This window comes from Spermophilus citellus (genome assembly GCF_964194105.1).
Source record: "Spermophilus citellus genome assembly, chromosome: 14".
In the NCBI taxonomy this organism is placed as follows: Eukaryota; Metazoa; Chordata; class Mammalia; order Rodentia; family Sciuridae; genus Spermophilus; species Spermophilus citellus.
This window is the reverse complement of record NC_138194.1, coordinates 66,430,225-66,574,403: the sequence shown is the minus strand read 5'-3', so window position 1 is coordinate 66,574,403 and position 144,179 is coordinate 66,430,225. Positions and strand designations below refer to the sequence as shown.

The window sequence follows — 144,179 nt, the reverse complement described above, 5'->3', positions numbered from 1 at the left end:
AGAGCCACCACGAGGCACTTGTAGGTTCAAACAGGAACTCCTTTATTGCCCGAACTCCACCAGCACTCCACACGCACTCCCTGGGAATTCTCTCTGCCCTCCGGGGCCCCACGAGAACTCAATGGGAATTCTGGGAGAACTCAAAAGTAGCGGGTGCCCGAGGCAGCCCTATTACCAGACAGCAATATGTCTATATATAATTGTATATATAGACAACTATATACAACTTATATAGTTGTCTACATACAACTGAATACACAGCCTGTTTCAATCCAGCATCATCCAGTCACAGCAATTATACACAGCTTAACTTAATTATCATCATCTTAATGGCTCCCTGGTGTCACCTCTCAACCACCCCTTCTGGCAATGCCAGTCAACTCGGCTGTGGCTCTCAACACTGGGGAGCAAGCTCAGGGATGCTTTTACTGACTAAACACTCCCAGACCTTTATGTTTTTTATTTTGAGACAGTATTGAAGCCAGATTTAAAATTAGGCAGTGTAGTTAGGTAAATTGGGTCTAATATCAGTGAAATCTAAAATAGAGGCCATTGGGGGCTGGGGATGTGGATCAAGCGGTAGCGCGCTCACCTGGCATGTGTGAGGCCCGGGTTCGATCCTCAGCACCACATACCAACAAAGATGTTGTGTCCGCCGAGAACTAAAAAATAAATATTTAAAAAAAAAAAAATTCTCTCTCTCACTCTCTCTCCTCTCTCACTCTCTCTTTAAAATAAATAAATAAATAAATAAATAAATAAAATAGAGGCCATGTTGAGAATGAATTTCCGGAAAAGTTGAGCAACTCTTGAAATTTTAATGAAGTCCCAAGAAAAGCCCTAGGCCCAAAGTCCATCCCAAAGAAATGTTAATGAACAGCCCCAGCAGATTTGAAGATAGCCCATCCCAAAGAAGTGTTAATGAAGTCCTTCCTGCCCAGATTACTTCTTTGGCCCACCTGTGTCCCACCCCCTGGGCCTTCCAACCTACATTCCATCACTGAAAGAACTATAAAAAGGGGAAACAACCTCACTTCCATGGATTCCACCTCTGGGGTCCCCTTCTTCCTCTGGGAGAAGTCTTTTCTGCTGTCCTTTAATAAAATGCTAATTTTTACTCTGACCTTGCCCCACCGTGCTTCCCTGGTGTTATTCTTCAACATTGGGGAAGCAAAAACTCGTCACCGGTCAACAGCATTACAGTATCTCACTAAGTTGCCCAGCCTGGCCTCAAACTTGTGATCCTCCTACCTCAGCCTCCTGCATCACTGGGAGTTCAGGCAGCTGCCACAGTGACTAGCTTAAACTTTATTTAAAACAATGAAGGATCACTGTGAACACCATGCCTCTCGCCCTCTGGTTTTGCACGTTGCCCTGAAAGGATAAAGGAATTGAAATTGAAATATAAAGGACCAGGTTTTGTAAAGTTTCTAAGCTGCACTCAGAACCTGAAATTCCTGTGGCAGTTAAGACAATTCCCAGAACTGCCCATTAGATGTGTGTCGAAATCTCCCCTGACCACCTAGTTGCTTAACAACCCAGACACCGTGCAGTCCAGCACGTGTACACCTCAGGGCTTAAACCAATCAGTTTGAATGTATACCCCTTCTTAGTACTGACCAATCACCCTCACTCGACCTGTTCCCACCAGTGAATGTGCTAATCATGTTTTAGAGTTGTTATTTGATTTTCCCGCGGTATGTGATGATTTGCTAAGGGATGCTATGATGTATGTAAAGTCCCTGCCCTCTCCAAAGAATGTATATAAACTCTGCTTAAGTTGTTCTTGCGGCTCTTTGTTCTCTGCTTTTCTGAAGTGAGCTCTGAGCCCCAGCATGCTGGACCCCCCAATAAACCCTTTGCTGTTGCATGAGACAGTCTCTTGGTGGTCTTTTCCTCCGACGTTTGCCCAACCTTTTCAGCCCTTTGTCTGTTTTCCACCTTTTCTCCTTACACAACTCTTCCTAGGGCTCAGATTACTCCCCACCTAACTTCTGCCTTCCTTATATAAAGGATTAGCATCGATTCAGCTATAGAACAGGTAATTTCAGGCTGCCATTCGCCTGCATCTCGCAGACAAATTACTCAGGCTCAGTGCTAAAGAACCGGCGGAAACTGCTTCTTGGAGCCTGCTCCTATCAGAACATACACCGAGCCCGGAGCAGCCGAATTCCGGCTCCTGGAACTGCTCTGGCCCAGGGCTAAAGAACCCGCGGAGACTGCTTCTCGGTCCGGGTCCTGCTGAATACTGTGGAGGCCAGAGGGGCAGAGCAGAGCCGCCGCCTGTGCCCGGAACAGGCCCAGCGGTCCATGGGCGTGGTAGTCACGTCACCCCAATTGGAGTAGGGGCAGAGCAAAGCCGCTACCTGCGCCTGCAAGGTAGGCAGGCCTGCGACCGACCGGCGGATCAGGCCCAGCGGCCTGCCGGCATGGTAGACACGTCACCCCAATTGGAGTAGGGGCAGAGCAGAGCCTTTGCACACGCCCAGAACAGGCCCAGCGGCCCGATGGCATGGTAGTCATGTCACCCCAATTGGAGTAGGGGCAGAGCAGAGCCGCCGCCCGCGCCCGGAACAGGCCCAGCGACCTGCCGGCATGGTAGTCACAACACCCCAATTGGAGTAGGGGCAGAGCAGAGCGGCCACCCGCGCCCACAAGGTAGGCAGGCCTGTGACTGACCGGCGGAACAGGCCCAGCGGCCTGCCGGCACGGCAGACACATCACCCCAATTGGAGTAGGGGCAGAGCAGAGCCGTCGCCCGGACCCTGAACAGGCCCAGCAGCCCGCCGGCGTGGTAGTCACGTCACCCCCATTGGAGTAGGGGCAGAGCAGAGCCGCCTCCCGCGCCCGTAACAGGCCCAGCCACCCGCTGGCGTGGAAGTCACGTCACCCCAACTGGAGTAGGGGCAGAGCAGAGCCACTTCCCGCGCCCGTAACAGGCCCAGCGACCCGCCGGAGTGGTAGACATGTCACCCCAATTGGAGTAGGGGCAGAGCAGAGTCGCTGCCCATGCCTGCAAGGTAGGCAGACCTGCGACCAACCGGCAGAACAGACCCAGCGGCCCGCCAGCGTGGTAGACAGATCACCCCAATTGGAGGAGGAGCACAGCCGCTGCCCGCCCTGCAAGGGAGACTTGTCAACTATACAAGAGCAATATAAATATATAGGGGGAAAATTTCAAAAACACAACAGTTTCACCAAGCAGAAAGAAACGCTAGTAGTATGAAACGACAAGGAAAGAAAGGACCACAAGCAATGCAGGTCAACTCAAATTTAGAAGAGGTAATAGCTGCAGCAGATGGAATGTCAGATAAAGAATTCAGGATATACATGCTTCAGATGATCTGGAGTCTCAAGGAAGACATTAGACAGTAAAATCAGACAATGAAAGATCACTTCGACAATGAATTACATAATCAAATCCAAGAAGCAAAAGATCAACTATACAGGGAGATAGAGGTTATAAAAAACAAACAAACAGAAATCCTAGAAATGCAGGAAGCAATAAACCAACTTAAAAACTCAATTGAGAATACTACCAGCAGAGTAGAACACTTAAAAGATAGAACATCAGACAATGAAGACAAAGTATTTCAACTTGAAAAGAACATAGACAGCTCAGCAAGACTGTTAAGAAACCATGAGCAGAACATCTAAGAAATATGGGATAATATAAAGAGACCAAACTTAAGAGTCATTGGGAAACAGAAAGGTATAGAGGTCCAAACCAAAGGAATGAGCAACTATTCAATGAAATAATACGAGAAAACTTCCCAGACTTGAAGAATGAGACAGAATCCCAAATCCTAGAAGCCTACAGGAGCGGAATGTGCAAAATCATAAGAGATCCACACCTAGACACATTATAATGAAGATGCCCAACATACAGAATAAGGAGAGAATTTTAAAAGCTACAAGAGAAAGGAAGCAGATTACATTTAGGGGTAAACCAATCAGGATAACGGCTGATCTTTCAACACAGACTCTGAAAGCTAGAAGATCCTGGAATAACATATTTCAAACACTGAAAGAAAATGGGTTCCAACCAAGAATAGTGTATCCAGCGAAATTAAGCTTCAGGATGGAAGATGAAATTAAAACCTTCCACGATAAACAAAAGTTAAAAGAATTTGCAGCTAGAAAACCATCTCTTCAAATCATCCTCAGCAAAACATTACAGGAAGAGGAAATGGAAAATAACAATGAAAACCAACAGTGGGAGGTAGGACAGTAAAGGGGGGAAAAATAATCAAAGAGGAAAACAAACCATGTTTAGTAACATAAATAAACAAATATGGCTGGAAGAACAACCTATATCTCAATAATAACCCTAAATGTTAATGGCTTAAACTCACCAATTAAGAGACACAGGCTAGTAGAATGGATCACAAAACAAGACCCAACAATATGCTGCCTACAGGAGACGCATTTGATAGGAAAAGACATACATAGACTGAAGGTGAAAGGTTGGGAAAAAACTTATCACTCATATGGACTTCGGAAACAAGCAGGAGTGTCCATACTCATATCAAATAAAATAGATTTCAAGCCAAAGTTAATCAAAAGGGATAAAGAGGGACACTGCATACTGCTCAAGGGAACCATACACCAACAAGACATAACTCTACCACGCGGCCTGCGCAGTGGTTTCATTAATGAGGTTCTAGGCATAAAGTTAGTTAGAAGAGATCGAAATAAAACACACAAACCAGTTACATTATTTATATTGCTAGGTCCGAGACGGCTCACCTCCCTGGTTCCCACCTCTAGCCGCCCAGCAGGGCAGCGAGGATTACTCTGGGCTAGCAGGAGAGAGAGAGAGCGAACACGCCTGGGAGTAGCCTTTTATTTGGGGAACAAGAGATTCAGGGGAGAATTCCATCCAATGAAGGTTGAGGGGGGGCTGCACTCCAAGGTCAGGGTCAGTGATTGGGTCCCTGGGGTCAGTGGTCAGGCACACCCCACACGGATGGGCTCTCTCATCAGGAAAGGGTCGGGAAAGCTTCCACACAGCCAAAGCGCCTCAGGCCCTTAACGGGAGTCACCCAATCACGCGTCAGAATGGCCCCCGACACATAACAATCATAAATATATATGCCCCAGGGGCTGGGGATGTGGCTCAAGCGGTAGCGTGCTCGCCTGGAATGCGTGCGGCCCGGGTTCGATCCTCAGCACCACATACCAACAAAGATGTTGTGTCCGCCGAGAACTAAAAAATAAATATTAAAAATTCTCTCTCTCTCTCTCTCTCTCTCTCTCTCTCTCTCTCCTCTCTCACTCTCTCTTTAAAAAAATATATATATATATATGCCCCAAACAATGGTGCAGCTATGTTCATCAAGCAAACTCTTCTCAAGTTCAAGAGTCTAATAGGCCACCATACAATAATCATGGGAGACTTCAACACACCTCTCTCACCACTGGAAAGACCCTCCAAACAAAAGTTGAATAAGGAAACTATAGAACTCAATAACGGGGCTAGGGATGTGGCTCAAGCGGTAGCGCGCCCGCCTAGAATGCGTGCATCCCGGGTTCGATCCTCCAGCAACACATACAAACAAAGATGTTGTGTCCGCCAATAACTAATAAATAAATAAATATTTTTTAAAAAAGAGGACATTAAAAAAAAAGGAACTCAATAACACAATTAATAACCTAGACTTAATGGACATATATAGAATATACCACCCAACATCAAGCAGTTACACTTTTTTCTCAGCAGCACATGGATCCTTCTCAAAAATAGATCATATATTATGTCACAGGGCAACTCTTAGACAATATAAAGGAGTAGAGATAATACCATGCATCTTATCTGATCATAATGGAATGAAACTGAAAATCAACGATAAAAGAAGGAAGGAAAAATCATGCATCACTTGGAGAATGAACAATAGGTTACTGAATGATCAATGGGTTACAGAAGACATCAAGGAGGAAATTAAAAAATTCTTAGAGATAAATGAAAACACAGACACAACATATCGGAATCTATGGGACACATTGAAAGCAGTTCTAAGAGGAAAATTCATTGCTTGGAGTTCATTCCTTAAAAAAAGAAAAAAAAAACAACAAATAAATGATCTCATACTTCATCTCAAAATCCTAGAAAAAGAAGAGCAAAACAACAGCAAAAGAAGTAGAAGGCAAGAAATAATTAAAATCAGAGCTGAAATTAATGAAATCGAAACAAAAGAAACAATTGAAAAAATTGACAAAACTAAAAGTTGGTTCTTTGAAAAAATAAATAAAATTGACAGACCCTTAGCCATGCTAATGAAGAGAAGAAGAGAGAGAACTCAAATTACTAGCATACGGGATGAAAAAGGCAATATCACAACAGACACTTCAGAAATACAGAAGATAATCAGAAATTATTTTGAATCCTTATACTCCAATAAAATAGAAGATAGTGAAGGCATCGATAAATTTCTTAAGTCATATGATCTGCCCAGATTGAGTCAGGAGGATATAGACAACCTAAACAGACCAATATCAATTGAGGAAATGGAAGAAACCATCAAAAGACTACCAACTAAGAAAAGCCCAGGACCGAATGGGTATACAGCAGAGTTTTACAAAACCTTTAAAGAGGAACTAATACCAATACTTTTCAAGCTATTTCAGGAAATAGAAAAAGAAGGAGAATTTCCAAATTCATTCTACGAGGCCAACATCACCCTGATTCCTAAACCAGACAAGGACACTTCAAAGAAAGAAAACTACAGACCAATATCTCTAATGAACCTAGATGCAAAAATCCTCAATAAAATTCTGGCGAATCGGATTCAAAAACAGATCAAAAAAATTGTGCACCATGATCAAGTAGGATTCATCCCTAGGATGCAAGTCTGGTTCAATATATGGAAATCAATAAACGTTATTCACAACATCAATAGACTTAAAGATAAGAACCATATGATCATCTCGATAGATGCAGAAAAAGCATTCGACAAAGTACAGCATCCCTTTATGTTCAAAACTCTAGAAAAACTAGGGATAACAGGAACATACCTCAACATTGCAAAAGCAGTCTATGCTAAGCCTCAGGCTAGCATCATTCTGAATGGAGAAAAATTGAAGGCATTCCCTCTAAAATCTGGAACAAGACAGGGATGCCCTCTCTCACCACTTCTGTTCAACATAGTTCTCGAAACACTGGCCAGAGCAATTAGACAGACGAAAGAAATTAAAGGCATAAAAATAGGAAAAGAAGAACTTAAATTATCACTATTTGCAGATGACATGATTCTATACCTAGCAGACCCAAAAGGGTCTACAAAGAAACTATTAGAGCTAATAAATGAATTCAGCAAAGTGGCAGGATATAAAATCAACACGCATAAATCAAAGGCATTCCTGTATATCAGCGACAAATCCTCTGAAATGGAAATGAGGACAACCAGTCCATTCACAATATCCTCTAAAAAAATAAAATACTTGGGAATCAACCTAACAAAAGAGGTGAAAGACTTATACAATGAAAACTACAAAAAAAAAAAAAAAAAGAAAGAAAGAAAATTACAGATCCCTAAAGAGAGAAATAGAAGAAGATCTTAGAAGATGGAAAAATATACCCTGTTCATGGATAGGCAGAACTAACATCATCAAAATGGCGATATTACCAAAAGTTCTCTATAGGTTTAATGCAATGCCAATCAAAATCCCAATGGCATTTCTTGTAGAAATAGAGAAAGCAATCATGAAATTCATATGGAAAAATAAAAGACCCAGAATAGCAAAAACAATGCTAAGCAGGAAGTGTGAATCAGGCGGTATAGCGATACCAGACTTCAAACTATACTACAGAGCAATAGTAACAAAAACAGCATGGTACTGGTACCAAAACAGGCAGGTGGACCAATGGTACAGAATAGAGGACACAGAAACCAATCCACAAAACTACAACTATCTTATATTTGATAAAGGGGCTAAAAGCATGCAATGGAGGAAGGATAGCATCTTCAACAAATGGTGCTGGGAAAACTGGAAATCCATATGCAACAAAATGAAACTGAATCCCTTTCTCTCGCCATGCACAAAAGTTAACTCAAAATGGATCAAGGAGCTTGATATCAAATCAGAGACACGGCGTTTGATAGAAGAAAAAGTTGGCTACGATCTACATACTGTGGGGTCGGGCTCCAAATTCCTCAGTAGGACACCCATAGCACAAGAGTTAATAACTAGAATCAACAAATGGGACTTACTCAAACTAAAAAGTTTTTTTCTCAGCAAAAGAAACAATAAGAGAGGTAAATAGGGAGCCTACATCATGGGAACAAATCTTTACTCCTCACACTTCAGATAGAGCCCTAATATCCAGAGTATACAAAGAACTCAACAAATTAGACAATAAGATAACAAATAACCCAATCAACAAATGGGCCAAGGACCTGAACAGACACTTCTCAGAGGAGGACATACAATCAATCAACAAGTACATGAAAAAATGCTCTCCATCTCTAGCAGTCAGAGAAATGCAAATCAAAACCACACTAAGATACCATCTCACTCCAGTAAGATTGGCAGCCATTAGGAAGTCAAACAACAACAAGTGCTGGCGAGGATGTGGGGAAAAGGGTACACTTGTTCATTGTTGGTGGGACTGCAAATTGGTGCAGCCAATTTGGAAAGCAGTATGGAGATTTCTTGGAAAGCTAGGAATGGAACCACCATTTGACCCAGCTATTCCCCTTCTTGGTCTATTCCCTAAAGACCTAAAAAGAGCATGCTACAGGGACACTGCTACATCGATGTTCATAGCAGCACAATTCACAATAGCAAGACTGTGGAACCAACCTAGATGACCTTCAATAGACGAATGGATAAAAAAATTGTGGCATTTATACACAATGGAGTATTACTCTGCATTAAAAAATGACAAAATCATAGAATTTGGAGGGAAATGGATGGCATTAGAGCACATTATGCTAAGTGAAGCTAGCCAATCCCTAAAAAACAAATGCCAAATGTCTTATTTGATATAAGGAGAGTAACTAAGAACAGAGTAGGGACGAAGAGCATGAGAAGAAGATTAACAGTAAACAGGGATGAGAGGTGGGAGGGAGAGGGAGAGAGAAGGGAAATTGCATGGAAATGGAAGGAGACCCTCAGGGTTATACAAAATTACATACAAGAGGAAGTGAGGGGTAAGGGAAAAATAATACAAGGGGGAGAAATGAATTACAGTAGAGGGGGTAGAGAGAGAAGAGGGGAGGGGAGGGGAGCGGAGGGGGGATAGTAGAGGATAGGAAAGGCAGCAGAATACAACAGACACTAGTATGGCAATATGTAAATCAATGGAAGTGTAACTGATGTGATTCTGCAATCTGTATACGGGGTAAAAATGGGAGTTCATAACCCACTTGAATCAAAGTGTGAAATATGATATATCAAGAACTATGTAATGTTTTGAACAACCAACAATAAAAATAAAAAAAAGAAAATTTTCAAGTAGAAAAAAAAAGGACCAAGCATAACATGTTGTATTCTCTAATTGATTTTGCAAGGTTTACAAGTGTGTTACTAAGTTCCTTCTTCCTCTCATTGTTTAAATAGGTGAGTGTTATCTAGACATGCTGATTGGTGGATGAGCAGCTGGCATGGAAAATGTAAAGACATTGGATTTCCAGCTCCAGCACCTGGCTCTGGGATCTCGGTAGACATTCATGGACTATTTAGCATGGGCCAGGTGCTCTGCTGGATGTGGATTGAAAAGGAACTCATCAAAGCACATCTCCTTCCCTCTGCACACTCACCATGTTTCCCAGATTTTCTAGCCAAGAAAAACCTGCAAGGCCATGAGGCTGAGTTTGGGCAGTAGAATATGGTAAAAAGTGATGAAGGCCTCTTCCAGGCCCAGCCTATAAACACTCCCTAACAAGCATCCATTTCCCTCTTTCTTGACCAAAAACCATCTTAACATTTAGAAATTCTGGTTATGGAACATAGGAAGTATTAGACAAATACTTGGTAACTGGTTCATTTGCCTCTGTGATTTCAAAATACTAATACCTGGAAGGGATATATTGGCTAACAGTGGCTGAAACGATTAAAACGGAGTTGCACATTGTAGACTGAGTTCCTTCCCAAACACACTATTTTGAGTTTGTTTGACCAACTAGGTGATGACTGAATTAAAATTTGTAAATATCATCCATCCCTTATTAAATCAACTACATGTTTCGTTATGTGTTCCATTTCTAGCAACATAATTCCACAGCGGTTTATCTTGAAGTCATAGTCCAATTTTTTTTTTTTTTTTTTTAGAGAGAGAGAGAGAGAGGAGAGAATTTTAATATTTATTTTTTAGTTTTCTGCGGACACAACATCTTTGTATGTGGTGCTAAGGATCGAACCCGGGCCACACGCGTACTACCACTTGAGCCACACCCCCAGCCCACCAATAGTCTAATTTAAAAAAATATATATTTTTAGTTGTAGATGGACACAATACCTTTATTTTATTAATTTTTTGTGTGTGGTGCTGAGGATCGAATCCAATGCCTCATATGTGCTAGGCAAGCACTCAACCACTGAGCCACAACCTCAGCCTCATAGTCCAATCTTACTTTAAACATTTCTTCTGAGTTGTGGTGAATGTATTTATTTGGTCACTTGAGAGTCAACCATTGTTGTTCTCGTAAAATATTTGGCTGAATAGCAAAACTGCCTAGATTCTGAGGCCTTAGTTTTTTCCTAAGCTATAATTTCCAGGTCATTATTGCAGTAAGTTTTCCTGGATTCCAGGGAATGTATAAAACTTGTAATAAAAAAGGATAATTGAATACTTGGCATCTTGACACAGCTTTCCTCAAGATGTCCAGGCAACTCCAGGGGAGGGTTATCAAGTTTGAGATGAGAACCAGATAAGAGCAGCTGTCAGCAGACAGAATTCCTCAGTGCTTGGAAGCCTGTGGATCCACATCTATTTTAATTAAAAGGTGGCCCATCGCTTTGAGGTTAGAATAGGGGGTTCAAATCCAACTGTGCTTTGTTTAGTTCTCAGTGTTTTGCCCAGAGCAGTTCAAATAATATCAACCATCAAACAAGGATAATTGGCTTTTTAAAAAATTTTGTACAAAGAGATTGAACCCAGGGGCACTTAACCACTAAGCCATGACCCAGCTCTTTTTAATATTTTATCTAGAGACAGGGTCTTGCTAAGGTGCATAGGGCCTTGCTGAGTTGCTGAAGCTGGCTTTGAAAATTAGATCCTCTTGCCCCACTCTCCTGAATCACTGAGATTAAAGGCATGTGCCACTGCACCTGGCAAGAGACCAATGATATTTGTATGTACTGTGTAATAATCAAATCAGGGTATTTATCATATCTATCACCTCATATATTTATCATTTCTTGGTTGTAAAAACATTCCAAATCTTCTCTTTGGTTATTTTGAAATACTCAATACCATATTAACCATAGTTGACCTACTGTGCAATACAAGGCCAGACACTATGCTTTCCTGGAACTGTGTCCCCATTGACCAATCTCTCTAAACCCCCCACCCCACTACCCTCTCCAGCCTCTGGTAACAACTCTCTACCTCCATAGTATCACTTTCTTTTATTCCATATATGAGTCAGATCATGAAGTTTTTGTCTTGCTCTGTGCCTGATTTATCTCACTTAACATAATGTTGCCCAATATTATGGTCTGGATATGAAGTGCCCCCCAAAAGGTTCTGTGTTGATGCAGGAATGTCTGGAGGAGAAACGATTGTGAGAGCTGAAATCTAATCAGTCCATCTTAGTTTGAATGATCTGACTGGGTGGTAACCGTGGGCAGGTGGGGTATTAGAGGAAGTGAGTCACAGGAGACATTCTCTAGAAGGGTTCTTCTCCCTGCAGCCATTTCACCTCTTTCTCTGCTTCTTAGCCACCCTGAGATGAGCAGCTTTCCTCTGCCTTACCCTAATACCATGATTTACAGCTTCATCTTGGGCCCAGAGCAATGGACTTGGCCGACCATAGACCAAAACTCTGAAACCATGAGTCCAAATAAACTCTTCCTCTTCTAAGTTGTTCTTGTTGGATATTTTGGTCCCAGTAATGAAAAACCTAATATACCCAGATTCATCCACATTGCCTCAAGTAACAGGACTTTATTATTGTTGAGGCTGAATAGTTTTCCAGTATGTGTGCATGTATCCTTTTCTTTACTCATTCATTCATTGATGGACACATAGGTGGATTCCATATCTTGGCTATTGTGAATTGCACTGCAATAAACATGGGAGCAACCCCAGAGTCTTGAACATTGCAGGTACTCAGTACAAAAAACAGAAAGTGTATCTTTCTGGGGCTGGGGATATAGCTCAGTTGGTAGAGTGCTTGCCTTGCATGCACAAGGCCCTGGGTTCTATCTCCAACACACACACACACAAAAGAAAGTGTATCTTTCTCGTTCTGTTAGGTCAAATGCATCATCTTTGTAAGATGGGCAACACATAGACATGGATCCATCTGCTCATGTGTTAGTGCCTACATCTGGCTAGTCACAGGTTTTGGGAGATCAAGAGGCAAGATCAACAGACACAATCTTTTACATAGAGCTTTGTACAGAATAAATTCCTGGCATGCCAGGTATAGTGGTTCATGCCTGTGATCCCAGTGACTGAGGCTGAGGCAGGAGGATCAAAGCCAGCCTCCGCAATTTAGTGAGACCCTAAGCAACTTAGTGAGAGCCTGCCTCAAAGTATAAAAATAAAAAGGGCTGGGGATGTAGCTCAGTGGTCAAAGCCCCCCTGGTTCAATCTCTGGGAAAAAAAGAAAAGAATAAATTCCTGGCAGCACATCTGATCCTTGCTGGGTTCACCTTCCTTTTTCCTTCAGAGGACTTTTAATTTTGTGCATTTTCATAGTAAGTATTCAATAAATCTCGACTGAGCTGTGGGTTGAAACAAGAAGGACAGAGTGGGAGATTTTAAATGTCCTCATTATCCTCCCAATTTCCTCTTTAAAAATGTCACTTGGTCATTCTTCCCTTTTAAGTTTTATAGCCCCAGAGAAATGAACAATTGGATAATACATGTTGGATATAAATTCTAATTCCCTTTCTGGGAATGTATCTTGGTGACACTCTGTACTATTTTCCTTTGAACTTTGGATAGTGTAGAAATGTATGCAGAAGGTTTTTAGAGGCAGCTGAGCCACATAGCATCACCTAATGCCCCTGGCTCTATTCCTTAATATAAAGTTATGGTGGACGTGAAGGCCCCTAGCTACCATCATATCTTCTACGCAGACTATGTGGAGATATTTCCTAAAGTCTAATTCCTGAGAAGATAAGTTCACTTCCAATTAGTTGTTAGAGTAAAAATGACATTTTATCTATTGGTACTAGGGATTGAACTCAGGGGCACTTGACCACTGAGTCACATCTCCAGCCCTACTTTGTATTTTACTTAGAGACAGGGTCTCACTGAGTTGCTTAGCACCTCGCCATTGCTGAGGCTGGTTTTCACTTTTTTTTTTTTTTTTTTTTTTTTTTTTGTGCTGGGAATCAAACTCAGGGCCTTATGCATGCAAGGCAAGCACTCTATCAACTGAGCTATATCCCCAGCCCTGCCTTTGAACTCTTTTTTTTTTTTTTAAATTAATTTTTAGTTGTTAATGGACCTTCATTTTATTTATTTATTTGTGGTGCTGAGAATTGAACCCAGTGCCTCACACATGCTAGGCAAGTGCTGTACCACCGAGCCAGGACCCGAACCCCTCCCTTTGAACTCTTGATCCTCCTGTTTCAGCCTTCCAAGCCACTGGGCTTACAGGCATGTGCCAGCATGCCTGGCTGACATTTTTATATTTTATTTATTTTTATGTGGTGCTGAGGATTGAACCCAGGGCCTCATATGTGCTAGATGAGCGCTTTGCCGCTGAGCTACAGCCCCAGTTCCTATATTTTAAATCATATGTATAATTTTTTTTAAAAATTTCTTTTTTCCCTCCAAAGGCATAGACAGAGGTTTATTTAGGAAGGTAGATATTTATTTAATGGAGAATGAGGCCGTCTCCAGAAAGAGAGACAGTCTTAAAAATCATTTCTCAGCTCATCCATCTTTCTTATGGTCAGGTTGATAGAAGTAAGCAGGTAGTCCAGATCAGGTGTCTCTCCAACAGTATATTACCAGTTTGTTAGTGTTAATGAAACCAATATAAAATTGGGGTCTCCCAAACACATTGCCATTTATATTAATTGACATAAGGTCGGTAGGGTCCAAACACAGATGGCTTTTACTCTTCTCATCAGCACCTTCATTTCTTTTCTTTTCTTTTTTTTAAAGAGAGAGTGAGAGAGGAGAGAGAGAATTTTTTTAAATATTTATTTTTTAGTTTTCGGCGGACACAACATCTTTGTTTGTATGTGGTGCTGAGGATTGAACCCAGGCCGCACGCATGCCAGGCGAGCGCGCTACCGCTTGAGCCACAACCCCAGCCCTATTTTTCTGATGATTCCAGACATCCTGGAAGATACCATCATTCCCCATTTTATTTATTTATTTACTTATTTAATATTTATTTTTTAGTTGTAGATGGACACAATATCTTTATTTTATTTACATGGTGCTGAGGATCGAACCCAGGGCCTTGCACATGCTAGATGAGTTGTTTACCGATGAGCCACAACCCAGCCACCCTCCCCCCATTTTAGTAATTAAGAATCCAGTCTGGTTTCTAACTCCAGTTTAATCCTCATTCCTTGTCCTATGCCAGCCCTGGCTAGGATATGACTTAGGGGCTTACAGATGGGTGGGGGTTTGCTCTGTACATCCATTTCTCTCCCTCTCCCACCTTGGAGTGGTATTTGGGACTTTGGGATTAACTCTGAGGTTTTATGAGCATCAGAGTTAATGTGCACACAGTACCTGCTATGGAATCAAGGTCCCATAGAGGATGGCTATTAATTAAAACTATCCAAGGTTCATGGACCTAGACTACACCTATTACTCATTCCACCCTTAATAAGTATGTTTCACCAATGCATATTCAACAAATGTGTTTGTGATGTGTTATTAAGGAAAAAAATCCAAATTCCAAGATGTGTTTTCTTTTTGGTACCGGGTATTGAATCTAGGGATGCTTAACCACTGAGCCACATCCTCAGCCCTTTTTATTTTAAGACAGGGCCTTGCTAAGTTGCTGAGGCTGCCCTTGAACTTGCCATCCTCCTGCCTCAGCCTCTTGAGCAACTGGGATTACAGGAGTGTGCCACCGTGCCGGTTCAAATTTTGTTTTAAACACATTTCTACTCTAATCATCTTAATCATTCCATGTTCAAATTTGACATATAGAGGAAAACTGGTGCATTTTTCCTAACTTCAAGAAGATCTGAACATTTGTTTAGACTGGTAAACTTAACTTTAAAAAGATGGGTGGGGTCTCAGAACATGGAATGAATATTAGAAACTCAATTTCCTATTACAAACATAAATGAATAAATACAATTTCACATAAATGAATAAATACAATTTCTTCCAACAAACAAGTAAATTCAAGGCATGACATTTCTGAGAAATCAGGGGATAATAAGATTGCTTTCTGAGCTCTTCCTGCCCTTGCTCAAGGGCAGAGAGAGAAAGTGTGGAGGGGAGTCTTTCTTTCCTGTGGGGCAGGTTAAATAACTTCCTTGTGATGATCATTCTGAACCTTCTTGGATCAGGGTTTGGGTAGATTTGATAAGTTCTGTTATCTTTAGTTTTGTACTTAATTTTTTTTTTTTTTTTTTTTTTTGGTGGTGTTGGGGATTGAACCCAGGGCCTTGTGCATGCAAGGTAAGCACTCTATCAACTGAGAATGTCCCCAGCCCCTAGTTTTGTGCTTTATGACACAGTATAGACTGGCTGAGAAATAGTGGCTTTTGTTATTGTGCAAAAAACACCACCTCATATTTTATGTGACTTACATGAATAAAAATTTTGGATTGTATACACACATTATAGAAGGATGTATGCTGTATATCACATCCTTGAAGTTAAAGACATAACACTTAGTCATTAAAAGGTCTCAGATTGAGAGCTTCTTGTGAACAAATTATTTAAATTTATGGTGATAATATTCAGAGCACACATTTTCCAGGAAGGAGTTTCACTTGGAACTGACTACAGTCTATGTTTTTGTGTCTTCAAGGTAACTGACTTGTAGTTTCTCCAGCCCTTTCCTCTTATCTGTACTCTAAAAGCAATGGCTGGGTCAGAGCATTCTTTTCCCAAAGTCCAGTATCAGCTCAAAGATGCTCTGCTATCTCCAGGATGTTACAGCCTTGTATTCTCCTGTTTGTACATCGATTTTATTTAATTTTTCAAAAACCTTTTTATTAGTGCATTACAATTACACATAATTTCAGGGTTCATTTTGACATAATCATATATACATGGAGTCAGACTGTTTTATTGATTCTGACCAGTTCAGAATTCATGGGCCTCGCATTTTTATTGGTTACCCACAGGGTGTCAGAGGCAATGACTGTTCAGACCTTTATGTTCACTTCAGTTATTTCTGATGTGAACATAAAGTTATTTCAAGCTCCAGGTGATAACAAACCAAACCTACCATCCCCAATTGGTGCCTATGGTCTGTCACACACCAGCAGAATCTAACATGGAGAGATTCCAGAGTTTGCCTGGGCCAGAGGTAGACAGTTTTTTTTTTTTTTTTTGTACCAGGAATTGAATTTAGGGGCACTGAGCCACATCCCCAACCCTATTTTGGATTTTATTTAGAGACAAGAGTCTCATTGAGTTGCTTAGTGCCTTGACATTGCTGAGGCTGGCTTTGAACTTGTGATTCTCCTGTCTCACTGGGATTCCAGGCATGCGCCACCAAACCCGGCTTAGCCATTAATTTTGAAGAGTGTGAAATGGCAAAATAGTTTACATTTTTATAAAACTATATAAGCAATAGCCATACAATAATTGCATGCCTGGGCATTCACTACGGATTATTGGAAACTTCTGTTCACACAAAAACATGTATAGAAGTTTTATTCATAAAAACTCAAAGCTGGAAAAAAAATCTAATGTCCTTTCATAGATGAATATTTAAACCAACTGTGGTACATCTATATTATATCAGCAAAAAAGAGTGAGCTATTGATACATAATTTGAATCTTTCTCAAGGGAATTATGCTGAGTGAAAAAAGCCAATCTTCACAGGAATCTACTGTATGATTCCGTTTGTACTAACATTCTTAAAAAAAATCTTGAATATATTAGTCACAAGTTTTTAATCTCTAGATTGTGCTTCAGGACAAGATAACTTACATCCCAGAGGCCATCCACTCCCTGGATGCTATCCAAAATGATCTATAATTTTTAACCTATTTGATTAATCATAACAATGGGGTAAAGGATGGCAGACAGGCAAAAACACTGACCTCAAGGTTCTTCTCTGTGTAGTTCCGAGTGTCTAATAATTCTTTCTTCTTTTCTTTCAGTTTTGAAATAGTTTTCTAGATCTTCCTCCTCTTCCCCTTTTCTTCTTTTTCCTCCCCCCTTTTTTTCTTTTCCCTTCTCCTCATCCTATTTTTCCTCTTCCTCCTTCTCTTCCCCTTCTTCTATCTCTCCTCTTCTTCTTCCTCTCCCCTTATACAACATTCTTTTTTTAAAGAATTTTTTTAGTTGTAGATGGACACAACCTTTATTTTATTTATTCATTTTTTTATGTGGTGTTGAGGATCAAACCCAGTGCCTCACATGTACAAGGCAAACGCTCTACCACTGAGCCAAACCCCAGCGCTATACAACATTCTTGAGATGGCAAAATTGTAGAGGATAGATTACAGGCTGCCACTGGTTAGGGACAGGGGTGGGTGGAGGGAGGTGGGTGTGGTTATAAAAGGGCAGCACCAGGGCTCAGTCCTGATAGGAGCCTGTGTCCTAACCGTGGTGCTCATTGCATGAATCTACAAGATAAGTCTTGCCATATTAAACACACACACAGAAGTGCATCTAACACTGAAGAGCTTGGTGGATCACATCAATGTCATTTTCCTGGTTGTGATATTGTAGTGGCACCTCCTTTCTCCACGGGAAAAAAAAAAAAAAAAAAAACTGGGCTTCTCCAGAAATCTTCACCATGGCTGATTTTAGGACTGTCAGCAAAAGAGTCTCTACCAAAGAGTTCAATGTAGATAAACTTCCAATTTTCGTGTTGCCCTGTCTTACTTGGCTACTGGCGGGGAAGAAATCAGCACTCCAGGTGCTGGACACCCCCTTACTAGTTTTTCACAAACATGTATAATAATTTGTAGAAATGTGTAAACAAGCCCTCTGGCCTTGAGCTGGGCTTCACAGAGATGTCTACATTTCTAAGATAAGTTACCAATTAGGCTCCCTGGTAACAGCTGGCAGGGGGAGGAAAGAAAGGGGAGAAGCTCTCCCCTTCCCAGATGTTGTCCTTGAAGAGTGAACTTGCCCAAAACAGTGAGAGGAAAAAACTGCTTTTATGTGAACTTCTGAGCCCCTCCCCTTACATGCTGGGTATAAAATTCTGAAACTACCTGAACTCGGGGTTCAGGGGATTGATGGATTACAGCAAAAGCTGTGCCCTCTGAACCTGGTTGCAGCCAAATGAAACTGTTCCCTGCTATCTTCAGTGCCTTGCCTCATCTGTCCTTACAACAATATTGTACTATAGTTTTATATGACTTTGGATGTGGTGGAGCATGTCTATAATCCCAGCTGCTTGTAAGGCTGATGCAAGAGGATTGCAAGTTTGAGACCAGCCTAGGCAACTTAGCAAGACCCTATCTCAAAATAAAAAATAAAACGGGCTGGAGAATTTGGCTCAGTGGTAGAGTACCCCTGAGTTCAATCCTCAGTACTGGGGGGAAAAATAAAAAATTAAAAAAAAATATCTAGTTCCTAAATTAACTAGGCACAATCAGCCACAAGTGGCTACAGTATTTGGCAGGAGGTCTTCCTGGGCTGGGCTGTCTCAGAACTGGACTATGCGGGGATGGGAATAGTATTCTATGTGGCATGGATTATAAGAACAGGCAGGAAGGAGTGTGCAAAGGAGATCAGTGGAAAATGGAGGTAAAAGGTCAATTGGAATCAGATTTATGGGACTTGAATGGAAGATACAGAAGTGTCATAAGCAGCCCCTTTCTTTTTTCATCCATTCCTGGGGACTAAGACATATCAGTAGGTATTTTCTTTATTCCTTTCTCCAGCTACAAAGACATCATCAGTGAATATAATGTAACATATTCAAGCAGCACCTCTTGATGGATATTTGGGTTGTTTCCAGTCTTAGTAAACACAATGCCTTATGTAGAAGACAATTTATATTTTATACAATGTTATCTTGGACCTGGTGTATCCAGGGGTGGTCTTCCGGTGCGCCTGCCTAGAATTCACTTCTAGCCCTTCAAGCAACTTTGCAAGTAATGGACAGGAAATCCCTGCTTCCTTCCGTAGATTCAAGGGTCAGCCTTATCCAGAGGAATGCAAGCAGATGCATCAGGGGGCATACAACTGCCTGCTCTAGTGCCACCACAGAGACCACACTTATCACTGCAGCATATCATTCACTCAAATGAAAGGGATAAGCTTCCCGATGGAGTTCTCCTATTCCCTGAAACCGAACAAGTGCCTTGTTGACAGTCTGCAGCTCAAAATCATTTTATTTTTTTTGGGGGAAGGGTGGTGATTGAACTCTGGGATATTCTACCATGCCTCAAGTCTGTTGGGTCACTGGGGATATGGGTGTGTATCACCACACCTGGCTCAAAATAACTTTATTTTTCTTTTACCTTTGTTTTTATTTATTTATTTTTATATGGGTGCTGAGGATCAAACCCAGGGCCTTGCATGTGCTAAGTGAGCGCTCTACTGGTGAGCCACAACCCCAGCCCCTCAAAATAATTTTAATCAAATAGGGAGCATATGGGGAAAAAATGAAGTTGGGTCTTTACTTCATAGAAGGATAATTCCCAAAACTATAAAATTTTTTTTTCATGCCTAATAATGAAACCAGAAAAACACTAGAAAAAATGTAGGAAAACTATTTAATAACCTGAACGAGGAAAGTTTCTCTAACTATGAAAACAGAGCAGAAAGTCTTTGAGATTTATGGCTGGGTAAAGAGTTCTTAGACAATAATTTGAACTTTTTCAAAATTCAAAACTCTTGTTCTGCAAAAGTTCCTGTTTAAGAAATGAAAACACAAGCTATAGAATGGGGAAAAAATTGTAAAGTATATATGCGACAAATGGGCTTTATCTAGATAGAATATGTAAAGAAATCTCAAAATCTAATTGTGGAAAACCAACAACCATTAAGAAAATGACCAAAAAACATCAGCAGACATTTCATCCAAGATGATACAGGGATGGCAAAGATGTTCAATAATATCACTAGCTGTTAGGGAAATGCAAATGAAAGCCACATTAAATATCACTGTATATCAGAGTCTAAAGGGGAAAAAAAAAGCAATACCAAATTCTGGATCTCTCTTCTATTGCTAGTGGAAACAAAGTGGTAGAGACACTCTGGAAAATAATTTGGCACTTTCCTATAAGATCTCAAATCACACTCTTGGGCATTTATCTCAAGAGAATGAAAAATTTACAAATTTTCAAACCCCTGTACATGTTCATGGCACTTTTTTTTTGGCGTGTGTGTTGCTGGGGATTGAAGCCAGGGCTTTGGGCATGTGAGACAAGCACTCTAACAACTGAGCCATATCCCCAACCAGGGATTGAACTGGGGGGCACTTGACCACAGAGTCACATCCCCAACCTTATTTTGTATTTTATTTAGAGACAGGGTCTCACTGAATTGCTTAGTGCATCACCATTGCTGAAGGCTGGCTGCTACTGCACACGCCTGTAATCTCAGTGACTTGGGAGTCTGAGACTGGAGGATTGCAAGTTCAAAGCCAGCCTCAGCAAAAAAAAGCTTGGCGATAAACAACTCAGTGAGACCCTGTCTCTAAATAAAATACAAAAATTAGGACTGGGAATGTGGCTCGGTGGTTGAGTGCCCCTTAGTTCAATTCCTTGTACCCCCCCCAAACAAAACAAACAACAACCCCCCCCCCCGAAAAAAAACACTTTTCAGTCTTTTTTTCTGTGAGTAGGATGGGTACTGGGAGTTGACCTCAGAGTTGCAGGCCCTTGGTTCCAATGCCCGGCACCCCCAAAAAAAAAAAAAAAAAAAAAAAATCAAGAAAAAAGTATCTCACTTGCTCAGTATATACTTTTCCCACTCCCTTACTGCATCTGTTATACTAATAATGATGATTAGTAGTTTAGTAGTAAACCTGTCTTGCTCTGACTTTGATCATTTTACTTAAGTTAAAAAACAAAAACAAAAACAAAACCAATTAAGTTGGATGTGATGGCATATACCTGTAATCCAAGTGAGGCTGAGGCAGAACCACAAATTTGAGGCCAGCTGCAGCAACTGTCTCTCAAAGAAAAAAAAAAAAAAAAAAAAAAGTGGGGGGGATAGGAATAGCTATAGCTAGTGGTGGGTTCAATCCCCAGGACTGCAAAACCAACAAAACCCTGAATTGGGATGCCTATTGAATTTTGTTAGACATCTTCAACATAAATGTCATGACTGTGTACCTTTCCTGCTTTAATTTTGTAATGAAACCATGCGTGTCAGATTTCCTACTATTAACCCACACTTGCATCCCTGGTCAGTTGCTATTAACAGAAATGCCAACTTCCTGGCATTTGGATGCCTCCTTTCCTAGTTTCAGGTAAATTTTCTTCCATGTTTCATCATTTTGGCTATTTCAATTTTGACTATGCAAGAAAACAACTGCAACTTTTCCAGTAATCTAATACTTGTTAATTACTAAAGATAACTCAGAAGATAAATAAATCATACACAATTCTGTTACCTTAAGTTCCCAAACAGTGCTTGCTTAACTTGCTACAAACTTCCTTTGGTGTTTATTAGTAAGTTTCCAGTCTCACAAAAACCTCAGGTATCCTAACTCCAAGTGGAGCACTTGATGCTTTTCTGGATTCTGGGGGATTACTGTTTCGAGAGCTCTGCTGCCTCTTCTCTTAAGGAAAAGCTGCCACTTAAGAGTTGTGCATTAAACTGGGTGTCAATGCCACTCACATTCAGCCATTGTGTCATTCATTCCCCAGAAGGTATCAGCAGAAGGGGTGGCAATAAGGCCAGATAGATAGATGTTACCAGGGACCCTTAGTCACTTCTGAAACTAAAAAAGGACCTGGGCCTAGTTAGGTTTTTGAGAATAGCCATTTTCATCCACGCTTTCCTCTCGTTATCAAAAGTCATGTTCACTCCCAGTGTTCTCCTATAGGCAATATTCTATTTCTTAAGCAGAACGGTGGTTTCAGAGGTGTTCATTTTATTATGCTTTATGTACATGTTACATATATTCATTTTGAATGCCTTGATACAAATAAAGAAAAGCACATTTATACAAATAAGAATGCTGTTACCATGGAATGACCTCGAATCTACTTAAAAATTTTCTTCAATTAACTTATTAACAAACTTCAGTACTTTAACAGTGAGGTGCTAAGCAACTCAATGAAACCCTGCCTCTTAACAAGGCTAGGGATGTGGCTCAGTGGTAGAGTACTCCTCATTTCAATCCCTGGTACCTCCTAAAACAACAACAAAAACTTGTTATAGACTTGGGTGCATGCCTGTAATCCCAGTAATTTAGGAGGCTGATACAGATGTAGCTCTGTAGCAAAGCACCCCTAGGTATCCAAAAATCAAAACCAGAAATAAACAAAAACTTGCTATAATCTGTAGTTGCTGTGTGTGAAAAGAGGCAAACATTCCTCTCATCCTGTCTCCAGAGTTAAAGCAGTCACTGAGTGGCAGATATTTCTTCCAGAATCTAACATATAGAAATTGGGACATTATTAGCTGCATTTGAACAGAAAAAAAAAAAAAAAAAAAAAAAAAAAGAGCCTTCAAAATTCTGTTCAGCTGCAAAAGCTAAAACTTGACCTCAAAAAGGCTTGGGTGCAGCAGATCATTTTACTGTGTGATAGAGGTTACTAGCACTATTCAACATCCAATTCTCTTTCTCCTCAGCAATAAAATCCGTAAAAGTTAATTTGGTGCAGGGCAACGCAGAATAAAGACTAATTTCTCATCTTCCTTTGTAGCCAGTGGAACAAAGCAACTATGATTGTTAGCCTCAGGAGTGAGGATGGTAGCTGCCATCTTGTGGGGGTGGTGTTCAGATGCCTAAAGGAAGTTTCTAAAGGGAGCAGCTGTCCTGACCATGACATGAAAGCCACATGTTGAAATGGGGAGGAGCAATATGTAAGGGACTGGATAGCACTACAGAGCACCATCTTACCCTCAACTGTTTCCCAGATTTCTATAAGCAAGAGAAACAAACTTCTACTTTGTATAAATCACTACTGCTTGGAAACAGAGTGAAACTATCACATAAAAAACCCAATGAATGTCAGTTTTGGCTTAATTTCCTTAACTTAAAGGGTTTATACAGGTGACACACTATATCTTGCTGTCCTTAAATCTATTGCTAAGATGCCCTAACATAACAGATATTTCCCACGGATAACACTGTGTCAACAAATGGCCATTTTCAGAAGAACTCAATTCCAAATATATAGCTCCCCAGGGCAAAGTCTGAACTTACGGTTTTTTGGGGTAGGGGTAGAGGTGGGAATCAAGAACAAAAAGTACCTGCATTTGACTAGTTTAGGATGTTAAAAATGAAGTCCCTTCCCAAAAGAGAACTGTAACAAACAATTTAAACAAAACAAAACGGTTTGTTTTATTTACAATACTCAATGCATCTTACAAATGATATTTTCATTCCCTAAGCCTTTTGGAAAGTAATTCCATTTTGTGCAATGAGTTTACAGGAAAATCGTAAGATATCTGTTTGACATCTTAAACCTAAATCCTAAATTTTGAAAGATAATTCACACTATATTAATAAAGGACTATTTTTTAATTAAGAAAAACTAAACTCTGTAGTTAAATATTGCCCTCTGGCATCTTTAGCCCAAATACAAACTGGATTAGCCTATGAAATAATAATACCATTAGATTTGGATAAATTACTCTGACCTCCCCATCCCAACAAAATGCATGCACAAAGTAAACATAGTAAATTACATTAATCACATTTTATTTCAATACTTTCTTTTTGGACTCTCTCAACTATTATTTGCTCAATTCAGGGTATGGATAGATAGGATTCCAGTCTGGAGAAATCTGAAACCAGCCAGTAGTACCTGTTCCAGAATAATGAAGAAAGACTTCAGTTAGGACCTGGAGACCGGCCAGGATTAGGGAGTCTTGGGAGGGTTTATTGGAGGGGTAGGAGGGTTTGCTTGTGAATAGCAATTCCCTCCAGAACTGGCAAAACCTGAAGGGGTCAGTTATTTTCCTACTAGCAGTCTGGGGAGCATCTAATTCATGCTTCCATATAACAATAGGCTCCTCTTTCTCCCCTCCTCCCTGAATCATTACTTATAGTTTGGTGTCTTCTGAGTTGATAGAAGCCAGCTCCTCTGTTCAGATGCCAGAAACTGCTTTGACGTCACATACACATTTTACGGAACAGGCAAGGAGCAATGAACAACACTTGCGCAAGGGTTTACACCTCATGCATGTAAGAGAACAGGATTAATTTTGTCATTCATATAGCTGCCACCTCTTAATACATAAAATGATGGCTTAACTACTGAGAGAAGGGACAGAGATTATCTCCATACTGGATCCATTCCAATTGAGTAATGTGTTTGTTTCTCCATCTCAACAATCATCACTCCTCAATTCTTTTTTTTTTTTTTTGTAGTGCTGAGTCTCGAACTCAGGGACTTGTGCATACTAGGCAAGCAACTCTACCACTGAGTTACTTTCCCAGCACTCTCCTCAATCTTTAACACCTGGCAAAGGTGGCTGAATGGGGAGATACTGAACTATTGTTTGACAGTCAAGAGAATTCTAAGATAAAGAAATAGTGAGGTAGAGTTGAGAGAGTTCAATTAAAATTTTAAGCATAGACATTTTGGCACATTCTAAAATTACAGACTCCCTATCAAATTCTCCTTTTGATACCTTTACAAAGTGCTGACAACTTAGGAATTTTCAGGTCTATTTAGGAAATATGTAAGTAAAGCTAACAAAATAAAGTTATTTGAAGAAATCCATTCCTGGCATTTTACCTAATATTTACCCCCATATTGAAGCAAACAAAAACAATGCTATCCATTTGCTGAATTTATTTAAACAAATCAATTTAGAAATATCATAGAATTAAACAAAACTCTGACATGTAAACATACTGCCATGTTCCTGAAACAGATGTTAACACCTGATGAAAGTTAATAATTGCCTGTTAGGAAAGCTGTCCATTAATAAGGCCAGTCTTCAGCAAAACTAAAACCATTCTGTTTCTTTAGCTTTCCTAGACTGACAATGCAATACTATCAAGCCACAATCAAATATAATAAAGACGACATTGGATGGATAGATCAGTACCATTGGTTACAGCTGTGAAACAGTTTCATTCTTGGTGCCACATAAAAACAAGCCAATCACATCAAATAAATCATGGCTTTTTTTCTTTATCACAATTTACTAAGTGATGTTAATTATGGTCCTTGTCAAACACATCTGGTAAAGGCTATTTACAGTGTACATGGCCGAGCATGCACTATTTATAGTTACAAAGATACCTGCCAGTTTATTACAATAGAATTACACAGTGCCTGAAAATGGTGAAACATCTCACACATCATTTAAATCAATACAGTTTCAAGCAGAAAATGTTCCTTATTTGACCACAATTGCAATACTTACATGAAAATTCTTATAAAAACATGAATCCCCTTCAAGAAATTGATGCATATTCTACGCACTACAGGTTAAGGCAGTAAAAAAATGTATTCCTGATAACTGGAGGTCTTGACAATGTCAATTAAAGCTGTCTGACTCTAGTTTTTCATTCTCCATCACATACTCAAAGTTTGTGAATGATTTCATTTTTAAAGTCAAAAAATTATTAGCAAGTAAGAGTTGACACTGGAAAAAAAGTAATTGCTAGGGAAAGGAAAAATTCTAGGTTGGATTTGCTTGAAAGTTTTCAAATCATAAACAAGAGCATTATTTGTTAGTTTGATCCTTAAGTGTATAAAATGAATACATATAGTTTACTTTTTTAATTTAAAATATACTGTACTTTGAACAATTCAAGTAATGTAAGACTATCAAAAATAACTTCATAAGCCATACAAGTGTCAATTGCATTTGCAATGTTTTAATTAAGAACTTTTTAAAAATTGCAACTAAACCATGACAGTTTAGTTAAACAAATGGTAAATGACTTTTTATTTGCACTTGTGATTCCTTTAATACAAATTGCTACCAACAAATATGTAAAGATATGGCAGATTATGCATTTGATCAAAGCACTTTCATATAAGCATAAAACAGATTCAAATGGTACAAGTTCGTGCATAAGATCCAAGGAGTTGCCTACTAACTTAGAGGCAGCCCTCTCTCTAATCAGAATCCATTATTCCTCAGCTGCAGATGAGACAGGGCACAATCTGTTGTAAACAGGGAACTGTTGTAAAACCAGGATAATATTCTTAAATTAAGATCATTCTTGTTCAATTGAAAAGACTTTCCCAAGTGTCTTCCAGCACTGTAGTATATTCTGCTGACCTCTTAATTTCATAAATTAACTCTCCTTTGATTCCATTTTTACGGTGGTTGTGTTCACAGTTTTGTTTTAAAAATTGGTTTAAATTTATATAAAACTCTGTACATGTTCACAAATTATTGCATAAACAGCATAATCTTCAAGACAGTGTTTGCAAACACATGTCCAATTCAGGAAAAAAAAAAATTCACGTTTCCCGTCTGGCTTTTTTCTTCTTTTTTATTTGTTTGGGAGATTCCCAGTTAGTTTCAGACTTGGCTAAAAGGGGGTGGGGGATGGAGAGAGAAAAAAAGTTGAGTATAATAAACATTGTTATGTTTCAATAATACAAAAATAGTAGCTGAAAAAAATGCTTTAAAATTCTCAAGTTTTAAAAAAATTCAAGTTTTATGTTTAGATTTTCAAGTCCTAATTGAATATTTTAAAGTTAGTCTATATCTGCCTCCCTTTTTTCTTTTTAATCCCAATGTATTATGAAATGTGATCATATGGAAGCTAAAATATTCAACCAGTTTTGACCTAGAGAAAGCATTTTTTTTTTTTTTTTTTTTTTGAGATGGGGGTCTGGTTGTATTGCCTAAATTAAACATCTGGGCTTGAGTGATCTTCCTGCCTCAACTTCTCCAGTAGGTGGAACTACAGGTGTATGCCATGGCACCCAGTCACCATTTAATATGGCTCAGCTTAACTAATACAAGAAAAAAATGGGTAATATGGACACTAGAGGTAGCTGTAGAGAGACAAGGAGGAGAAAAAGTACAGAAGAATTTGACGTCACAACACATACACAAAGAAAAAGGGAGAAAGACCAGACAGATAGGTAGGCAGGAACCCAGTCTTCCTCTGTTCTTGGCCATTGCTTTCTCCTTCAGTTATTTTAGCAACTTGGCCCTCACAACTGGAGTTCACAATATTCTAAGAAATCTAGCACTTGCAAGAGGAAGTAAGGGCTACTCAATTACTCCATTAAACTTCTAAGATCAGAATCTTCACACTTGTATACAAAAAAAAGTGAACAGTACAGAAGTAAACAAAATAACCAAAAAAGAGAATTTCTTACTCTGTGAAGGAGGCACACTATTTTGCTTGGTATTTGACTTGGATTTTTCTGTATCTTGTAGCATCGGTGGCACTTGGGAAGAGCTTTTCTCAGAATCACTTTTTGATAAGATAACAGATGGCTCGGTAGGAACAGCAGGTGGAAGAGTCTTGATAGGCTATTTTGGAATAAAATTACCTCAGATGTTTATAATATTTTCAAATAAAATTAAGTACACTAATATCAAGAGGTTATTTGGCAGGAAGTAAATACTAAGATGTTCTAAGTTATCAGCAGAAGCACTGCAACTCATGTCTGCCCCCTAGTGACACGGCCAAATAAACCATGACTTCACATTACTTACGAATACAGGTTGAGATAAAAATGGAAGGTATAAAATAATAAAATACCTAATGAATCTCAAATAGGAGTGAATAATCCCATTTTCATTAATTTTTTTTTTTTTGGTACCGGGGATTGAACTCAGGGGCACTCCACCACTGAGCCATATCCCCAGCCCTATTTTATGTTTTATTTAGAGACAGGGTCTCACTGAGTTTCCCAGCAACTCACTTTTGCTGAGGCTGGCTCATGATCCTCCTGCCTTAGCCTGGGATCATAGGTGAGTGTCACTGCACCCAGGTCATTAATTTTTATGATTTCTATTTCATTATAAATAGCACTTTTTAATATTTTTTAGACATTCAATGGTTCTGCTGACATTCTACCAACTTTGAACTTTTCAAAATATCGAGTCTGGAAGTGAAATTAGAATACTAAAGGAGGGCCTTGATTTTGTGTGGTGTGTGTTTCTTCTGGGGATTAAATTCAAGCACTTGATTACACTAGGCAAGCATTCTACCACTCAAGTACATCCCAGTGCTTTCAAACTCTCAATCCTTCTGCCTCAGTCTCTCAAGTTGCTGGCACTAGAGGTATGTGTCAGCACCCGCAGCAGGGCCTAAATTCTCCTTACTGAGGCATAACCATTAATGAATGGTCAGGACCAGTTAAAACTAAAAAGGCTAGTATTTGAAGTGTCTTGAGGCTGTGAGAGATCAGATTCTTTCACTAGCTAGCTCTACCTGCAATCATTATTTTGAATTTCCTATAGAAACAGGGTAAGTAATGTTTCCATTGCCCATCTTCCTCCAGTCTCCATGAGTTCAAGAAGGTCCAACAGGAAAAGAACTTCTTTAGAGAAGTGGTATGAGTAAAGGCAACTACTGGTATTCCTTCGTTCTATTTCAGGTGTCTGAAGTTACACTGGATTGCTTGGTTTATCTTTTATAATGTTACCTGTATTTATTCCATATGCAAAAGTTTTATTGCATATTTTCAATAATTTCCCCCTCTATCTTACCACTTATTTACAATAAATCATAGAAGGGTTCAAATATTCTTTACAAGATGGCTTTTGAAAAGGATTTAAATACAACACCAAAATGTCAGCTGACTCTTTTCCATTTACCATTAAATTTCTAGATATACTCAGATTGCATCTGTTTACCTGAAAACACTTATAGGGAATCAAGAACTTCATACCCAAATAGCAAATATTATTAAAGCTCTGTTTTAGTACAAGACTTTTAAAAATTCTTTCTCTTAGCAGTAACTCAATTTGTCAAAAGCTGTTTTACTAAATATGAAAGTTCTCACAAAGACAAGGATGTTTTGACTGCTTTGTTCTCTGAGGTATCTCAACACTTCAAACATATAGTTGGTCCTCAGTAAAATTTCTGAATGGGCAAATAAAAGAACCAGGAAGGGGCTGGGGTTGTGGCTCAGCGGTAGAGCACTCGTCTAGCACATGCGAGGCCCTGGGTTTGATCCTCAGTACCACATAAGCATTCAAAAACTTTTGGGACTGGGGTTGTAGGTCAATGGTAGAGCACTTGCCTAGCATATGTGAGGCACTGGGTTCAATTCTCAGCACCACATAAAAATAAAGGTATTGTGTTCATCTACAACTAAAAAAATTAAAAAATTTGTTACCAAATTTTGGAAGATTGAACCAATGATTTTATGTGTATACTCTGGGGATAATACAACCAGGCACATTTTTCTCTAAACCATCTATCCCTTATGTGCCTAGATATCCAGTAAAAGAAAAGTATATAGTACCCACCCCCATCTTTATCTGTGGGAGATATGTTCTAAGACCCTCAGTGGATGCTTGAAAACTGAGGTAGTACCAAACCTAATATACTATGCTTTTCCTATTCACTCTTCCTGTAGATCTTAGCAATCTTGGCATCCAATTTTTTCTTCCCTTATTAAGTCAAGAACTTTTCTCTTTTCTTGTAAAGAAGCACTTTATATGGGCTGGAGTTGCGGTAGAGTGCTCGTCTCGCACGTGTGGGACCTTGGGTTCGATCCTCGGCACCACATAGAAAAAATAAATGAGTGAAAAAAAAGGTATTGGGTCCAACTACAACTATAAAAAAATAAAATCACATGCAGTCTTATCTTTGGCACATTCAATTCACCAGCATCACTTCTCTTGTGCTTTGGGGCCATTATTATTTTTAAAAAAAATTTTTTTAGTTGCAGATAGACACAATACCTTTATTTTATTTTTTTATATTTTTAAAGAGAGAGTGAGAGAGGAGAGAGAGAGAGAGAGAGAGAGAGAGAGAGAGAAGAGAGAGAGAGAGAGAGAGAGAGAGAGAGAGAGAGAATTTTTAATATTTATTTTTTAGTTCTCGGCGGACACAACATCTTTGTTGGTATGTGGTGCTGAGGATTGAACCCGGGCCGCACGCATGCCAGGCGAGCGCGCTACCGCTTGAGCCACATCCCCAGCCCCAATACCTTTATTTTAATCATTTATTTTTTATGTGGTGCTGAGGATTGAACCCAGGCAAGAGCTAGGCAAGTGCTCTACCAATGAGTTACAACCGCAGCCCCATGGAGCCATTATTAAGTAGAATAAAAGTAAAGGTTATTTAAACTGCACTGTGATATTAAGACAGTTAAACTGATAACTGAGAGGGCTATTATGTGATTAACGAGCAGGTAACATATATGGCATTAATTAGCTGAACAAAAGGATGACTCATGTCCGGGAAGGGCAAGAAATAATGCAATTTCAACATACCACTCAGAATGACAAGTACTTTAAAATATATGAGTTATTTATTTCTGAAAAATTCCACTTAATATTTTCAGACTACATGTGATCATAGAAACCAAAACTGGGTGAAAGGGAACTGCTGTGTAGTGGCTCCAATTTTATTACTGATAGATATGTAGCTATGGGCAAATTATTCAACTTCTCTAGCATCATTTATATGATAGGTCTCACCTTCTCTTTTTTTTCTGGACTAGTTTGTGTTTAAAGTACTTACCGCAGTGCTTCAGCAAAATTTTAATGATACATTTTTTTTTGAATTTTTAATATTTATTTTTTTAGTTATCGGCGGACGCAACATCTTTGTTTTGTATGTGGTGCTGGGGTTCGAACCCGGGCCGCACGCATGCCAGGTGAGCGCGCTACCGCTTGAGCCACATCCCCAGCCCTAATGATACAATTCTTGAGTCAGTAAAACTACTACTATTCCTTAAAAATTACCTGGCTATTTTTGATGAGTACTTCAACTGGATCACTAGTGCTTGTGGTCTTCAAGGAAAATGCTTTGTCTTGTTTCGGACGGGCTTTAGAGGTATTCACTGGAAGCTCTTCTCTAATCTCTTTTTCTAATTCTTCTGTGTCCTTCAGAGAAAAGTAGTTTGTGTATTAGATAATAAAAATCATTCATTTGTTACTAATTAAAATTTATTTTTCTTGTTGTCCTTAAGATGCCACAAGAAAATAATTTCATTTCAGAAGTTGTCCAAATGACTTTTAAAAAATATTATTGATCACTTTTGATTTTTCCAGGGAGTTATATCAATTGTGAATGGAAAAAAAAAGACATATAATGCTGTACATGGTCATGCATGTCTGAAATCCCAGCTCCCTGGGAGGCTGATGGAGAAGGATTACAAGTTTGAGGATGGCCTCAGCAACATAGCAACACCTTGTTTCAAAATTAAAAATAAAGGGTTGGGGATGTAGCTTAAACGTAAAATACTCCTATGGTTAATCCGTAGTACAAGAAAAAACAAACAAAAAACCCCACAAAGTTTTTCACTGAATGACTTTTTCAAGGAACAAAATATTTATACATACATAGTAGAAAGGACATAGATAGGGAATTCAAATTTTGGCCATACCACAATCTAGCTATTTAATTTCAGGGACAAATCAGTTGTTTTCCTGGGGTCTCAGTTTCCTCAACTGTATTAAATAAAGTCTGCCTATAAAATTTCTAAGCCCTATCTAAGTTTTAACATTTCCAGTCTTGTCCTTTAATTTTTCAAAAGATTTCAACAAAATAATTCTATGCTTAGGTATATGCAATAACTATAAATATATTAAATAGAACCATCACTGTGAATTGTACTATTTTTAATATTTTATTTGTTTGCATTAGTTATACATGACAGCAGAATGCATTTCGACTTATTGTACACAAATGGAGCACAAATTTTCATTTCTCTGGTCATATACAATGTAGAGTCACACCATTCATGCAATCATACATGTATACTGGTAATGTCCTCATCATTCCACCATCTTTCCCACCCCCAAATTAATATATTATTCTTTAGCTAACACATACATGTAAATGGTGGTGGTTCTTTTATCTTTTTTATTTTTATTTTATTTTTTAAAAATGTTTATTTATTTTTTAGGTGTAGATGGACACAACACAATGCCTTTATTTTTATGTGGTGCTGAGGATCGAACCCGGGTCCTGCCCGTGCTAGGCGAGTGCTCTACCACTGAGCCACAATCCCAGCCCCAGTTTTTATCTTTTTTTAAACATGCAAATTTGTTTAGGATAGTAGTAGGTTTAGATAGTAATCCAACACTGTGATGTGAATTTAAGCTTAGCAGGTAACTTTATAAGCATGTATCAGAAGACAATGATTTATTTCTATCCTAAATTGAACTTCAATAGTGAAAGACTCCACCAACCACATACCAACAATTGAAAATAATTAACCAAAAAAGAAAACTTCCAAAATGTAGTAATCTTTTATGAATAGGATACTATGTGGTATGTACTCTGTGTAGGACTTTATGGATATATCATTTTTTATTTTTTGGTATGGGGAATCAAACCCAGGACACTAAACCACTGAGCCACATACCAAGCACATTTTAATATTTTATTTTCAGATAGGTTCTTGCTAAGTTGCATAGATCCTCGCTAAATTGCTGAGACTGGCTTAGAACTTTTTTTTGCAATCATCTGATCATCTTGCCTCAGCCCCCTGAGGCTGATTACAGGAGTATGCCACTGTGCCCAGTTGATATTTCATTTTTTAAAACTATTTATTTATTTATTTTAGTTACAGGTGGACACAGTATCTTTATTCTACTTTCAGGGGTGCTGAGGATTGAACCCAGTGCCTCATGCATGCTAGGTGAGTGCTCTACCTCTGAGCCACAACCTATCCCTGATATTTCATTTAATTCTTAAAATATCCTAGGCAAGTAAGTAACTTTTGCAAAGCGAAAAACCAAACAAAAACAAAGTAAATGGCAGAATGGGTACCCGGACACAGATCTGATTCTAAACCCAGAATACTTTACTCACTATATTTTAAATTCTTATTTATTTATTTTTATTTCTTACTTAAATTCTTTTTTTGTGGTATTGGGGATTGAAGGCAGAGCCTGGTGCATATGAGGCTAGCACTCTATCCACTGAGCTATCACCCCAGCCCCTACTTGCTATATTTAAAAAAAACAGATCAAATAATTCTAAAAATATTCCTTACCCAAACTGCTTGGAACCAGAAGTGTTTCTGATTTCAGAATTTTTGGATTTTGGAATTTATATAGACAACAGTGGTCAAAAGTACCAAAGAAAACTTTAACACATTAATGATGTTTGCCATACATTGAGCTTTTGAAAGACATGTATCTATTCTACAAAATTTATTCCAAAAGGAACTCAACAAATCCACAATCCCCCCCCCCCCCCAAAAAAAATGTGTTAGTAAAAGCCATAAATAGAAACAGAATGGGCCTGGGGTTGTTGCTCAGAATACTCAGCGGTAGAGCACTCACCTAGCACGTGCAAGACCCCTGGGTTCAATCCTCAGCACCACATAAAAATAAATAAATAAAGGTATTGTGTCTGACTACAACTAAAAAAAAAGAAAGAAAGAAAGAAACAGAAAACTTATAAAAAAAACCTAGCTAAAATAGATTTCACATAGTATTACTAACAAAGAATATGTCAATAAATATTTATCACATAATTCTGGCTAAGAAGAAACCACACCTATTATGTAGTTTTAATTTTTCACAGCCATTGGTCTTATCCCTGTTAACCTTAATGCCTATTCATTTTTACAATTGGAAAATAAAAAAAAACAAAACACTCTTGGGCGGGGTTTGGCTCAGTGGTGAAGGGCACTTGCCTAGCACATGTGAAGCACTGGGTTTGATCCCCAGCACCACATAAAAAAACTAAATAAAGAAATAAAAATAAAACCACAAGTTGTGATATAATGAAATAATGCTTTCAAAAATAAATCCATGTATACTTCTAACAATCTGATATGTTTGAAATTAAAATAACTTTAAAACAATTTTTTGGGTACTGGGGATTAAACCTAGGAATGCCCTACCACTGAGCTACATCATTAGCCCTTTTTATTTTTTACTTTATTTTGAGAAAGGGTATCCATAAATTGCCTAGTCTGGCCTTGAACTTGAGATCCTCTTGCCTTAGCTTTCCAAGTAGGCTGGGATTTCAAGTGTGGGCTATCATGCTCAGCTGAAATAACATCTTTGATTTCATCTTTATTTTAATCTAATTTTTTTCCCAGATAGAAGAAATGTAGGACTGATGCAAAACAACAACAACAACAACAACAACAAAAAAAACCCAAAAAACAACTTTCTAATGATCAGAAACCAAAAAAACTGAAGGAACACTAAGTGAAATAACCAGGAAACTCAGTGAAGTATAAGATTCCATTTGTTATGCACATGGATTTTCTAATTGTGGTAAATATTAACCTTCCAGTTACTCAAAGGCAATTTTTTTTTTTTTTGGATACTGTGGATTTAACCAGCCAGGATGTTAATCACTGAGCTAGTCCCCAGTCCTTTTTATTATGAGACATGGTCTTCTTGTTAAGATGTTTATGGCCTCATTAAGTTGCTGAGGCTGGCTTTGAACTAAAATCTTCCTGTCTCAACCTCCCAAGCTGCTGGGATTATAGGGGTTCAAAAATCCAGCTCAAAGTGAATTTTTGTGTGTATAGAATAATGTACTTCCTTTTCCATTTTATCATTTTATTATAAAAAAATGCATTTGAGTAATCTGGAATTTTTATTTTTAGGGTTTAGTGACCCTCGTAATGAGTTTTTAGGGCAATAAAAATTTTATTACAATATAAGATTATCTATTCTTTAAAGTCTGTGATTTTTCAAATGCTTTTCAAGTAACTATCTGATATTTTGTCATTTATTTCTACCTATTTTTAGCATTTTTTTTTTTGAGAGAGAATTTTTTAATTTTTTTTTTTTTTAGTTTTTGGTGGACATAACATATTTATTTCATTTTTATGTGGTGCTGAGGATCGAACCCAGCACCACGTGCATGCCAGGCGACCACTCTACTGCTTGAGCCACATCCCCAACCCTATTTTTTAGTATCTAAACACCATCTTTTCACATTTTCAACAACAGGTGTGTAAAGAATACATATTATTTTGGTAATTTACCTGTGCAAGAGCGTTATCTTCACCTTGCTTCTTCTTTTTCTTTTTTTTCTTTTTAGATTTTCCAGTTGGAAGAGCTCCCTCTCCCTTTTCTTTATCATCATCTGAAACCTGATATTAAAAGCAAAAATATTAAGTGAATCAATAGGTTAAATTTCCATTATACGGTAAATTATTACGAAATAATTTCATTCATTAGGTTCAGCCTTTATCCCCCCAAATCTAAATAAGAATTAGTAATGAGTGATAAAACTGACCAAGAAATTACATATTTAAAAAAGTAATGAAGTACACAGAATTTCATGCTCCTGTTTTCTAGGATAGCCTCCTTTTTGCCATGTCTTTCATTCCTTGTTACAAAAAAATTAGAGAGCTGTATAAACCTTCATGCTTTCTTAATTTATTTGGTGTAGATGGACACAACACAATGCCTTTATTTTTATGTGGTGCTGAGGATTGAACTCGGGTCCCGCCCATGCTAGGTGAGCGCTCTACCGCTGAGCCACAATCCCAGCCCAATTTTCATGTTTCAACAACTTATTTGATGGGTAAATCAAATAGAATTTTGGAGTAAAAATGCAGAGTCACACACATTATTTGCAAAACCACACAACAGTTCCAACAAACTAGGATCTAGACTATATGAAGAACAAAGTAAATCGGTAGAAAGAGAAAAACAAGATCACACAAACACAGTCCATGGGAATGTAAAGTGATACAGCCATCACAGAAAACAGTTGGAAAATTTCTTAACATAATAGTAAACATGTATCTACAAAACACCAGTGATTACACTCCTGGTTATTCATCCCAGAGAAATGAAAACTTATATTCACACAAAAACCCTTGAACTGTGTGTTTAGCAGTTTTATTCATAACACCCTGAAAATGCTTTTCAATAGGAGGATGGCTAAATTAACCGAGGTATGTTCAGATCACGGCTTATCACTCAGCAGTAAAATGGTATAAATTGTTGATACATACAACAAACTGGACGAATCTCCAGAGAATTCTGCTGGGTGGAAAATATGAACAGACAAACAAGAAATCCAAAATTCAATACCAAAAGGCCACATACTATATAATTCCATTAATATAACATTTTTTGTTTGAGGGGGGCTATATATAAGGTTAATATGAGGAACCCTAACGTGGCAGTGGAAGAAAATGTTCTGTATCGTGACTGTATTAATGTCAATATCCTGGTTACAATGCTGTACCACAGTGTTTATAAAGATGTTACTGCTGATGAAAACTGGGTAAAGGGTACAAAAGATTGCTCAGCATCATTATTTGTTCTTGTTTTTTTTTTAATTTTTTAAACTTTTTTAAACTTGTTTATAGACCTTTATTTATTAATTTATACATGGTGCTGAGAATCAAACCCAGTGCCTCACATGTGCCAGGCAAGTGCACTACCGCTGAGCCCCAGCCCCAGAATTCTTTTGTGTTTTTCTTTAAAAATACTTTAAAAAAAAGTTATGACTCTATACGAATGCATGTGACTCTATGTCTCAAAAATAAAAGGCTTAATTAGAAAAATTAAATTTGGGAAAAAATGTCATTGAAAAGAACATTCTGCATGCCAAAATATCTATCGAATCAGAATTGCTAAATTAGTATTCACATGTACCACAGAGGTGAACTTTCCATGGAAAATGTTTCTTGCTTATTCTCACAGATGACAACCTAGGTTTCTATATTATCCTTATAGCAAGAGATCATCTGGGTAACTGCAATTTTTCTGCTCAGCATCATAGTCACTAGGATGATTTTGGTGATGTCATAAACCACCAAATAGCTTTTACTAACAGATGGAAAAACAAAGTAACAAAGATGACTAACCAATTTTTAGTTCAAGTTAATTGCCAGTTGTGAGGAAGCTTATAGAGGTTATAACACAGAAAGCATTTCATAAGCTTGAAAGGATTAAAACGTCAATGCACATGCCTATGATCTCAGCAACTCAGGAGCCTAAGGCAGGAGGATACCAAGTTTGAGGCCAGCCTGGATAACTCTTCCTAAGGGCTGGAGGTATATATAGTTCAGTGGCAATGCTTTCCTGGGTTCATCCCCAGTACTGCAAAAACAAAACCTAACAACAAAAAAACCCTCACATGAATCTATGCATACTATGAAGGATATTCAGGTCACAAGAACTGTCTTCAGTTTGTTTCTCAGACCATTATAATCAATTTCTTTCTTTCTTTTAAAAATATTTTTTAGTTGTAGATTTTGGACATAATATATTTATTTATTTTATGTGGTGCTGAGGATCAAACCCAGTGCCTCACAAGTGCAAGACAAGTGCTCTACAATAGAGCTACAGTCCCAGCCCTATCTACGATCATTTCTTACAAATATGAAATGTAAGTTCCCTAAGATAAAAGGCTTGTTTTGTTAATGAGAAGGCCAAAATCAACTCTATATCATCTTTTAACCCATATAACAGAGTTGACTTTACAAATAATAAAAAAAAAACAAACATTTTTTTTCTTTTTTTAATTATAGTTAGACACAATACCTTTATTTTATTTATTTTTATGTGGTGCTGAGGATCAAACCCTGTGCCTCGCATGTGCTAGGCAAGCACTCTACCACTAAGTCACAACCCCAGTCCCCACTTTACAAATTTTTGACTGTAAAAAGAAGAAAGGCTGGGGTTGTAAATCAGTGGTAGAGTGCTTGCCTAGCACATGTGAGGTTCTGGGTTCGATCCTTAGCACCACATAAAAATAAATTAAGTATTGTGTCCAACCACACACAACTAAAAAATAAATGTTAAAAAAAAAAGAAGAGAAAAGAAAAGAAAAGAAAAAAGATGCTGGGCCAGGTGCGGTAGCACATGCCTATAAGCCCAGAGGTTCGGGAGGCTGAGACGAGAAGATCATGAGTTCAAAGCCAGCCTGAGCAACAGTGAGGTGCTAAGCAACTTAGTGAGACCCTGTCTCTGAATAAAATACAAAATAGGGATGGGGATGTGGTTAAGTGATTTGAGTGTCCCTGAATTCTATCTGGTACCAAAAAAAAAAAAAAAAAAAAAAGAGGATGCTGGACATGGTGGTACATACCTGTAATCCCAGCTATTTGGGAGGCTGAGGCAGGAGGATCACAAGTTTGAGGCTGGCCTAGGCAACTTAGCAAGACCCTGTCTCAAAATTTAAAAATATCTTTAAAAATTTATATGAATTTTATTTAAATCTATATCTAAAAGGGGTAGGGATGTAGCTCAGTGGTTGAACTTTCTCAGTTTGCACAAGGCCTGGGTTCAATCCCCGATAGCATAACATTATGATAAATCTTAAAATCTTTTACAACTCTTGCTGATCCTATTCTCACTTTGGTAACAATGATTGCAACTTCTTGTGTGTCCATCCAATCAATTTGTTTTTTTAAGTTGTAGATGGACATAATAAAGTTATTTATTAATTTTTATGCGATGCTGAGGATTGAATCCAGTACTTTACACATGCTAGGCAAGCACTCTACCACTGAGCTACAACCCCAGCCCCATCCAAACAGTGTTGTACCGCTGAACCACAACCTCAGCCTCTAGTGTTGCTTTAATCTATTTATTTTTAATTTCTCTTTAATATGCCATTGGATGAACATACTAATTTTATTTACCCACTCTCCAATGAGGGGCTTTTAGATGGCATCCTGTTTGCTTAGAAATATAAAGACAATCTGTAAATAGATTCAGGAAAAGAACTGTTATGATGTGTGATAAAGTCACTACTCATTGATTTTGCCAAATTCTAGTGATTAAGTACAGGGAAGTCCAGTTGGAGAAATACAGACTTTTGGTTATATACTCACTAAACATTCAACAAATACTGGAATGATTTCTGTGTGGAAAGGTAGTGTACAAGGAAGCTTTTGCAGACCTAGTCTAAATCTCATTTTTTTCCACCTCAAATTTCATATTCCTTACTAATTTTACATGTATTATAACTTGCCAACTCCTACCTACCATTAGTACCTCTCCCTTTCTCTGGTCACTGAAGCTGAGTGGTAGTACACCTTATTAAAAGCCAATCCATTCACTTGTGCCCATGGCTTCCCCATTCCCTACTGCCTCTTCTAGATACTATTCTATTAGCCAAATATGATCTTTTATTTATGTTTAAGTTTTTACTTTATTCCAGATTCTTTTGTCTACAAAGCAAGAGGAGCTGGCAAACTACAAATTAATCCCAACACCATCTTGAAAAAGTTCACTTCCATACTGTATGGATGCTTACAGCATAGTTGAATGGCTGCAAAAGACCATATGGTTTCTTTTATAAAAAGTCTGCCCAACTTGCACTAAAGCTTTTTCTTATCATTAAAATGAAAACAACCCTCTCCCCCACTACAAAATCCTGATACCACTATTACTGTCATCCACTACCTCTCTCCTCCATTCCATTCCAAATTTATTTTTTAATTTTTGGGGTACTAGGAATGAAACCCAGGGATGCTCAACTACTGAACCACATCCCTAGCTCCCTTTTGTATTTTATTAGAGACAGGGTCTCACTGAGTTGCTCAGGACCTCAATAAATTGCTGAAGCTGATTCTGAACTCATGATCCTCCTGCCTCAGGCTCCGGAGCCACTGGGATTACAGGTGCGCACAACTGTGCTGGGCTCCACACCTATTTTAAAAAAATTGTTAGTACTACTTTCTATCCTTTAATCATTTCATATTCTAAAATATGGCTTCTATTTCAAGATTTATTTGCTCTCTCTCTTTTTTTTTTTTTTTTTTGGGGGGGGTGTCGTGGGACTGAATCCAGGGTCTCATGCATGCTAAATACCACACTGCATTACACTCTAATCTACTATTCCAAGATTTGTAATGATGTTGCTCTAAATTACCAGGAAGGAAATCCAGTCATTTTTAAGTCCTAATGTTACCTGCTACTTGCTATTTCTGATGTTATCATTGTCTCTCTCTCTCTCTTTTTTTTTTTGGTACTGGAGATTAGGGTGTTTAACCACTGAGCCACAACTCCCAATCCCTTTTTTATTTTTTTGGTACCAGGGATTAAACTCAGGGGCACTCAACCACTAAGCCACATCCCTAGCTCTATTTTGTATTTTATTTAAAGACAGGGTCTCATTGAGTTGCTTGGCATCTTATTTTTCACTGAGACTGGCTTTGAACTCGCGATCCTCCTGCCTCAGCCTCTGAGGCGCTGGATGGAATTATATATAGGTGTGCACCACTGTGCCTGGCCCAAATCATTTTATTTTGAGACAGGGCTTTACTAATTTGCTAAGGCTGGTTTTGAACCCGTGATCCTCCTGTCTCAGCCTCTTGATTCATGGGATTATAGGCATATACTACCATACCCAGCACTGCCTCCTTGATACTTTCAGCTGCCTGAGCCTCTGTAACCCAGAACCCTCTACCCTTAGTCTCTTTCATTAACAAACACCCACTTATCCCTTATACTCACCTTTTGATCATCAGGAATTGGTTCCTGGGACTTCAGAAGTGAAGCTCTTTCATCTACCCAGTTCCCCCACTCTTCTGCTGGTGCATTCCAATCAGAACTGGGATCAGCAGAAGACAGACCATCTAAAATTAACAGTGTAAATTAGCTATCATTTCTGCCATAAACTAAAATAAAAAAACTAAAAATTCCTTATGTTGAACTAAACTGTAATTTTAAATTATTGTTCTTCTTTTTCCTCAAGCACATTTTAAGAGCTAGAAAAAATAGTAGCATAATGGCAACACACTTTATCCAAATTTTGCTAGGTATGTGGTTAAGTGGTATTTCTAAGATAGTACAGAAAACTTATTAACCATTTAATTCTATCCTCCTTACTTCCTTTATCAGTCTCCTGAATTTGTACTTCCTCCTATCTTTATCTCAGTCTAGGATTTGGTTGGATTTTTTGCTCTGACAATCATATATTTTTTAACTGATTTATTTTCTATGGTACAGAATTAACTTTTAACACCAGTATCAAAATTATACCTCCCCATTCTTGTGTACCTTTCAAGACGACGTTCTCCAAATCACCAAGTTATGTACTTCTCTCTTTTTTTTTTTTTGGTACTGGGGATTGAACTCAGGGGCACTCGACCACCAAGCCACATCTCCAGTCCTATTTTGTATTTTATTTAGAGACAGAGTCTCACTGAGTTACTTAGCCTCACCATTGCTGAGGCTGGCTTTGAACTTGTGATTCTCTTGCCTCATCTCCCGAGCCGCTGGAATTATAGGCATGCGCCACCATGCCCCTGCCTTCTTCTTCTTTAATACTTGGTAATCTGTGTACTTTACAGATTATTCAATGCTTCCTAACCTGATGATTTACATAGATGTTTGAGCCACTTTCAGGGCTTTAATCATCCTAGTCTCGCAAGTTATTTTTATTCTAGATTTCTAAATTCTTTTCTTTCACTCTAGGCGGCACCAAACTTTTGCTGTGTGTGTGTGTATGTGTTGGGAACAACTGGGAACTGAACCCAGGGTCTACAACAGAGCTACACCCATAACTCCTTCATTTTGAGAGATGGTTTTGCTAAGTTGCCCAGACCTACATTGAACTCAAGATCCTTCTTGTCTCATACTCCTGAGTAGTTGGGACTACAGGTATGTGCTACTGCACACAGCTGGATTTTTACTATATTTATTTTGCAGTGCTGGTGATTGAACCCAGGACTTCCTGTATTCTAGACAAGGGCTCTACCACTGAATTACAGCCCAGGGCTGAGTTTTACTTTCTTTAGGAAGTTCACTGGCTTATTGTAAAAGGGGAAACCATTCTTTGATTTTTTCCCTGAAACTAATAAGTAGTTCTCAAAGATAAATTTTTCCTCCTTTCTCTGCACACCATTATATTCTCATATACATTCCTGTAAATATGTACTTACAGTCAGGTTTTAAGATAGAATAATAGACTTTAATTACAAATGGTCAGTAAGTTATCCTAACATTGCTTAAATTTAAAAAATTCAAGCCTTTCCCACTTCTTTTTATCAAATACTAATTTCTTTCATATGCACTTGGGTCTGTTCCTGAAATTTCTATTTCACTGACCCATTCCTAGGATACGGCCATACATAACTTTGTAATACATTTTAGCATCTGGAAGGACAAATGTAATTATGTTACTTTTATTCTGCTATTTTGCTATTCTTACTTTTCTAGATGAATTCTATTAAATATTTTTGTTGAAAAACAGATATGCTTTGAAAGACCATATAATAATCTGAGAAAGTGCTCACAGAAAAACAAAAAAAGATAGACAAAACTGTTTGCTCAATATGATCCCAAAATTTGTGTGAGGAAGAGGCAAAAGAAAAACACAATAATAAATATATATTAATAGTGGAATTACATCTAATTCAACTCTCATTAAGCACTTACTATGTACCATAATTGGAAGTTCAAGAGACACAAAAATGAGTGAGAGAGAAATCCCTGTCCACATGTAGGGCACAGTCTGTCTATTCAGGGATGGAGCATAACAGACAAATGTAAGCATACCAGACAATTAAGAACAGAGCAATAGATCCATTAGGGGGCTATGAAAACAGAGAAGGGAAGCAAATCCCGTATAGGATAGGAAGAGACAGAGATTCAAGCAAAATTTATAGTCTAGTGGAGGAAAAACATAAAAAAGTGTGAAATGTAAACAAAAAAGGAAGTTTCTTCCTATATTTCTAAATTCATTAACATAAGGGGGTATTCTAGAGTCAGTATTACATAGTATTAACATAGAGGTTAAGAACCTGAGTTTTCTTTTTTCTTTTCCCTTTTTTTTAGTTGTAGTTGGACACAATACCTTTACTTTATTTATTTATTTATTTTTATGTGGTGCTGAGGATCAAACCCAGGGCCTCGCACATGCCAGGCGAGCGCTCTGTCACTGAGCTACAACCCTAGCTCAAGACCGTGGGTCTTATAGTCAAGCAGATCTACATTTGAATACTTTTTAACCACTTAATAACAATATGATTTTGTTCAAGTTTTTTAATCATAATGGGCTAAAAATCAATTTCAAGGAGTACTGATAGGATTATATAAGATGCATGTAAGGCAGTTCACAACAATGCAGTAAGTACTCAATAAATGGTAGCTATTGTTTTTATTATCACCGATGACATTAAAGCCATTTCTAAGCTATCAGTATATATAATTAAGACTTGATGTCTCACAATCCTAATCTTAGTAAAATATACTTGATGTGTCTTTTTTTGGGGGAAAGGGGTACTGGGGATTAAACCCAGGGTTTTTACCACTGAGCTACACTCCCAGCCCTTTTTATTTTTTAAAATTTTGAGACAGGGTCTTGCTGAGTTGTTGAGGCTATCCTCAAACTTGACAATCCTCCTGCCTCAGCCTCCCAAGTTGCTGGAATTACAAGTATGCACCACCACACCTGGCAATATCTTAAACGTAGAACAATTTTTGTAAGCATAATGGGATCTAGTAGATGTCAATAACTAATTGCCCATATTACCCAAGCATTCATTAAACATAGTGTTCAGAGATTCAGAGCTGCCAATGGATTTACTTGAACCAAACAATTAAACTTCATAGATTAGAAACCCAGATTCAGAAAATTGTTGTCTATTAGCCTTACCTCTAAGACTGATTGCCAGAAAAGAAATAATCAAGTATAAAAAAGTTTAAAAAGTTGAATGAATCATACACTAATATATGACCTACTTTCTTGATAAATATTGTAGGGGGATAGGGGTGAGGGATAAACATCTATTATAGTACTTAGGGAAAAGTTTTTTGTTTTTTTTTGTACTGGGGATTGAACTCGGGGGCACTCAACTACTGAGCCACATCCACAGCCCTATTTTGTATTTTATTTAGAGACAGAGGCTCACTGAGTTGCTTAGTGCTTCACAATTGCTGAGTGTGACTTTGAACTCTCCATTCTCCTGTCTCAGCATCCCAAGCTGCTGGGAATACAGATGTGCGCCACTATGCCCGGCATGAAAAGTATTTTTAAAAAATGCTTAGGTAGACATGAAGTTTGGATAACAACTGTAGCAGGTAGACATGAAGTCTGGGTAACAACTGTAGCCCATGGAATGACTTCCATATAAGATTATTAACAGAAACATAACATAATCCTAGATTGTATTCTCTTTACTGGGATCAAATAAAACTACTTTAAAACAATAGCTCAATCACCTAAACCTAAAAATTATTACCAGGAAACTTGGTAATAATTTTTATTATTCCTGAGCCTAATAGTAGCTAATAAACTTTTTGGACATAGTTTCCTTGAAAATGATTGATAGAAATTATTCTATTTCTCATCTCAAAATTCTTCCAGGAGTCTTCCAATATCTTTTTTTTTAAAAAAGAGACACGTTTGTTTCTCCATTTAATTTGTAGACTAATACATTAGTTTCTCTTTGCCAGTTTCTATTTGGTTGCCAGCTATTTTTGCTAGAACTTAATTCAACATTAACTTTAACAACTTTAGTAAAACAATTTGAAAAACATTCTCCAGTGTTTTAACAGAAATATTGATTAATCCCCATAAGTGAACTACTAATTTTATCACCAGAATATCAACAGGAACAGCAGCACTAATTGAATATTGACTATGTATGAAGTAGTATTCTAAGTGCTTTATATGTACTAATCTATTTAACCCCCAACAACACTGCAGGGGAGGAATGACTGTCTTGACAGATGAGGAAACCAGGGCATTTTAGAATGATCATGCAACCTGTCTAAGAGCAAAGGCAAGAAACCTAGGATTTGAACCTAGGTAGTATGTTTCCAAACCTTAACCACCTCAATATGATATAGCTAATTCATTTACTCCTGTGCTTTGTGTCACCAAAAACAAAATCCTAGAAAACATTTGCTTTGTGGATTGTGGATTAATCTCAAATTACTAAATCACATTGTATAAATTCTGAAATAACAAATCCACTGGGTATCAAAAAAAAAAAAAAATCAAAACACCACACTAAAGATACTGACACAAAAAAATAAAATTCAGAGAAAATGAGGTTAAAGAAAAATTTTGGATTTAAAAGACTACTACAAACTTGAAGAACACCATCTTCCTCAAGTACAAAATTGCTGTGATACATGTTTTTAAAAATCTTTCATTTTAGCAGCCAATTACGTTTTTTTTTCATATTTGAAGACTCCTAATAGAGATAAGATAAAAGTGAAGCTAGTCTGCAGCAGGGAAGCCTGGAACCCTGTTTGCTCAATTTTCCTCAGTGTCAACCTCTGCACCTCAAGATGGCTTACTGTCATTTTCCTATAGTCACTCCTTAATTCTGTTCTGCAAATAGCTGAAAATTCTTCCTAAAGCACAGATAAGACTATTTTTCCCCAAACAAGTGCTTTCACATTTTTATAATATCTTAAAATAGATGAGACTTTATTTGCTCCATTTTATAGCTTAATTAACCTAGATTCCAAGATAAGTTACAAAGCCCAAGCAAGCCATATGAGAAACTAACTGTACTATTTTACATTTATCTTAGAAATTAAACAAAAGTGGCTAGGCAAACAACTTTTTTAAAAAAAATATAATTGCTTCAATACCAGAAAAAGTGATTACTATGAGATACTATATTTTAAAGTCAGGACTAAAATTCAGCTCTACCATTTAAACTAGTACTCCAACCCCCAGTTCCCTAATTTTCATAGGCAAATCAAGTCGTTTCAAAATATGGCCCTCCCTTGTCTACTTTTTCAACTTCTTCTGCCCTAATCTGTAATTATTGTGCTTCAACTACTGTGTTGCAAACTTACTTCTCTGATTACTGTCATCTCCAAGACTAGCAACTTTGCATACTACCCTCTGCCATTTAACTAGCTAGCTATCCTGGTAAAAGTTAGATAACTTTTCTTTGCCTCAGTTTCTTGAACCAGAAAGTAGAGGGGGAAAGAATCTTTCTTTATAGAATTGTTAAAAGTATTAAATAAGTTAATAAGACTTAGACTAGTGCTTGGTACATAGTTCAGTGTTTTCTTTTATCATCATTATCAACAGTACTAAAATACCTATGTATACCATACTATAATAGGTACTGAGTATATAAAAGTATATAAAATCCTCTTTCAGAAGGTTTCAACCCTACTTGGAAAACAAAACAAAACATAAAATATATTCTTTTAACATGCCAAAATATATTTTACTTATATTACTTCATGAGAGACTTAACTTTTTTTTTTAGTACTGAGAATTAAATTCAGGGGCACTCAGAAACTGAGACACATCCAGGGCCCTGCTAATTGTTGAGGCTGGCCTCGAACTTGCAGTGCTCTTGCCTAAGTCTCCTAAGTTGCTGGGATTATAGTCATGCACCACAGTGCCCAGCAACTTTGTCCAATTTTCAAATTAATTTTTTAACTGATGAACAAAAATGTAAACATTGTACTTAAAAAAAAAAAAAAAAAAGACAAAAATGGTAGAAAATCCCACAGGGTAGAATATAATTGCTTACCAAAAAAAAAAAAAAAAAAAGTAAAAAGGAAAGTGATATAAAAACTCAGAAAAAGGAGTCAAGTTCTGCAATTTGGGATTATGAAGCAAAAATAATATCAGATACTTTTATTTCTAAATGAAAATGGTATGGGCTTTCTGAGTATGAAGACTGTATCCTCTTTCCCTTCTAATTTTTATCCTCTTTGTTGTTTTTTTGAGAAAGGATTTCACTAAGTTACCCAGGCTGGCCCTAAACTTGTCTCATCCTGTTTTAGCCTCCTGGAACAGGTGGAATTAAAGGTATATGGCACTGCACCTGGTTTCTCCCCATCTTTTAAAAATGATTTTTACCTTTAGCCTTCCCCATGTTCCTACTGGAAATTATGCTAAGAAAGTGGTTTTCTACCAGCACAAAAATGTGTACACTTCACAAATTCAAAGCCATTCCTGTATATTCTATTCGCTCTTATAACTAGAAGAAACAGAAAATTTATTTAAAACAAAAATTCTAAACTAGAAATACTATTAAGCAACTACAAAAAAACTTTAAATACTGCCTCAATCATTATGAAAACTCAGTTTTTTAACTACATGCATTCAATAAGCAGCTTTCAAGTAATACATTTGATATTGAACTATATTAATATGACCTTTAAAGATGAGAAAATTTAAATTAAATAATAAAGCATGAATTCAGGGTGCTATAAAGAAAATTCTAACAAAACAAAACAAAACAAAAACTGATAATTTTTAAAAGGACATACTTAACCCAGACCATTCATCATCGATATAGGGTTGATTACGGCTAACATCCCACTGATAATCAGAAGTGGTAGACTGAGAAATTGGCTCAGCAGTAGACCCTTAAATGAAAAACGAATGCAATAAAATTAAAAATGGAATTTCCTAATGCTGTTTCATAACAATAGTTCTATTTTGCACATGGAGACTTTACTTTTTTGTTTCTCCTAAAAGGAAAAATTCAGACATTAGAAAAAGAGTTAAATTAAAAGAAAAAGTAGTATTGAGGGTATTTTAAATTAAATATGATAATCATTAAATCTAATTTAATCGATCAGACACACTTTCCCTATAATTCCAATCCATTAGATTTCATTTTTTTGTAATAGATCCTTCCAACCAGTTACCTACAAATTTAAAGAACTCAAAAGAAAGTTGTTTTATTTTTCTTCTTAATGAAAAGTAATAAAACTCAAAGAAAATCTCTGGTTATTGATGATTTTGGCCTTAGATGTTTCAGGGTTTACCTACATCCTTAGAACCCTGAAAAGCAGAACTTGAAAACGTCTTGAGTTAGCTACAACTTTCTGGCCAAAAGAAAGTTAAAAGAAATAGATGCTCTAGAAAGGTGAGACAGAGAAAAGCCAAAGAGACAAGAGGATTGTTGAAGGTTTGGAGAGTTAAATTTAGGTGCCTTTAAAAGAACAGAATATTTTAAATTTTGTCTCGTTCTTCTGTTTTTGTTTTATGGGGAATGGGGAAGGAATAGGTGGGATGACAGTACCATGTCACAGAGTACTTTTGGAACTCAATGAGAGTGCTGTGGTAGTCTAACATTTAGAACTTAACACAAAATTGTACATCTAATTTTGGGGGCATATAAGTTTACAGATGCCAGGTCAAATTCCTTATTCTACAGCTATAAATTCATTTTGTAATGTTAACAGTGGTTCTCTACCATGTATATAAGCATGTATGTAGATACAAATAGATTCACTTTAGATTCAGAGCCAGTATCACAAAGAAATGGTTAAAAAGGAGAGATTTCTAATATTATAAAAGACTATACAATCATTTCCTCCCCTCAGAGTCCTAATTTATAACTTTTCACTTGGTTACAGATAATCTTACTAGCATTCCACTAACATGACAACTGCTTGATATATACTCAAAATAGTTATATTTTTATAACTATTTATAAATTTAACTCTCAGTAACCATAGTATATATTTAGCACATTGGATACTAAGAAGCACTACTGTAATCCTGGTGCTTTTACTTTAAGAGCTCATGCTTCTTTCTCCAACCGTGTTGTATAAAGTCATCAAATGAGGGAAACAATTAACTTGCACCTGAAGATCTACAAGGTGGTCTATGAGATCAACGTTTGGCAGTTTGAGACCCATGGGCCAATTCATCCATCTTATTTTCACAAGGTCCATGAGTCAAAAATACTTTTTATATTTTTACATGGTTGAAAAAAAACATACATAAAGAATATTATTTTGGAACCAGACACAATTATTTGTTTATGTATTGTTTCTGGAGGCTTTACTGTTACCATGGCAGACTTAAGTAGCTGCAACAAAAAAACAACAACAACAAAAAACTATAGCTCATAAAGCCTAAAATATTTACTATTTATTCCATTATATAAAAAGTTTGCTGACCCTTATTCTAGGCTACTGATTCTAGACATTGTGGAACTATACAATTAGTAAACTGGGTCCATGAATTCTGATGTGTATCGAGCACTGCAAAGAGTGTCTCCCACATTTATGTAATATTTGTTTAAAAAAATTTTTTTAAATTATATCTTAGTTGTTGATGTATCTATCTATATATAAATATTAATATATAGTGCTGAGGATCGAACTCAGTGCTTCACACATGCCAGGCAAGTGCTCTGCCACTGAGCCACAACCCCAGGTCCTGTTTATTAAAAATTTTAATACTTTCACATAATTTAGCCAATATGTAATATCTGTTAAATGTGTGTAGCTTCTAGGTGATTACTAAAAGGCATATCCACTTAAGTTATGATCAATCAATAGTTTTTTAAATTGTATACATTCTAAAACAATAGATACTCAAAGTAAAATTATTACGATGGGGTCTGCCTAATCTGAAAGGTTTCCCTACCCATTCAAGATAAAGAAAAGGGAACAGAAACAAAACCAAAAAGAGCCAATATGCAACCACAAGTATAGTAGAAATAGACTAGAAACTGAAAATCCTAACCTAAAGGAAGGCCTTCTACGAGTATTTGTCTGTGCATAACACATTGTCAGTGCTGTCTGGCCACAGAATCTTCCTTATTCCCCTGCAGAAAGGAGCTAAGCCACAGGCACATAAAGGATTTAGGTTTTTTTTCTCCCCAACCCCACACCCTTTTAAAGATCTCTGACATTCTATTTATCTATTTTTTAATGTTGATAGCATTATGTTGATGCTGATTATTTTTTTAAATAACAAGTGCTAAAATTTATTTAAACAGAATTTGTTGTTGTTGTTGTTGTTAACTAAATGAAAGACTGTTTTCACATACCAGAAACAGCAGAGTTAAGTGTGAGAGATGCAAAAGAAGCAGAATTCTGTTCAGAGGTATTCATTCCCCTATCCACACTAGACCAAGCAGCTGTTAAAATAAAGAACGTCACTTGGAACCTTCAATTTGCAAAGAAACTTGAAAGATATGTACAGATTTAAAACTATGATAACAATATTTAAAGATAACTGTAGAAATCACAACCAATAATACAGCAATAGCTACTATTTACATCTGTCTATGGCTGAGCCCCATTCCACCAGCCATTTCTAATCCTTCTGGTAAACACTCTAGGCAGTTAAATAATTTGCTGACAGTTAGAAAACAACTGAGCTACGACTGGAACTTAATTTCCAAAGCTTATGCTCTTTCCATTATATCGAACTATTTTATTATCTATCATAATTAAGCAACTACCTGGGTCACATACAGAACTTGGTATATGATATTCATTATAATCAATCCTCACAAGTATAACATGAGGTCCCATATAGGTGAAATAACTAATCTAATGTACATATAAGCTAGAGTGGTTATTTCACACCTAATACATGTGACCAGACAGTCCTATGTTACTATACCATGCTATCTAATCAATATTTTAAAGACATTTCTTCCTCATACATGGGTATAGTCATGTACCACAAAAATGATACTTTAATCAACTGCAGACCATGTGTTCCCATAAGACAGTATCATGTAGTGACATCATAGCCATCTTAATTTAAGTACGTTATGATGTTCACATGATTATGAAATAATCTAAGAATGCATCTTTTGAATGTGTCCCCATTGTTATGTGATATTTGACCATATTTTAAGGAGCATATATATCTCCATGTGATCAGTCACATCTGTCTCCTTTTAGTGACCTACTGCAAACCTAATTTAATACAGTTCCTTTTCAATTTCAACAAGTCTGAATCCAACAAGGGAGGAACTCTAATTTACTGCTTTATTTTATCTGTAGCATCTCTAAGGAAGGACTAACATTTAATCTCTGTCCTAATTATAATTAAAACATAAATTGCATATCAGAAAAGGTCACAGTTCCCAATATTACATCATAAAACCTGACCATTTCTTTTTATTAAATATGAAAGGATGCTTTTAGCACAGAGATTTGTGCTAATGGGTAGGAATTTACAGAATGTCTTCTTCAAACTAATTTTGATATTTCTACAGTTTTATGACATGGCAGGGAAGGAGAGGAAAGCAAGCATAAGAACAATATTAGTAAATGATCTATGAGTGTTTTGAAAAAAGTGGTGGGAAAACTAATAGAAAAAGAAGAAATTTTTCTCCACTTACAAACTAAAAACTTTCTAGTGTCTATAGCTCCCCAGATTAAAAAAAACAAAGTATTAAAATGCCTGCCATAAGAACAATAGGGGGAAAAAAGTATATTTAATGCACAAGAAATAATTAAAAAAAAATAAAACACTAAGAGGCCATTAGACAAATGGCAGAGAACACAAACATAATTCACACACACACAAAAAAATAGAAATAGAAATGATCAAGAAAGTATGAGAAAAAAGTCAACTTCACTAGTGATTTTTAAAAACGTTACAAAAACCATTTATGTATTTTTGCTTATTAAATAAAATTTAAAAATTAAAAAAAAAAAAAACCCTCAACCTTGGTAAGTATATAATAAATGAGCACATATACTGATGCTGAAAGTATAAGGAGAAAAACTCTGAGAAAATACTTTGCTAACATATAATGTGGCATTATAAACATTCATATTCCCTTGAGCCCTAATCATTCCCAGAAATCTATACTAAAGAAATGACCCTAAATCAAACATATTCAATGTAAAATCATATAAAACAGTTAAAAAAAGAAAAGAAAAATTATTTCTCCAATAATATGGGAATAGTTAACTATGGTATGCTTACTACATAATACACCATAAGGTCATTAAATAAAAATACAAAGAGTAAGGGAAATGTTTGTTACAATGGTGAGATGAGGGCAAAAGGAACATAACAATCCTCGTTTGAGTCGAGTCATCAAAAAAAGAAAAATTATACACTGGCAGGAATAATCCTTAAAAAATTAAAACAAAAACAAACAAACAAAAAAGCAAAAAAGTAACAGTGGTTGTCACTGGGTGATAAGACAATAGTGAACTTTTCCCTTTATCTTTATACAGTTTTCCATATTTAACATGGATTTCTTTTCTATACTACAAATACACACCTAAAAATTAAGTTGTTTTTAATTTAATGGCTCTTACAGAAATAAATTTCTCAAACTACTAGTCTTTATCAAAGAAATCTAGGGAAAAATTTATAAACAGGCATTCTTCAGATTATAAAATACTCAAAAATGGATGCTGTATGCTGTACTTCCACTTACTATTTTCACCAAGACTCAATAGAACTACTGAAATTCATTAAGTTTGCTTACACATTATATTTACCAAATCACAAACATACCAGTTATCTACATTGATAACCAAATACGATAATATTTCTGAAAGCACTATGTAACGAGTAAATAATAAATGCTGTATTCACTTTAGTTCCCACTTTGCTTCATGCAGATGATCTGAGATGAATTAATTATTTCTATCATTTCTGTTTAGAAGGACTAATGTATCTATAGACAGACTTTTTCCTCTCTTCTGAAAAATTCAAAATATACCAGGTTAGCAATTTTAAATGAACATACATTTTTCTAATGGTTCTTACCAATGCCAGAAAATATTGAACGGTCACTCCAGCTCCTTCCCCAGTCTTTTCCATTTGCATTAGCATCACCAGTGTCTTGAGTCCAAGCAGATGGCTCTGTTTTCCTCTTGCCTGCAGAAGCAGGTGGAACAGAGTTCCACTTCTCCTCACCTGCACTGATCTGTGAGGAGTGTTTTACAGACTTTTCATTCCAGCCTCCTCCATTGACAGTAAGGTTTTCATTCAATCCTGAAGAAACTTAAAGAAAAGAAATAAAGATTAAAAATAAGTATGCAACTTCTTGTTTAAAAATAAGTATTTTCAAATTTCTACAATTGTTTGGCTTATAATGACCATTCCTTTGTTTCTTCCTTTAAAGCTTGAGCTTTAAAGATAAAAATCAATTATAAAGTGACATAGTCACCACACACCTCTTTCAATGGCAGAATTACTGCCTCAAAGGAAGTACAACAAAGTGAACAGGAAAATGACATATATTCTAGTATACTCAAAATACTCACCCAACTCATATGAAGACTTCTCCCTAGTTAGATATTATTTCCTTAAACTATTCTATACACTATATATAGGCAGCAATTCTAAAAACCCTGGCTTCACATTAAAATCAACTAATATTTTTCTTAAAAATAGGCTTTGGAGCTTCAGCCCAGACAAATTAAAAATCAGAATGTCTTGGGGTGAGGCCCAGGTATTTTAAGTATGCATGGAAACACACACAGGCGATTGTGAATATATAAGGACATGTTTCTTTTTATGTACATGTAAGTATGTGCACATTTTTTTTTTAGGCTTCCTAGATGACTGTAATATGTAGCCAAGATTGAGACTCATGGGCATGAAGGAAGGTGACAGTGATTAAGAACAAGCCTAAAATGAAAAAGGTGCTTTTTTCACTTACAAATTTATGTTTTATTACAACTTTTGTTTCGCATCATGTACCGCTCTACTTAATCGAATCATCACCATGAATGAGTAAATAAATGTATTTTATGTTTGTGATATTCTGAGTACCTTACAGTCCATTTATTGTGATATATTAGATACTATCAAAGAGGTAGTTAAAAATAATAACTAAGGCTTTTTTACTTAATATCTGAGGTAAAGTTTTTATTTCACATGACTATATTATATTCACATTCAACAAAAATCCTTCTCTACTGGTTTAAGCAATGCAAGCAAGAAACAAAATTGCATATAAATGATTACTAAAAGAATGTTTCTATGTATGGGGACGGCAGAAAGCTAAAACATACCAAATGCTGTTAGAAGTGGGAGTAATTTTTCTTTTTATCTATTTTCCAAAATCTCTGGATTATGTTACTTTATTAATTAAAAAAATCATTTTAAATCCTTTTATTTTCCTTCTGCATCACTTGTGTGAAGAAAAAAGACATGTATATAAGTTTCTATTTTGACGGGCCTTCAATTTAATTTACATGTAATTTCTCTCACCCTGAAGTGTAGAATCTCCTTTTCCAGACTTAAAGTTGCTAACTTGAACATTTAGATGAGAATCACCTGGTTGAAATAGAAATAAAATTTATTTAACACTAAAGGCCACTGTGCACGTTAAGTTAGGAGTAATATACAAATTAATTTTTACTTATTATCTATAATAAATTGTTTCTTCAAGTGCCAGATTCTTACACAGGAAAAAAGTAAATTTACAACATATTTCACATGTTCATAAGTAACTGATTTTCTAATTACCATATCCTTAGTCAACTAAAATACCAATAAAGAAAATTTTCCAAGCATAAATAGGGTTTGCTATTTTGCAATAGTAATCTAGATTATTTTAAGAAGGAACTGCAGAATTGGCCTCCAAAATTGGATTCAACTTTGCCACCTCTCAAATACCAGTTGCCTTTTCAACAATCCTAGAAACAAACACATCAAGTTCTTAAGAACTTTACCAGTATTAGGGACTAGAACTTAGGAAATAAGGCAAAAGGTGAGAATGCAAGTTTTAAAACAAAATTACCATTTCTCTGTCACTAAAAAGCATAATGATCATAACGTATCAAAACAAAAACAAAAATACAATCCAGCATGAAACGGAATTGTGTGAGAAAGGAAGGCACAAGTACAAGACGGTGAAAAGGGCTACCAACTGAATTACTAAAGCACAGCTAACATGTGATAGTGAAAATGAGTAAGTAGAATTAAGTCACTGCTATATTGTGGCAATAAATTCCAACAAGTTACCAAGCAGAAAAGTAAAAAAGAGTAATAAGGCTAAGAAAGTGATCTGGAAACAACTGAGTGATGGTAAGATGAGAGGTCATTAACAAAAAGACAAGAGTGAGTTAAGTCAATGTTTTGAAGCAAATTGAACAGTATCACTTTGCAGACTGGCGTGTCTGGTGTAAAATGATGGCAATGTAAAGTGCTACCAAGAAGCCATCAATATTGATAGTTTGAACACTTGAAATACTTGGAAGATCATAAGCTTAATAACCTTTCAAGTTCTGCTTTACCAAACATCTCTGGTACTCTCAAAAAGCTAGGGTGATAAGAAATCCAGATAGAACCTGCACTAACCAGAACATGCCTGTTTTATCTTGGAATGAAAGCACCCAACATGCATAACGGTGATAAATAATTCCATTTAATAAATGTTTTATCTACTGTTAAGAAATGAGGTGCAAGAGTTGGGGCAAAGCAATACATATGAAGAAAAGGAGCAACATCATTTTCTCATGTGACTCAAGGCAGAAAGGCAAATTTTAACAAGCCATTCACTGGGCAATATGTAAAAAATAATACTGATGGTATTAGGTAAACCAATACATGGTTCATAATATTCTCATGAAGAAGGGTATATCAGCACAATGACATTAGCAATTCAAAATAGATTTCGACATAATATTTTGTAAATCTGATTTAAAGGAGTTTGATTTGATGTACCACTCTTATGTTCCACTAATATACCTTTATTCTTCTTGGAACCAACAGGAAATGATGCAGTTGTAAGTTGATCGGTGGTAACTGTGATGGTATTTTCTATCCCAGGGATAGTTGAATCCAATGAACCAGAATCAGGCAGCACCTTATCACGTTTACGCTGTTGTCGTTTCTCTCTGTGACTAATTTTAGTTTCCCAGGCTCCTGACATAGCCCCAGAAAAAAAATGTTATTCAGTAAGGGGAAAACAAAAAAAGGTGTAGTTTTGAGGAAAAAATGGGGTGGGGCACACAAGGTATCATGATAAATATATATATTAAACTAAAAACCCAGAGTGTTGATTTTATTAATTTATCCTAAGAATTTATTCTAAGCTTATTGTTATAGGCAACAAACTATTATTATGTATTCTAGCATTTTTCTTAATCAAATATGTCATCTATAGAAAAAGTGATACAAATAAGTCATCATGTTATCTTTTTATTTTGCTGGGTAGAAGTGATAGGAATGATATATATATATATATATAAAATCACTAATAAACAGGTTTATTAGGTAATGATGATAAATGGCTTATTCAAGAATTTTACCAATAAAGGAAATTATCCAAGCATAAATAGGGTTTGCTATTTTGCAATAATAATCCAGATTATTTTAAGTAGGAACTGCAGAATTGGCCTCCAAAATTGGATTCAACTTTGCCACCTCTCAAATACCAATTGCCATTTCAACAATCCTAGAAACAAACACATCAAGTTCTTAAGAAGAACTTAACCAGTATTTGGGACTAGAACTTAGGAAATAAGGCAAAAGGTGAGAATGCATGTTTTAAAACAAAATTACATCCCTGCCAGGGATGGTATATTTAAAAACAATGGGGGAAATCCCCAAAACCATACTTTTAGGAAACAAAGACAAGATGAATGGCTTTTCAGTTTGTTCAAAATACTGAGGTAGACCTAAATTTCAAGGTAGTTTCATTTAGGAAAAGCACTATTGAATTCTCAAATAATTTAGAAAACAAATTGTTTCCTACCAGTGTCATAGATCTGAATTTGAAAAACTATAGTAATTAAAAAGAAGAGCTAGATACAAGACTAACTAAAACAAATGAAGCTTTTACATGATACACTTGGGTTAAAAAAAAAAAAAGGATTTAAAAAAATTTCTACAGTGCTTTCCCTTGCTCAAATACCTTCATCAACTTCCTTTCCATCATGGCGTGAACTGTTTTGCACTGCTTTAGCATCTGACTTTGATTTCTTCTTATTTTTCTTTGACTGAAAGTAAAATAGAACGTAACTTATTATTTTGTTATGTTTTTGAAAAGGTAGTAGTCAGTAAAATACATAATGAAATGTATGATGCTGACACTAAAAATTTTAATGAGTTTGATTTAAAAAACATAACATATTAACTGGCAATAATATGAAGTTACCATTTATTGAGTGGTTTCTAAGTGCTAAGTACTTTGCACTTATTTTCTTATTTATTGCTTTAAAAAAATCACTGGAAAAGGCATTATCTCATTTTAAAGATAAGAAAATGGAGACTTAGAGAAATATTTGTTAAATATTTAATAGGCAGTACTGGGTCACATTAAATTAGTAAGTTAAGTTGTAATTAGAAACTAGTTCTGTCTGGCTCCAAGGCTGTGCTCATAGACATGTTACAAATAAGGTGCTGTAATATGCCGCTTTCAGGGCAATAAAATTAAAACCCATTGCCTGTGTTCACAAGGAAAATGATGAGACAACTAATGGTTTTTGGATTGCATAAAGCACATTGCTGATAAACCCTACGTACAACAAATAAATTAATCAATTGTATAATGCAAGTAACATTTTGTTTCTTTCTTTTTTGGGGGGTGAGTGGGTACCAGGGATTGAACTCAGGGTCACTCAACCACTGAGCCACACCCTCAGCCCTATTTTATATCTTATTAGAGACAGGCTCTCACCGAGTTGCTTAGCATCTCACCATTGCTGAGACTGGCTTTGAACTCCCAATCCTCATGTCTCAGACTCCTGAGCTACTGGGATTATACCATACCCAGCCACAAGTAATAATTTGTTACCTTCAAAGCAATGTGAAAATACTGAAGACTTATATATAGATGTTTAACAATTCAATGAAGATAAAATACCTACATGATACAAGATATGGACATTTGGGAATGGCCTTTCTGTTAAATTATAGTCTCCTCTCAAAAGCTGGCCAAAAATTCCATAAAGCCATGATTTCTACACTTAGATAAGTACTTACAGAAAAGAATTAACATGCATTGAAGTTTTTATATATACTTTGTACTCACTTATTTAGCTATGTATTAATATTGGCCATATATATTATTGTGGACCATCTAAAGTCTCAAACTAAATAAGAGATTGTATCTAAATGATAAGCCTTTTGTATGAGTAAGCAATTTCAGCTAAGCACTTTTCGTATCAATAAACAACTTGAAAATACAGTTAGTCCTCCATATCTTCGGGGAAAATGCACCTGTACTGAACATGTATACCTTTTTTTCTTGTCACTATTCCCGGAATATTAGAGTAGAAAAACTATTCATAGGCTGGAGATGCGGATCAGTGTTACAGCACTTGCCTAGCATGCACAAATCCTGGGTTTGACCCCTGGCCCCATCGCCCCCCCCAAAAAAATTAAGCCAGGTGTGGTGTCTCACACCTATAATCCCAGAGTCTTAGGAAGCTGAGGCAGGAGGATCACAAGTTTGAGGCTAGGCTTAGCAACTTAATGAGACTCTGTCTCAAAATAAAAAATAAAAATTGGGGATAGAGCTCAGTGATAAAATACCCCTGGGTTCAATCCCTAATACAAAAAAGAAAAAAAAAATCTATTTACACAGTGTTTACATTATATTAAATATTACAATTAATCTAGACATCATTTAAAGTATATTAGAGAATGTGTATAAGGTACATAGCAAGTATAATGCCATTTTACAGTATAAGAGATTTGGGTATTGCAAATTTTGGTATCTGCATGGTCTCCTGGAAATACCCCACAGACACCAATGGACAACTGTGACACAAGCTTTTAAAAGTGATTAAAAAACTATTTGTAATAAGGGAGTATATAAAAAACTATTTCTGAAAGTTTTTTTTTGTTCTCATAACTGATTTTCATGTTTCATTGCATGTTCTCATTATCATCAACATGTATCATGTTTAATATACTGCTTTATTATATAAACCAAACCAGGATTTTTAAAAGTTGAGGTATTGTCCACACACAATAATATTGACCCTTTAAAAATACCAATTCAGCTGTTTCATTATATTCAAAATAGCATAACTATTACCATTATCTTCTTAGACCATTATTAACACTCCCTACTCTCCTATTCCCCCCCCCCCCCGCACCCTCTAATCTGCTTTTTATCTCTGTCTCTATTATAACCAAAAGATAACATAGTGAACATTTGTCAACTACAGTCTAGAGTGGAGCAGCAAATTTGTTTTCTAAAGCATCAAATAGTATTTTAGGCTTAATGGGACCATCTGGTTTTGTAGTAACCACACAACTAACTTTTGTAGCATAAAAGCAAGTATACACAATATACAAATATACAATATACAAAATGAAGTGAATGGTACTAAATTCCAATACAACTATTTACAAAAACAGTCCTCTGGTTGGAATTGGGGAGCCAGAGTTTGCTATTTGTAGTCTAGAGCAGAGCCGTCCAATAGAAACATAATGCAAGCCACATACATAGTTCAATGTTTTATAGTAAACACATTTCGAAAAACTTAAAATAGGTGACATTAATTTTAATAATATATAAATACTATTATTTGACCACATAATCAATATAAAAAACTATCAATAAAAAATGATAATATAGGCCGGGCACGGTGGCGCACATCTGTAATCCCGGCCATTCAGGTAGGCTGAGACCGGAGGATTGAGAGTTGAAAGCCAACCTCAGCAAAAGCAAGGTGCTAAGCAACTCAGTGAGACCCTGTCTCTAAATAAAATACAAAACAGTGTTGGGGGTGGCTCAGTGGTCAAGTGCCTCTGAGTTCAATCCCTGGTTACCCTCCCAAAATAAGACAATATAAAAATAAGATAAATTAAATCTAAAGATAAAGATAAGGGGATTGAGACCATTAAGAAATTACACAAAATGTCTAAGTAATTACGTGGGAATACCAGGAAAGGTTCAGTTCTGACTCCAGACCCTACCCTTGCAAACACTCTGCTATTCTCCCTACATGTAACTAAAAATGCAAATTTAAACATGCATTAACTACATGGCTTTGGGTTAAGTCATAATAAATCCTTTCCTCCAACTGTCACACTGGACAAACACTTCTACTAACCTCAGATATAATTTTCTTTTAAGAATTAAAAAAAAAAACTTGAAAAAAGATTACTAACTAAAAGCATACATAAATAAAAATTTTAAAAAGAGGGAAACTATGAAAAAATGATAGAAATTACAGTCATAAATATATCCAGATCTGTCACTAAACATCTGTAGAAAAAGATTATCATCTTGGATGAGACATAAATATTGTTGAAATTTACTATTACTTCGAAAAGTAACTACCAAAAAAAATAAGGCACATTCAGATGAGACTTAATATTACATTATGAAAAGTTTTAAGGTAAATATATAATACATATACCTACTCGACCCAGCCATTTTACTGAAGTGAATGTCTTGTTTCTAAGCAGTTCCACTTCAGTTAAATCTTCTGAAGAAAATCTGCAGCACTAAGTTATGGGTTCCTTGTTACTTTACTTTCTTTCCCCCCATTTGTTTTCAGGCTCTGACAAGAAGCTGGGTAGATTATTAAAACTATCCTTCACCAAATAACTTGACAGCACAAAGATCTAATTTAAAAATGGATAAACGATTAGAATAGACATTTCTCAGAAGAAGATATACAAATGGCCAAGAAGTATATGAAGAAATGCTCCTTATCACTAATCATCAGGGAAATACAGATGAAAACCACAATGAAATTGTACCTCACTCCAGTTAAATGGCTATTATCAAAAGACAAAAAATAACAAATGCTGGTAAGGCTGTAGAGAAAGGGGAAATCTTATGTACTGTTGGCAGAAATGTAAATTAGTATAGCCATTATGGAAAACTGTACAGATGTTCCTCAAAAAAACTGAAAACAGTAATCCCACCACTGTGTGTGTATGTCCAAAGGAAATGAAATCATTGTGTCAAAAGAGATATTTGCAATCCCCTCTTTATTGAAGCACCATTCATAATACCCAAGAAATGTAATCAACAAATAGATAAAAAAATCTGGTAGTATCTATAGTGGAATATTATTCAAAAAGGATGAAATCCTGCAATTCATGGCAACATTGATGGAAGTGTAAGACATTATGTTAAATAGGCTAGGCAAATACTGTATACTCTCACTCATTTGTGGAAGCTTAAAAAAGCTGGTTACACAAGTAGAAAGTAGAAAAGAGGTTGCTAAAGGTAGGAAGGATAGGGGGAAGTGAGGGAGACAGAGTGGATAATAGGTACCAAAACACAGAGTCAGAGGATAGAGTTCAGATGTTCTATAGCACAGTAGTTCACAATAATTAAATACACATTTCAAAATAACTATAGGAAAAGGGTATGAAGGTTCCCAATGCACAAAAATGATAATATCTGAAGAGATGAAAATGCTAATTATCTGGATTTGATCATTACAAATTGTACATATGTTACATTATAATATGGTATCCCATAAGTACAAATATTATGTCAATTAAAATTTAAAAAACAAGCCTTTCTTCATGGTCTTCATGTTATTAACATTTATGAAATGTTTACTATGTGCCAGACATTGTTTTAGGAGCTAAATATTTAGAACTGAATAAATGTCTACTTATGGCAACTGTGCTAATTATCTAATAACAAAGACATGTAATTGTTATGAGGAGAAATTCTCATCAAGGGTTTCCTTCCTAATGGTTACCTCCAAGATATCTACACCAATCCAATTAATTTTCTTTCCTAATTTTGAAAACAACTACAGGTATGTCCTATCACCTATAAAGTCTTAACTTATAAATTACTTATATGACATGTAAGGTCTCCTACAAATTAATTTCAACCTCTTTTACTCATATATGCATCTATTTGTTTTCTATATGACTGACCATCTCTTATATCATTTCCTGCTTTGCCTAGGTTGCATGACTTTGGACTTACTTTTTCTTGGAATGAAATGCTAGCCAGAGAGCTAGGGTGGATTTATCTTTGTATGAACCTTCAATCATCTGCTACCCTGCTGATTCTCAGTGCATGAAATGATCTTCATTATATCTTTTGTCCCAGTTCAAGTTGTACTCCATTTACTTTATCTCTGTCAAGTTTTCTCATTCCTTTTCCCTAAATACAAAAAGTCTGGTACTTATAAACATTTAAAATTGCCACAAATTCAGTCATTTGTCCCAAACTTCCATGTGATATTTCCAGTACTGCTTTAAATTTCTGTATGTGAAAGCATTCAATTTTTTAAATAAAATTTTCTAAATAAATATGATCTTCTGGAAAGCAAGAGAGTAAGAGGTATACTTCATTACATTCACAACAGAATCTCTACTTTGTCTGAATGCTTCATGATCAGCACTGATATACAAGATGAAGAAATTTGTTCTTAAGGAAGTCTGTCTACCATTAGAAATCATCAGGGACTCACATGTTGCATGAAGCAAACTACCTTTAATCAAAAACTCCCAACATTTCTTGAAACATATATCATTTAATAAATCATAAATGACTCTAAAAATCTGTGTATACAGCAAATCTTTTTTACTGGCTTCCTCTCATTTCATATATATGGTTCAAGTATTATAAAAATTTATATTATACTAATCCATTAAAAAGAAATGTGGCCAGGTATGGTGGTGTACACCTGTAATCCCAGCAGTTCAGGAGGCTGAGGCAGGAGGATTGTGTGTTCAAAGCCAGTCTCAGCAATGGTGAGGCGCTAAGCAATTCGGTGAGACCCTGTCTCTAAATAAATATAAAATAAGGCTGGGGGTGTGGCCCAGTGGTCAAGTGTCCCTGAGTTCAATCCCTGGTATTAATAAAAAAAATAATAAAAAGGTGTTTTTTTATATGTTAAATATGTATATACATGCATGATCACGTATATGTATGTACCCACAAACACACCAAACTCCTAAAATAACAATGAGTTAAACAGACAATGAATGTATATTTACATAATACATATTTGGTGGCTGGGGACTTACTACGAAAAACTTTGATAAATGATCCACTATTGCTACTTTCTAAAACTTGTAAAGAATATACACAAAATAAAATGGATTGGTAATTCCTTAGAAATCAGAATGAATTTGAAGTAAAACTAGAAAATTAAAAAATCTCATTAGAAGGAGTTATCCAAAATATGCCAACAGGCAGCACTGGTACTCAGCTGAGAATACATGTCTGGGACATACTTAACTCACTTAAATACTTGAGGGGGTCTGCCATATACAAAGGTCTGCTATAGCAATGGGTTAGATAAGCTAGCTGCTTGCTGTTTTTTTTTTTGGTGGGGTGGGGGCGGGTAATACTGGAGATTGAACTCAGGGGTACTTAACCATGAGTCACATCCCCAGTCCTTTATTATATTTTTTAAATATTTTTTTAGTTGTCAATGGATCTTTATTTACTTATATATGGTGCTGAGAATCAAACCCTGTACCTCATACATGCTAGGCAAGTGCTCTACCACTGAGCAATGACCCAAGCCCTCCCCAGTCTCTTTATACATATACTTTATTTATCCTGCTGAATTGCTTTTGGTCTTGCTAAATTGCTGGCTTTGAACTTGCAATCCTTCTCCTCAGCTTTACACATGTCAGACAGCAAGCGCTCTACCACTAAGCTACATCCTAGTCCACCTAGAAATTAAGCTAGTAAATTTTAATACCTCTCAACATTCACAAGTTCCCTCTGCAAATAAGAAGATTCTACACTTCGCGGGGTATTTTGAACAAATGGATTCACAAGAAAGACTTATTTTTTTTTCTTAAACTAGTTTATAGCTATCCCTTACATAGCTCTTTGTAATCAACCCATTTAATTGTTAAAATAACCCTAGAAGATGCTATTATCTCCACTATATGGATGAGAAAAGGGAGGCACAAATGATTACTAGTCAACCTAAAATCATATAACTAATGTTAGAGCTGGGATTAGATCTCAGATACTTGCACTCCAGAATCTGGGCTGTTAGGCTATTTTTCTGCTCCCAATGCTGTGAAGATATGAGGATTTTCACATCCAATAAAAAATAATTCTGAATAATAAAATCACATAATCATATAAAAATTTAAGAATATACTCTTCATTGGATGAGTTTCCCTCAAAACCCAGGTACCTTCTGACACTCTGTTAAACATTTCTTAACCCTGATGGAATGGATTAAGCCTAACCCTGCCTCCCCAAATACCTGCTAAATAGACAACAATTTGTCATAATAAAAAAGATCAATAGATTAAGAATACTTAATTTTTAGTAAAAAAAAAAATGTGAAGCTCAATTGTAAAAGTTGGTCTACTTTAGGGCTAGGAATGTAGCTTAGTGGAGCAGTGCTTACCTGGCATACATGAGATCCTGGGTTTGACTAGTCCCTTCAAAATTGGTCTACTTTATAATAGTATTTTGCTACAATGTAACCAATATTCTTCTTCATAGAATAAAAAGTGATTACCACCTTGTCCTTACTGAAATGTAAAGGTATGGTTTTTCAAACTGTCTACAACTTTATCTTCCTAACCCCCCAATTTTATTCATTTTATTTATTTATTTTTTTTGTTTTCCTGGTCAAAGCAGCCCCTCCATTAACATTTCTTTCTGTTCATGCATATTCAGAATACTGGGCTAATTTACTATTGTATATTTGTACATGCATATAATTTGACTAATTTCAACCCCGGTACTGCCCTTACCACTGCCCAACCCCCCAACCTCCTTTTTCTTCTCTTCTGGTCTCTCTTCTATTTTCATAGGATTCCCCCCCTTTCTCCCCTTCTTTCTTTCTAGCTTCTACACATTAAGAGAAAGCATATTATTTGTCTTTCTGAGCCTGGCTTATTTTGCTTAACATAATGCACTTCAGTTTCATTCATTTTCCTGCAAATGTCACAATTCTGTTTCTTATGACTGAATAAAATACCTTATGTATGTATAAGTGTGTGTTTATATGTTGTTTCAATAATTCAGCTACCGTGAACTGTACTGCTATAAACATGGGGATGTATGCATCTCTGAAGTATCCTAATTCTTTTGGATAGATATAATTTTTAGTTTTTGAGGAAAATGCATACTGATTTGGTTGTACTAATTTATACTTCCACCAACAGAAAAGGTTCATTTTCCCTGCATGTTGGTCAGCATTGTTATTTGCATTATTTTAAAAATTTTATTGGTACATCATAATTATATATAGCAGTGGGAATCATTGTTTATATTTATTCAGGCACACAATGTTATTGTACTCTTTTTTAATTTTTAAATACTTATTTTTCAGTTTTTGTCGGACACAACATCTTTATTTTATTTGTATGTGGTGCTGAGGATTGAACCCAGTGCTCCACGCATGCCAGGCAAGCGTGCTACCACTTGAGCCACATCCCCAGCCCTTTATTGTATTCTTGATGATTGCCATTCTGACTAGAATGAAGCGGACTTTCAGTGCAGTTTTTATTTGAATTCCCTGATGGCTTGAGAAGTTGAACATCTTTTCATACAATTCTTGGCCATCTGTATTCTTCTTTTGAGGGGTAGTTCATTCACCCATAAGTAAACAGGTTTTTTTTCTTTTTTCTGGTATTGAGTTTTTTGAGTTCTTTTTTCTCACATTTAAAAAAATTACAAATAGATCTTTGTGAACAGCTTTTATTATTAGTTGCTCACAAAAATAAATAAATCCATGTTGTAATGCTAGAAACATTTGTATTTTTCTCTTCCCAGACAATGTATTTGCTCTGCTACTAATTTGTTTACATCATCAGCAATTTTTTTTTATGTTGCATCCAACTGTATGTGCTGATGAAGGATTATGTTTACTTTTTTGACACATTGTTTTCTGCTAATTTTACCAGGCAGAAAGAACAAATGTTTCCCCAAGAAACCTTAAGAGAGGCATCTAAGCATCTGTAATATTTAGTAAAATCTGTCAGATAGAATATAAGTAAACATTTCTAAAAGAGCTATAAATGTTATCTTCACATTCTGAATGCTTAGAACTTTTGCTAAATGGGATAGTTTCAGAATATCATTAGCTAATATTTCAAGGCACGGTATAATTGTGCCTTAAGGAAAGTAGCAACTACCTCTGTTTTTATGGAGCAAAAAGAAGGCATAGATGATAATATGTGGCTGTCTTCCAATAAAATTATTTACAAAAACAGCCAGAGAACCAGATTTGGACATAATTTGTGAAGTCCTGTTTTTTTGTTTGTTTTTACTTTTTTATATCTTTATTTTATTTATTTTTATGTGATGCTGAAGATCAAACCCAGTGCCTCACTTGTGCTAAGCAAGCACTCTACCACTGAGCCCCAGCCCCAGCCTATGAAGTCCTGGTTTTAAATTATCATTTCTAAGATGTATTATGGAAGGTAAAATACTAATGAATATAAGCCTCTGAGCATACAGATACTCAGTTTTGTGAAGAGTAGCTCTAGCTGACACTTGTTTCAAAGTATGCTGCCTCACAATTATTTTGGTTTTAGCTTTCTAGACTCCTGGAGCAACAATTCTTCAAATTCTTGGTCACAGTCCAGTTTTTTAGACTCTTAAAATGTACCGAGAATGTAGAGAGCCTTTGATTTGTGGACTGTGTTTATCATATCATAAATTTAAGCTAAGAAATTACTTAGACACATTAATGTATTTCAAAATAATCAGTTATGTATTATGCAAATATAACCATAAAAATGTAAGCGATATTTTCTAAAACAAAATCTGGCTATGTGCACTCACATATACGTACACACACACACTTTTTCTGTAGTGCTGGGTTTGAACCCAGGACCTCGGGCATGCTAGGCAACCACCATACCACAGAGCTATATCTACAGACAACATATAGTATACAACTGGAGAACGGAGGAGTATGTTAGTATTTTCAGATAATAGTGAGTATTCTTCCTTGATATCACACCAAGATTAGTGGTAGCCAGGACAGGGAATGAGTGGGATAGAGGGAAAATGGCGACTGACTGCTAATGGGCATAGATTTCTTTTTTCAAGTAAGGAAAATGTTCTAAAATTATATTGTAATGGTTATATAACTCTGTAAATATTTTTAAATTGTACACTTAAGTGAATTTTATGATACATCTCAAAATAAAGCTGTTTAACAAAAAAGAAAGAAAACCAAGGTAGCTGGAGTTGAGAAAGGGTAAGAAGCAGGGGATTAGACTGGTGTCACAAGCAGAGCATTTAAGTCAAGTTTAAGACTGGAGTGTTTCCTAAGAGCACTGAGAAGGCATAAAGAGTTTTAAAATAAGGGAAGGAAAAAAATATCACATCAAAAGTAGTTATTAAAAGTTATTCCAACCTGGAATCTAAAACTGCATCAATGCACTTTTCATGCTGTACCATATTTATATCCATTGGTCCATCTTGCACTTTGAATATTTTATGCATGATTTTGTAACAGGCAAGCATTGATCAATTGGAAAATATTGATTCACTGAATGATGCAGATCTTCCAAAATGTTAAAGACACTCCATTATATGTGTGTGTGTGTATATATATATGCATATATATTTTTTAAATATGGAATGCTTCACGAATTTGTGTGTCGTCCTTGTGCAGGAGCCATGCTAATCTTCTCTGTACCATTCCAATTTTAGTATATGCACTGCTGAAAAGAGTACTGTACTCTTCATTTTTAAGTCACATTTGTACTTTCTGATGTCATCAGAAATTCTTTAAGTACTGAGAAGTTGTCAAGATCATGGCAGCAGATATAAGTCTTCCAAATTTCTATTTTCACTCAGAAACAGATAATTTTATAATTTGCAACAAATATTTATCTGTTCTTCTCCTTGAAGTGACATGATAACTGTTTTTTATTTTGAAGAAAATGTATGCAAATACCCAAGTCTGCATATCCAGGGCTACTAATCATTCTTTCAAGTATAAATGGAGTAACATGAAATAAGTGTTAATTCAATTTACAACTCACTGTACAGTGTTTTTGCTTAAGATAATCACTGTCCTTCAGTATGTATCATATTCCATACGTATATTCTACTTTATCATACAGAATAGTTAAAAACCATGTATTTAATGATCAAGATTTAATAAAATTAATCAGTTTCTTGTTTTCTTGGTAAAGCACTATCTTTTTTGGCGGGGGTGGGGGTTATAGGGGATTGAACTCAGGGGTACTTGACCACTGAGCCACACCCCAGGACCTATTTTGATTTCTTCTTTTTGGGTAATGGGGATTGAACTCTGGGGCACTCAATCACTGAGTCACATCCCCAGCCCTATTTTGTTTTTTATTTAAAGAGAGGGCCTCACTGAGTTCCATCATATTTTGCTGAGGCTGGCTTTGAATTCACAATCCTCCTGTCTCATTCTCCTGAGCTACTGAGATTCCAGGCATGGGCAACCATGCCCAGATGGTGGCTTTTACTTAAGGTCTCTGAAAATCCAACTAGCTTTGGGCTGGGGTTATGGCTCAATGATAGAGCGCTTTTGCACATTCAAGGCCCTGGATTCGATCCTCAGCACCACATAAAAATAAATAAATAAATAAATAAATAAATAAATAAATAAATAAATAAAGTTATATATGTAAAAAGCTTCACGTGAAAATAATATTCTTAAAAAAAAATGCAACTAGCAGGGGCTAGGGTTGTAGTTGAAGGCTTGCCTTGCATGCGTGAGGCACTAAGTTCAATTTTCAGCACCACATAAAAAAAAATATAGTGTGTGCATCTATGGCTAAAAAATATTTTAAATAAGTGTAACTAGCAATTTTCTTCTCTCTTTTAAAATTGTGAATAAATGGCAGTAAAGAATAAAATGATATAATGACATTTGACTATTGGTAGTTTAGTACCACTGCCTTGATTCAGAGTAAAGAGTTGGTTTTATCTGTTATTCCTTTTGTACCCATTAGTGTAAGTCATCAACACAGTAAATACTATCTTAATTACTATGAAAATAATTCTGTCTTCAAGAATCCAACGAAAGGGTTACTGGGACCCCTTTCCAGGGATTCACTGAGAACTAGTACTGCATTAGAGAAACTGAAAAAGCATTACTTACTAGATCTTGGGCAACTCCCTATCCATACTGTGGTTTGAATGGAGGGGTACGAGCACTCTACCACTAAGGCCTTTGTATTTTTAAATTTTGAGATAGGATTTTGCTAAGTTGCCAAAGCTGGTCTCAAACTTTTTCTTCTTCTTCTTCTTTTTTTTTTTTGTACCAGGGATTGAATTTAGAGGCACTTAACCACTGAGCCACATCCCCAGCCCTATTTTTTGTATTTTACTTAGAGACAGGGTCTCATTGAGTTGCTTAGAGCCTCACCTTTGCTGAGGCTGGCTTTGAATTTGCAATCCTCCAGTCTCAAGACTCCCAAGCTGTTGGGATTACAGGCATGCACCACTGTGCCCAGGTGGTCTCAAACTTCTATCCTCCTGCCTCAGCCTTCCAAGTAGCTGGGATTACAGATATGTACCACCATATCTGGCTGATTTTGGGCAATTTGCTAAACTCTTTTTATTGAGCTGTATGGGGAAAAAAATGATGTCATTTTCCTTCAGAGTTGTTCATCAGAATTAAGGGATGTTAAACTATTTTGTACATTGTATAGCATCATAAAAATGTAGCATCTAATTAATAATGCAAGATATTAGGATTTCAGTGGATACTGACTTCATGTTAAACAACCTTGTAGTAACCAAATTTTATACATTTTTCTTTCTTCTTATTTTTTTAAAAATTATGCCAATGCCGACTATATTGAAAGTTGTCATGGTGGGGTAGTGGAAAAGTTTTCAATTAGCAATAATTGTGCCTCAGATGGACTTCGTTGGATTCAATACTGCCACTGCACAAAGCTAATTTTATACATTTTGCTTCTGCTGTTTTTCTTACTAGCCATATTTATACTTCTACCTTAATTCAGACTCTTATAATCAATCACACATGCAACACTGACTCAATAATCATAAATATTGCTGCCAGCAATATTTATGATATCTAAGTTTTTATTATAACCTCAACCCACCCTGACCTGTCAAGCTTTTCCTGTGTGTCTGAATATGCTCAATTGGTTTATCTGAATAAAATCTAATTGAGCTCCCCTTGTTTCTTTCCTTCTAAAATTGGCCTCCTCACATCTACTTACTGAAATCCTATCCAATCCTTAATAAAAATCCAAATAAGTCCATCTTTTCTGGCTATCCAAGGAAAATAACCTTTCTTCTCTGAATATCTAGCACTTAATGTGGTATGTTATCAGATATCTTCCTTTTGTTTGCCTTTCTTACCAAACTGAAATGTCTCTGAGGGTAAGAGCATCTTATATTTCTCCTTATTCCTCTAAGCATCTACCAGCCCAATGCATTCTGCCTGGCTAATGAATTTGTGTGACCTTTACCAGAAACTAGCATCAATGAGGCACTTACCTTCATATTCAAATAAAGACTTTGAAAACAATGATAGCTTAATCTGCTTTATAGACTTAAGCTCTTTACCTCTTGTCATATATAGTTTCTGAACAAAGTTTTATCTAGACTTACTAAAATGACAAGGGAAGGTAATAAACAACATAGTTTAACATGAAATTTTTGCCAGGCATGGTGGCGCATGCCTGTAATCCCAGCGGCTCAGGAGGCTGAGGCAGGAGGATCATGTGTTCAAAGCCAGCCTCAGCAAAAGTGAGGTGCTTTTATTTAGAGAACCTGTCTCTAAATAAAATACAAAACAGGGCTGTGGACGTGTCTCAGTGGTTGAGTGACCATGAGTTCAATCCCCAGTACCAAAAAAAAAAAAAAGCCACTTTTACTCTCTGGGCAAATATCGTTACTTTTCAAAGTGCCCAAGATGTGGCTCTGAGAGGAAAATGAAGATATGGTAATATATATATTAAAGTGTATAAGTAAACCTAAAATGTTTCTTTATAAGGAATGGTAATAAATCTAAATAACAGCAACTAAAAGGCAGTACTTTTAGGTGATACAAAGAACAAGTTTTGGCATTAGAACAAGCTGAGTTCAAATCCTAGTACAAAAATTGTATGAAAATACAAAGGTGATCAGGCTTTGAAGTCCTTATCTGTAAATGGCACTGTTACTATCTGTCTAGAAGTTTTTATGAGGATTAGATAGGACAGTAGAAATACAGACATTGAACTTAAGATGGGCCTGGGTTAGAACTGATCACCTTTCATAGTTTAGGTAATTAAGTCTCAGGTTTCTCATTTGTAAAATAGGTTTGAATCCATCTCTTCAGTGTTGTTGTGAGAATAAATAATGAATATAAATCATTAAAAATGTCTATAAAGTCTTAAAAGTGCATCTATTAAGTGCTCAATAAATTGTCCTCACGAGATATATAGGTAAATATATTCATACATATATACACATCTCACTTTGCATAATTCTGGCTGTATTACACTTTATAAATGTCCACTATTATAATTACTTCCTAACATAAATTTCAGAATGATAATTATAAACTTTGAACTGAATTTTACATCCTGTCACATCTAATTGGTATATAATTAATCAGAGATTAATGATAGCTCATTAATTATTCCAATTATAAAATTTTCAGGACAAATCAGGGAGGAGAAACAGAATTAAATAGAAATACTTACTAATAGAAAGCCTAAGAACAAGAAAATAATGGGGGGATGTACATCTATACTAGGCACATGAACTATTTACTCTGTAAACACACAATCTGTTGTTATACTTTTATTTGTTAAAGCAAGTAATTTATTATTCATTTTTCTGCCCAAAGCAAAGTCAGACATAAATTTAATTATTTCCCATAACCATCCTTTTATTTCAAGCCATTCCACCTACAGCTGTCTTGGCTCTATACCAATTTCACTGGGTTACAGTGGGAGAACTGATCTCACCAATTCTTCAAAGACATTCTGAAACTGCAAGCATTAAGGAACTATAGGAACAATTTTGTACTACTATTCCATGGGGCTGGAGCTGCTGCATGCTAGCTTCTTAAAACCACTTACCTCTCTGCAGTTGTCACCACTCCCCCAAATGGGTAATGCATGGTTAAAAAAGACAGGTGGGTGGAGTAGTGGCCATTCAATGTACAAAAAGAAATTCAACAAGTCTCCCTCATAGCAGAAGGAATAATGTTAAGAGCTTCTTGTTTATTTTGCCGAATTCCAAACCAGATAAGTCAAGTAAATTTGGGCCAGTTCTAAAACCAGCAACTGAAAAATAAGATTTCAGGCAGGTAACATTTATGGGGTATTACATTTCTATTTTGGAAAACTTCACATCCAAAACAATGTGTTCATCCAAACCTTTTAATAACTTATTTTCCTAAGCAACGAACACTTGGTTAAATAAAACCAAACTGTCTAATAAAGGAGACAATTAGGTTTCCACCATGACAGAAATCTATTTTAACACTTAATACCACTGGACAAGTCTCCTAAGTATTTACAAGTACATTATCAACAAAGGAAACACAACTCTATTTTTGAATAAGGGATAATATATAAATATGGATCTTACTCATACAAAAGGTGTTCAAGTCATGAATTATATAAATTATGTTTGATATAATGAATATTTACTAATACCGGCAATATTTAAAATATTTAGTGACACATCTTCTCTTTAAAAAAACAAACAAAAAAATAATAATAATGATAAAATAACCCAACAAACTTTCACCATCCATCCACTATGATTAATTCAGATTTACAGAGTTTCCTTAAATTGAAGATATACATAAAATCTTGCGAAACAGGAAAGCATCATTTTCATGTAACTGTCTTTATTAAAACCTTACATCTAATTTCATACGCTCCCAAACTTACCTTTTCATTTTTCTTGTCTGTCTCTGGTTGCTGCTTTGTTGTTACATTTCTAGGAGTTCGTACAATTTCATCCTCAGCCACTTCCACAGTTCGACCATTTGGCTGCATAGGCAACGAGAAAACATCATGTATCAAACTGGTTGGCAGATCAAACCAAAGACTTAGGAAATAATGTTATCAATGAATACTACAATCAAAATATGGTCCCCTACCTAAATTAACAAGGTTGCTTTATATAGCAACATTATTGAAGACTTGATGGATCACTGTCCCTAATAACAGTCTTATATAACTATAATGAATTATAAACAAAATTATATACCAAAAATTTTCTGATCTCACTCAGGTATCAGCCCCTTCAAACAACAAAATAGAGGCACTGAAAAAATCTAAACTACATTTGTACCATAACCACCAGTTAGTCATGTAATCAAAACATCTGAGCCTTATTTCTATTTCTATAAAATGACACGTTTGAGCTACTAAAAAGTCACCCCCCCCCATACTGCGGACTGAACCCCAGGGTACTTTACCACTGAACTAAGTATCTCCTCCACCCCCCACAGGGTCTAAGTTTCTTAGAGCCTAAGTTGCTGAGTCTGGCATCAAACTTTGCAATCCTCCTGCCTCAGCCTCTTGAGTCACTGAGATTACAGGTATGTGTCACCATGCTCAGCTCACAAAGCTTTTTAAAAGGCCAGAGAAAATATTTTAGGCTTTGTAGGCCATACAGACTCCACTTCAACAGAGTTCATTAACTCTTCCACTGTAGCACAAAAACAGCCTCAGATGATATATAAAGGAATGTTAGACAATCTCTAATATTACCTCTAATTATATAATTTAATGGCTCTACTGTTTTGGGATTAAGCAGACTTACCAATTCATTGCCAAAGGCTACCTCAGCTTTCCTAACATTCCTAAAATCATAAATAGCACTTAGAGGTATTCATGAGTAGAATAATGTCTGTGATGTCCAAATCCAGCTTTTTTTTTTCTTTTCAGATAAATATTTCTGAGCCCCATCAACGGAAATGCATATAGATTGATAAGTCTGAAGAATGGAGCCAAGGTATACTTCTTTCTGAATCCTATCACTTCTTGTCACTTGTACATTCCCCTCATATTCAACAATATAGTAAATCAACACACTAGTTTTAAAGGTTTTACTTCCAGGGGCTGAGGTTGTGGCTCAGCAATAGAGGGCTCTCCTAGCATGTGTGAGACCCTGGATTCAATCCTCAGCACTACATAAAAATAAATAAATAAAGGTATTGTGTCCAACTACAATAAGTTTATTATAGAAACTAATATTTACATTAAAAAATAAATATTTTTTTTAAAAAGCTTTACTTCCAGTTCTTGAATTAAAAAAAAATTAATTGTAGATGGACACAGTATTTTCATTTATTTTTTTAAAATGTGGTGTTGAGAATTGAACCCAGTGCTTCATACATGCTAGGCAAGAGCTCTACCACTGAGCCATAAACCCAGCCCACAGAATAGAATTTGCTAGAATGCCTATCATTATAACACAGCTACACTCAAGAAAACAGTATGAATGTTCTAAGTTTCTATAATGTGATTTTTATCTGGATTTGTTAAAAAAAAATCATGGATGTGGTTGTAGAAAAGAGACCGTTTATATTTTGAAACTCAATTTATAGGCTTTCCAAAGATTAGTGGCATAAAAACCAAAACAAAAGCTGTCTTTTAGGTGATTAAATTCCTAATGAATCAAAATTTAATCTGCCGGGTCTTAAGCAACTTGTTAAGTCAGACTGCTAATACCACAATCAGATTTCCTCACTCTTGATTTGGTTTTCTTTCTTTTGTTTTGCTTTGCCACTTTAATGTTGCCTCCTCTAATCTTTCTTTCTGTATCTGTGTTTATCCACAGAGTGGAGAGAGAGAGTGCGCATGAAGAAAAGGGATAAGAAACCTTAGTAAGGCAGGTGAACTTATGGATGGATCTGTATCAGGAATTTAAAGCTGTTTAATTCTACTTTCCAATATCACCATATTACTTGTCTAGTCTCATGTGCTGTTTTTTTTTTTTTTCCTTTTCTATTCAGTAGAGGTAGGGTCTTACAGTGTTGCCTAGGCTGACCTCAAACAACTCATGCCTCAGTCTCCTAAGCAGCTGGGACTATAGGTGTACACTGTCACACCCAGCTATCAGGCTATTCTTAGTTTATGCTATCCTCTCTAGCCAAACTTTTCTGATATCCTGTGGTTAGCCTCACCTAAGTAAGTCTTAAACTAATTGAATGATTTTGCGGCTACAATTCCACAGCTTCTTATCTCTTCAACTAACAACTCACAAGGGTTACATCTGCAAAACTTCGTTTTATTAATCCCTTCAGGAAACTGTCATGGACAGTTATATACCATCTCTATTTAACTCATGTAAATGACTAGTAAGTCATTTAAATTTATTTATTAAAGGCTAAGTGATAAAAAAAAATCAAGTGGTCAAAGATGTCTTTAAAACTTATACTATATATTTGAGACCAGCTGTAAACATTGTTGATGGAGTCTCCTAAATAAAAGATGAAGCAATCTTTCCTTTCAAACAAATTCAAGTCTAAAGTCCTTAATCAGTGATCAACAGTGCTCTTACAATTGGGAACATTCAGCTTCCATTTCATAGACTCTGAAATGATCACCAAACTAGAGGTGTTCACATGCTCCTACAATATGCCAAGTTCAATTTTGTCTTGTCTTTGTAACATCAACCTATGTAATGTCTATGTCTGCAGCTAGACCAGTTTGGGTCTAACACTGGTCTGTAATAGAGAGAAAAACTGGTCTATTACAGACCTCTATTTTCCACCAACCCTGGGGATTTATATAGTTCTTACCACTACTGGGATTCCCAAAGCCATTAACAACCCTCCCACACACCTGATATTTTTAATTTTTAAAATTAAATACATTAAACAATAAGCTTCCTACCCCAGGACTAAAGCCCATAGAATTCTTGGATAGCAGGAACAAATAAACACTACAGTGGTTGTCCTATCAAATAGCAGCACCAATATATGTTCTGCCACTAGCTGTTCCAGAGAAATTAACCATATTTAAATTAGCAGACTTCTAAATCAGAGCATATTATATAGATCTACTCACATGAAAAGGAAATAATTGCAGACCAACACTTACCTAATGTGTCTGCCCCTGTGACTGTCAATATGCATTTTATAAAAAAAATATTGTTTTCTCTTATCCTGGAGCTTTATATTTATTTACTGGATTTCTACAGATTAGCAATTACATGGGCCTCTCTTTATGACCTAGTTTTAAATTCTCTGGAGAGCTTTAATGTGTTCCCCTCCAGAGTCAAAATTAATTTCATATGTAGTAAACAATCTGTATATTTAAACCAAAGAGGTCTTTTAAATTTTGTGAGAATCAACCAGTAATAGTAAAATGATAAAACCATTTCATTTATATGGATAAACTCCTTAGAGGCATCACAATATAACTTATTGTTATAACCCCTCAACTCCCTCCTTGGATTCTTTTTTCAAATGCATGCACAGAAGAACATATTTATTGTGTGTGTGCTAGCAGGGGTGGTAGTAAATCAGAACAAGAATATCTAGCTGAAAACCAGAATGGAATGGACAAGGGGGCCACAAAGCAGGAGAACTGTTTATTTTATTATTCCCATTTTCAAGGAAATAAAATTGTTCATGTTAATCAATCGATAGTTTATTAGTTCCATACAATTTCATAAATATTTAGTTAAGTAAGGGCTAGGGACTGTGGGAACAGGAACATATAAAAAAAATTTACCCTGAAGGAGTTTTAAGGTTCAGGATGACAAGGTATGTTTAATAATAGACTTTTACTTCATTTGAGACTTGTAAAACTGATTTTAAATTGCAAAAGAAATCTATATTGGAGGCAAGAATTTAAAAGGTTTAATATTAGACTTCTAAAATGAAATTATGTGGAACCCTATTTTCACTTAGTTAAGTAAATTTTTTTTCTAGTCACAAAATGTAAAGATCATAAATTACTTCTTAGGTTTAAAAATTAGAAGGGTAGCCTACCAACTACCCCCAACACCAAAAAAAAAAGAAAAAAAAAAAAAGGAATATGAAAAGACCAGGGGTTTTAGAATTGGACAAACCCGGGATCAAGGCCTCACATTTATGGTTAATCACTGTGATTTTAAGCATTTCCCTTGACTTAATCCTTGATTTCAACATTTAGTAAATATGAGATGTACTTGACTTACAGATTCTCACCAAATGAGAGCCCATGTGAAAGCATACTTGCTCAAGAAATAGTTTCTTTCCTTCTAATATCTTTTATTCTGCAAAACTATAATGGTCCACATCCTCTAACCTCATGTTCAAGTATTAAGGTCACTTTTATACTAGTAAGTTCAAAATAAATGTTAAGTCCTGGTGGTCAAAAGGGCATGGATATGCACCTGTCAGGCCCAATGCTGCAGAAACAAATTCTTTTGGTAAGTTAATAGACTACAAATGATAAGAAACTATCTTTTCAGAGGCTGAAAATAGTTTAGGCTTGTTCTATAGACAGCACTGTTATCTTTTAAAAACAGTGCTTAGAGTCTGTTGCAGTGGTACGTACCTATAATCCCAGTGGCTTGGGTCGCTGAAGTAGTAGAGTCCCAAGTCTGAGGGCAGCCTCAGCAACTTAGCAAGGCCTTAAACAACTTAGTAAACAACTTAGTAAAACCCCACCTCAAACAAACAAACAAACAAGCAAACAAATAGGGCTACAGATGTATTTCAGTGGTAAAATCACCCAGTACAGGGTTCAATCCCCCAGTACTCCAAAACAACAATAACAGCAACAACAACAAACCATTGCTTATAGTTCTATTGTTTTCTAAAACAAAAAATCACAGACTATTCACTTGTGTTCATTCACCAAATATTCAATAAGCAAACAACGCAGTAGAGTAACATGTAAACCCTTAAAAAAGAAAAGCCATAATCTCTGCTCTCAAGAATCTTAGAACCCAGCAAGGGAAGACAAGTATACAATAAAACTACTAAAATACAAGACAAAAAGCACATTCCCCCCCCCCCCCTTCAAGAGTATGAGTTTGGGGGCTGTGGCTACAGCTCTGCGGTAGCACACTCGCCTGGCATGTGTGAGCACTGGGTCTATTCTCAGCACCACATATAAATAAGTAAAATAAAGGTGTATCAATAACTAATTTAAAAAATATTTTTAAATTAGTTATTGATACCTTTATTTTATATATATATATATATATATTTTTTTTTTTTTTAAAGAGTATGGGTTTTATAGGCAAGTTGCAAGACCAGGATTGAAATCCCAAATGTGTATCACTCTGGACAAGTTACTAATTTATTAGATTCTCAATTTGCTTAACTGAAAGTTATGCATATAGGAGGCAAAACTGTGTGTATGTTTGTGTGTGTAAAGCTTTGAATATACACATATTCAATACACACACATACACATATATAATATAATGCATACATATGTAATGTTCATCATAAAAAAGAAAAGGCAAGTCATTATGGAAATTCAGAATAGGCATCAGTACAAGGCTGACAAGTTAGACCATAATACAGCCTAATGAGTTGATACAAATTCCAGATAGAGTAATTTGTCATTTTGTTTGAAAATACAAATTATGTATTTTTCTTCCTGCCAAATGTTTTGCACATTATCAACTACATAAACTACAGTTTCAGACAGGTAATTTACCTACTATTTTAAAATTCAACCCCAATTTTAAACTTCTTAGAACTCAAAGAACAATCTTACAAATAGTATCTATAACTAAAATTTTTCTAAATCTTGTTATATATCCTGAGATATTTCATGTAGCAGTAAAGATCTATGTGTTCCCAAACAACTGGCCAAAAGTTCATATCTTTATGGAGATTCCCCACTATTCTTCTTATTAACAGTATCAGGAATGTTCAGGGCTACTTTTATGGGATGAGGAGATGAAAATATCTGTCATGTGACTGAATTATGTTAAGGATGATCTTTAAATAATGAAACCCAATCACTGATTTTTCAGTTTTACTCTGATGGGTACTGAGATGAGGACTACAGGTGACAGAGCAGACACATTAATGAGACACTTCTTTCTTAAATCCTGACAGATATATTCTAGATGGCCAGCATTCAGTGCAATAATTTGAAAACTACAAGGAGAGTTGGAAAGAAAATAGTAAGTTTTTAAACTGGTCAAATAAACACCAACTGCTCACTCAGATCCTTGATTTTGCTTGAATAATGATTAAAAAATACTTTAAAGGCTGCTCTACCTTGAGTAGTAGTATACTAATTAACAAAGCTAAAACACAATAAAAACAAGTGTTCAGAGAGTTTATTGCTGGTTTTGGTAGCTGAAGGTGAATAAAACTATTAAAAAGGTCTTTTATGTTAGGACTCTGATGGAATACAAAAGATAAAAAAGTTCTGTCATATAAGCCAATAGAGCTAAAATTCTGGAGCTTTTGTAAAGGTCATTATAATTGTCAGTGGAAACTTCTGATTACTCTAAAAGTAAAATTTAAAAGCAATAAAGTTATAACTCATTGGGTAAACTGGATTTGTTCTCTGAGTACAATTTAATATCCTGGAACATGGCATTAAAACCATAGAGGTATAGTGGAAATAACACAAAGTTCTTAGAGTAGAAATTAGGATACTGTTTTGCTTTTGAAACTCCTTTACTCTACATACTTTGAGTAAGTCACTAAATCTCTCTAAATATCAAGATTTCTCTTTGTGAAATCAGGAATATTTGCTTTACTCATCACTTGGAGATTCTTAACCAAATGATTATTCTTTAAGAATTAAAACAAAGAGGGATAGTGATTTAAAAATTAAAAAAAAACTATGCAAGTGATATAACTTACTTTTAATATTGCCAGCAAAAACCACTGTCGAAAAATAAAGAAAACCAACAATGCTACTGGGAATATAATAAAAGGCAAATTTATTTAGGTTAATAACAGATCACCCAATTAAACCATGAGCTGTCATTTCAGCCACTTCATTCAGCATTTAGTTCAACAAATAATTAACGAAGGCTTCATATGTCAGGCAATATTTGCCACTGGCTTACAATCTTGTCTAAGAATAGTCTAGGAAAAGACCTCAAGAAAGAAATGGGTAAATAAGTAAGTAAATAAGTTACAAACTGATAATTATGATTATCAGGAAAGGATTTTCTGGGAAGTTTTTATTTTTTGACATTCCCAAAGAATGAAGCCAGGGGTGCTCTACCACATAGCTAAATACTAAATACTTTTTCCAATTTTTTATTTTGAGACAGGGTCTCTCTAAATTGCTAAGGCTGGCCTCGGATTTGCAATCCTCCTGCCTTAGCCTCTTGAGTCACTAGGATTATAATTAGTACCATGAATTCTGGTACTGCTGGTCTTGGGTTCAATGTTAATGAATCAAGTTTATTAAACAAGCCAACTGGGAAGGTCATATTTAAAGGTGAGATCTAAAGGCTGATTAGGGTAGTGGGGAAAAGACGTTCCAGAAACATCAGTTCATGTAAAAGCAATCGACTGTCAAAGAGTCCAAAGAACTGAAAAAATATCACCATGGTCATAAATGAGAGGAAACTAACCCAATCAGCTTGATGGGGAGGTGGGAAACAGGTGCTGAGCTATGTTGGACAAGAAAAGAGGTTTTGATTTTGAGTACAAAAGCTACTCAAGTGATGGTTTTAGGCAAGACGGTGATTTGTTTTTATTTTTATTTTTTTTTAGAGAGAGAGAGAGAGAGAGAGAGAGAGAGAGAGAGAGAGAGAGAGAATTTTTTAATATTTATTTTTTAGTTCTCGGCAGACATAACATCTTTGTATGTAGTGCTGAGGATCGAACCCGGGCCACATCTTGAGCCACATCTCCAGCCCAAGTGATTTGTTTTTAAAAAGACTACTCTGTAGTACAGAGCTTGCCTCACATCTGGTTAGATCCTAGATTAGATCCTCAGCATTAAAAAAAAAGAGTTTTTGGTAAGATGTTAAGAACTGGAGGCAGTCAAGGGATGGTTACTGCAGAAGCTGATGAGCTAAGGTGACAGTAGCAAGACAGAGAAGTCAGACTGAATATATTATGAAGATAAAACTGATGGTACTTTGTTTATGGATTAGACACAAAGTTAAAAAAAGGTTAAAATCAAGGATGATTCAAAACGCTTGAATATGGGTATAATTTACCACTTAAAGAAATGGGGAAGACTTGGGGAGGACAGGAAACATTTGTTATGAGGATGTTGAAGTTTGATATAAATGTCAAAATTCAAACTACAGAAAAGTATACATTAGACATGAGGTTCTGGAGATGAGAAGAAGAGTTCAAATACAGATAGGGACTAATAAAGGTCGATCTCACTATTCATAGATTCTGCATTGGTGATTTTTGCCTACTCACTAAAATTTGTAACCACAAAAACCAATACTTGCTGTCATTTGAGAACATGCTGCAAATAATTTGCATTGCCCTACAGACAATTCCTAGCTAAGGTCAAGGTAATATTCCACCTTCAAATTTCAGTTCTCATATTTATATTTATTTTTTAGGTGGTGCTGGGGATTGAACCCAGGGCCTTGCTAGGCAAGCACTCTACCAACTGAGCTATATGCCCAGCCCCAGCAGTTCTCATAAATAAGTGTCCTTTTTGAAGTCTATTTAAAGTCATATATTTTGCATTTTTAAGCTTTTTTTTTTTTTTGGGGGGGGGGCAATTCTGTTTAAAATGGCCCCCAATTATAGTGCTGTTTAATGTTCCGAAGTGATTTACAAGAAGGATGCAATGTACCTTACAGAAAATATGCATGAGTTCTGGTACTGCTGGTCATGGGTTCAATGTTAATGAATCAAGTTTATTAAATAAGGTGTCTTTAAACAGAAGCATACATAAAGCAAGACTATGTATTAATTGGTTGTTGATAATATTGTTATACAGGCTTCAGGAATCTAACCTTGCATTTTCTCTGAGTTCTAGTCAGTACTCAATAATTGAATGTTTGCAGAGACTTCATTGAACATAACTATGTAAATAATAAGATTCAACTATTGATCTGTTCCATTGCTGATTATAAAGTACCTCCTATATGTGTAACCACTATCAATGTGCTCTATGCTGCCAAAATGCACAATGAGGAGATATTTAGATACTTGCTGAATGATTACAGATACATGTGAAAGGGGAGTATCAGGCCATTTTGATTTAACAACATGGCAACAGCTTCTGCTAAATACAGGATATATTGCTATATGTTCCAGAAACATACAACTGTAGCTGAAGAGCTAGGAAGACTTTAAAGTTGAGGTGGCACTGCAGCTGGGTCTTGAAGGAAAAGTAAAAATTGGTAGAAAGAAACAAAGGGCTTTTTCATAGACAAGAACAGAGGGAAGTGTAACTAAGCAGAATTCCTTCTTAGGGATAATGGTGAGAGACAAACCTAAGATAGGGTTAGATAATGAAGAGACTTGCTGCCATATCTTATACTATGGATTTTATTCAACATATGACAGAGGAACTTACTGAAAAGAGGTAAACATGAAAGTCAAATGATTAGGGCTGGACTTCAAAAGATTCAACTAGCATGAGTAGGTAGAAAAGTTTGGCAATAAAGACAGGAAGCAGGAAAACCAGTCAGGATACTGTTCGAACAGTCTACGCAAAAAGCAATAAAATTCCTAAAGTAGGGCACTGTCATTAAAACTGAAACAGAATTAATGACTAAAAGACATGGCATAGCACTAGAATAATTTATTGGATGTAGAAGGATGGACCTTTCAAAATCATAGCCAGATTAGGCAAACAACATCTCAAATGTAAAAATAAAAAGGCGGCTCATATGACTATTTATCTGGCATGATTAAAAATTGTATAGGGCTGGGGTTGTAGCACAGTGGTAGAGAGCTTGCCTGGCAAGTGTGAGGTCCTGTGTTCAACCTCTGCACTGCATCCAAATAAATAAATAAAATACAAGATCCATTAACAACTATTAAAAAAAAAGTTGTATAAATACTCTGGTGGGATATCTTACTATATCATACATTTAATAATAATTTTACTAGTGCCAAGTACTATGCACAGTTATATAGTAGCAAACAAGACAAAATACTACTGTTTATTAAGTTTCAAGATGCTGACAATTACACTACAGCAAATCTTCTTACATTAATATGTAAACAACTTGTTCACTAAAATAAATTTTCTTAAGTTGATTTTGTGAAAAATTCACGTTTCACTTTATTTACTGAGTGTCTAAAATCCACATTAAACTATGTATTATAAAAAATACATGGAAAAACTTATTCCTAAATATACCAAGAACTAATCCAGTGAAGTGTTCCCTTTTCTCACTTTAAAAGTGGAACATCTGCAATTCATACCCTAAAGGGCTTATGGCAAGACATTATTAGGGGATAAAAACCAAACTGATAAAAGAATTTTTAAAAATGTTCAGAATAGGTTGAAATTAATATAGATTTAAGAAGCTAAATACCACCTACTGTACAAATGAAGACAAACTATTACAGACAAATTTTGAAAAGGAGGATCCAAAAATTTGGAATGATTTAAAAGAAACTAAAAATAATGAAATTAGGGCTGAGGTTCTGGCTCAGTGGTTGAGCCCTTGCTTCGCATGCATGAGGCAATGGGTTTGGTCCTCAGCAACACACACACACAAAAATAAATAAACAATGAAATTTTAAAAAGAAAGATGAAAGTTAAATTACATTTAAGCAAAATGTCCTAAAGCAATATGAAATGTCCTTTCAAAGAAATCACAGTAGTTCTTATGTTATACTATGGATCCCAAAGCCCTATTCCAGTGTGTAAATTTTGGAATAGAGGAAATAGTACTGGGATCAAGGAACCCAGGGGTGCATACCACTCAGCTATACTTGCAGTCCCTTTTTTCAAGAGCGGCCCCGCCCCCCAGCCTAACTAAGTAGCCCAGCTGGCCTTAAACTTGCAATCCTCCTGCTGCATCCTCTAAAATAGTTAGGATGAGTAACTATTTGCAGGGTGCTATCACACCAGTTTGGCCAACACAACCAGACCCAGTCACAAAACACAAACAAGAACAAAATACAAAATTGTAACAACAACAACAACAACAAAAGCATATTTCCCTAGACCCAGGCTCAGAGATTTTGAATGTTTCAAATCTGTGGTAACACTCAGAGATCTATATCTATATATCTATATCTATATATAAAATGAGTATTCTAAGTTACTCTTATTACAAATAGCCAGGACACTTTGAGGACTCCTGCAGTGTTTTAACTCAACTAAGATCTTCAATTTATAAACAAGATAAGCTAAAAAGATAAGGTTAAACACGTTCCAAGTTTAGTGTTCCCCGTTCCTGCCAGGCTGGTAATTTGTCTTCCTCCAACCCTGGGCCTTTGTGGTATCTCAGGCCTGCCTCTCCCACTACCTGGCTCCTACCCCTTACCCACTTTAAAAGCCAACTTGTGATTAGGTATTTGGTGCCTACCTGGAATAATAGGGTCGTACTGTTAAGTTTTTTGAGTACAGTAGTCCCTTGGCATCCACAAGGGACTGGTTGGGATCTCTAACGATATCAAAATCTGCAGATGCAGTTCCTTACATAAAATGTAGTATTGCATATTACCTATACTCATCCTCACATTCTTTAAATCATCATTAGATTACATGTAAGGCTTAATACAATGTAAATGCTAAGTAAGTAGTGTTGTACTATATTGGTTAGTGAATAATTATAAGAGTCTATAGGTATTTAGCGCACGTATAATTTTATAAATTTAAAAATATATATTTTGCTCCCCAGTTGGTTGAATTCATGGATGCAGAACCCACTGTGTATCTTCTATAACTGAAATAAAGAACTCCCTGGAGAGAAAGAGAGCTTTTACTTTTGTATCCCCTTCAGAGTGACATAAAATATTGTATCTCTTTTTATTGCCTTTTATTTGTAGGTAGTACCTTGCTTTTTCTTCAAGTAAATCCTTAGAGTACACTGCAAGGTACATAATGAGTACTAAACAAAGGGTGGATTATACTTAGCCACATAAAGCAGTATTTTTCTGTGGATCATGCCTCACAATCAAATGTGAAACCAACAAATGTGATCCAATTTAGAATACTGTATCTCTTTTTACTGCCTTTTATTTGTAGGTAGTACCTTGGTAACATCTTCAACATTTTTTGATAAGTGAACATTTACTTTCTCACCCAATTAATATTTCACCATCCAGTCAGTGTCCCTGTTCTCCACTTCTCAAAGCCAATTCTAGGTTTATTTACTTATTTATTTCCCCCTTTCTTAACTCAAAAGAGGCAGTAAGCCCTAAATTGAATGTGCATTTTTCATAGTGTCAAATGTTCACCAATTTGTTCCTTCTTCAGATGAGTCATCTGAATGTTATGATGCACTTCAGATGGGCTCTTTGGAGCACCTGTCTCTCGCTTCAAGTCCATCTGAAATTCTAGATGTCCCAAATAGGGCCTTGAAATTTTCACAACCTGCCACATCTGCACAGGGTTTAGGATTAATACGTGTGGGTCCCCCCCCCCACACAAGATCACCTTCTTTACCATAGAGCCAGGTTCTTTAATTACATCATAACATTACTTTCTGGCAATCCTTGGTGCTCTCTGCATTTTTATTATGTTCCAAGTCAGTTCTATTTCTTTCTTCTCCCAAGTTGTGCCCTTTCTAGCTTTCATATATCTTGTACTTCCTAATCAGCAAGCAAAACATCAATGTTTAACCAGGCCTAATTGATTGTGACCTGTCACATCTCTAATATAGCCTTATTTTTGTATTGTTACCAACAATATTCTCATAAGTTTGAATTTACACTCCACTTCCCTCAATAACTTCTCTAAATCCATCCAATGGAATGAGTCTCCCACCCTCCAAACCTCATTAATACTTTGTTCACATCTCTGTTAGCACCTAGCAGTCTGCAATATTATAGTTATTTATGAATCGGTATCCTGTGATTGACTCTTAACTCCTATGTGCATACCTCATACTGCCAACCAAACACAACAGGGTGCACTTTTCATAGTAAGGATTACTGAATTATACTGAAAGGCAAAAATTAATTACGTGAATAAAAAAATAGGTTAAGAGATATTTCTAACTCTGCACGACCTCCATATTCTCAATGTGCTCAACTTGTAAAGCATTTTAAAAATATATGAAACTAAGAAAGATATAAAGGGGAAAACCACCAGAAAAATGGCAATAAAGAATGTACAAGTAAAACATGAAGGTATGACAAAAGGGATATGATGCCCTCTGCATTTCCACACGTGGTCCAGTAAATTGGTGCCTGAAACCCTCAACCTTCACCATTCTGCCCCGTCATCCCCTTTTACCCTATTTCAAAAACCTCCCACATCATGGAGTGCACAACAGTCCACTTCGCTTAACTTGCCTGAGCTCTTTCTCTTTGTGGCCAAATACCCCTGAAGAATATTGGGTAGCCGACTCTCACTTGCCTTGTTTCTGTTCTGGCCTCCCTTGGCCCAACTCACCAGACCAAGAGTGGGCAACCATTTCCCTTTAAAGTCCCAACTAAAATGGAAGCGGGTCTAGATCTGGACACCCTTAATCCTCTGTAAGCCCGAGTTTTTAGGTCACCGAATTTCTGGCTACGGTCTTAGTGTGACTTGAGAGCGATCTTCCAGGTGTACTCTTTGCACAACTTCCCAACACCGCCTTTAAGGTCCCATTACCCTCCACGTGCAGCGTACCCTTAAGGTAGGCCTTAAGGTAAGGTATGTTATTCTAGTGTCAAGGTTCCTGAAGGTGGTTTGACCTCTGGGTACTCTTGTTTATACTTAACTCAGAGCATCTAACTTCCTTCCTGGAAACTGGGCTTCTCTACCCGCCCTTATACCTCCGGAGTTTCCCCTACTCCCCAAAGTAACATGCCCGCCTATCACCTATTCCTCCACTTTGGCAGATCTGTCGCTCCCCGGCTGGAGCTCGGCCCTCCCCTCGCTCAAAGGTCGCAGCGCCGGCACGCTGTACCAGTCCCTCATCCCGACTCACTTTGGGCTTCTCGGGCAGCTTCTTCCGGTTCTTCTTCTTTTGCTCCTCGCCTCGGAGATTCTTTAGCAAGGTTGGGTCGTCAGGGGCTGAAGCTGGCGCGGCTGCCGCCTCCTCCCGCTTGCGGGGCGGGCTCCTCCGCTTCTTGCGGGCGCCGGCGCAAGCTGCGGCCCAGCCATAGCCCAGTAGGAAGAGCAGCAGCAGCCCGAGTGCGCCGGTGCCTACCAGGATCACCCAGCCCGGGTACCGCTTCGGCTCCAGCCCCAGGTCTAGGCCCAGCTCCGTGCGCAGGAAGCCTAGGCCGACCGACAGCATTTCCCGCAGCCGGGCCGAGCCCTCCTCGGCCTGCTGGGCCAGCTCGTCCTGCCAGCTTCGTGCAGCCATCTTCCCTCCCGTCAGGGGGACTTGAAGGATGACGCTGGGCGCAAAGACGCCGTGGAAGAGTCAAAGGAAGCGACGATTGCCGGGCCACCTCAGGCCGAGCGCATCGCGGCCGCTCCTCGCGCCGGAGCCGGCGATCGGCCGCTGCCGCCGCGGGGAGGACAGAGGGGCTCCCAGGTTCCCCCTATCAGCCTCACTCCGCCGCCGCCGCCAGGAGGAGAGCGGGGCGAAGGGAGGGAGTGTCTCCAGTGGCGACCGCTAAGCGGCGTCTCGGCGCTAGCGCCAGGCCCCGCTGTCCTCCCTCGGCGGAACAATGGCGGCTCCGGCCGCGATCCACGCCGCGCGCGGGGATGGCCGCGGGTCACGTGGGCGCGGTGGGCGGGGCGTGGGTGTCACGTGGGCGCGGGAGGGGCTGGGCGGGAAGAGAACCGTGGCGCGAAGGCGTGGCGGTGGCGGGTACCGGCCCGGCGGAGAAGTGGAACCTAGGGATTGGTGACCCGGGATTGGGGGCTGGAAGACTTAATTGGAGGAAGCCCCGCAGGTGGGCCGGTAACACCGAGATAGACGGGATGCTCTGAATGAGTGCAATGGAAGGGTGCTCTTGGAGGGCGGGCCCGGGGAGAATGGTGAAGAGCGAGGAACCCGAGCACGGGGTCTGGGTAAAATTCTCTTTGGGTAGAGGTGTAGGGCTTTTCATTCTTATTTTTCTTTTCTTTTCCTTTTCTCTTTCTTTCTTTTCTTTTTTTTTCTTTCTTTCTTTTTCTTTCTTTCTTTCTTTTTTTTTTTTTTTGGAGTGATGTTGAAATGAAAGCGCCTTTTTCTTCCTTAGGTCACCAGTCAGCTAGATGCTTCCAGAGTGCATTCAGTGGAGTCGGAAGCCAGGCACCCACCCCTCCTCCTAGGGTGAAGCTGGGTTTAATTCACCAAGTGGATATTTATCTTCGGGCCAACTGTTAATATTGAGTGTCTGCCCTCTGCTAGCCGTTCTAGGGCGTGTTTGCGTTGTTGAGCTCATTCAGTCGTGCTGTTTTTAGTATCCAGAATAAAAAATTCTGAAAGCCTGTGGGCGGTACTATTATTTTGCTGCTCATTTGTAACTTTCTATAAGAAATAATGAGAGGAAGCTCATTAGATTGTGTTTACATGTAGAGGTAGCTTCCTCCTTACGTTTTATTTTAAGGTTTTTAAAAACGCGTTAAAAGGAGTTTTAAAAATTCTATTTTTGTTTGCTCTGTTGACCAACTGTGAGATGTAGCATTAGAAGGGAATGAATTGCCTTTTCAGATTTTAATTACAAAGATGTTTGGGGACTGCCTTAGGGTGTTTAAATTTCATTTTTTCTGTAAGAAAACTTAATGTTTTAGCATTAAATGATCATTAGTATGTAAACAAGTGAACTAAGTACAAGAACCCAATGCCAAAAATATGTCAAGTATTTTGACCTACTTTTTAGCAGTTGTAGCATGTTGTGATTAGTGGGTGGAAGGGAGTTTTGTAATAATAAAAATAAACTTCTGCTAAACTTTATGTAGGCTTATAATTAAATGCTGTAAATTATAAAGTCAGAAACTTAGAAGGTGTCATTGGAATCTGCTTAAGCTCTAAAAGTTAACAAATTCCATTCATATTTTTGAAAAAAGATTTACAATCTTACATATTTGTTATGGTTCCAGACATGAAGGGTCATGATTTCCTCAGAAGTTCCGCTGGCCAGTCTAGATTTAACTCCTGTGAATTTATAGATTAAACTTACAATAATAGTAGTGAAGTATGCCACTCCTAAATCATTTTTTTTGGTAACTGTAATCTTAAAAATAGGAAACAAATGTTTCCTGTATTTGATAATACAAATATACTCATTTTTAAGTTTCTCCTCATCTTTCCATGTATTTATATTTTGAAAAGAAAAATGGGGTCATCTGCTGTTTACTGTTTTCCACTTAATTTTCCACATGAGCATTCATATCAATTAATAAAAATCATCTGATAAAGCCTACCAAGAACTCTGCTGCTGCAGTCACACAAAGTTATGTTTATTGATTTGCAGAGGGATTAAAATTTAGGTAAAATTTTAAAAGAAACCATGTTTTGAAAGACCGAAAGCAAAGCAGAGTTGTATGTAATATTAAGTTAATACCAACTCTGGTCTAAGTAGACTGGGAATCCCTTCTGAATGGTAAAGTTGAGATAAATGTAAAATATATCTGAAACCAAACATGGGTTGGAAATAAGGACTGCTTTTTCTGGAAGTGGCCCATAAAAGGGAATACCACTCAGCTATAAAAAGGAATGAACTATAAATACATGGAACAACATGAATGAATCTCAATTATGCTGAATGAAAGAATCTAGGATCTCTCCCTCACTGCCCCTCCCCCTCCAAAGAACATATTGTATGTTTCCATTTATGTAAAATTAGAACATGCAAAATAATCCTTGGTGACAGAAAGCCAATAAGTGGTTAGTTGGGGATGCTAGGTGAGAACAAAAAGGTGGGAGGGAGAGGTACTAGGAGTACCAGGAAACTTGGGATGATTAATATGTTCATTATCTTGATTGTGGTGATGATTTTGAAGCCAGAATTAAAAAACAGGTAGTTAGCCTAGATTGATAAATCAGGCCAGATTGTAGAAAACAGACCAAACCGGTTTGGGTCCAAATGTTGGAAATTGTGCTCTTGGGAGATTGGCCTATACTGCCCATCCTAAAGAATTGTTAATGAAGCAACTTCTGAGCAGACTGGAGTTGGAACTGCTAATTCTCCCTAGGCCCCCTTTCCTACCCAGACCACTCCTTCCTGACCCCTCTACCTTTTGGCCATCCCATGCAGTATCTCCTGGGCCTAGTCATATAGATATGCAGAAGGGAGAGAGAGAAGGGGGAGAAGAAAGCCGGAGAACAAAGAAAACCTAGGACAGATAAAAAGGCAGAACACCCTCACTTCTGGGGATACCAGCTATGGTCCCCTTCTCCCTCCCAGGAGAAGTGGCCCTTTTTTAAATAAACCCTGCTTTATATGCTTGCCTCTCAGTGCTTCTCTAATGGTATACTTCAATATGTGAGGAAGCAGGACTCATCACCAGTAACAGATGGTATCAGTTTTACAGTTGTATATGTATTTTAAAACTTTACCAAAGTACCAAATTGTGTACTTTAAGTATTATAGTTTATATTAACTATATTTCAAAAAAGCAGTTCAAAAAATTTTTTAAATGATTCATATGAGTTGGTGCTGATGGGATTTCAAACAAGTTATTTTTGCTGATACATGATTTTAAAGAACATGATTTCTCAATACTATAACCTTGATGTTATAATTATAACCAAAGCAGGTTTTTTTTAAACAGTTTTCTCAATAAATAAAGTATCATTTTTAATGCAAAGATACTGCATTGTTTGTCTCTACTATAATTTAACATACTTTAATTTTAGATAGTTTTTTGTTTGTTTGTATTTTTTAACAGATTTTATTTTGCCATCAAATGTAATCCTGTCATGGATATTCTGTAACTAAATCTATGACTATTATTCATTATTTCTTTAAGATAGAATCCTGGCACTGTAATGCCTAAGTCATAGCCCACAACATATGTGTTAAATACGTTCAGTTTTAAGGGACCTGAAAAAAGTGCTACTTAATGCCACTCATTTTATTGACAAGAAGATTTAGTGTCAAACCCTAGAATCAGAATGATTGAGCTTAGACTAGAATCCAGACTTCCCATTGCTTTCCTCCTCTTTTTCAGTATGCAGTCAGGTCTTGGAGTTAGTGCATGTATTAGTTTGCTACAACAATCATAACAAAATACCACAGAATAAGCCAGGCTTTAAGGTACATATCTGTGATCCTAGCTACTTCAGGCAGCTGAGGCAGGAGGATCCCAAGTTTGGGGCCATCCTGGGCAATTTACGAAAACTGTATCAAAAGAAAGGGCTGGTGATATAGCTCAGTGGTAGAAGGCCCCTGGATCCAGTTCTCAGTACTGAATAAAATAAAATAAATTTTAAGAAGGGGCCAGGGATGTTGCTCAGTGGCAGAGTCCTCTGGGTTCAGTCCCCAGTATTGCAAAGGAAAACAACAACAACAACAAAATGGACCAGGTTGCTTAAACAGCTAAAGTTTATTTTCTCTCAGTTCTGGAAATCCAATATCAAGCATGGTTGGCAGCAAGTGAACTTTCATTATTTCTTCTCATAAGGACACCAATTTTATAAAATCAGAATCCCATTTAACCCTAATTACTTCTATAAAAGTTCTCTGTCCAAATAGAATCACATTGGGGTTAGGGATTCAGCATACAGATTTTGTGAGAAATAGAAACATTCAGACCATAGCAGTGTGGGAAGCCAACTTCCACACAAGCAGCCTTTGTTTGAAGACAGATGAACAAAAATTGTTGATTTGCATCTTCAAAATGTAGATTCTTGCCATTATAAACTGCTGGGTCACAGAATTAAATACCTAGGAGGATAATTTTACAGCAAAGCAGGGATCTGTAGTTTAGTGAACCAAAAATTTGGAAGTAATGTGAGGAAAGGGTCATCCTCAGAATAAATAATAATTATTAAACAAGGAAATTATCCTAAAAGATAGTTTATGTATGTTTCTAAGTCTTCTAAGAGATCAGACAATATGGTTAGAACTTGTGTGGAACTAAAAACTGGAATTTATCAATCCTACCTCACTGGAACATCAGGGTGGGGGCCATGGGAAGCAAAAAATCTATCCAAGTGATGACTAGGAAAAGTGTGATATATTCATTCAGGGAATGCCATACAGCAATAACAGTACCAAAAAACGCTTACATTTTGATACCATGCTTTGAAAATTTATAAAACAAGTTTATACATATGTATTGAAAATGTAAAATCGTACGCAGAAATAACACCAAATAATTTCTAGTGATGAAGGGAGAAAAATGGGATTGGGGGATTGGTGTGGAGTATTCAGGGGGCTACAGATGTTTCTGCAATGTTTTATTCCTCCAGCTAGGTTATGGGTACAAAGGTGTTTATATGATTCTAACAAAAAAATTATATATATTATATTATACACATATGGAGAGAGAGAGAGAGACAAATGTAGTAAGTCGTGTGGAATCTAGGCAAAGTAATGGTATCTCCCTTGACTATACAGTTACTGATTTACTATAATCTTATAGTGAGAAAATGAGTATTGGGTAATCTTAACTCCATAATTAACCTCTTAAAATCATTTAACCCCATTTGACCTGATTTCATTGTCAACATATCACATTTAGTAATATGAGTTCTCACCTGGATTTTGCTACATAAGAGAATGGGTCGAAGAGCTGACTTAGGAAATCAGATCCTCTTAGCAGTCACTAAGGCAATTCATGCATTCTCAGCTGAGCTGTACGGCTCCCATGGGGTTGAAAATTACTGGTTCTTGGAAGTAAAACAAAAATTGTATAAAGTTGACATACATTGTATATACTAATAAAATTCAGGTAGGCATTGGGGGGAAAAAGTCTAAATAACCTCTTTTTTTTTTTTAAGAGAGAGAGAGAGAATTTCAATATTTATTTTTTAGTTTTCAGCGGACACAACATCTTTGTATGTGGTGCTGAGGATCGAACCCAGGCCTCACGCATGCCAGGCGAGCGCGCTACCACCACATCCCCAGCCCTAAATAACCTCTTTCAGTGTTGAGAAACTCACAATCTGTTTGTGAGTCAATTTACACTCCTGTGTTATGGTTAACTGGGCTCCTGGATCATTTATTCAAGCATTCCTTCACTAGATTTTATTAAATCTCAATGCTTTACTTTAAATACGGTATCTGTCCTCAAAAGTCTCAAAATCAAAATTAACACTTTTTAAAAGAAAAAAAAAAAACCAAAAACCTGAAAACTTAGGGCTGGGAATGTGGCTCAAGCGGTAGTGCGCTCGCCTGGCATGCGTGTGGCCCAGGTTCGATCCTCAGCACCACATACCAACAAAGATGTTGTGTCCGCCGAAAACTAAAAAATAAATATTAAAATTCTCTCTCTCTCTCTCTCTCTCTCTCTCTCTCTCTCTCTCTCTCTCTCTCTCTGTCTCTCTCTCTCTCTCTCCCTCCTCTCTCACTCTCTCTTTAAAAAAAAAAAAACCTGAAAACTTAGTGAAGATATAGCCCTTGCTTAATACAAGGGAATATGGCTAAAGTCAATTGCTTTGAGCTTGGAGATTGTAGTGATTGCTGTAATACACCCCTCCATTCCCCTTCAGGAATGAAGACCTTATTCCTCAACGCCAGGTGTATTTCCAGAAGACATCTCTTAGCTGTCATTCATTTGGGGACATTCCTCATCCAAGGTCATGTTTCCTTCAGGGAGACCTGGCATTCACTGACTCTTCAGCCTCCGGGATGGGGTATAAGTTCTAGCCTTGCCCCAACTTGGAATAGTTCCAAGGATGTTCCCCATCCCAGAACAATTTATGGGTTTGGCTGAGGAAGGTTGGTACTGCATCTTGACTCAATTTGCCATCTGCCCAATCCTTCGACCTTCTCTTTCCACTGGTTCTAAGACCACTTCCAATTACATGTCTTCAGGCTGATTTGTCTCAAAGGCAGCTTCCCAGATGACCAACCTGTAATAGGGATGAGAATGAGGTATCTACAAAGTATTTGATATCATTAAGGAGAGAGATTATTTCTGCATAGATATAGTGGAACACTAGGTGTAGTATGTTTTTAGGTTGAGTTTTAAAGAATGAGTTAGGCTATTGCTAAGAAGAGAGACTCATGAGGATGGAGAGGAATTTGTAGGCATGAGGGCCAGCAAAGTGGAGGACTGGGGATATGATAGAACATGGTATATTCTCACTCTCTCTGCTTCTTGGTGGCCATATTCCCAACTGCTTTCCGCCACTACACCCTTCCACCATTATCTTCTGTCACCTCCGGCCCAGAGCAATGGAGTTGGCTGTCTATGGACTAAGACTTCTGAAACCACATTTTGACTGTTAATCAGGACTAGATCTTCTAAGAATGTGCAAGTTGGGTTATAGTTCAGTGGTAGAGTGCTTGCCTAGCACGTGTGAGGCACTAGGTTTGATCCTCTGCACCACATAAAAATGAAATAAAGATATTGTGTCTACCACCTACAATTAAAAAATAAATATTAATTATACATTATTCAATATTCACATTCATTAATCCCACAGAATCCTCACACCAAGGCTCTGGGGGAGTTTTCCTTTTACAGATGAAGAAATGGAAGTTCAAAGAAATTAAGTCCAAATGTAAACAGTAAGAATTTAAAAAACCTCCTTGTAGGACCGTTGACTAGGTGTTCTCCGTAGGTACCCTTGCAAACCTCCAGGAACACTGGTTGAGTCTGAGTAAAAGCTCCCCTCTCCCACCAGAAATATGCCACTCCTCATTCTCACTAGAAAATGAAGGCTTTTCTCTTTGGAGTTGACCCCTGGCACAGTGGAGGGCTGGAGGGAGGTGATGTTCTGAAGCTAAGGAGGGACTAAGGACCTTCATACTAAGTGAGGACCCCAGTGCCCTTCCCCTATTTGGCTACCAGAAGGATGACAAATGCCCATCTATACAGGACTCTGGAGCTTTTGCCTATGGGGAAACTGCCCTATTCTAGGAAAGAGACTGACAGATGTTTGGGAATTCTCCACCTCCCAAACTGGGCATCTGCTCTATTTTGTTCCTGATGGTGAAGCCCACAATGTAGGGAATCCCTTCCACACACAAGTGCATCATTCTGATCATAAACTACCATGGATATCCACTACACATTTGAGAAAAAGTCCCTAAAGACACCATTGGGAGGGCTTTTTAGAATGAGAAGTCTCAACATTTTTATCACCATTGCACTTTCATTAGAAAGCTACTAGAGGATGGGCTTCTCTGAAGTAAGAGATTAAATCAAGAGGAAAGCTGCTAAGAAAGAAGGAATCCAACACAAAAGAAAGGGGAAGAGAATTCCCAAATGTGGATGTATTAACAGGGTTAGAAAGCAACTCAGGCAGGTAGAAGCAGGAATTCCAAGGATTCTAGGAAGGCTGTCTCCTAGAAAAACAAGAAACCAATTGACACACACATAGAGAGGGGTTTATTCTTCTTTTTGTTTGTTTGTTTGTTTTAGTTGTCAATGGACCTTTATTTTACTTATTGGTACTGGTGCTGAGAATCAAACCCAGTGCCTCACACATGGTAGGCAAGTGCTCTGCAACTGAGCCACAACCCCAGCCTGAGAGGGGTTTATACTTCTTTTAGAGCGCTTGAAATGAATTAGTGATAAATATATAGAAAAACAGTAGGTAAAAAAAATGCAGTTATTGAATGCTAGAGAAAAAGAAACTTGTACAAGAGAAGGAAAGTAACCAAAGTATATTACATGGCTCAGCTGTGAATAATATATAGAGAATAGCATACATAAGGAAATACTGTGATGTCATTTTTTTTTTTTTCAGGGAATGAGGGTAGATGATGTGCCTGTGTGTAAGAAACCTGAGTTCCCATCTTTCATCGGAGTGAAAGCACAATAACTAAAGCTGAAAATTAGGGCTGGGGATGTGGCTCAAGCGGTAGCGTGCTCGCCTGGCATGCGTGCGTCCTGGGTTCGATCCTCAGCACCACATACAAACAAAGATGTTGTGTCCGCCGAAAACTAAAAAATAAATACTCTCTCTCTTTAAAAAAAAATGCTGAAAATTATACATAGTTATATAAGTATGTTATTTAGCCATAGGATGTAAATATAAGAAACAGCAGCAAGAATAATGAACAGAAATTGTCTATGGACAAGTTTGGGCTGGAAGAATGATATAGGGACTTCCATTTTTTAAAGAACTGTTTAGCTGTCTAATTTGTGAATGTGTATTGCTGGACATGAAATTAAAAAATTAAATTTAATAAAAAAAACATGGCAAGTCTGCATTATGGTGAACATTGGTGTGTAAGTAATGGTAAGTTCATAAGATTTGGTGAGGGACTGAAGAAGAGAGCACTGTTAAGAATGACTCCAGGTTCTCACTTCCAATTGGACGGAAGGTGGTACCATGCACTGAAATGGGGAATATAGGGAAAGAATTAAGTTTTATGAGCCAAGATTGGTTTTGCATACATTGATTTTGAGAAATATGAAATATCCAGATGCAGATTCCAAATAGGCAGACAGATACAATGGTGCAGATCCCAGAGGAGAGATCAGAGTTGGAGGTACCTGTTGGTTTCCTTGCTCCAGCTTTTCATGCCTCAATCTTTTGATGCTCTCCATAGTCCTAGCTCCTGGCACTTGTTCTTCTCTGTGCATCCAGTTTATTTTCTTGCTTTTCCTAATTACTGCTCATTTTACTTATTTCAGGGGAAATGTCATTTTCTCTCAAAAGGTGTGCCTAAACCCTAGATCAGGTCACTTCCTCATGTTATATATTTTCATAGCACTTTTCATCATATTTGTCAGAATTGTGATTTCACCTTTATTCATGTAATTATTTTCTGTTTCCTGATCATAATTTCCATGAGTACAGGAACTGTGTCTATTTTTGCTCACTCTTATACTATACCCTATACCTATCATAATACCTAGTTCATAATAGGTGCTAATAACATGGCTAAAAAGACTAATAACTACTTACACATGGAACAAAGACATATCACTAATTGAAGGCATCAGTATTTTGTGGAAGAAAGACTACCATGCTGCCCAGTGATCCTTGAAGCCTAATATCTTTGTGTAATCCCCACCCCTTGAGAATGAGGGACCTGTGACTTCCTTCTAATCAATAGAATATGGCAAAAGGGGATGGAATCACTTCCATGGTTATGCTCCATATGACTGTAGCCCCCATCTAGCTGGTAGACTATTTTTTCCTTCCCTTGTTGGCTTTGGTGAAATAAGCTTCCATGAGGAAAGGCCCATATGGCAAGAAACTGATGGTGGCCTCCTGCCAGTTGCCTTCAAGAAAGCAAGACCCCTCAGGGAGAAATGAAAGACAGAGACCAGGCAAAGATACATACGAGAGAGTTTATTTGTCAGAGCTGATAAAAAAACAGGCTTGGGGTCTGGGACTTTTATGGGGCAGGCACAGGGATTAGAGCCGGTGGGGTCCTAATATGGGCAGTTAAGGATGGAGTTAGTATGAGGGAGTGGTGAGCCTTTCTCAGAAATGTCCTTGGGCAGGAAAGCAAAATTTTTCTTAAAATGGCGGCGGTCACTTAAGATGGCCGTCCAGATGCTAAGCCAGGGCCTTACATATAGTTGCTTTCCTTTTCCTGTATCAACATTGTATGTTGGGTATCTAGGAGGAAGAAAACTGTCTCTGGTTTGCAGGTCCATAGATTTGTGAAGAATTGTGCTACAGGAGGTGTAGTTAAACTGCATGTAAAGTGTCTCAGCCATATTTCAGCTTGCTTGCTTGCTTGATTTTTTGGGTGGGTGCGGAGTACCAGGGATTGAACTCAGAGGCACTCAAGTACTGAGCCACATCCCCAGCCCTATTTTGCATTTTATTTAGAGACAGGTTCTCACTGAGTTGCTTAGTGCCTTACCATTGCTGAGGCTGGCTTTGAACTCCAAGCCACTGGAGTTACAGACGTGTACTAACGTGCCCACACTTGTTTGATTTTGAGACAGGGTCTCCCTAACCTTGTTGCCTATATTGCCCAGCCGGCCTCTGCACCATGGCAATTTGCCTCATCAAAACCATCAAGGATGAATGTCTGCTAGCCACACAGAATCTTTTGTAATCTGATCACACAAGTAATATTCCCTCAATGTTGAAGTATTCTATTGGTTAAAAGCAAGTTACTCGCCCACTTCTGCAGCACATACACTGAAATTGGAACGATATAGAGAAGATTAGCATGGCCCCTACGCAGATGACTCGCAAATTCGTGAAGCGTTCCATATTTTAAAATCACATACTGGGAAAATCACTTGCATAAGACTAAAGAAATTTTGACATTATTTCACTGCTATCATTCTCCCATTTATTAATTTTGTATGAGTTAATTCACACTACTGAAACACATGTGGCAACAGAAAAGACTGTTTTGTTCTTTGAAATACTTTACAGAATACATTATCCCTGGAATCCTTAGTGCCTAATGGCATTTTGGGTTGCCTTTAAAGTAACATATTTTTTCCTGCAATCCTCCTAATGCTTCTCCATATTTCTTTTATTTTTTTCTCTATACAGTAAGGAAAAACCATGTTTGATTTAGTTAGGATTTGTTTTTCAGCTGCACACAGAAACCCAAACTAAAGTGGCTTAAACAGGGTAGGTATTAAATTTTCTCACATAAAAGAAATCTAAACTGGGCACAGTGGGGCACACATGTAATCCCAGCAGCTTGGGAGGCTGAGGCAGGAGGATCACGAGTTTAAAGCCAGTCTCTGCAAAAGCAAGGCACTAAGCAACTCAGTGAGAACCTGCCTCTAAAAAAAATACAAAATAGGGCTGGGGATGTGGCTCAGTGGTCGAGTGCCCCTGAGTCCAATCCCTGGTATCTGCCTCCCCCCCACTCCCCCCACCCCCCGAAAAAAAAGAAAGGAGGGAGAATGGACATTGTGAGGCAATCAGCATTCTCTGCTCCACTGTTATTCAGTGTATTCAATTTGAACTGAACCAGATACCAGAAAATGTGTTAAGTGTTGGGGAATCCAAAAATATGTAAAGGGCCTGGGGTTGTGGCTCAGTGGCAGAGAGCTTGCCTAGCATGTGTGAGGTACTGTGTTAGATCTAGATCCCCGGCACTACATAAAAAATAAGATAAGGGCTGGGGATGTGGCTCAAGCGGTAGCGCTATCGCCTGGCATGCATAATTGGACAAATATACAAAAGAGAAATCACATAATCATTATATTATGGTTTATAATATAAGGGGGAAAAACTGAAAGAAAAGTAAAGGGATGATTGAATATATTGTAACATATACAAGGATAAGAATATTATGTAGCCATTAAAGAATATGATATATATCCATGCATATCAATTATTCAGTGATACAGAAGGCCAAAATGCTAAGTAAATAAAATCAAGTTATAACATAACATGATTAATTGGCAGTTAATTAACATTTTAGAATGTGTTTACATGGATAGATAGCTGGAAAGAGATTTCTCAAAATCTTTTTTTTTTTTTTAAAGAGAGAGTGAGAGAAGAGAGAGGAGAGAGAGAGAGAGAGAATTTTTAATATTTATTTTTTAGTTATCGGCGGACACAACATCTTTGTTGGTATGTGGTGCTGAGGATCGAATCTGGGCTGCACGCATGCCAGGCGAGCGCGCTACCGCTTGAGCCACATCCCCAGCTCTCAAAATCTTATAGTTTACAATAGTCATATATCTAGGAGCTAGGATTTTTGAGTAGTTTTTTAACTTTTTTCTATATTGTCTTTTAAATTGATCAAAAGTTTAATTTTTCTTTCTTCTTTTTTCTAAGACAGGGTCTTGCCATGTTTCCCAGGTTAGTCTTGAACTTGTGGGCTCAAACAATCCTTTTGACTCAGTCTTCTGAGTAGCTACGTTGTTCAACTATTTTAAGTGACTATAATTATACTTTTAATCAGAATAATGTAAGTTTTCATTCATCTTTAAAAATCCGCAGGTAACTCATTATTGGGCTATATCACTTTTTGAGTAATATATACTAGTATAATTTAAATTTAAAATGTCTCCTTAGGAAAAGCTTCCTAAGAGTAGTATTATTTGGGTGTGTTTCATCAAGGCCCACTTTTACTGATTTACCAGCTGAATAATGCCACTGCTAAGCTTTAAGATATGTCAACCCGTGTCATTTATTAATATACCCAGTGACTTCTAAGGTTCCAGTTAATTTTTTTTTATTAAAGCTCTATAGTTATACATAGTAGTTGGGTTCATCCTGACAAACTATACATGCATGGAAATCGATTTCAGTTCATGATCCCCTATTCCCTCCCGTCTTTCCTTTCATCCTCCCTCCTTTACTCTACTAGACTTCCTTTTGCTCATCTATTTATATTTGATTGTTTCTTTTTACTTATGCTTAAAGGTGAACCTCCTTGTGGTGTATTTATCTATACACATACATGATATTTAAGGAATTCATTCTGTACTGCCTCTCCTTACCCATCCTTCCACTCTGCCTCTCTATCTCCTTCTTTGACATCACTGATCTTCCCTTTATCTTTAAGTTATCTTAACCTTCCTTCCACCTTTCCTTTATTTTACTCTAGCTTCCACATACCAGAGAAAACATTTGACCTTTAAGTTTCTAATTTTGGCTTGTTTCACTTAGTATGACTTTTTCCATTTCCACCCATTTACCTGCAAATGCCATAATTTCTTTCTTTTTTTAATGGCTGAGCAGAACTCCATTGTGTGTGTGTGTGTGTGTGTGTGTGTGTGTATCTCTATTCATTTTTTTATGAGGGTTCCAGTTATATTTTAAGATGTTTCCCAAAGCTGTGAAATCTTTATAATCTTTATTACTAAAAGGCAAAACTTCTTTTGGAGGTGCTAAGTGGCCTCCCCTGGAAGCAAGAGAAAAAAATAACCCTTCAAACCTCACTGGAAACCAACCAGTCTTAAAAATGAGTAGCTATACCAGGGGCTGAGCAGAAAGGAAAGAAATTGCTGTCCCTGCCTGGAAAGACCCAAGCGTTTATGTTAATTAGGAACCTTAGGCATTCAGAAACTGGCAAAAGAACTAAGAGTATAATCTAAAAACTAAGGTTTGGCAAAATTAGTAAGTTTATAACACCACTGTGGCCTTTCTACAGCTGATAAATCCTACATTTGATGACCCAGTGAGCTTATTCCTTTCTTTCTCTCTCTGTTTAGTGTATGACATGAGTGAATGCCAAATATGATTATTAATTTGGATAAATTAATTTTGTCTCTGCTATGACCCTTAATCCCACTCAACAATTTTTTTTAGTTGTAGATGGACACAATAACTTTATTTTATTATTTATTTTTATGTGGTGCTGAGGATTGAACCCAGTGCCTCACACATGCTAAGTGAGCATTCTGCCACTGAGCCACAACCTCAGCACCTATGCAAGCATTTTGTGAGTCTATATGAGAGTTTTTTGTTTTTTCGGTACCGGGGGATTGAACCCAGGGGGTACTAACCACTGAGCTTTTTAAAATCCCTTTTTATTTTTTATTTTGTGACAGGGTCTCACTAAGTTGCTGAGGCTGGCTTTGAACTTGTAATCCTCCTGCCTCAGCCTCCCAAACTGGTTAGGATTATAGGCATGTGCCACCATGCCTAGCATATGTGAGAGTTTTGATTGCTTCAATATAAACCTATTGCCATTACCAAAAAAGAAAAGAAACATATAAAAAATATCACTGAATCCATTGAAAGTGAAACTTGGAAAAACACCCCATTTACAATAGCCTTAAAAAAGTAAATAAAATAAAATACTTGGGAATAAATTTAATGAAAGAAGTGAAAGACCTCTACAATGAAAACTACAACATACTAAAGAAAGAAATTAAAGAAGACCTTAGAAGATGAAACAATCTACTTTGTTCTTGAGTAGGCAGAATTAATATTGTCAAATTGACCATACTACCAAAAGCACTATACAGATTCAGTGCAATCCCAATCAAAATCCCAATGGCATTCCTTATAGAAATAGTAAAAGCAATCCCGAAATTCATCTGGAAAAATAAGAGATCCAGAATAGCCAAAGCAATCCTTAGCAAGAAGAATGAAGCTTGTGGCATTACTATTCCAGACCTAAAACTATACTACAGAGCAATTGTAACTAAAACAGCATGATATTGGCACCAAAATAGACCTGTAGACCAATGGTACAGAATAGAGGACACAGAGTCTAACCCACATAACTTCAGTTTTCTTATATTAGACAAAGGCGCCAAAAATGTACGTTGGAGAAAAGATAGCCTCTTCAATAAATAGTGCTGGGAAAACTGGAAATCCATATGCAACAAAATGAAATTAAACCTCTATTTCTCACCATGCACAAAACTCAAATCAAAGTGGATCAAGAGCCTAGAAATTAAACCAGAGACCTTGCACCTATTGGAAGAAAAAGTAGGCCCAAATCTCCATCATATGAGATTAGGTCCCAACTTTTGTAATAAAACTCCTGTAGTGCAAGAATTAAAAGCAAGAATCAATAAATGGGATGGATTCAAACTAAAATGTTTCTTCTCAGCAAAAGAAACAATCAGTGAGGTGAATAGAGACCCTACAGAATGGGAGCAAATATTTACCACAAGCACATCAGGTAGAGCACTAATCTCTAGGATATATAAAGCACTCAAAAACCTTAAAACCAGGGGCTGGGGATGTGGCTCATGTGGTAGCGCGCTCGCCTGGCATGCATGCGGCCTGGGTTCGATCCTCAGCACCACATACAAACAAAGATGTTGTGTCCACCGAAAACTGAAAAATAAATATTGAAATACTCTCTCTCTCTCTCTCTCTCTCTCTCTCTCTCTCTATCTCTCTAAAAAAAAAAAAAAAAAAAAGATCTGGCCGGATCAACAAGAGGCCCCCCTGTGAGCCTCCTTTAAAAAAAAAAACAAAAAAACCTTAAAACCAAAAAAAAAAAAAAACAAAAAAAACCCAAAAAAACAAATAACCCAATCAATAAATGGGCCAAGGAACTGAACAGACACTTCTTAGAAGAGGATATATAATCAATCAACAAACATGAAAATATGTTGAACAGCTCTAGCAATTAGAAAAATGCAAATCAAAACTACTCTACGTTTTCATCTCACTCCAGTCAGAATGGCAGCTATTAAGAATACAAACAATAATAATAAGTGTTGGTGAGAATGTGGGGGGAAAGGGATACTCATACTTTGGTGGTGGGACTACAAATTGGTGCAGCCAGTCTGGAAAGCAGTATGGAGATTCCTTGGAAACCTGGGAATGGTATCAGTTGACCCAGCTATCCCATTCCTTGGTTTATACCCAAAGGACTTAAAAACAGCATACTACAGGGACACAGCCATATCAATGTTTGTAGCAGAACAATTCACAATAGCTAAATTATGGAACCAAACTAGATGCCCTTCAGTAGAAGAATTAATAGGGAAATTTTGGTATATATACACAATGGAACATTACTCAGCATTAAAAGAGAATAAAATCATGGCATTTGCAGGTAAATGGATGACTTTGGAGAATATAATGCTAAGTGAAGCAAGCCAATCCCAAAAAATCAAAGGCCTAATGTTTTCTTTGATAAGAGGATGTAGACACATAAATGTAGATTGTCGGGGGTGGGAGCATGAGAGGAATGGAGTAGATAGGGCAAACTTTATTTATTTATTTTTTTAAAATTTTTTTTATTGGTTGTTCAAAACATTACAAAGCTCATGACATATCATCTTTCATACATTTGATTCAAGTGGGTTATGAACTCCCATTTTTACCCCAAATACAAATTGCAGAATCACATCGGTTACACATCCACGTTTTTACATACTGCCATATTAGTGACTGTTGTATTCTGCTACCTTTCCTATCCCCTACTATCCCTTCTCCCCTCCCCTCCCATCTTCTCTCTCTACCCCATCTGCTGTTATTCAATTCTCTCCCTTGTTTTTCCCCCCCCTTTCTCCTCACAACCTCTTATATGTAATTTTGTGTAACAATGAGGGTCTCCTTCCATTTCCATGAAATTTCCCTTCTCTCTCCCTTTCCCTCCCACCACTCGTCTCTGTTTAATGTTAATCTTTTCCTCATGCTCTTCCTCCCTGCTCTGTTCTTAGTTGCTTTCCTTATATCAAAGAAGACATTTGGCATTTGTTTTTTAGGGATTGGCTAGCTTCACTTAGCATAATCTGCTCTAATGATAGGGCAAACTTTAGATAGGGAGGGAGGGGAAAGGAGGAGGCAAGGGATTAGAAATGATGGTGGAATGAGTTAGACATCATTACCCTAAGTACAAGACATGAATGGTGTGAAAATACTTTGTGTACAACCAGTGACTTGAAAAATTGTGCTCTATATGTGTAATATGAAATAAATTGCATTCTGCCATCATGAATAACAAATCAGAATAAAAAAGGTATCATTGATAGATAACATATCTTTTTTAGATTAAGATTCTAGGACATTTCTTTTTAGGAAAAAACAAAGAAAAAACTGTAATATGGAATCCCTTTAAAATAAAATTTCATAATCATATCCGGTTTTGTCCGACTTTCTACTCTTTTGTGAGTATCAAATAAAACTACAGATGGTTTTAGTTATAGTCTCCTTTTCTAAATACTCAGACTTCCATCATAGGCTGGAACAAATCCTGTCTGTAGTTATGCTCTAAGAAATAATGAGATTTCTTTGTTGAAACAGTGGAGTTTAGTGTATGGTAGTAAGCAACTTGAGCAGAGGTTTGGAATAGAAAAGAAGTGGTGTGTCTTTGGGGCATTTACTTAACTGGAGTTTAGGGATGGAATTAGAGAACTGTGCCTCAGTACAGTGGGAACAAGAGTAACAGAATGTATTACTCAGTTCTCTTATGATATCATAATAGGATACCATAGACTGGGTGGCTTAAACAATAGACATTTTTTTTTTCCCACACAGTCCTGGACATTGAATGTGCAAGATAAAGGTGTTGTCAAGATATTTCTCCTGAGGTCTCTCTCCTTGGTTTTTAGATGACTGCCATCTTACTATGTCCTCCCTTGGCCTTTGCTTTGTATGTCCTTGGAGAGAGAGGTCTCTGGTGTCTCTTCCTCTTCTAATAAGGACATCAGTGCTGTCAAATTAGGGCCCTTCCTTCATGACCTGTTTAACCTTAATTACCTTCTTAAAGTCCCTATCTCTAAATACAGTGACATTGTGGGTAAGAGCTTCAACATATGAATTTGGTTGTGGGATGCACAATTTGGTTCCTAATACAGGATATGATCGGGGATTATTCTGCGGTCTTTGAGAACATGAATATCATAAAACTGGTTTGCCAGCAAGCCTTGCTAGAACAGAAACTCCACAGGAGTGGGGCTAGGGGAGGTGTCTACATTGCACACTGTGTACTCCTAGCAATCACTGCAGGGCCTATGAGTACACATATTTGTTCGGTGAATGAATTAATGATTGTGGTGATTGGAAAGTGAGTGGGGAAGGTGTCTATTTCAATGGTCTAAGAAAGATATGAGGTGCCAAATGCAAAAATTCAGTGCTGGGGGAAATGAAGAGGAAGGGGGACAACAAATGACCATAAGACACTGGGTTAACATGGAGGGAAGAATTAGGGATGAGTGATGTTCTGTGATCAAGTGACATGATGATCACTGTCCCATTAGTGAACCTGGAGAAGTGAGAAAAAATGGTTCATTACTACTAATCTTCATTTTGAAATGAGATGACTGTGAGGACTAACATAATTTGTGAAACTGAAAGTCTTTATAGTTTCTCCCAGATGTTTTCTGATAGTTCTCTGAAGACATGTGATTTCTTTCTTCTAGCAACATTCAGGACTTCTATTTTCTTAACATTCTCACCCTACTTTAGTAGGCCAAAGAGAATTATAAGAACTAGAAATACACATTTTACCTTCTAATAATACTACGCTTTTATTTGTGGTAGCCACACTAGAAATAGAAATTATGGTCATGCTAAACTTTATCCTTCTAGGCACCAGAAGAATTTTTTTTCATAGTTGTTTCTGTCTTCCTAACCATTTCTTTGTCTTTATAATTCTAAGAGGAATGACTCAAAACTTTCTTTCCTAGTTCACTAGCTGAGTTATTTATTAACGGAAATTTGCATCTAGTAGCAATAGTTCTGAAAGAACTCAGTCACAACAGTCTCAGTTTACATCAGAAACTTTTTGAGCGTACCCATGCTCTCTTCTGGATAAATTATTCTTAGCCAACTTTAAAACTGAAACTCAAAAGGTGGTTAAATTTAGACTTAGAGTAATCCAATCACATTTAGTAATAGGGTTTAGCACCAGGAAATTACTTGTTTACTGTGGATAACTAGAATGTTTTTTTGGTAGCTTTTGTCTTAGCTGCTCCACAAGGTCAAGAACCTCATTGGGGGGGCTGGGAATGTGGCTCAAGCGGTAGCGCGCTCGCCTGGCATGCATGCGGCCTGAGTTCGATCCTCAGCACCACATACCAACAAAGATGTTGTGTCCGCCAAAAACTAAAAAATAAATATTAAAATTCTCTCTCTCTCTGTCTTAAAAAAAAAAAAAAAAAGAACCACATTGGATGTTCACTTCTCTATCAAACTGCGTTATTGTCCTTTGTGAATAGGCAGTGTTTTGTACGACCTTAAGTATGGAATTGTTTACTGGATTTGTACTTTTATAATGAGCTGATAAAGTGACAATGGTGATGCCATTAATTTTTGACTTTGTACAGAAATTTGTATGATTCTTTGAATGATTTATTGCTACTTGCCTTAAATACTCTGTAAGGATTAGCAAAAATGAAATAGCAAATAGTAACAAAAACACATCAATTCTTTTTTTAAATTTTTTTTTTATTAGCTACACATGACATTACAATGTTCACATCAATTCTTCAGTGTAATACAACTGAAATAGAAAGTGGAGGATGTTTCAATTAGGATTAAAATTCAGCTGCTATGACAAAGACCAACAGGAATTTAAAGAAGGCCATTTTTTTTCTCATTAATCATCTGATTTATTTCTCATATAATACTGATAGATTGGCTCCTTATAAGCAGAAGTTTAAGTGCCCCTAAAATATTAGGCTCATCTGTTTGGTCCCAAATGGCTTGCCACGAAGACCAAGTTCTGGGCTGCAAGGTGGGAAAGCATAGAAAGAATAAAAGGATATTATTTCTTTCATGGGACACAAACCAAAGTTGTACATATCTCTTCTGTTTAAATTCTGTTAGCCAAAACCTAGTTACATGTTCACCCTCAGCTATGAGGGGGGCTGGGGAATATCCCCAGCTAAAACTCAGATTCTATATACTTGGGAACATGAAAAGTATAGAAATAGCATGTCAAAACGTTGACTTCGGTCTCAGATGAATGCTCACTGGACTAAGCTAATTCACTGCATGACCAACTGTGAAGGAAAAAAAAAAGCAAAATTATGAATTGTCAGTAAAATGCTGAAAAATATGTTGTCAAAAAAACAAGTCTAAAAGGTAAGTATAATTGACTTTTATATATCTTATGGGTCTTGGCAACAAAAGCTCACATAACTTGCAAGTCTGTTGTTTGACTTTAAAGATTTCATATTTAAATTCATTTGAGGGTCACATGCTTTGTAAGAAAATCAGGTACAAACTAGCAGTATGGGAGTTTCTGGATTGTCCTTTGTTCTGAAATTTTATGGTAGAATCAGCATTACTGAGAGACCTAGATGCTTTGAGTAGCCAAATTTTCAGCTAAGAACACATTGTAATGAGTTTCAATATTTTCTAACTAGCGCTGCTCTGTTGAGCCTTAGATAGTACGGTCATCCCTTTATCTCCATGGGGATTAGTTTCAACAGCTCTTCAGATACCCAAATCCAAGGGAGCTCAAAACTCTTATATATAATGGCAGAATTTTAAACCATAGTAGAACTATGTATATCTTCCCTTATATGTTAAATCATCTCGTGATTATTTATAATACTTCATATAATGTAAATGCTATGTAAATAGTTGTTATGCTGTATTGTTTCGGGAATGATGTCAAGAAAAGAAGTCTGTATGTGTTCAAAGGAGAAAGCTTTTTTTTTTTTTTTTTTTTTTTAATAGTGCTGGGAATCAACAAACCCAGTGCCTCACACATGCTAGGCAGCACACTACCACTGAGCAATACCCCTGTTCTTTGAATATTTATTGCCAGTGGATGGTTGTTGACTCCACAGTTGTGAAACCCTTAGTTGTGGAGGGCCAGCTGTAGGTTGGCTTTGTGCACAGGGGTGACTCCATCGTCAGGCATCAACATTCTTCAGCCTCCTGGCTGGTGCTCTGTTTTGCCACTTTTGGCCCTGCCTGGGAAGGAAAGAGCACTGCAGCCTGTGGGCAAACGAGGTGTCAGGAAGTAGAGAGTGCCATGCCCCAGTCTGGGTCAATGTGAACTGGAGAAAAGGAGGATTGGAAAGGCCAGCGGTCCCAACTCAGCAGGTAAAAGAAGTCTCAGGGTGGTTCTCTGCTCTGGTTCATTTGGGAGCATCAGAGCGACAGCAGGTGGCAAGGGAAGGACTCAGGTAGCTATCTGTTGCAAACTAGACTCACTATAGCTTATGATGTTTACTTAAAAACCAGGATCAAGTAGCCCTATGCTTGGCCTTCTTTGAGAAGCCTTTTAAGTCTCACTCAGTGATTTAGTTAGCTTTTTGTTGCTATGACCAAAATACTCAATAAGAACAACTTAGAGAAGGAGGTTTATTTGGGGATCCCTGATGCAGATGTCTCCAGTCCATGGATGGCTGACTTCAATCCTCTAGGCCCAAGATGAGGCAGCATATCATAGGAGAAAGGCCCAGTAAAGGAAAGCTGCTAAGTTTATGGTGGGTCAGGAAGGAGAGAGAGAGAGAGAAAGAGAGAGAGAGAGAGAGAGAGAGAGAGAGAGAGGAGGGAAGGGAGACAGGACCACAGGGAAGATGCACCCTTACAGGGCATGCCCCCTAGTGATTTTCCTCCTCCAGCCACACACTACCCATCTACAATTGCCTCCCAGTTAGTCCATTCAAACTAGGGTGGGCTGATTAGACTGCAGGGCTCATAATCCAATCATTTTTATCTCTGAATATTCTAGCATTAATAGGAGTTTGGGGGCCTACTTCATATACCAGCTGATTATATTTCATTTAGTAGTCTATGATATTCCTAGGGTACCTCTGACAAATACGAAATGACACAGCTTCCTTCTGGCATAAATTTTCTACCATTGAAAGCATTCCTTTCTTTAGGTTAAGCAATGAAGATGAAAGCACCATCTTTGAAAGTCTGTCTCATTTATAATTCCTGGGAGGGCAAGGAAAGAGGATACTGTACCCCTAGTCTTCTTTATCTCATAATGATTTATTACTACCTGTTTATCTGATTAACTGGCCCCCACATGGGGAGTAAGAGAGATTTGAATTAATGGCATCTGGATTTTAGTTTGGAATAGTGTGATAAGTATGTCAACAACCATGCAGTCTGAATAATCAGGGGCCATTTGAATGTGTTGAGCTAAGGAGGTCAGGGTCTGGGTGCTATGTGACACAAAGGACAGTGCCTGGTGGCTCTGCACCAGAAAAGTAGGAGTGCCATAGATTTTATCCAGTGAAACTTATTCTCTAAAATGGCTCTTTCTCTGAGTCCTTTTAATCTTAGAATATCTGGGTTGGAAGCAACATACATTATGATGGTCCAAGTCACCATAGCCTACTATATTAAATATTTTTTCCTTCAGGATTTCATGATTTTTTTAAAAAAATATTTATTCTTAAGTTTTTTTAGGTAGACACAATATCTTTATTTTACATTTATGTGGTGCTGAGGATCGAACCCAGTGCCTCGTGTATGCTAGGTGAGCGCTCTACCACTGAGCCACAACCCAAGCCCAGTAGTGTGATTTTCAAATGAACATATTATGATGAATTTATGAATTTGGCTTAAAACTTACATATCAAGGGGATGAACAAAGTCAGGCCTTTGATGAGCTTAATGTGTCTTTGTGGGAGATCTGTGTCTTATGAGTAGTTTGGATATTTAATGCTATGTCTCTTTATTTAATGTAAACAAGTTTTCTTTTAAAAAAAGCCCATATATATATATATATATATATATATATATATATATATATATATATAATTTTAACATTTCCTTATATATAAACATTTTTATAAGTTTTAGTGGGATTAAAGATATTTTCTTTAATAACATAAGAGAAGCTGTCAATTAACAGAAAGTATATAGATTCAGAGCTGTTAGGTTGTTGTCACAGGCCCAAATAAAATAATTGTGTTATGTGTGTAAGAAATTGAACACCTTGTTAATAGTTTACAATAAGAACAGTGCCTTCCTAATGATCTAAATATATCCATTGACCAAAATGTATTTCCATTATCAGGAATAATAATTCCAGTATTAGGAATCAGATTTTGTTTCTGATTTCATTATCTTAATTTGTCTTTTGTAATGTTAGATGCTTGGATCAGAAAACCTTTAAGGCACTTTTTTTTCCCTTACTTCTCTCTCTCTCTCTCTCTCTCTCTCTCTCTCTCTCTCTCTGTCCTGGGCATTGAACCCATAGGTACTCTACCACTGAGCTATGTCTCCAGCCCTGTCCATTCCTTTTAACTGTTACACAGTAATAGTTTTGAGAAATGTTAACTATTCAAGGGCAATAAGTAGTCTGATCAAGAATTTTTATTTTTTTTTAAATAGAGAGCCTACATCCTGGGAACAAATCTTTACCCCCCACACCTCCGATAGAGCCCTAATATCCAGAATGTACAAAGAACTAAAAAAATTAAACAATAAGATAACAAATAACCCAATTAACAAATGGGCCAAGGACCTCAACAGACACTTCTCAGAGGAGGACATACAATCAATCAACAAGTTCATGAAAAAATGCTCACCATCTCTAGCAATCAGAGAAATGCAAATCAAAACCACCCTAAGATACCATCTCACTCCAGTAAGATTGGCAGCCATTATGAAGTCAAACAACAATAAGTGTTGGCGGGGATGTGGGGAAAAGGGTACACTTGTACACTGCTGGTGGGGCTGCAAAATGGTGAGGCCAATTTGGAAAGCAGTAAAGCAGTATGGAGATTCCTGGGAAAGCTGGGAATGGAACCACCATTTGACCCAGCTATTGCACTTCTCGGACTATTCCCTGAGGACCTTAAAAGAGCGCACTATAGGGATACGGCTGCATCAATGATTATAGCGGCACAATTCACAATAGCTAGACTGTGGAACCAACCTAGATGCCCCTCAATAGATGAATGGATAAAAAAAATGTGGCATCTATACACAATGGAGTATTATGCAGCACTAAGAAATGACAAAATCATAGAATTTGCAGGGAAATGGATGGCATTAGAGCAGATTATGCTAAGTGAAGCTAGCCAAGCCCTAAAAAACAAATGCCAAATGTCTGCTTTGATATAAAGAGAACAACTAAGAACAGAACAGGAAGGAAGAGCATGTGGAAAAGACTACAGTAAACAAAGACGAATGGGGGGAGAGAAACGGAGAGAGAAGGAAAAGCATATGGAAATGGTAGGAGACCTTCAATGATACATAAAATTATAAGAGGCTATGAGGGGCAAGGGGGAGGGGAAAAAAAAGGGAGAGAATTGAATAACAGCAGGGGAGGTAGAGAGGGAAGATGGGAGGGGAGGGGAGGGGAGGGGGGATAGTAGGGGATAGGAAAGGTAGCAAAATACAACAGACACTAATATGGCATTATGTAAAAATGTGAATAACAGATGTGATTCTGCAATCTATATTTGGGGTGAAAATGGGAGTTCAAAACACAATTTGAGTCTAATGTATGAAAGATGATATATCATGAGCTATGTAATGCTTTAAATAATCAATAAAAAAATTAAAAAAAAAAGAATTTTTATTTTTTTAGAGCTGGGGTTGTGGCTCAGTGGTAGAGCATTTGTCTGGCATGTGTGAGGCCCTAGATCCTCAGCACTGCATATAAACAAACAAACAAATAATAAATAAATAAATAAAGGTCAATTGACAACTAAAAAAATTTTTTAAAAGAATTTTTATTTTTCAATACACTATGTATTGGTAATATTTCTCTAGGTATTTTTTGTCTATATATCATTAAAAGTATGATTTGAAAGTATAATAAGAGATCTCTGAATATAAATGATAAGATAAAGCCAGATTAAATTTTAAGGGGGAAAATGGCTTTTAAAATAATGAAAGCATAACCCCTCCAGTTGGGCACATATAACCCCAGATGCACAGGACTGCAAGTTCAAGGCCAGCCTGGGTAACTTAATGAAACCTCGCCTCATCCTCAAAATGAAAGTTTTTTTGGAAAAGCTCAGTGGTAGAGCACTTGCCTAGCATGTGCAAGACCCTGGATTCAATCTCTATTACTACAAAAAAAGAAAAAAAAAAAAAAAAAGAAATACACCCCCTCCAAACCAACAAGAGATTCTCTGGAAGTGCTTTAAGGTATAGTAGAACTTTATGATACCATTATTCCGTAAACTAAGACCCCAAAATGAGACAACAGAATTAAATAAATTGGAAAAATTTCAGATTTAAGGAAATTAGTTGAAACCCCAAAGAAAGCCAGTATAGATTTAATAAAATAACTTAGGAACAGTGTAGACATGGTTGAAAATAGAATATAATATAGAGGAAATGATTCTAATTATCAGTGAATGTAGAGAAAGGGACAAAGAGATTAAAATACATAGAGAGCAACCAATGTGGAGGGCAGAGACTGATATAAAAAGAAATATCTATATATTTCTGCCTTCTGCTCATAAAATCCTTGCAATTTCCTGAGTATAGGGATGTCGGGAGAATCTTGTGTTCTAATCTTTGGCCTACTGATACAGAGTTCCTGAGATATTTGTAATTTCCTGTGTGGTAGGAATAGCTCCACAGAGTGTCTGGGTGCTTGGAGTGTCTTTTGTTCTGTGGCAGCTCTGTGGGCTCCTGGATAGGGGTCAGTCACCAGAAACGTCAAGCCCTGCTTAGGAACTTTGAGCCCCATTGCTCGCTCTCCAGAGAGGGGGAGTAATGGAAGTGGACCTAATGCCTACATGATGGAGACTCCATGAAAATTCCTTAACTATGGGTTAGATAGCTTCTGGGTTGGCAAACATTTGTATGCCAGGAGGGTGGCGCACCCCAACTCTACAGGAACTAAAGCTCTTGTGCTCAGGAACATTCCAGACCTCACTCTATACATCACTTCATTTAGCTGTTCACTTGTAGCCCTCATTAATAAACTAGTAAATGTTAGCAAAGTGTTTCCCTGAGTTCTGTGAATCACTCTAGAAATTAATTGAACCTTAGAAAGGGGTCATGGGAGCCCTGATTTATAACTGGTGGGTCAGAAGCACAGGTCACACTGGGAGGTTTGGGAGTGGAATCTGAAGAGGGTGCATTTGTGGGGCTGAGTCCTTAACTTGTGAGATCTGATGCTGTCTCCAAGTGACAGTGTGAAAATTGAATTGAATTATAGGATACCCAGCTGATGTCCACTAGAGAATTCTTGGGCGAGGTGGGGGAGAATCTGCACATTTTGATGACCAGAGGTGAAGTGTTCTGTGCTGAGGAGGGTAGAGAGAAAAACTTTGTTTTTTTCTTTGGGAAGATGATCCAACATGATATTTGATTCGAGATAAAGGAAAATTTCCAAATTAGCAAATCAAATCCTTAGCTAGAAGAGCAGATCGTGTGTCAGAAAAAAAAATTGATAGAGCACAATAAACATTGAGACATATTGTGATTAAGTTACTGATGTTGGAGGATGAGAAAAGCATTCTTTAGCTATTTAGATAGAACAAGTAAGCCATCTGTAGGGAGGAAAATTAGGCATGCTGGATTCATCTCAGCCGATTTCAGAGCTGACATTGGAGCAAGATCTACAAACTTCTGGGGACAAGAGTGTGACCAAGCAGAATGACACAGTTATAAAGTCAACTAGCAAACACACCTATCCTTCCCTCCCCTCAAACATGAACATCAGAAACAGTACTCAGAATTTTCTGTGCAAAAGATATAGGACCTGAAAGCCCTTCTCAAAGACAATCGTTTGCTGTTGAAATCCAGACTAAGAAATGAATGGAGACCAAGAATTTAATAATTTTAGAAGAACCAGAAATGAGCATTGGGTCTATACTTAAATGGAACAAAGACTAAATGACTTGGAATGTCATTGAAGAAATTTTCTCCAGAGAAGGATCCAAGGAGTTCCCTGAGAGAGGAGGACTTGACTAAGGACCAGTGAGGTTCTTGGCATAAGTGTTGAAAAGAATTTCAGCACATGCCAATTAGAGGCGTAGGTTTATTTAAGAAAATAGGTACTCATTCAAGGGAGAATATGAGCCATCTCCAGAGTAAGAGATGCACTTTGGGAAGTTGCCAACTCTTCTTTTGAAGAAAATGTAGTGAGGGTTGGGTATGGAAAGGAATGCAGGAATGACATCAGTCCAGTGATCTCAAGATGGTCTGGTCAATCTCTGGATCCTTAGGCTGACATGGTCTTTGTTATCTGATTAATAGATAGTGCTGCAAGGGCTCCTAAATTGAAGTTTCCTCAAGATGTTGTATCTCTCTTTGCTTAATCTATTTAATGCAGGTCAGTTAACAGTGAACAGGGGGATTTACAGATTTACTGGAATCTGGAAATAACAGGCCTTCAAGAGAGACAAACATAGGGAAGGACATGCTTGGAAAAGTTATGTGGAACTTCTGAATTAAGACCTTATTTCCTTGTCCTTCCTTTGTGTTTCTCCTTTCTACCCATTTAAAAACATTTCTTCAGGCTGGGGTTGTGGCTCAAGTGGTAGAGTGCTCACCTAACACATGTGAGGTACTGGGTTCCATCCTCAGCACCATATATCTTAACACCACCAATATCTATTGTGTCCTCCTAAAACTAAAAAAACTAAAAATAAATAAATAAAAACATTTCTTCTATCCTACCTCAGGAATATCATAATTACAGAACATAATGTGATGGTTTGTATTGGAAAAATAAAATATGAATAATTTAAAAAAGAGAAAGGGATGAGATGTAGCTAGGAGAAATTGAATATTTCACCTCACATCTATATTATTTTAATAATATTAAAATATCACCTCATCTTTCATAGCAGGAATCAATCCATGGCCTCTAAAATTAGAGTTGGTGGGGGGCAGTTTTTCCAAAGCTTTGAGGTTTGTCTGTACTTAACCTGAAAGCCGGCTAGGCCAGCCTGTCTGTGGGTGCCAGATTTGCCTGCAGCTGTGTTTTGGTTTTGTAAGGTCAGGGGATGTTTTTAATAATCTCAAAATCTAAATATCTTTAAGGTAGAGGTGCCCTTGTCAGTTAATCCTTCTTATTTTACACTTTAAGAGGCCTGCCTGGTCTTGCCTTTGGATCACTCTTTAGGATTAATATGTTACTGTGGTGAAGAATCATTCATGTGAAAGTAATTCCCAGTATCAAATGAAATACTGATTGCCCAACACATACATTCCTCTCATTTGTTTTGTAAAATGTGTTTTTTTTTCCTTTGACACAATAAGTGATATTTCCCCATACATTATAATAACAGAAATCTACTACCTCTACCTTTTTCTTGACTTGGTTTCTATTTAACAGAAATCTGCTGCCTCTACCTTTTTCTGGACTTCGACTGCAGTGCAAACTTGAGGGATATGGAGTGACTTTCATGACAGAGCTCTCTCACCTCGAGGAGGAGGAGGGCTGGGGAAGGGGAAGTTTCTCCTTATGCAGTGTCTTGGTCTATTTAAAGCCTTAGGGGCTTAGCTGCTCTCACCTCCTTGCTATTTCTTTGGCTCAAATTTAACTACCATCCTTTAAATAGAGTGTGGATTTGGACAGAAAGGAAGCCAGAAGAAACAGCTGATTGGCTGTGAAGTCCCTGCTGGGAAGTTCTGATACTGGCTGGAGAGGCTGAGCTGGTCACTGTAAGAACAACCGGATGGGCAGCCCCAGGTTTACTTTAACTTTTGGCTTAGGTAGGGAGTTAGGAAGGACAGTTGATGTACACCGGAAGGACTGGTTACAGCAGGAGACCCGAGATTAGGTAATGCACAAAGACTTGCAGAACTGTTAAGTTGGTATTTCCACATACAGCCACTGTCTTAGCTCTCTCTCGCTCTCTGTTTTTTAGAACATTAGTTATAGATGGACACAATACCTTTATTCTATTTATTTACTTTTATGTGGTGCTGAGGATCAAACCCAGTGCCTCATATGGACTAGGCAAGCCACAACTCCAGCCCCTGTCTTAGCTCTTTAGGAATCTGCTGAAGACGAAATAGAGATCACCTTAGAAAAGCAAGCTAGATTTTTATTTGATCTAATATCTTAGTACTGTTGTAATATCAAGAAAGAGATACCTCTCACACGTAGGTTTTGAACTTCTAAATGTTTCCACGTTTAGAAGGTATTTAAAGGGAAAGGGGAAAAATGAAGTCTGAACGGTGGATGGTGGCCATGTGGGGATGGGGTAGGAAGGATAGGTACAAGCCAAGAGAAAGGAAGAACCACAGTTTAGTTCCTGATTAGATATGGGAACAGAAGGTGTCAAGCTTGATGACTTGAATGGTGGGTAATATTGACCACAGGTGAGCTGAAGGGCTTATACACAGGTGTTCTCACTTACATGCTGACTGCTTTTATAGGTAAAACCATTCCAGCCATGAGTGAGGTGACTCCTCTCTAGCTTAGCAATGCTTACAGTGACAGTTCTCAGAGGAAAAATTCTCCAAGAGAGTCTCACTAAGTTGCTTAGGGCTTCACTAAGTTGCTGAGGCTTGTCTCAAACTTGCAATCCTCCTGTTTTAGCCTCCCAAGTTGCTGGAATTACAGGTATGCACCACCACACCTGGTCCAAAGAACTTTTGTTTATGCAAGTCATGACTATCAATACTTTTTTAAATATTTTTTTTATTATTTTTTAATTTTTTTTATTGATTGTTCAAAACATTACAGAGCTCATGATATATCATATTTCATACATTAGACTCAATTGGGCTTTGAACTCCCATTTTTACCCCAAATACAGATTGCAGAATCACATCTGTTACATACTCACATTATTACATAATGGCATATTAGTGACTGTTGTATTCTGCTACCATCCCTATCTCCTACTATCCCCCCTCCCCTCCCCTCCCCTCCCATCTTCCCTCTCTACCTCCCCTGCTGTTGTTCAATTCTCTCCCCCTTTTCCCTCCCCCTTGCCCCTCATAACCTCTTATAATTTTGTATATCATTGAAGGTCTCCTACCATTTCCATATGCTTTCCCTTATCTCTCCCTTTCTCTCCCCCCATTTGTCTTTATTTACTGTTAGTCTTTTCCTCATGCTCTTCCTTCCTGTTCTGTTCTTAGTTTCTCTCTTTATATCAAAGAAGACATTTGGCATTTGTTTTTTAGGGCTTGGCTAGCTTCACTTAGCATAATCTGCTCTAATGCCATCCATTTCCCTGCAAATTCTATGATTTTGTCATTTCTTAGTGCTGCATAATACTCCATTGTGTATAGATGCCTCATTTTTTTTATCCATTCATCTATTGAAGGGCATCTAGGTTGGTTCCACAGTCTAGCTATTGTGAATTGTGCCGCTATAATCATTGATGTGGCCGTATCCCTATAGTGTACTCTTTTAAGGTCCTCAGGGAATAGTCCGAGAAGTGCGATAGCTGGGTCATATGGTGGATCCATTCCCAGCTTTCCCAGGAATCTCCATACTGCTTTCCAAATTGGCCTCACCATTTTGTAGTCCCACCAGCAGTGTACAAGTGTACCCTTTTCCCCACATCCCCGCCAACACTTATGACTATCAATATTTACTATAGTAGAAATTGGGGGCTGGGGATGTGGCTCAAGCGGTAGCGCACTCGCCTGGCATGCGTGCGGCCCGGGTTCGATCCTCAGCACCACATACCAACAAAGATGTTGTGTCCACCGAGAACTAAAAAATAAATATTGAAAATTCTCTCTCTCTCCTCTCTCACTCTCTCTTTAAAAAAAAAAAGAAATTGAATCTGAGAAATCTATAAAGTACTTTTATTGATTCATTTAAAAACAATAATAAATAATATATTATGAAAAGGTTATTTTTCCCAAAGCTGAAATGTTAGTTAAAATTTCAGCAATAAAGGTGGCATTGTTTTACAGTTTTGCAATTCCTTTCAATATATTCCTTACTTAAAGAGATTTGTATTTTCTATTCTTCCCCCGCCCTCTTTGGTCTCAATTTTTTTTAATTTTAATTTTTTGTTTTAGCTTTCCAACTTTCAGAAAATTTTCTATAAGCTTTAAAGTTTTAGTACAGGCTTAGAGATTTGTATTTTCTTTCTTTCTTTTTAAATTTTTAGTTGTAGTTAGACACAATACCTTTATTTTATTTTTTTAAGAGAATTTTTTAATATTTATTTTTTAGTTTTCGGCGGACACAACATCTTTGTTTGTATGTGGTGCTGAGGATCGAACCCGGGCCGCACGCATGCCAGGCGAGCGCGCTACCGCTTGAGCCACATCCCCAGCCCCTCTTTATTTTATTTATTTATTTTTATGTAGTGTTGAGGATTGAACCCAGGGCCTCGAATGTGCTAGGCAAGCACTGTATCATTGAGCCACAACCCCAGCCCTGAGATTTGTATTTTCATGTCTACTTTTGCATTCTTTCTGTGGAGATATCCCAGGTTATTTAGCCATTAAAAAAAAACAAAAACAAAACAAAACAAAAACCACAAACCTCCAATGTATACTAGTGAGAGAATTAGAGAAGAAGGTCAATAATTTCTTTGTATTATGATAACAATAGTTTGACGTCATGGTCTTAGACACCATACAAGCCCTGGGTCACACTTTGAGAACCACTGAGCTAGACAATCAGGCCAGGACCTCCATGCTCCAAACCAGGATAATTCTACTTGTGCTTCGATTAACATACTCTCTTACGACTGATTTGTCTTCTGGTCCAATGTGACCAACTTCATGCCTGCCATCATTTTTCTCATAGGCATCTTTTAGATGTCATCCTTACTTAATTTTTTCAAAACACTTTATCATCTAGTATGATGAAAATCCTTTTTTCCTGCATAATTAGAATATAGAGTTTTGCACTCTTTTATCTAGATTCTAATATTACCCTTTGGTATCTAATTGGAATGCTCATTAATTTTATATTTTTACTTTTTTTGGTGCTTGATCACAATTCTGTAGTCAGTATATTGATAGGACCATAAGTCCTGGTCTCCTGCATGTAATAGTCAAGCATTCAAACACTGATACCTTGTCTGTATTCAGCAGTAGCTGGATGACCCTTTGTTAGAGAAGTTGTAGAAGAAAATCCTTCATTAGGCAGGAAATTGGACCAGACTAATGATCACAAAGTTTTCTTTTCATTCTGACATTCTGTGCTCCTTCCAACCCTGAAGAAGTCCAGGCTTCTCTGAGGACCAAATGGAGTGGCAGACTCCACTGCTTCCTTTCTCTATATTCAGTCTCTCCTTTCACCTTCATAACAGAGACCCAATTGTGTTCAGTCAATAATGTGTCCCTTTAAAAAGACACAATTCCCTGGACCCCTTGCTACTCGGGGCAACCTTGTGACCTAGTTCTGACCCAGAGGTATAAGCAAAACTCCACAGGATCGGGGTCCCGGGAAAGCATTTTTTTTTCCCTTATAAAAAAAAAAAGAGCATGCTTAGAGGATATGTGTCTTTTTATTTCTTTTCACCTGGGATATAGATGCAATGCCTGGAGATGATGTAGCATTCTTGTGATCATGAAGAAGAAAGCCATATGCTAAAAAACTGATGATCAAGAAGAGACAGGATCCTCCTTCTAGATATTGTCACATGAGGAAAAGAATCTTTCCTTAAGACACTGTAATTGAGTTTCTGTTACATGCAGGCTAACACAAACTTAAGTAGGATAATGGGGCGGGGGTGGGGTGGGACAATGCTTCAATTAACTCTGAACCAAAATTTCCAATACATGTATTACTACCAAGTTGTGGCAGTCAGTGGGTTCTTTATATTGTTTTATCTTGTCATCTCTCCACTAAGGTATTCTTTTTTGGTGTGTGTATGGGGAGCGGGTACTGGAGATTGAACTCAGAGGCACCCAATGACTAAGCTACATTCCCAGCCCTATTTTGTGTTTTATTTAGAGACAGGAGAGGATCCCACTGAGTTGCTTAGTGCCTTGCCATTGTTGAGGCTGGCTTTGAACTTGTGATTCTCCTGTCTCAGCCTCCCCAGTTGCTGGGATTACAGACGTGCACCACTGAGCCCTGCAACTAAGGTATTTTTTTTTTTTTTTTTTTTTTTTTTACTAAGGTATTCTTGACAAGGTTGATACCATGGTTTTTGGAATAGGTTAGAAGAATCCTGGGTCTATCTATATTCTCACCAGCTTGTGACCTCAGCAAGTTACTGAACTCCTTTAAGCCTTAGTTTTCTTATGCATGGAAATGATTGTTTGAGACTTAAATGAGATGACAGGGAAATCTCTAGCAAAAAGTCTTGTGGGTCAACAATTAGGTACTCAATAAATGGCAGGCTTTGGTTTCTCTTCCTATCATGCAAGTAAGTTAGTTCCATTCATTCTCAGTTATAAGCATTTCAGACCTGTCTCCTACCAGTTTGAAGTTGAGTAACAAAAGTATAATAGATTTTCAATGCTAATGCTTATGCAAATATCTGTACAACTGGCAGGCCATGCAGATGGGGGAAGGTGGTGTCTGTGGTTATATGGAATAATTGAATGGTGGTGACAATGGAGGTAGGATGATGATCATGATTGTTGAGAGCCACAGCCCAAGGGGCCCCAGCAAACTTCCAGCTGCCGGCTGATGATTGGCTCACAGCAGCCCCAGCAACATCTAGCTGATTGGCTCCTCTGCGTGATGTTCATTGGGCTGTTTCCCTGCCCTTCAGACTGCCAGCTGATGATTGGCTCACAGCGGCCCCAGCAACATCTAGCTGATTGGCTCCTCCACGGAGCTGCTCATTGGGGGACTTCTTTGGCTCCGCCCACGCGACCCAGCCAATCAGCCTCAAGAACAGGAGGATTGTGGGAGGTGGTGAGGGTTGTGTGGGGGTGAGAGGCTTGTGGGAAGCCGGTGGTGGCAGTTGGGCTCTGAGGGTTTTTTCCTGAGGAGCTGTTTTGTTTGGCGTTTGTGGTTCTAAAAATAAAGTTAGTTTCTTTTGACAAGTGGCTCCATGATGATGGCTAATATTTCTTAAACACCTACTATGTACTAGTCAATGTGATAACTTTATATGTACAATCTCATTTAACACCTATGAAATTTGAGACAGCTACTCTTATTATTCCTAGGTTGCAAATAAAAATTGGAAATGGATTAAGTAAGTTGTCCAAAGTTACACAATGGTAGACTTGGTTCTAGACTGTAGCTCTGATACCGCTGTTGACTGGTGACGAGTCCTTGCTTCCCCGATGTTGAAGAATAACACCAAAGAAGCACGCCGAGGCAAGGTCAGAGTAGAAATTAGAAGTTTATTAAAGGACAGCAGAAAAGACTTCTCCCAGAGGAAGAAGGGGACCCAAAAGGTGGAATCCGTGGAAGTGCGGTTGTTTCCCCTTTTTATAGTTTTGGTGATGGAATGTAGGTTGGAAGGCCCGAGGGGTGGGACACTTCTTTGTGATGGGCTATCTTTAAGTTTGCTGGGGGCTGTTCATTAACACTTCTTTGAGGTGGACTTTGGCCTAGGGCCTTTTCGGGACTTCATTAACATTCCATGAGTTGTCCTGTGTTTTCCCTGAGTCATTCCCAGCATGGCCTCCATTTTAGATTTTACTCGGTATTAGACCCGATTTACCTAACTACACTGACTACCTAACTTTAAATCTGGCTTCAGCTCTCTCCAACTCCAAGGATATGCTGGTGACTAGTGCCTGTCACTGAGATGTAAATCCATGGTAGACTGAAGTAGAGTTGTGTTAACTTTCTGACACTATAACAAATACCCAAGAAAAATTAAATTCTAGAGAGAAAGGTTTATTGTAGCTCACAGCTTTGTAAGATCCAGTTTATGATTGAGTAGCCTTGTTGCTTTTGGGCTTGTGGTGAATCAGTACATCATGGAAAAACCATTTATCTTGGCTGGAGTGGAAAAGAGAGAGGAAGGAAAATGGGCTGGGATCCTACCATCTCCTTTGAGGGTACACCCCTGGGGACTGGAGGACCTCTCAGGAGGCCCCATCTCTTAAAGATTCCACCATCTCCCAATAGCACCATGAGATGGGGACCAAGCCTTTAACCTTATCCAAACCATAGCAGGTTGTGAGAGTCTACTTTGTGCAATTCTTCCCAAATCTATATTGAGTGAAGTCACATTGGTAGCTTGAAATCAGCCATTGTGAGAATATTTACACAACAGAAAATTTCCAGTGCCACAGATCAGGTCTCTCTTGCATGGGACTGTCCTTAGAGCTGCTTGTTACACCCTCTCCAGGGCACTATTAGAAGAAACATAAGTGCTTTAGCAAAATTATAGAGGAGAAATGGTGAATCTGGCTTGTAGGAGAAATGGTTGGATAAGTGATGGCAGAGAAGACTCTGGAACATTTGTTGTGAGTTGCCATTAAGTAAGCTCGGCTTCTATGAGCAGGGAAAAGGAAGTGTTATTCATAGAGCTCTGGAGAGAAGGGACTCAAGCTTGAGCAAGAGACTAGGGACCTTAAACAAAAAATAGAGCTATCATGTACATCTCCCCACTAATTCCAAGACCTTCTTTTGAGTTTCTTCCTTGTGTAAGATACTTTAATGTATTATACATAGAAAAGTAACTAAAATAGAATCTCTTCTATATTAGTCGGCTCAAGCTGCCATAACAAAATGCCACAAACTGGGTGACACTGTCAGCAGAAATTCATTTCTCACAATTCAGGAAACTGGAAAGTCCAAGATCAAGGTGCTGCCAGTTTGGTTGTGGGGCCCCCTTCCTGGCTTGCAGATGGTTACCTTCTTGCTCCATCTTCATATGGCAGAGTGAGCAAGAGAGTTCTCTGGGCCTCTTCTTACAAGGATACTAATTCAATCAGATCAGTCCTTATAACCTCATTTAACCTTAATTACTTTCTTACTCAAAATACAGCCACATATAGGGAGTTAGAGCTTCAGCGTAAGAATTTGGAGAGGACACAATTCAGAAGAGAAGTTTGCTTCCTTGGAGGAAGCAAACATATACATAAATATTTACAGTGTAGAGAAAAGAGAAATAAACTATGCACTTTTTTTTTTAGTGAGATAAGAATTTATTTTATATAATTATTGCAAGTGAACCTTCTGGTGATTCATGGATCTTCTTCAGCAACTCCTTTATTGTAACATGTTATAACTGATTGTATAAATAAATAAGAGCTCAGGATGTGGAGAGGTTTTGTTGTAATGTCTCAAGCCGTGATGTAAATGTGCACAGCTATAGAGACCAAAGTTGCCCCCACAAATACATTCTCTTTGTCCAAGTAAGTGTGTAACAGGGCCAGTTTTAGTTCTCTGACATTAGCTTTTTGCTGCACTGGGTGGTCTTTGTGCTTCCTGATTTTCTCATCAAGTTGTCAAATGGGAATGAACCCCATATGTCACTTAACTGCTTACTGATGATTGCAGGCCTGTCCCTTCCTGTTTAGTTTTTGGAGCTGTGTTGCTTGAACACTTTTGTAGCCTTTTAACTTCACTTTTAGAATAGGATCTTGCAGCTGTTAAAGGGATTTCAGTGAGGTGATAGAGAGATGTTAGAGGTGAGAGAAGGGTAATCTTAAATTTATTCCATGTTAAAAATCTTGATTTAAACATTTTAAGGAGACTGGGAGATAGTAAGAGGAGGCTGGGGAGAAAACAATTTTAGAAATATTTTGTTGTTGACCTGTACAGCCTTTTCATTACTCTGGAGGAGAAACCAACCAGCTACATTTGGCATCAGGGGGCTTATGTCCCTCCACCACCAGCTTCTTCCATGATATCAACCCTCCCTGTTCAGGACTCAGGAGCAAAGCCTTTCTTTTTTGAGACACTCTCCATCAGTTTGCCCTTTTTCTAATCCTTGAGGGGTTCAGGGTATAGTCACAAGAACCAGTTGTTAATATAAAGAATTTTGTGGGGACATTTGTTAATTGTAGTAATAATTAAAAAATAAATTATTATATTCATAATAAAAATATCAGTAAAAGTTAAAACAAATACTCAAAGCTCCTTTCTCCCCAATTATTTTACTAAGGTTTATTATTACTTGGTTCCTGGGGTTGTGTCTATTCTCTCTCTCTTTTTTAAATTATTTATTTAGTTGTAGATGAACACACAGTATCTTTATTTATTTTTATGTGGTGCTGAGGATCAAACCCAGTGCCTCACACATGTGAGGCAAGTGCTTTACCACTGAGCTACAGCCCCAGCCCATGTCTATTCTCTTTATATGGCAGAATACTACATAATGAAGTACACAATACTACACTTCTGCAGCAGTCTTTTCAATTCTGTTCCCCATCTCTTGTAATATCACCTTGGTAGCTGGAAATTGGCCAGGATGCTCCCATGGATGTTTTCACTATGGAAAAATCTGCAAATACAATAAATCCAGGACTGTCTTATTGTTTTATTGTTTATTCTTAAAACACTGATGAAAAATATTAGTAATGCAGATTAAATTTAAAAGTGTTTTGTGGGCTAAGAATATGGTGTGGTGGTAGAGTTGTGCTTAGCATGTGTGAAGCCCTGGGTTCAATTCCCAGCACTGAAAAAGTATTTGGTGTCAATAATAATTACATCATGTGTCATGTATTTAAAAAATAAAACCAATTAAAAAATAATAATTACATCATGATTAGCACAAAAAATTGAGAGATTATACTTTTAGCATTTAAAACTATTATCTAATTCAGCAAAGAAGTTGCTCATGTCTTTGACAACTGAGTCAAGTTCTGATTTAAGTCTTCATTGTTTTACTTTCATCTTACTCTTTAACATAAATGAGAATATCCACTGACACTCATGTTGGAATTACAAGGTTCCTTTCTTAAGCTATACACTGGCTACAGATATAAAAGCTCAAGAAATGCAAATCAAAACTACTCAAAGATTTCATCTAACTCCAATCAGAATGGCAATTATCAAGAATACGAGCAACAATAAATGTTGGCGAGGATGCAGGGAAAAAGGTACCCTCATACATTGCTGGTGGGACTGCAATTTGGTGCAACCATTGTGGAAAGTGGTATGGAGATTCCTAGAATACTTGGAATGGAACCATTTGACCCAGCTATCCCACTCCTATGGGTTTATACCGAAAGGACTTAAAAACAGCATACTACAGTGATGCAGCCATATAAATGTTTATTGCAGTTCCATTCACAGTAACTAAATTATGGAACCAACCTAGGTGCCCTTCAACAGATGAATGAATAAAGAAATTGTGGTACATGTACACAATGGACAATGACTCATCCATAAAGAAGAATGAAATTATGGCATTTGCAGGTAAAGGGAGCTGGAGAATAGCATACTAAGCAAAATAAGCCTAATCTCCCCGAAACCAAAGCCAAATAAATGTTTTCTCTGATATGTTGATGCTAATTCATAGTAAGTTGGTGGGAGGGGGGGATGGCAAGGGAAGAATAGTTACTATGGATTAGACAGAGAGGAGTAAAGGGAGGGGAGGGGGTATAGGGGTAAGGAGGAGAGGGGAGGGAAGGGGGTATGGGGATAGGAAGGATAGTAGGATGAATCAGAGATTATTACCCTATGTATATACGTGACTACACGACCTGTGGGATTCTATATCATGTACAACCAGAAAAATGAGAAATTATACTCCATTTATGAAATGATGTGTCAAAGTGCATTCAACTGTTATGTATAACTAATTAGAACAAATAAACAAATCTATGAAAGTATTCCATGAGAATCAATTGTCTGCCTTAAGTATTGTGTATTATTATTGTATGCTATATATCCTTTATGTCAGAAAAATTGCAGACAGAGGTGCCTAAATATACACAAGAAAAATTTCCTTGCAGAGCAGATTGTTAATCATTTGCCAGCACACAGATGCTTTCAGGGCATTATCTGTCTTAGCACTCATTTTAGTCACAGCTCAATAATAAGTGTATGGGGGCTGGGGATGTGGCTCAAGCGGTGGCGCGCTCGTCTGGCATGCGTGCGGCCCGGGTTCGATCCTCAGCACCACATACAAACAAAAATGTTGTGTCTGCTGAGAACTAAAAATAAATATTAAAAAATTCTCTCTCTCTCTCTCTCTCTCTCTCTCTCCTCTTTAAAAAAAAAATAAGTGTATGTTTAAAAAATCCAGTGTCTATCTTCCCTGCCTGGAATATAAGCTCCATAAGGGCAGAGAACACTTCTACCAATTGATAGACATTTTCTCAGACCCTAACTTACAGTCTGGCACATGGCAGGTGCTCCATAAATACTTTTAAATGGATGATTAAGTGAATCCAAATTCTAACCTTTATCTTCCTGCTCTCCAAGAGTTACTCACTTTTTTTTTTTTTGTACTGGGGATTGAACTCATGGACTCTTGACCACTGAGCCACATCCCCCCACCCTATTTGGTGTTTTATCTAGAGACAGGGTCTCATTGGGTTGTTTAATGCCTGGCTTTTGTTGAGACTGGCTTTGAACTTGCAATCCTCTCTCACCTTCCTCAGCCCCTGGGATTATACGCATGCACCACTGTACCTGGCTTCACTTACTTTTTTTAAAAAAAGTAAATTATTTAATATTTAATGGCAGTTTTTGTAGTTTTCTTGACCTTTCAGAATGAGTCCATGATTCTTTTTTTTTTTTTTAATGGTCCTGGGGATTTAACCTAGGGCCTTATGCATGCAAGGTAAGCACTCCACCAACTGAGCTATATCCCCAGCTCTGAGTCCATAATTCTTCTTAGACTCATAATTTCTGATCAAACGATATCAAAACAGTACATTCATTTCATGAATATTTTTACATTATTTCATTTAAATGACTCACTGAAAAAAACTTTATCCATGATTCCCATTGCGCAGTCTAATGCAATATTTTCCAAACTTCTCATCCACAACACAATGAGAAATATATTTTGCATAGTAACTAATGTGTACCTAAAGTATATGTGTGTGCATAATGCAATATAACATGTGCACACTTTAAAAATAAATGTTACCTAAAATAATACTCATTAAAGTGCACTGTGAGCTTATATTCTATCCCAGGCTAGTATGCTCTAATTTATCTTTTGAAAAATTCCAATTGTGACAAAGTAAATTAATTTTAAAATTAGTGGGTCTCAACCTGCTTTTGAAAAGTTCTTGTGTTTTGAATACAGCTCTTGACCAAAAGCAGGATATCCTATTTCACTATTGACTAATTTTAGGTAACTCCTTAAGCATTCCTGTGTCATCATTTCTCCATTAGTGAAATGGAGAGATGTCATGAGAATAAATGTAATTCCTGTGACAGGATAGTCAAGGAGGAAAAGGCCATGTTGTGGTAATTAATTAACCTCTACAATGAAAACTTCAGAACACTAAAGAAAGAATTTGAATAAGACCTTAAAAGATGAAAAGACCTCCCAAATACTCTTGGATAGGCAGAATTAACATTATCAATATGGCCATACTACCAAAAGTGTTATATGGATTTAATATGATTCCTATTAAAATCCCAATGGCCTTCTTCACTGTGCAAGCACAAGGCTATGGATCCAATCCCCGGTAATACACACACACACACATACACACACACACACACAGAAAATTGTGTAGTACTTGACCTTCCTGTTGCAACTTAGCAATCCAGGTTGTTTCCACCTGTGAACTTCATCTCCACACCTAGCCTCATGACTATAATTGCAGGGCAGGAAAGAGCTGGAGGGAAGCACTGTCTTCTAAATGCTTCCTCCTAAAAATGACACATTTCTCCTTCCAGCCCAGTGACCATAATTAATTACAGGACTCTTACTAATTACAAGAAAGGTTGGGAAATTTCAGGAACAATGTGGATATTCTAACGCTTAAATATCTCATTGAATTGTTTGGTTAAATAAGTATTCTAATTTAGATTTCACTTTTAGAGTAGCTCACAGCACTCTCTACTTTTCTCCTTAGGAGTTGTAATAGTTGAAATAGTTGAAATTCTGAATATGTATTATAGGCTACTGTAACTCTAGGTTAGTTCCTTGTCTCTTTCAAAGCTTCATGTTGGTCAGGGACCCTACCTTGTCTGGTTCACTGTAGTATTCCCATAGCTTAGCAGTACCTGGCATATAATGTTTGTGAAGTTTATTGTGCTGTTTGTTAACTTAATAAATACATATGTAATACACATTGCTTTGACCTGTAATATGGAAGAAAGCTACATAAGGGAGAAATAGAGAAGTACTTTTAAACACTGAAAATGAAGGCAACAACATCCACACTATCAGTAGTCTTAGAATGTGACAGGGGACTTGATTTGCTTGTTATAGTTCTTTTCTTTTTAGCAATTAAATTCCTATGAAGAAAGCTACATAAGGGAGAAATAGAGAAGTACTTTTAAACACTGAAAATGAAGGCAACAACATCCACACTATCAGTAGTCTTGGAATGTGACAGGGGACTTGATTTGCTTGTTATAGTTCTTTTCTTTTTAGCAATTAAATTCCTATGATTCCTCTAAATGCATACAAAATATTGACACATTCACCTCAGTGGGAAAAAATAGAAAAATAGTATCATTTAAAATTTCTCAATTTACTTACAATTATCTTACTACATGCTTTCTTAATTTTCTTCTTCCTTCTCCTCCTCCTTCCCCCCCTCCTCTTCTTTCTTCTCTCCCCACTACTCCCTCCTCTTCCTTCTCCTTATTAACCCCTTTGGGTATTTTTAAAGGATCTGGGTGAGGTTCCCCAACCCAAGGCCTTAATTAAGGTTTACAATAACTACTTGCATCATACAGTGATCAAATCTGCATTTTCTTTATTCTTTCTCTTAGTTTTTTACCCTCTTCATACCATGTAAAAAACCTTAGAGTCAGTACAACTCTGGTAAAACAACACACTTTTCCCGATGAATCTAGTAAAATGTTAAAAAGTCACGTTTTATTTCTTTACAATCAAGTATTTTATCTCTGGTGTCTGAGGAATCCTTGTAAATATTTATCTCTGTTTCTTAGAAAAGAGTAAAGAATTTGTCTGGTCTCTCATTGCATAAGAGCAATTTCCTCCCACAGCCGACTTTGTTGGGGAGATAACAGTTTTCAACCTCGCAGCTATATATTCAAGTCAGAGACTTAGTGTCTGGGATGCTAGATAAAAGCAGAACGATAAAGATAGCTTTCCTGAGTTACATTCAGGGGAAAAGATAGTATAGACCTTAATTAGACCAGGGATGAACCCCAGACCAATTTTTCAAAACTTGGCAATAAGTCATTTTGAGCCTGATTCAGTGTTTCTGAAAAGTCCCCTTTACTATCTCAATCAGGTGCTTTAATTCCTGCGGAGCCCTGGATGATTTGGAGTTGATGTCACTCCTTGCTAACCTTATCCGGTAGGTAGTTCTGCAGGTATTGTGCTGGTGCCAGCCTAACCAAAGTGTGGTGGACACTTCCTTCCAGATGCTCCTTCTGGGGGGTCCCCTGGGCCGCTGCCAGAATCTCCTGATTGCTACTGGAATGGAACAAACTTCATTCATCAGGCTAAGCAGCCGATTTGATCTCTGTTGTTTAACATTTTCTATTCAGATTCATATTTCCTTGAGGACCATGTGTCTTTTTGCCTGTCTACAAGTATTATGCCCACTTTCCTTGAAAGGCTCAGTAATACCATTTTTGGTCATAGGATGGTCTAAACAGGCTTTTTACTATGAATAGAAGTAGTGATACATTTTTCCTTTGAATGACTTGGACACACTACTGTTTCCCCAGTTATTTTTGGTACATATTTTGGAGAGTTAGACCTTGTTAAGTTTCCAAAACCCAGATGTAAGCTGTCTTCATTGACAGCATCTATTCTCATTTTATGCCAAACCTAGACACAGGATTTGGCACCATTGTACACTCAGTCTATAGAAAGCTCATTTATAGAGTAATGGTTAGTAATGGTATCTTTTCACCTTCAGAATGCCAACTGACCTCTCTGAGCCTCAATTTCCTCATTTCTGTTTTCTTTTTCTTTCTTTCTTTCTTTCTTTTTTTTTTTTTTGGTGCTGGGGATTGAACCCAAGGCTTTGTGCATGTGAGGCAAACACTCTACCAACTGAGCTATATCCTAGCCCCTCAATTTCTTCATTTCTAAAATTAAAAAAAAGTGTGATAATATTCACATCACAATGTTATTTCCAGTTTAAAAACAAATAATAGGGGGCTGAGGATTCTGCTCAGTGATAGAATGCATGTTGAGTATTTGTGAAGCCTTTTTCTTTAAATTTTTCTATCTAAGTTATTTATTTCCTTCCTCCCATGCCAAGAGTCTTAGTTCTCAAATGACCTTGGGTATGAGAGAGTTTGAACATCACATAATTACTCATTTACTTTGTCCCACATCGTGCACACAACAATCTTCAGATGCCTAGGGTATAACTCCAAAACTTTAAGGATTCTTTTATTAATACTTTTTACAGTTCTTTTTATTGGTAGGGTATATCCCACCTGGAGTGCCAAATTATTGTGTTTTTAAGTCACTTGGAATGGGTCCTCTTTGGTGGTTATGCTACAACTTATTATTCAATTATGCTCATTTATTTCCTTCTATTTTTTGTTTTTTTTCTATTTTTTGTTTTCAGGATTTCTTTTTCATAATTTAATTATAAATTATTTAAACATTTACATTCCCCTAAAGATATTTGTCCAACAAAGCACATTTAAAGAAGTTTAGTTTTTGTTCCTTTTTTCTCTGCTTTATTTTCTGCCTCCTGCATTGGTATTATTTTTTATTTTATAGTTAAATTTTTGTTGTTTTAAGAATGTAATTATATATATATATATATATTTTAAAATAAGCAAATATATTTGTGTACTTGGTTCTTATGTAAGCTGTAGCACATCATACATACTTCCTAGATCTGACTTTCCCCATTTAAAAGTGTTTCCTTTCTTTTTCCTTCTTTCTTTTGTGTGTGTGTGTGTGTGTGTGCACATGAGCATTTCAATTGTAATGCTCATGTGCATAACCTGTAAACACCGCTGCAATTTAAAGTCTGTGTGTCCAAGCCATTGACATCTGTGGTCTTACATGGGGAAAGTTCCGACTGATTAACAGGAATATCATCCTTTAAGCAAATTCCATGGAAATAAAGCCTATTACGAGGTACCACTCACAAGGACAGTGCCCTGGTGGTTTTCAGCTGTCTGCTCATCTTGAACATCTTCCTCCAGCTCTGCCAACCTGGTTGTCATCCTAACCAGGAATTACTTGCTCATCTCGGTTTCATGCCACGGAGAGTACTTCCCACATCTGGCATGTTCTCTGTTTCCGTTTACAGCTTTTGTCAGCAGTTGGCCTAAAATCTACATCTCCAGGAAGCTTATCTGACCCACTCTCTATTCCTCAAGTTTAAGTTTGCCAGATTTAGCAAATAATAACATGGGATGCCCAGTTAAATTTGAATTTTGGATAAATAACAGGTACATATTTTTTAAAGCATGAGTGATATTTATCCTAAAAATTATTTGTTTTTTATGAAGTTCATATATAACCAGGGGGTCTTATATTTTATCTGGCAACTCAAGATTAAAGGTCTTGAAAAACCACATAATTCCCAAACATTGATACACATGTCTATTATGTTGCTTTTAAAAATTTCTGAGTGATTTCGTATGTGTATTTTGCTAAGTTAGTATAAATTCCTTGTTTGTATCCTGCCCCTACCTGTCCATGACCCCAGTACTGTCAGGGTTTTTTGCTTTTGTTTTTGTTTTTTCTCTTTTATTTTTGGTGCTGGGGACTGAACCTACAGCCTTGCCCATGCTACGCAAGAGCTCTATCACCGAACTACACCTCCAGGTCCAGTACTGTTGTTCTAAGCTAATGTTTGGTGGATAAAGAAATTTTCAAAATAAGTTGCTTTTTCCATTAAAGAGAAGACTTGACTTCTATCCAAGAGAGGATTTCATGATTTAAATATAAAGCTGATTTAAAAAATTATCTTTAAGCTAGCCTAAATTTCTATGGCTGATTAGAATAAAAGCAAAAGTTATTTTCATTTCCTATATTTTACCCTTAGAAAATTGCACCATTATCTTACCTGAAGTTTACACCACTAGTAACTAGTAGGTAACTCTTGCTTCCTGTTAAGGAAAAATACAATTGCTATAGCAGTTGCTTTTGACCATTTTCATCACTAAGCCAATACAAAAAGTTTCATTATGCCAGAGTCGGCTTCTGCTTTGGAGAATTCCTGGTGTCAGAAAGCCCTGGCCCTTTTAAGTCAGCAGAAGGAGAACAACTTCACTTTTGATTCCTCTCCAGGGAGGATGTGCCAACTTCCACATTCACAGTTTCTAATATAGAAGCTAATTTTGAAGGCCATTTATTTGTTGTGAGTATTGAGAATTAGGGCCTGGAAAGAAAGAGAGAGAGAGAGAGAGAGAGAGAGAAAATATTAGGATATTAGGGCCTGGATAAAAAAGTTAATTGAGATAATAACTAGTATCAAGTTTATGTTAGAAATTGTATGGGAGTGGAGTTAAAGTGAATGCTACAAGTTTCAGTAAGGAAAGCAGGATAAAGTGCCATTGATTCTCTGAATAAAACATTCTAGTCTATCTGGGGATTTTGAAACTGTAATCTTGCTTTCTGAAAGAACAGACCATATTGTAAAGAGAAGCATCAGAGGGTTGTTCCATCACTGAGATTGCAAGGCCAACAGACAATGAAAAAGGAAGGGGTTTTGACAGGACCCCGCCCGCCGAGTGAGGAGTTGTTCTTGTATCTAAAAGTAACAAAAAGGGAAATGGTGGTAAAGAGGCCCAGAAATGCTCTGACTGGGGGCAACTTATCAGGGGAATTCCTTTTTCTCCAAGGGGGTGGCTTGGTCCTGTGGTAGGAAGAAAGGAAGTAGGAGTAGGATGGGAGGATCCTATTTCCCCTTAATTTTAGAGGGCTAGGGAGGGGAACACACACTTTCCTTTTTTTTTTTTTCATAAAAAACAAATAATTTTTAGGGCAGAGACCAGTGCTGCTACAGGCTGGTGGAATAATGCTCAGATGGGGAGAAGATTCCCATACCAAGAAACATTCAAAATAAACTCTAGTGAGTTTATTTATTTTTATTTTTTTTGGGTTTCATTCACTTTATTATTTTTGTATAAAAACCCTATGTTGTAGCCACAGCTGGAGCCTGGGTCCTCTGTACAGAGACTCTGGTATGGGTTTTCACAAGATGGTCAGTGAATTCCTGATAAGGAGACTTGGTGAACACAGTCTCTTTCCAGAGATCAGGGGTCAAATAGCTGTATGTCTTGGAGATGGCATCAAAGGTGGCCTTGGCAAAATTGCCCAAGGTGGCAGTGCAGCCCCTGGCAGAAGTGTAGCAATCATCAATATCAGCCATCATCAGTAGCTTCTTGGGTACAGGAGCTGAGACGATTCCAGTACCTCTGGGAGCAGGGATGAGCCGTACCAGCACAGAACCACAATGTCCTGTCACCTTACAAGGGACAGTGTGAGGCTTGCCAATCTTGTTCCCCCAATAGCCTCTCCGCACAGGAACGATGGAGAGCTTGGCCAGGATGATGGCCCCTCGGATAGCAGTTGCTACCTCCTTGGCCATTTTACTCCCAGTCCGACGTGACCGTTGTAGTCCCCAATAGCTACAAATGCCTTGAATCTGGTCTGTTTCTGTACAGGCATTGTAAGGATCCAGCGAATCGTTGGAGAAAGAGACCACAAGAGACCAGCTTCATGCAATGGGCAGGAGGGAGTTTATTGAAGAGGATCCTAATTCAGCGCACTGAGGCTCAAGGCTCACTCAGGAAGGGAGAGCAGCCCAGAGCCCAGAGCAGAGGTCGAGCAGAGCTTAAGTACACTTTTTGGGGAGGGTGGGGGGGGTTTGCATACATCAGAACAAATCATCATAAGGCGCGGGAAAATTGAACAACAACTCTGAGACGTGATTAGCACATTCATTGGCCGGAACAGGTCGGGCGGGGGTGATTGGTCACTTCTAAGCGAGGTACACATTCAAACTGATTGGTTCGGGCCCTGTGACAAACTGCACAGGGCCCTAGGCTAAATAGCCAGTAGGGCGTTGCTTTAACTATCTCAGGAATTTCAGGTTCTGGGTGTAACAGAAGAACTTAATAATACCTAATCTTTTACATTTTAATTCAAGCTTTCCAGCTTAGAAACTTTACCCTTTCAGCATGATCTTCAAAACCTCATCCTTGAATGATGCCCCCAAGAAAAAGTCAATGATCTCAGACTCCTTGATGGGCAAAGAGAAGAGATAGATCTCCTCCAGGGACTTGATCTTCATGTCCTTGACCAGGCAGCCCAGCTTGGTGACCGGGATCCACTCCTTGTCTTCGGCCTTGCCTCCATGAGCCCCGCAGCCACGGCCCCAGCCCCGTCCACGGCCTCGGAGACCGCTGCCGAAGCCTCCGCGGAAGCCGCCCCGGCCACCCATTCCGGGGGGGCCCCCGGGACCTCCAGGACCTCCCGCTGCACCGTTGTCATCCGCCATTTGGTGTTTTTCCAGAGAAGAAGCTCTAGTGAGTTTATAATAGAATCAAAGAGGCTGGGATTGTGGCTCAGCAGTAGAGAGCTTGCCTAGCCCTGGGTTCGATCCTCAGCACCACATAAAAATAAATAAATATATTAATATTAAAAAAAGGAATCAAATTAAAAAGACAAAAAAAAAGAAAAGAAAAGAAAAGAAAAGAAAACTACTGGAGAAATACAAATAGACTTTCATTTTAAAATAATGGTGTTTTGTTATTAAATAAAATGGTTCTGAATAAAACTTATTTTTTTAGCATAGGACATATGTCATAGCGTTTACCGCGAGGTGTCCTTGCTTCCCTGAATGCTGAAGTACAGCACCGAGGCAAGTGTAGAGTGGAAAGTGAAAGGCTTTATTAAAGGATAGAAGGAAAGACTTCCCCCAGGAGGCAGAAGGGGACCGGAAGGCAGAATCCGTGGAAAAGTCTTCTCCCTTTTATATCTAAGGTCTTTTTTTTTGTTCTTTCACATTCCTGCCCTTTATTTCCCTCTCTCCTGCCTGTGTTGGGGGATGCAGGTGGGAAGGCCAAAAGGTGGAAAACAGGTGCACTGATGGGGCGGGGAGGAGTGATCTGGGGGGGAAAGGCCTCGGGTGGTTTGATTAGCATCTCCCTGTTTTGCAGGGAGCTGCTTCATTAAATAGTTCTTTAGGACAGGACCAGGCCTTGGTGACATTAACATTTCAATTCCCCAGGTGTTTTTCTGGTTTTCCCAGGCTCAGATGGACTCCATTTTCTTTATTAGACTCATATTAGACCCAATTTATCAAACTATAGTAACTACTTATCTTTAAATTTGGCTTCAATAGCCGTAGATCTCTGTATCATACATGAGTACAGACAGAGTCACCATCAAAATTTGCCCCCAAGGGGCTGGGGTTGTGACTTAGTAGCTGGGGTTGTGACTCAGTAGAGCGCTTGCCTAGCATGTGTGAGGCACTGGGTATGGTTATCAGCACTGCATATAAATGGATGAATAAAATAAAGGCCCATCAATGTCTAAAAAAAGTCTATAAAAAAAAGAAAAAAAATTTCCCCCAAGCTATTAAGAGCTTTGACTAAAATATTACTTGTATTCTCAGTACTTTAATATTGTGATATTTTGAGATGAATCTTTCAAGAAAATGTATGTGTCCATAAATAGATGTTTAGACTATTTTTTAAAGCAATGGGACTATACTAAACACAATAATGGCAGCTAATAGCTGCAGAGAGCTTGTTATATGCCAGACACTGTTCTTGGGGATTTATCTGGAATACTCTTTCTAACTTTTACAACAATCTGGTGAGGTAGTAATAGTATTTCCATTTTATAGATAGCCTTGGGGAGGTTAAGAAATTTGCCTAATTGTGGGAAGCCATTCTGACACGTGATTGGGTGACTCCCGTTAAGGGCCTGAGGCGCTTTGGCTCTGTCGAAGCTTTCCCGACCCTTTCCTGATGAGAGAGCCCATCCGTGTGGGGGTGTGCCTGACCACTGACCCCGGGGACCCAATCACTGACCCTGACCTTGGAGTGCAGCCCCCCTCAACCTTCATTGGATGGAATTCTCCCCTGAATCTCTTGTTCCCCAATAAAGGGCTACTCCCAGGCATGTTCGCTCTCTCTCTCCTGCTAGCCCTGAGTAATCCTCGCTGCCCTGCTGGGCGGCTAGAGGTGGGAACCAGAGAGGTGAGCCATCTCGGACCTAGCAATAGAAATAAGGTAACTGAGTTTGTGTGTTTTATTTCGATCTCTTCTAACTAACTTTATGCCTAGAACCTCATTAATGAAACCACTGCGCAGGCCGTGTGGTAGAATTGGCGCCCACGAGGGGGGCATTCTAGATTAGTTAGATTGAGTGGGAGTGCGCTATAAAGATAAGGAAAAACAATAAAGATAAGGAAAAAATAAAGATAAAGGAAGAGGTGACAATTTGAGTCACAAAAGTACCTGGAGATATTGAAGGAAAGAGACATTAAATTACTTAAAATGGGAAATTCAACATCTACGGACAAGGAAATGTATCTGACTATTTTAGACAGTATAATTAATCAGAAAGGAAAACAGATAAAGAAAACTCAGTTATTACAATTCTTAAAGATTGTAGGTGAATATTGTCCTTGGTTTTGTGACCAAGAGTCTCCAAATCTACTTACTTGGGAGAAATTAGGAAGAAAGTTACAGAGAGTCTGTCTTTCTAATGAACTACCTGGAGGCATAGAAAATATACAGAAAACTTGGACGGCCCTAGAAGTTTGTCTTTTTGAATATATGGGCCAGAGTTCGTGGCCCCCTGAGAACCTTTTAAAAGGCATTCAACGAGCTGTTAAGTCTATTCAAATGGAAAATCAGCCTGAGGCTAAGTTAATTCCCTTTCCCTTAAGCCGTTTAAAAACAAAGGCACTAGGGGCCAAGCCAAAGGTTAGAAATGTGAACTTAAACTCGCAGCCCCATGTGGAGGATTCAGATGGCGCGGATCAGCCCGCCTTCTCGCCGCCATCATTTCCTCCTAGCCGGAGCCGAGCAACAATACGGGGAATTTCAGGGAAGGTCGCATAGTGTGACGTCACTGGCGCCGACCAGGACAGTCCATGATTTTTACCGGGACAGAGATCTCAGACAGTTTTCTTAGGACCTTCAAAGACAGTTGAATTAAATCCTGAAATGGGGCCAGAACAAATTCCTACTGGGATTTTCGGGCCGCTTCCTGATAATACTGTAGGTTTGATTTTGGGACGTAATGAATTAAAGGGAGCCATTGAGGTAATACCTGGTGTGATAGATTCAAAATTTAAAGGACAGTTATATGTTACTGTAAAATCCCATTATGCCCTAAGGCTCACCCCAAAGGATACAATTGCTCAATTAATATTACTGCCTTGTGTCTCAGAAAGGCACCTGCCGGCAGATTCAGTTTCTAAACTGCCGGACAGAGTATACTGGTCCCAGTTAGTATGGCAAGAACGCCCTTTATTGAAACTTAGAATTAATAATAAAAATTTCCTAGGAATAATAGACACAGGGGCTGATATCTCGGTATTGTCCAGTAGGTTTTGGCCTAGGAACTGGCCTTTGCATGTAGCACCAGCTAACCTAGAGGGAATAGGACAGGTTTCACAGCCTGCTCAAAGTGCCAACTATCTCCGTTGGGAAAATTCCGATGGGAACAGTGGAGTATTTAAGCCTTATGTATTAGAGTCTTTACCAGCTAACCTATGGGGAAGAGATATTTTAGCCAAAATGGGATTGTTATTAGTTACTCCAAATTCTATAAGGTCAGTTGAGGAAGTTAATCAGTGCCAATGTCTTGGCTGGGCCAAGATCACGAGCCACCACACCGCTTTGTAGATTCAAACAGCAATTTTTATTCCCGAACTCACACCGGCCTCCACACACGTTCTGGGGCAATCCCCGTTCTCCTCCGCCCAATTCACCTACTCCACGAGGCTTTCTTTTCCAATACTTTCTTAATCTCACGAGAACTCAACGGGAACTCAGGCAGCAGGAACGCCCTATTCCCAGCAGCAATAATCTTCAACCTCGAACTTCCCTAAAACCCATATTGTCTTAAACTGGGAACGCCTTAAACTTGTCTTAAACCGGGAACGCCCTAAACCCAAGGAGCGGGATACTTCCTCAAACTGCAGGATACACCCTAATCCTGGATCCACCCTCGTCCTTGAGCAGGGTCACCTTTCTCAAACACACATGCAATGTCAACAGCGAAATTCCAAGGCAAGTCCATTTAACATGGGGTACGCTGGCAAGGAAATTTCGATGCGTCATTCCTACTTGGCAATGGCCCTCAGCAAATCAGAGGTATTTTCCTGGAGATGATAAGGAGTCCCTTCAGGAAGAGTATCTGTTTACAAGCCAGTCTCCACGACAAAGATTAGTAAATGCTCCAAACCAAAATTTTTACTAGGGGCCCTGAATACTTCCCCGATCCCTAAGACAGCTGAAAAAAATCACGTGGCTCACAGAGGAGCCTATATGGATTTCTCAGTGGCCCATCTCAGGGGAAAAGCTTAAAACAATTCATAGATTAGTTGAGGAACAACTTCAGGCTGGTCATCTTGAACCAACACTTAGTCCTTGGAACACACCTATTTTTGTTATTAAGAAAAAGTCAGGAAATTGGAGATTACTACAGGATTTAAGGGCAATAAATCATGCAATTCAGCCTATGGGATCATTACAGCCAGGACTTCCCTCCCCCACAGCCATTCCTTTAGATTATAGCTTGATGGTAATAGATTTAAAAGACTGCTTTTTCTCTATAAGGTTACATCCTGAAGATTGTGAAAGATTTGCTTTCACTGTCCCAGCAATTAATTTTAAGGAACCTGTTAAAAGATATTGCTGGAAGGTACTTCCCCAGGGAATGCGTAATAGTCCTACACTGTGCCAAAAATATGTTGACCAGGCGATAGATCCCATAAGAAATAGCTTTCCTGATGCATATATTATTCATTTTATGGATGATATATTATTGGCTCATGTTAATCCAGAGGTACTTTCAGAAATTTTTACTCAGTTAGAGACTTCGCTTACAGCAATAGGTTTATGTATAGCTCCTCAAAAAATTCAAAAGGTGTCTCCTTTTCAATATCTAGGTCAGATAATTCAAGGACGTACAGTCCGTCCTCAAAATCTTCAAATAAGAGTTAAGGAGTTACGTACCCTTAATGATTTTCAAAAACTATTAGGAGATATTAATTGGCTGAGGCCATCCTTAAAACTAACTACTTCTGAGTTAAGTCCTTTATTTCAGATAATACAAGGAAATCCTTCTCCAAACTCTCCACGTCAGCTAACCTTGGAAGCTAAAACAGCCTTAAGAAAAGTGGAAAATGCAATTAAAAATGCACAGCTTACTAGAATAGATCCTAAAGAAATAGTGTATTTATTAATATTTCCAACTGAGCATACCCCAACAAGAGCCATATGGCAAAGATTAGGAGTTATTGAGTGGATTTATTTATCCCACCCCCCTCAAAAAACATTAATTCCTTTTCATGATTCTATAACTCATTTAGTAATTAAAGGTAGAACTAGGATTTTACAATTAATTGGATCTGAGCCTGATATCATAATTATTCCATTTTCTGTTCAACAGACTAATTGGCTTTTTCAAACTTCTAGCTCATGGCAGACAGCCTTTGCAGATTTTCCTAGGCAGATAGATAGCCATTATCCTCGTGATAAGATTGTACAATTTGCATCATTAACGTCACTTATCTTTGCAAAGATTGTACGAGCTTATCCAATAGAGGAAGCTTTATCGGTGTTCATGGATGGTTCCAACTCCGGTAAGGCAGGTTTCTTCAGCCGTGTTCACACAGAGGTAATACAAACTTCTTATACTTCTGCCCAAAGAGCAGAGCTTCAAGCTCTGATTTGTGCCTTAGATTATTTTTCAAATGAGCCTATTAATATCTATTCTGACAGTTTATATGCAGTCGGAGTTACCAAAAATATTGAAACCTCAGTTATTGGGTTTACTTCATCACAGGAGTTATTTGAATTATTTCATAATTTACAAAAGACAGTACTAATGCGAAAGTACCCATGTTTCATAGGACACATACGTGCCCATACTAATCTTCCTGGACCTCTAGTTTCAGGTAATGACAAAATTGATAAGTTAGTAGCTTTTTGTCAACAGATGTCTTCGTATGACTGTGCACTAGCTTCCCATTCCTTGCATCATCAAAATGCTTCTAGCTTACGTAAAAAGTTTAATATTACCAGAGAACAAGCTCGTCAGATAGTAAGCCAATGCCCTACGTGTGTTATTCACACTCCATCTCTGCCATCAGGGGTAAATCCCCGTGGATTAAAACCAAATCAAATATGGCAAATGGATTTAACTCATATTCCTCAATTTGGTAAGCAACGTTATGTGCATGCCATAGTGGACACTTATTCTAGATTTATTTTTGCCACAGCACGTACTAAGGAAAATACTCAACATGTAATTTCTCATTGCTTAGCAGCTTTTTCCGTTTTAGGGTGCCCTATGCAGATTAAAACAGATAATGCTCCAGCTTACGTAAGCTCTTCTTTTCAACAGTTTTGCCAAGAGTTTAAAATTAATCATAAAACAGAAATTCCTTATAACCCCCAAGGTCAAGCCATTGTGGAACGAGCTCATTTATCTATTAAGCTTCAATTACAAAAATTAAAAGGGGGGAATAGGATTGTGACTCCCCAAAATAGCCTTAATCATGCCTTGTTTGTTTTAAATTTTTTAAACTGTGACACAGAAGGTCACACTGCTGCTGAGAGGCAAATGTCTCCCTCAGTAACAGGCCCCTTAGGCAGAGTTCTGTGGAAAGATTTACAAACTGGTCAGTGGAAGCGTCCGGACCCGGTAATAACATGGGGCCGAGGTCATGCTTGTATCTTCCCAGAAGGTGCTTTCCGTCCTATTTGGGTGCCTGAACGTGCTATCAGACATGGAGGAGATAGAACCCAGATTCAAGCGACTGAGGATCGACCCGGAGGAGCCACTACCCAGAAGGAGGAGATATCGGAAAAAGATGAAGAAAGACCAGATTGAACCAGCCAAAAAGCTGATTTTGTGGAAAGATGTGAAGAAGCTAACAACCCAGGCTTCCCAAATACTTCGGCGCCTAGGAAAGAACAGGACCCCAGTCTTGATGGTAGCAACAGTAATTGCCCTACTGGGCTGTCAGGTAAAAGGGAATCAAGTAGACACTTATTGGACATATTTCCCTGATCTACCCCGGTACACCCAGCTGTGTGGACTGGAGAATCTATTCCAGTATTTACTAGTGACTCATTCATGATGGGAGGATTTACAGATACTCATATTACTCCCAATCATGTGACTAGATTTAATTATTCTGGCTACAGTGCCCAATAACCTTTGTGTTGGTCACATGATAAACATGCTGGCTGTCTGAAAGTATCATTCGAAGAAAAGACAGCGATCAGTAACCTAGACTGACAAATAATTCTATTTATGGGGATTTAAAACCTAATACTAGATCAGTAATTAAGATGGGACTTTCCCATAACAAGCCAGTCATTTCTGCAAAACCTCCACAGATACCCCACTGTCCAAATAGTTCTACAATTGAAATTGGCACCTTTCCTAAATGGATGGATTGTGTAAATACCTTTCCTGTACAACATAAGGTGTCTAAAGATAGTGGGTATATTTTAGACTGGTCTCCAAAAATTGATAAGAGACAATTACGAAGAAATTCTGCTATGACACCTGCAGGATTTGTTAGTAATATTTTGACTTATAGTGAAGGAGGTGTTCAAAAAGATATTTGGCGTTTAATTGCTGCCTCAGAGTATTTACATTTTACAGATAAACCTTTACCAAAATTTGTCGGCAAGAACTGTAAAGAGGGATCTTGCTATGGCTTAAGAGCTTGTGTCCAATCTCCTTATGTTTTAATTATTGGAAATGTAAAAGTTAAATGGATGGATGACAGATATGTTGTTACTTGTAATAAGTGCAACCTAACCAATTGTATTACTAGGTATAATAGAGGAAAAGGAGTGCTGATACTTCATCAGCCCTCTTTCGTTTTATTACCTGCTAATATTTCAGAGCCATGGTATGCTGATGCTGGTTTGCAAGTCTTACAGCAAATTCATGCCCAGCTAACAAGACCTAAACGTGCTACTGGAGTCATAATTGTTGGTGTTTTAGCGCTGGTCTCTTTTATTGCCTCAACTGTCTCTGCGTCTCTGACATTGTCTCAGAATATTCAGCATGCAAAATTTCTTAATAATTTAGCTCAGCTGCGGAGGAGATAACTTCATTGAAGCCTGCAGCTACAGGTGTGTGATCCCCTAGCCTTCCCTCTCCACACATCGGGGAAACCTTAAGGGCCCCTCCCAGCTCTCCCGTAAGGGCCCCTCCCAGCTCTCCCGTGAATGCTACAGCCAGCCCGAGGGAATCAGAGGTGGTGCGGGACCTACGGCGCGGGACTATCGCTCCCACCAGGGCTGACTGCTGAGGTCTCTTGCACCAGCTACGGGGAAGTGGATACCGGAGGGCAAGTAAAATCCGCTGAGGATTCTCAGCCCCAAGCTCTACAAACTTAGGGTCTGAGGGAATGGCAAACTGGAAGAGTGTGCCCAGTCGTTCATGAAAATAGGGCTCCCGGGAGCAGCAGACCTGGCGTGTAGCTAGGATTGTGGTGAGAGGGGCCTGGCTAGAGGAAAAGTGGGAAGTGACTAGACACAAGAGGAGGCCCTAGGCACTCAGGATTGGAGACTCGCCCAGTCTGGGAGCAGCTGCTGCACAGTGATTGGTTCCTGCTTATTGACAGGAGAAACTTGACCTGGTGGGCACTGCGCCACCTACTGGAAGAGAAGTTAATCAAACTCTAAGACGGCATTTATTAGGTTTTTTTTTTTTTTCTTTTTTTCTTTTCTCTTTTTTTTTGATTTGGGTTTTTCTTTCATTTTCATTTTTCTTTCTTGTTGTTTTATTATTTTTTTTTACAAAATATTTTTTTTAATTTTTTTTCTTCTAATTTTAATTTTAATTTTTTAAATTATTATTATTATTATTATTTTTTTAATTTTTTTCTTTTTTAGTTCCTATTTTTTCTTCTTTAGGCTTTTCATTTTTCTTATCCCCCTTTCCTTGAATTCTAACTGCCTACTCTCATTCTCTTTAGTGACTTCTTCCCTTCCCTTCTAATACCTTTCCTCCCAAGCATCAAATTAAGTTATAGGAGTAAACAGCAACTCAGCAGTCAAACAGAACAAGAAGTAACATGAGCAGCTTCAAAAAACAAGGAAGAAAAGGAGTACAAACAATGCAGGACAGCCTAAATATTCAGGAGGACCTAGAGTCATCAGAAAAATGGTCATATAAAGAACTCAAGGAACACCTTAGACAGATGGAATGGAACCTTAAAGAGGATACAAGACAGCAAATTCAAGCAGCGAAAGAACACATTGAGAATGAATTTCATAAACAGATAAAAGAAGAAGTTAAGCATCTTTATCAGGAGATAGAGATTATAAAAAATAATCAAACAATAATTCTAGAAATGAAGGAAACGATAAACCAAATTAAAAACTCAATTGAGAGTATCACTAACAGAGTGGAGCAAGTAGAAGCCAGAACGTCAGATAATGAAGACAAAATATATCATCTTGAAAAGAGTCTAGCCAACTCAGAAAGGCTGGTAAAAAAATCACCAGAAAAACATCCAAGAGTTATGGGATAACATAAAAAAACCAAACTTATGAGTCATCGGGATAGAAGAAGGTACAGAGATTCAACCAAAGGGAATGAGTAACCTGCTGAATGAAATAATTACAGAAAACTTTCCAGAAATAAAAAAGGAAACAGATATACAAATTGAAGATGCATACAGGACACCGAGCACACAAAATCACAGTAGACCAACCCCAAGACATATTGTTATGAAGATATCCAATATACAGAACAAAGAGAAAATATTAAAAGCTACAAGAGAAAGGAAACAGATTACATTCAGGGGTAAACCA

General features: G+C 37.5%; 3 protein-coding genes across 6 annotated transcripts; all 3 read right to left on the bottom strand.

The window, feature by feature from the left end:
• Positions 1–23,741: 23,741 nt before the first annotated feature.
• On the bottom strand, positions 23,742–87,676 carry MTDH (metadherin). 4 transcript variants are annotated; one of them, XM_081266856.1, is made up of 13 exons: positions 86,972–87,676; positions 72,901–73,002; positions 57,026–57,110; positions 55,858–56,034; positions 54,376–54,441; positions 52,924–53,160; positions 50,222–50,311; positions 47,697–47,795; positions 40,950–41,071; positions 35,507–35,614; positions 31,284–31,424; positions 27,731–27,887; positions 23,742–26,928 (listed from the first exon to the last, which is right to left on the bottom strand). In XM_081266856.1, the coding sequence occupies exons 1-13, from the start codon at positions 87,350–87,352 to the stop codon at positions 26,858–26,860; spliced, it is 1,836 nt and encodes a 611-aa protein (XP_081122982.1). In that variant the 5' UTR covers positions 87,353–87,676; the 3' UTR covers positions 23,742–26,857. The 4 variants fall into 4 exon arrangements, with proteins under 4 accessions (XP_081122982.1, XP_081122984.1, XP_081122983.1 ...); XM_081266858.1 differs by lacking the exon at positions 47,697–47,795; XM_081266857.1 differs by lacking the exon at positions 50,222–50,311 and having other exon boundaries at positions 86,972–87,675.
• A 45,542-nt stretch (positions 87,677–133,218) lies between these two features.
• LOC308633462 (small ribosomal subunit protein uS5-like) lies at positions 133,219–133,747 on the bottom strand. The gene has a single exon (XM_081266276.1). The coding sequence runs from the start codon at positions 133,730–133,732 to the stop codon at positions 133,277–133,279; it is 456 nt and encodes a 151-aa protein (XP_081122402.1). The 5' UTR covers positions 133,733–133,747; the 3' UTR covers positions 133,219–133,276.
• A 564-nt stretch (positions 133,748–134,311) lies between these two features.
• LOC308633502 (small ribosomal subunit protein uS5-like) lies at positions 134,312–134,664 on the bottom strand (the record flags this gene model as incomplete). The annotated part of the gene is made up of 1 exon (XM_081266363.1): positions 134,312–134,664. Exon 1 carries the CDS (start codon positions 134,642–134,644, stop codon positions 134,312–134,314), a length of 333 nt encoding a protein of 110 aa, XP_081122489.1. The 5' UTR covers positions 134,645–134,664.
• Positions 134,665–144,179: the final 9,515 nt, after the last annotated feature.

Excerpts from the sequence above, each read along its gene's own strand:
- MTDH (XM_081266856.1), bottom strand. The coding sequence starts at position 87,352 with ATGGCTGCACGAAGCTGGCAGGACGAGCTGGCCCAGCAGGCCGAGGAG. Across the intron at positions 54,442-55,857 it reads TGGTTCCAAGAAGAATAAAG|GTGATTCTCATCTAAATGTT; the intron begins GTATATTAGTGG and ends TATTTCAACCAG. Across the intron at positions 26,929-27,730 it reads TAGTGTGCCTCCTTCACAGA|CCAAGTCTGAAACTAACTGG; the intron begins GTAAGAAATTCT and ends ACCCCCTTTTAG.
- LOC308633462 (XM_081266276.1), bottom strand. The coding sequence starts at position 133,732 with ATGGCCAAGGAGGTAGCAACTGCTATCCGAGGGGCCATCATCCTGGCC.